General features: G+C 45.6%; 3 protein-coding genes across 3 annotated transcripts; all 3 read right to left on the reverse strand.

Annotated features, from left to right (window-relative positions):
- Positions 1-32,489: 32,489 nt before the first annotated feature.
- Positions 32,490-35,886, reverse strand: LOC123136343 (tyrosine-sulfated glycopeptide receptor 1-like). The gene has a single exon (XM_044555714.1). The coding sequence runs from the start codon at positions 35,789-35,791 to the stop codon at positions 32,660-32,662; it is 3,132 nt and encodes a 1,043-aa protein (XP_044411649.1). The 5' UTR covers positions 35,792-35,886; the 3' UTR covers positions 32,490-32,659.
- Positions 35,887-63,211: 27,325 nt separating this feature from the next.
- LOC123133839 (putative serpin-Z12) lies at positions 63,212-70,748 on the reverse strand. Its single transcript, XM_044553242.1, has 2 exons — positions 69,962-70,748; positions 63,212-64,332 (listed from the first exon to the last, which is right to left on the reverse strand). The coding sequence occupies exons 1-2, from the start codon at positions 70,715-70,717 to the stop codon at positions 63,538-63,540; spliced, it is 1,551 nt and encodes a 516-aa protein (XP_044409177.1). The 5' UTR covers positions 70,718-70,748; the 3' UTR covers positions 63,212-63,537.
- Positions 70,749-74,393: 3,645 nt separating this feature from the next.
- Positions 74,394-77,837, reverse strand: LOC123136344 (tyrosine-sulfated glycopeptide receptor 1). Its single transcript, XM_044555715.1, has one exon. It carries the CDS (start codon positions 77,710-77,712, stop codon positions 74,509-74,511), a length of 3,204 nt encoding a protein of 1,067 aa, XP_044411650.1. The 5' UTR covers positions 77,713-77,837; the 3' UTR covers positions 74,394-74,508.
- Between the last annotated feature and the right edge of the window lie 66,342 nt (positions 77,838-144,179).

Consider the following 144,179-nt stretch of genomic DNA (forward strand, 5'->3'; position numbering starts at 1 on the left):
ATTTGAGAAAAACCAGAATAACCATCTAGAAAGCAATAATGTGTATGTTTGCATAATCTTTCTAGCATTTGATCTATAAAAGGTAAGGGGTAATGATCTTTCTTAGTAGCCTTATTTAATTTACGGAAATCAATTACCATCCTATAACCTGTGATAATTCTTTGCGGAATCAATTCATCTTTATCATTAGGGACAACAGTAATACCTCCCTTCTTAGGGACACAATGGACATGACTTACCCACTGACTATCAGAAACGGGATAAATTATACCTGCCTCTAGAAGCTTGAGTATTTCCTTTCTTACCACTTCTTTCATTTTAGGATTCAAACGTCGTTGAGGATCACAAACTGGTTTGGCATCAACTTCCAAATTTATTTTATGTTGACATAGAGTGGGACTGGTGCCCTTAAGATCATCCAGAGTATATCCAATAGCGGCACGGTGCTTCTTCAGAGTTTTCAATAATCTTTCTTCTTCATGCTCTGAAAGGTTAGCACTAATAATGACAGGATATATTTTCTTTTCATCAAGATAAGCATATTTAAGATTATCAGGCAACGGTTTAAGCTCAAACACGGGATCACCCTTGGGTGGAGGAGGATCCCCTAGGATTTCAATAGGCAAATTGTGTTGCAGAATTGGTTCCTGTTTAAAGAGTACTTCATCTATTTCCCTTCTTTCATTCATGAACATATCATTTTCATGGTCTAGCAAATAATGTTCTAAAGGATCACTCGGAGGTACGGCAATAGAAGCAAGACCAATAATTTCATCCTTACCAGGCAATTCTTCCTCACGATTTTGTTTACTAAATTTAGAGAAATTAAACTCATGAACCATATCATCCAAGCCAATAGTAACAACATTCTTTTTGCAGTCTATCGTAGCATTAACAGTATTCAAGAAGGGTCTACCAAATATAATGGGACAAAAGCTATCTTGTGGAGAACCAAGAACAAGAAAATCAGTGGGATATTTGGTTTTTCCACACAAGACTTGAACATCTCTAACAATCCCTACTGGTGAAATAGTATCTCTATTGGCAAGTTTAATTGTGACATCAATTTCTTCTAACTCAGCAGGTGCAATTTCGTGCATAATTTCTTTGTATAAGTCAATGGGTATTACACTAGCACTAGCACCCATATCACATAAGCCATGATAACAATGATCTCCTATTTTAACAGAAATAACGGGCACGCCTACCACAGGTCTATGTTTATCTCTATCACAGGATTTAGCAATTCTAGCAGTTTCACCAGAGAATTGAATAACATGCCCATCAATATTATCAGACAAGAGATCTTTAACAATAGCAATATTAGGTTCTACTTTGACTTGCTCAGGAGGTGTATAAGTTCTAGTATTGCTTTTACGATCAACAGTTGAAGCTTTAGCACGATCCTTCATTCTAACAGGGAAAGGTGGTTTCTCAACATAAGAAGTAGGAACAATAGGATCATTATAAGTGACAATCTTTTCTTCAACTTTAATAGGTGCAACTACTTTTACTTCTATGGGAGGATGATATTTAAACCACTTCTCCTTGGGGAGATCAACATAAGTAGCAAAAGATTCACAGAAAGAAGCTACTATCTCAGAGTCAAGTCCATATTTAGTGCTAAACTTACGGAAAATATTGGTATCCATAAAAGATTTAACACAATCAAACTTAGGTGTCATACCTGACTCCTTACCTTCATCGAGGTCCCAATCTTCAGAGTTGCGTTTAATTCTATCCAATAAATTCCATCTAAATTCAATAGGCTTCATCATAAAAGAGCCAGCACAAGAAGTATCGAGCATGGTGCGATTGTTACCAGAAAGCCGAGCATAAAAACTTTGCATAATCACTTCTTTTACGAGCTCATGATTGGGGCATGAATATAACATTGATTTAAGCCTCCCCAAGCTTGAGCGATGCTTTCTCATTTGCGAGGCCAAAAATTATATATATACTTGCGATCATGATGAACAAGATGCATAGAGTAATACTTTTGATGAAATTCCAATTTCAATCTTTTATAGTTCCATGATCTCATATCATCACATAGCTTATACCATGTCAATGCGTCTCCCTCCAAAGATAAAGGGAAAGCCTTCCTCTTAACAACATCATCGGGTATACCTGCAAGCTTAAATAGTCCACAAATATCATCCACATAGCATAGATGTTCGTCAGGATGCTTTGTTCCATCTCCTGCAAAAGTGTTAGCTAGCAGTTTTTCCATCATACCCGAAGGAATCTGAAAAGGAGTTTCATTTTTAGTAGGTTCAGTAGGTTCAGTAGGTTGAGGAGCAACTCTTGGCTCAACTGGACGGGGTGAAGATACCCTGAACAAGCCCCTCAAACAATTACTTTCCGTAGTAACAAGTGACAGGAAAATTCAGCACACTAAATAAAATTTTCCTTACCAAATTCCACCTACCAAAGGCGCTTCACTCCCCGGCAACGGCGCCAGAAAAGAGTCTTGATGACCCACAAGTATAGGGGATCTATCGTAGTCCTTTCGATAAGTAAGAGTGTCAAACCCAACGAGGAGCACAAGGAAATGATAAGCGGTTTTCAGCAAGGTATTATCTGCAAGTACTGAAATAAGTGGTAATAGATAGTTTTGCGATAGGATAAATGGTAACGAGCAACAAGTAACAAAAGTAAATAAAGTGCAGCAAGGTGGCCCAATCCTTTTTGTAGCAAAGGACAAGCCTGGACAAACTCTTATAATAGGAAAAACGCTCCCGAGGACACATGGGAATATCGCCAAGCTAGTTTTCATCATGCTCATATGATTCGCGTTCGGTACTTTGATAATTTGATATGTGGGTGGACCGGTGCTTGGGTACTTCCCTTACTTGGACAAGCATCCCACTTATGATTAACCTCTATCGCAAGCATCCGCAACTACAACAAAAGTATTAAGGTAAACCTAACCATAGCATGAAACATATGGATCCAAATCAGCCCCTTACGAAGCAACGCATACACTAGGGTTTAAGCTTCTGTCACTCTAGCAACCCGTCATCTACTTATGAATTCCCAATGCCTTCCTCTAGGCCCAAATAATGGTGAAAGTGTTATGTAGTCGACGTTCACATAACACCACTAGAGGTTAGACAACATACATCTTATCAAAATATCGAACGAATACCAAATTCACATGACTACTAATAGCAAGACTTCTCCCTTGTCCTCAGGAACAAATGTAACTACTCACAAAGCATATTCATGTTCATAATCAGAGGGGTAATAATGTGCATAAAGGATCTGAACATATGATCTTCCACCAAATAAACCAACTAGCATCAACTACAAGGAGTAATCAACACTACTAGCAACCTACTAGCACCAATCCCGGACTTGGAGACAAGAATTGGATACAAGAGATGAACTAGGGTTTGGAGATGAGATGGCGCTGGTGAAGTTGTTGATGGAGATTGCCCTCTCCCGATGAGAGGAGCGTTGGTGATGACGATGGTGATGATTTCCCCCTCCCGGAGGGAAGTGTCCCCGGCAGAACAGCTCTGCCGGAGCCCTAGATTGGTTCCGCCAAGGTTCCGCCTCGTGGCGGCGGAGTCTCATCCCGAAAGGTTGCCTTCTATTTTTTTCTCATCGAAAGACTTCATATAGGAGAAGATGGACATCGGAGAGCCACCAGGGGGCCCACAAGGTAGGGGGGCGCGCCCCCCACCCTCGTGAGCAGGGTGTGGGCCCCCTGGCCTTCATCTTTGGTGATGATTTTTCTTTATTTATTTTAAGACATTCCGTGGAGTTTCAGGACTTTTGGAGTTGCGCAGAATAGTCCTTCAATATTTGCTCCTTTTCTAGCCCAGAATTCCAGCTGCCGGCATTCTCCCTCTTCATGTAAACCTTGTAAAATAAGAGAGAATAGCCATAAGTATTGTGACATAACGTGAAATAACAGCCCATAATGCAATAAATATTGACATAAAAGCATGATGCAAAATGGACGTATCAACTCCCCCAAGCTTAGACCTTGCTTGTCCTCAAGCGAAAAGCCGATAACAATAAATATGTCCTCATGTTTAGAAGTAGAGGCGTCGATAAAAATAAAATACGGACATGAAGGCATCATGATTATTTCTAAAACAACAATATAAATAGATTTTGTCATATGATTACTCATGTTCAAGTGATGATCTTCACAAAGCCAAAGTATGAATCAAAAACCTTATTGAACACCAACAAATTATAACCTCAGTCATTGAAGCAATTGCAATTTATCATAACATCGGAAAGAGTCTATGTCAGAGCTTAAAAGCAAGTCCACATACTCAACTATCACTTAGTCCTTCATAATTGCTAACACTCACACAATACTTGTGGTTACGGAGTTTTAATCGGACATAGAGAAAGATAGGGGCTTATAGTTTTGCCCCACAACCTTTTACCTCAAGGGTAATGTCAACAATAATAATTCATGCTCCCCCACATCCAATTAGATATATATATATCATGTTCTTTCCAACATGCTGAGCTTGCCAAAGGATAAAAAATAAAAAGGAAAAGGTGAAGATCACCGTGACTCTTGCATAAGGTAGAGCATAATAATAAAAGATAGGCCTTTCGCAGAGGGAAGCAGAGGTTGTCATGCGCGTTTAGGGTTAATGCACAAAATCTTAATGCAAAAGAATGTCACTTTATATTGCCCCTTGTATGTGAACCTTTATTATGCAGTCCGTTGCTTTTATTGCTTCCACAACAAGTTCATACAAAGTTTATTTTCTCCACACTAATAAGTCATGCATATTTAGAGAGCAATTTTTATTGCTTGCACCGATGACAACTTACTTGAAGGATCTTACTCAATCCATAGGTAGATATGGTGGACTCTCATGGCAAAACTGGTTTAAGGGTATTTGGAAGCACAAGTAGTATTTCTACTTAGTGCTGAGAATTTGGCTAGCATGAGGGGGAAAGGCAAGCTCAACACGGTAGAGGATCCATGACAACATACTTTATCTCAGATATAAGAAAACATAACTCATTATGTTGTCTTCCTTGTCCAACCTCAACTCTTTAGCATGTCATATTTTAATGAGTGCTCCCAATCATAAAAGATGTCAATGATAATATATCTATATGTGAAACCTCTCTTTCCTTATTACTTCCTATTAATTGCAACGATGACCAAAGCTATATTTGCCAACTCCCAACAACTTTTAATCATCATACTCTTTCTATGTGAAGTCATTACTTTCACTAAGATCAATATGAACTCTTTGATTCTTTTTATTCTTTTTCTTCTAATCACCCAAGATCATGGCAAAATACTCAAGCCCTTGACTCAACACTAATCTTTATTATATAGCTCACGGACTCGATTGCAAAGAAGGATCATAAAGCAAAACTCAAAACTAGATCATGCCATGACTTAATTCTACTAAATCAAGATACTACTAATAGGATCGAACTAAGAAAAACGGTAAAGATAGGAGTTGTGATGGTGATACGATACCAAGGCACCTCCCCCAAGCTTGGTAGTTGCCAAGGGGAGTGCCCATACCCATGTGATTATGTCTCCTTCCTTGTTGTTTTCTTCTGGTTCCTCTCTTTTCAACTCTATCTTCAATAGCCAAGCATCCTTGTCTTCGTTGTTGGAGGAGGGAGAAGTCATGGTGCTCTAGACCTGTCAGAAAAACAACTCGAAACAAGAACAGGGGAGGTTTGCATGATACGAGAGTCAAAACCTTCAAGAGTATATATAATGAATTTTTACCGACCAAAATACGTATCGTGCAAGGAAACGGAGTCCGGAGGGCACACGAGGTGCTCACGAGGTAGGGAGCGCGCCCAGGGGGGTAGGGCGCGCCCTCCACCCTCATGGAGGTCTCGTTCCCTCCCCGGACTGCTACTTATTTTTCTATTTTTCTAAACATTCCAAAACGGAGAAATATTGCCTTAGAAATTGTTTTGGTGTCGGTTTATGTACCGTAACACAAAACTATTCCTTTTCGGAGTCTGCAACGTTCTGGAAAGTGTCCCTTATGTATTCCTCCGGGGTCACGGTTTCAATAATATTAGTTTCAACATTTATAGGATTACCTGAGATATAGTGTTTGATCCTTTGACCGTTTACCACTTTCGGATTTGTGCCTTCGAAGTTGTTAATTTTTATGGCACCGGAACGATAGACCTCCTCGATAACGTAGGGACCTTCCCATTTGGAGAGAAGTTTTCCTGCAAAAAATCTTAAACGAGAGTTGTATAGCAGTACATAATCACCTACTTAAACTCACGTTTTTGTATCCTTTTGTCATGCCATCTTTTAACTTTTTCTTTAAACAACTTGGCATTTTCATAAGCTTGGGTTCTCCATTCATCAAGTGAGCTAATATCAAATAACCTCTTCTCACCGGCAAGTTTGAAATCATAGTTGAGCTCTTTAATAGCCCAATATGCCTTATGTTCCAGTTCGAGAGGTAAGTGACATGCTTTTCCATAAACCATTTTATACGGAGACATACCCATAGGGTTTTTGTATGCAATTCTATAGGCCCATAATACATCATCAAGTTTTTTGGACCAATTCTTTCTAGACCTATTGACAGTCTTTTGCAAAATTAGTTTGAGCTCTCTATTGCTCAATTCTACCTGACCACTAGACTGCGGGTGATATGGAGATGCAATTCTATGATTAAAGTCATATTTAGCAAGCATCTTACGGAAAGCACCATGAATGAAGTGTGAACCACCATCAGTCATTAAGTATCTAGGGACTCCGAACCTCGGAAAAATAACTTCCTTAAGCATTTTAATAGAAGTGTTATGATCAGCACTACTAGTTGGAATAACTTCTACCCACTTAGTAACGTAATCAACATCAACTAAAATATGAGTGTATCCATTAGAAGCAGGAAAAGGTCCTATATAATCAAAACCCCAAACATCAAATGGTTCAATAATAAGTGAATAATTCATAGGCATTTCTTGACGTCTACTAATATTACCAATTCTTTGACATTCATCGCAGGACAAAACAAACTTACGGGCATCTTTGAAGAGAGTAGGCCAATAAAAACCGGATTGCAATACCTTATGTGCAGTTCTATCTCCAGCGCGGTGTCCTCCATAAGCCTCGGAGTGACACTTGCGTAGGATCTGTTCATGTTCATGCTCAGGTACACAACGTCTAATAACACCATCTACTCCTTCTTTATAAAGATGTGGGTCATCCCAAAAGTAATGTCGCAAGTCATAGAAAAACTTTCTCTTTTGTTGGTATGTGAAGCTAGGTGGTATAAATTTAGCAACAATATAATTAGCATAATCAGCGTACCACGGAGTGCTACGAGAAGTGCTTATGACATTTATTTGTTCATCAGGACAGCTATCATCAATAGGTAGTGGGTCATCAAGAACATTCTCTAACCTAGACAAGTTGTCTGCAACGGGGTTCTCAGCTCCTTTTCTATCAACAATATGTAAATCAAATTCTTGAAGCAAGAGAACCCATCTAATAAGCCTAGGTTTTGCGTCTTTCTTTTCCATAAGATATTTAATAGCAACATGATATGTGTGAATAGTTACTTTAGAATCAACAATATAGGGTCTGAATTTATCACAAGCAAACACAACTGCTAAAAGTTCCTTTTCGGTAGTAGCATAATTTCTTTGAGCATTGTCTAGAGTCTTACTAGCATAATGGATAACATTTAATTTCTTATCAACTCTTTGCCCTAGAACAACACCTACAACATAATCACTAGCATCACACATAATTTCAAAGGGTAAATTCCAATCAGATGGCTGAACAACAGGTGCAGATACTAATGCTTTCTTAAGTATTTCAAATGCTTCTACACAATCATCATCAAAGACAAATGGTACATCTTTTTGTAATAAATTAGTTAGAGGCCGAGAGATTTTTGAGAAGTCCTTAATGAACCTCCTGTAAAATCCGGCATGACCAAGGAAACTTCTTATACCTTTGATGTCCTTGGGACATGGCATCTTTTCAATAGCATCAACCTTGGCTTTATCAACTTCAATACGTCTTTCAGAAACTTTGTGCCCCAAGACAATCCCTTCATTAACCATAAAGTGGCACTTTTCCCAATTCAAGACAAGATTAGTTTCTTCGCATCTCTGCAAAACTCGAGCAAGATTGCTCAAGCAATCATCAAAAGAGGAACCATAGACGGAAAAGTCATCCATGAAAACCTCACAAATTTTCTCGCAAAAGTCAGAGAATATAGCCATCATGCATCTTTTAAAGGTAGTAGGTGCATTACATAAACCGAAAGGCATACGTCTATAAGCAAAAGTACCAAAAGGGCATGTAAAAGTAGTCTTTGATTGATCTTTAGCCGACACAGGTATTTGAGAAAAACCAGAATAACCATCTAGAAAGCAATAATGTGTATGTTTGCAACATCTTTCTAGCATTTGATCTATAAAAGGTAAGGGGTAATGATCTTTCTTAGTAGCCTTATTTAATTTGTGGAAATCAATTACCATCCTATAACCTGTGATAATTCTTTGCGGAATCAATTCATCTTTATCATTAGGGACAACAGTAATACCTCCCTTCTTAGGGACACAATGGACATGACTTACCCACTGACTATCGGAAACGGGATAAATTATACCTGCCTCCAGAAGCTTGAGTATTTCCTTTCTTACCACTTCTTTCATTTTAGGATTCAAACATCGTTGAGGATCACAAACTGGTTTGGCATCAGCTTCTAAATTTATTTTATGTTGACATAGAGTGGGACTGATGCCCTTAAGATCATCCAGAGTATATCCAATAGCGGCACAGTGCTTCTTCAGAGTTTTCAATAATCTTTCTTCTTCATGCTCTGAAAGGTTAGCACTAATAATGACAGGATATATTTTCTTTTCATCAAGATAAGCATATTTAAGATTATCAGGCAATGGTTTAAGCTCAAACACGGGATCACCCTTGGGTGGAGGAGGATCCCCTAGGATTTCAACAGGCACATTGTGTTGCAGAATTGGTTCCTGTTTAAAGAATACTTCATCTATTTCCATTCTTTCATTCATGAACATATCATTTTCATGGTCTAGCAAATAATGTTCTAAAGGATCACTAGGAGGTACGACAATAGAAGCAAGACCAATGATTTCATCCTTACTAGGCAATTCTTCCTCACGATGTTGTTTACTAAATTTAGAGAAATTAAACTCATGAACCATATCATCCAAGCCAATAGTAACAACATTCTTTTTGCAGTCTATCGTAGCATTAACAGTATTCAAGAAGGGTCTACCAAATATAATGGGACAAAATCTATCTTGTGGAGAACCAAGAACAAGAAAATCAGCGGGATATTTGGTTTTTCCACACAAGACTTCAACATCTCTAACAATCCCTACTGGTGAAATAGTATCTCTATTGGCAAGTTTAATTGTGACATCAATTTCTTCTAACTCAGCAGGTGCAATTTCGTGCATAATTTCTTTGTATAAGTCAATGGGTATTACACTAGCACTAGCACCCATATCACATAAGCCATGATAACAATGATCTCCTATTTTAACAGAAATAACGGGCACGCCTACCACAGGTCTATGTTTATCTCTATCACAGGATTTAGCAATTCTAGCAGTTTCACCAGAGAATTGAATAACATGCCCATCAATATTATCAGACAAGAGATCTTTAACAATAGCAATATTAGGTTCTACTTTGACTTGCTCAGGAGGTGTATAAGTTCTAGTATTGCTTTTACGATCAACAGTTGAAGCTTTAGCACGACCCTTCATTCTAACAGGGAAAGGTGGTTTCTCAACATAAGAAGTAGGAACAATAGGATCATTATAAGTGACAATCTTTTCTTCAACTTTAATAGGTGCAGCTACTTTTACTTCTATGGGAGGATGATATTTAAACCACTTCTCCTTGGGGAGATCAACATAAGTAGCAAAAGATTCACAGAAAGAAGCTACTATCTCAGAGTCAAGTCCATATTTAGTGCTAAACTTACGGCAAATATTGGTATCCATAAAAGATTTAACACAATCAAACTTAGGTGTCATACCTGACTCCTTACCTTCATCGAGGTCCCAATCTTCAGAGTTGCGTTTAATTCTATCCAATAAATTCCATCTAAATTCAATAGGCTTCATCATAAAAGAGCCAACACAAGAAGTATCGAGCATGGTGCGATTGTTACCAGAAAGCCGAGCATAAAAACTTTGCATAATCACTTCTTTTACGAGCTCATGATTGGGGCATGAATATAACATTGATTTAAGCCTCCCCCAAGCTTGAGCGATGCTTTCTCATTTGCGAGGCCAAAAATTATATATATACTTGCGATCATGATGAACAAGATGCATAGAGTAATACTTTTGATGAAATTCCAATTTCAATCTTTTATAGTTCCATGATCTCATATCATCACATAGCTTATACCATGTCAATGCGTCTCCCTCCAAAGATAAAGGGAAAGCCTTCCTCTTAACAACATCATCGGGTATACCTGCAAGCTTAAATAGTCCACAAATATCATCCAAATAGCATAGATGTTCGTCAGGATGCTTTGTTCCATCTCCTGCAAAAGTGTTAGCTAGCAGTTTTTCCATCATAGACGAAGGAATCTGAAAAGGAGTTTCATTTTTAGTAGGTTCAGTAGGTTCAGTAGGTTGAGGAGCAACTCTTGGCTCAACTGGACGGGGTGAAGATACCCTGAACAAGCCCCTCAAACAATTACTTTCCGTAGTAACAAGTGACAGGAAAATTCAGCACACTAAATAAAATTTTCCTTACCAAATTCCACCTACCAAAGGCGCTTCACTCCCCGGCAACGGCGCCAGAAAAGAGTCTTGATGACCCACAAGTATAGGGGATCTATCGTAGTCCTTTCGATAAGTAAGAGTGTCGAACCCAACGAGGAGCAGAAGGAAATGATAAGCGGTTTTCAGCAAGGTATTCTCCGCAAGTACTGAAATAAGTGGTAACAGATAGTTTTGCGATAGGATAAATGGTAACGAGCAACAAGTAACAAAAGTAAATAAAGTGCAGCAAGGTGGACCCCCCGATGTGAACTAGATTATTGACTCTAGTGCAAGTGGGAGACTGTTGGAAATATGCCCTAGAGGCAATAATAAATTAGTTATTATTATATTTCCTTGTTCATGATAATCGTTTATTATCCATGCTATAATTGTATTGATAGGAAACTCAGATACATGTGTGGATACATAGACAACACCATGTCCCTAGTAAGCCTCTAGTTGACTAGCTCGTTGATCAATAGATGGTTACGGTTTCCTGACCATGGACATTGGATGTCATTGATAACGGGATCACATCATTAGGAGAATGATGTGATGGACAAGACCCAATCCTAAGCCTAGCACAAAGATCGTGTAGTTCGTATGCTAAAGCTTTTCTAATGTCAAGTATCTTTTCCTTAGACCATGAGATTGTGCAACTCCCGGATACCGTAGGAATGCTTTGGGTGTACCAAACGTCACAACGTAACTGGGTGACTATAAAGGTGCACTACAGGTATCTCCGAAAGTGTCTGTTGGGTTGGCACGAATCGGACTGGGATTTGTCACTCCGTGTAAACGGAGAGGTATCTCTGGGCCCACTCGGTAGGACATCATCATAATGTGCACAATGTGACCAAGGGGTTGATCACGGGATGATGTGTTACAGAACGAGTAAAGAGACTTGCCGGTAACGAGATTTAACAAGGTATCGGGATACCGACGATCGAATCTCGGGCAAGTACTATACCGCTAGACAAAGGGAATTGTATACGGGATTGATTGAGTCCTTGACATCGTGGTTCATCCGATGAGATCATCGTGGAACATGTGGGAGCCAACATGGGTATCCAGATCCCGCTGTTGGTTATTGGCCGGAGAGTTGTCTCGGTCATGTCTGCATGGTTCCCGAACCCGTAGGGTCTACACACTTAAGGTTCGATGACACTAGGGTTATAAAGGAAGTTTGTATGTGGTCACCGAATGTTTTTCGGAGTCCCGGATGAGATCCCGGACGTCACGAGGAGTTCCGGAATGGTCCGGAGGTAAAGATTTATATATGGGAAGTCTTATTTTGGTTGCCGGAAAAGTTTCACACTTTATCGGTATTGTACCGGGAGTGCCGAAAGGGGTCCGGGGGTCCACCGGGGGGTCCACCTGCCCCGGGGGGCCACATGGGCTGTAGGGGGTGCGCCTTGGCCTATATGAGCCAAGGGCACTAGCCCCAAGAGGCCCATGCGCCAAGATATAAGAAAAAGGGGAGAGTCCTCAAGGGGGAAGGCACCTCCGAGGTGCCTTGGGGAGGATGGACTCCTCCCCCCCTTGGCCGCACCCCTTCCTTGGAGGAAGGGGCAAGGTTGCGCCCCCCCCTCTCCCTTGCACCTATATAAAGGGAGGGGAGGGAAGGGCAGCCGCACCTGAAGCCCTGGCGCCTCCCTCCCTCCCGTGACACCTCCTCCTCTCCCGTAGGTGCTTGGCGAAGCCCTGCAGGATTGCCACGCTCCTCCACCACCACCACGCCGTTGTGCTACTACTGGATGGAGTCTTCCTCAACCTCTCCCTCTCTCCTTGCTGGATCAAGGCGTGGGAGACGTCACCGGGCTGTACGTGTGTTGAACGTGGAGGTGCCGTCCGTTCGGCACTAGGATCTCCGGTGATTTGGATCACGACGAGTACGACTCCTTCAACCCCGTTCTCTTGAACGCTTCCGCTTAGCGATCTACAAGGGTATGTAGATGCACTCTCCTTCCCCTCGTTGCTGGTTTCTCCATAGATAGATCTTGGTGACATGTAGGAAAATTTTGAATTTCTGCTACGTTCCCCGACAGTGGCATCATGCGGTAGGTCTATTGCGTAGATTCTTTGCACGAGTAGAACACAAAGTAGTTGTGGGCGTTGATTTTGTTCAATATGCTTACCGTTACTAGTCCAATCTTGTTTCGACGGTATTGTGGGATGAAGCGGCCCGGACCGACCTTACACGTACACTTACGTGAGACAGGTTCCACCGACTGACATGCACTTGGTGCATAAGGTGGCTAGCAGGTGCCAGTCTCTCCCACTTTAGTCGGAACGGATTCGACGAATAGGGTCCTTATGAAGGGTAAATAGAAATTGACATATCACGTTGTGGTTTTGCGTAGGTAAGAAACGTTCTTGCTAGTAACCCATAGCAGCCACGTAAAACATGCAACAACAATTAGAGGACGTCTAACTTGTTTTTGCAGGGTATGCTATGTGATGTGATATGGCCAAGAAGAATGTGATGAATATATGTGATGTATGAGATTGATCATGTTCTTGTAATAGGAATCACGACTTGCATGTCGATGAGTATGACAACCGGTAGGAGCCATAGGAGTTGTATTTATTTATTGTATGACCTGCGTGTCATTAAACAACGCCATGTAATTACTTTACTTTATTGCTAACCGGTAGCCATAGTAGTAGAAGTAATAGTTGGCGAGACAACTTCATGAAGACACGATGATGGAGATCATGATGATGGAGATCATGGTGTCATGCCGGTGACGATGATGATCATGGAGCCCCGAAGATGGAGATCAAAAGGAGCAAAATGATATTGGCCACATCATGTCACTCTTTGATTGCATGTGATGTTTATCATGTTTTTGCATCTTGTTTGCTTAGAACGACGGTAGTAAATAAGATGATCCCTCATAATAATTTCAAGAAAGTGTTCCCCCTAACTATGCGTCATTGCGAAAGTTCGTTGTTTCGAAGCACCACGTGATGATCGGGTGTGATAGATTCTAACGTTCACATACAACGGGTGTAAGACAGATTTACACATGCAAAAACACTTAGGTTGACTTGACAAGCCTAACATGTACAGACATGGCCTCGGAACACAAAAGACCGCAAGGTCGAACATGAGTCGTATAGAAGATACGATCAACATGAAGATGTTCACCGATGATGATTAGTCCGTCTCACGTGATGATCGGACATGGCCTAGTTGACTCGGATCATGGATCACTTAGATGACTAGAGGGATGTCTGTCTGAGTGGGAGTTCATAAGATGAACTTAATTATCCTGAACATAGTCAAAAGATCTTTGCAATTCGTAAGCTCGTGCTTTAGTTCCACTGTTTAGATATGTTCCTAGAGAAAATATAGTTGAAAGTTGACAGTAGCGATTATGCGGACAGTAGAAAGCTTATGTCCTTAATGCACCGCTCAGTGTGCTAAATCCCAAACGTCGTTTGTGGATGTTGTGAACATCGGACATACACATTTTGATAACTACGTAATAGTTCAGTTAAACGGTTTAGAGTTGAGGCACCAAAGACGTTTTCGAAACGTCGCGGAACATATGAGATGTTTCGAGGGCTGAAATTGGGTTTTCAGGCTCGTGCCCACGTCAAGAGGTATAAGACCTCCGACGATTTTCTTAGCCTGCAAACTAAGGGAGAAAACCTCAATCGTTGAGCTTGTGCTTAGATGGTCTGAGTACAACAATCACTTTAATCGAGTGGGAGTTGATCTTCCAGATGAGATGGTGATGTTTCTCCAAAGTCATTGCCACCAAGCTGCTAGAGCTTCATGATGAACTATAACATATCAGGGATAGATATGATGATCCTTGAGGTATTCACAATGTTTGACACCGCGAAAGTAGAAATCAAGAAGGAGCATCAATTGTTGATGGTTGGTGAAACCACTAGTTTCAAGAAGGGCAAGGGCAAGAAGGGACACTTCATGAAACGGAAAATCAGTTGCTGCTCCAGTGAAGAAACCCAAGGTTGAACCTAAACCCGAGACTAAGTGCTTCTGTAATAAGGGGAACAGCCACTGGAGCAGGATTACCCTAGATACTTGGTAGATAAGAAGGCTGGCAAGGTCGATAGAAGTATATTGGATATACATTATGTTAATGTGTACTTTAATAGTACTCCTAGTAGCACCAGGGTATTAAATACCGGTTCGGTTGCTAAGTGTTAGTAACTCGAAATAAAAGAGCTACGGAATAAACGGAGACTAGCTAAAGGTGAGCTAACGATATGTGTTGGAAGTGTTTCCAAGTTTGATGTGATCAAACATCGCACGCTCCCTCTACCATCAAGATTAGTATTAAACCTGAATAATTGTCATTTGGTGTTTGCGTTGAGCATAGACATGATTGGATTATGTCTGTTGCAATACGGTTATTCATTTAAGGAGAATAATGGTTACTCTATTTATGTGAATAATACCTTCAGTGGTCTTGCACCTAAAGGAATGGTTTATTGAATCTCGATCGTAGTGATACACATTTTCATGCCAAAAGATATAAGATAGTAATGATAGTACCACTTACTTGTGGCACTGCCATGTAAGTCATATTGGTATAAAACGCATGAAGAAGCTCCATGTTGATGGATCTTTGGACTCACTCATTTTTGAAAAGTTTGAGGCTTGCGAACCATGTCTATTGGTGTATACGCATGAAGAAACTCCATGCAGATGGATCGTTTGGACTCACTTGATTTTGAATCACTTGAGACATGCAAATCATATCACATGGGCAAGATGACTGAAAGCCTCGTTTCAGTAAAATGGAACAAGAAAGCAACTTGTTGGAAGTAATACATTTTGATGTGTGCAGTCCAATGAGTGCTGAGGCACGTAGTGGATATCGTTATGTTCTTACTTCACGGATGATTTGAGTAGATACTAAGTATATTTACTTGATGAAAGACAAGTCTGAATTATTGAATGGTTCAAGTAATTTCAGAGTGAAGTTAAAGATCATCGTGACAAGAGGATAAAATGTCTATGATATGATCATAGAGATGAGTATCTGAGTTACGAGCTTTGGCACGCAATTAAGACATTGTGGAAATTGTTTCATGATTAATACCGCTTGGAACACCATAGTGTGATGGTGTGTTCGAACATCATAGTTGCACCCTATTGGATATGGTGCGTACCATGATGTCTCTTATCGAATTACCACTATCGTTCATGGGTTAGGCATTAGAGACAACCGCACTCACTTTAATAGGGAACCACGTAATTCCGTTGAGACGACACCGTTTGAACTATGGTTTGGAGAAACCTAAGCTTTCGTTTCGTAAAGGTTTGGGGCTGCGACGCTTATGTGAAAAAGTTTCAAGTTGATAAGCTCGAACCCAAAGCGGATAAAATGCATCTTCATAGGACACCCAAAACTGTTGGGTATACCTCCTAATTCAGATCCGAAAGCAATAGGGATTGTTTCTTGAATCGGGTCCTTTCTCGAGGAAAAGCTTGTCTCGAAAAGTTGAGTGGGAGGATGGTGGAGACTTGATGAGGTTATTGAACCGTCACTTCAACTAGTGTGTAGCAGGGCACAGGAAGTTGTTCCTATGGCACCTACACCAATTGAAGTGGAAGCTTATGATAGTGATCATGAAGTTTCGGATCAAGTCACTACCGTACCTCATAGGGTGACAAGGATATGTACTACTTCAGAGTGGTACAGTAATCCTGTCTTGAAGGTCATGTTGCTAGACAACAATGAACCTACGAGCTGTGGAGAAGCGATGGTGGGCCCAAATTCCGACAAATGGTTAGAAACCATGAAATCCGAGATAGGATCCATGTATCAGAACAAAGCATGGACTTTGGTGGACTTGCCCAATGATCGGCAAGCCATTGAGATAAATGGATCTTTAAGAAGAAGACGGACGTGGACGGTAATGTCACCGTCTATGAAGCTCGACTTGTGGCGAAGAGTTTTTCACAAGTTCAAGGAGTTGACTACGATGAGATTTTCTCATCCGTAGCGATGCTTAAGTCCGTCGGAATCATGTTAGCATTAGCTGCATTTATGAATTCTGGCAGATGGATGTCAAAACGAGTTTCCTTACCAGTTTTCGTAAGGAAAGGTTGTATGTGATACAATCAGAAAAGTTTTGTCGATCCTAAGGATGCTAAAAGGTATGCTGGCTATCCTTGTAAGGACTGGAGTAAGCATCTCTAAGTTGGAATGTACGCTTTGATGAGATGATCAAAGATTTTGGATTTATACAAAGTTTATGAGAAACTTGTATTTCCAAAGAAGTGAGTGGGAGCACTATAGAATTTCTGATGAGTATATGTTGTTGACATATTGTTGATCAGAAATAATGTAGAATTTCTGGAAAGCATATAGGGTTATTTGAAAGGTGTTTTTCAATAGAAAACCTGGATTAAGCTACTTGAACATTGAGCATCAAGATCTATGAGGATAGATCAAAAACGCTCAATAGTACTTTCAAATGAGCACATACCTTGACATGATCTTGAAGGTGTTCAAGATGGATCAGTCAAAGAAGGAGTTCTTGCTTGAGTAGTAAGGTACGAAGTTAAGACTTAAAGCTCGACCACGGCAGAAAAGAGAGAAAGGACGAAGGTCGTCCCCTATGCTTTGGACGTAGGCTCTACAGTATGCCATGCTAAGTACCGCACATGATGTGTGCCTTGCCACTTGTCTGGCTAGAGGGTACAAAGGTGATCAAGGAGTGGATCACTAGATAGCGGTCAAAGTTATCCTTAGAGGAATAAGGATATGTTTCTCGATTATGGAGGTGTTAAAGAGTTCAGCGTAAAGGGTTACATCGATGCAAGCTTTAACACCTATCCGAATGACTCTGAGTAGCAAACCGGATACGTATAGTGGAGCAACCATTTGGAATAGCTCCAAGTGGAGAGTGGTAGCAGCATTTACAATATGACCTAGAGATTTGCGAAGTACATACGGATCTGAATGAAGCAGACCCGTTGACTAAAACCTCTCTCAAGCAAAACATGATCAAACCCCAGAACTCATTGAGTCTTAATCACATGATGATGTGAACTAGTTTAATGACACTAGTAAACTCTTTGGATGTTGGTCACATGGCGATGTGACCTGTGAGTGTTAATCACATGGCGATGTGAACTAGATTATTGACTCTAGTGCAAGTGGGAGACTGTTGGAAATATGCCCTAGAGGCAATAATAAATTAGTTATTATTATATTTCCTTGTTCATGATAATCGTTTATTATCCATGCTATAATTGTATTGATAGGAAACTCAGATACATGTGTGGATACATAGACAACACCATGTCCCTAGTAAGCCTCTAGTTGACTAGCTCGTTGATCAATAGATGGTTACGGTTTCCTAACCATGGACATTGGATGTCATTGATAACGGGATCACATCATTAGGAGAATGATGTGATGGACAAGACCCAATCCTAAGCCTAGCACAAAGATCGTGTAGTTCGTATGCTAAAGCTTTTCTAATGTCAAGTATCTTTTCCTTAGACCATGAGATTGTGCAACTCCCAGATACCATAGGAATGCTTTGGGTGTACCAAACGTCACAACGTAACTGGGTGACTATAAAGGTGCACTACAGGTATCTCCGAAAGTGTCTGTTGGGTTGGCATGAATCGAGACTGGGATTTGTCACTCCGTGTAAACGGAGAGGTATCTCTGGGCCCACTCGGTAGGACATCATCATAATGTGCACAATGTTACCAAGGGGTTGATCACGGGATGATGTGTTACGGAACGAGTAAAGAGACTTGCCGGTAACGAGATTGAACAATACCGACGATCGAATCTCGGGCAAGTACTATACCGCTAGACAAAGGGAATTGTATACGGGATTGATTGAGTCCTTGACATCGTGGTTCATCCGATGAGATCATCGTGGAACATGTGGGAGCCAACATGGGTATCCAGATCCCGCTGTTGGTTATTGGCCGGAGAATTGTCTCGGTCATGTCTGCATGGTTCCCGAACCCGTATGGTCTACACACTTAAGGTTCGATGACGCTAGGGTTATAAAGGAAGTTTGTATGTGGTTACCGAATGTTGTTCAGAGTCCCGGATGAGATCCCGGACATCACGAGGAGTTCCGGAATGGTCCGGAGGTAAAGATTTATATATGGGGAGTCTTATTTTGGTCGCCGGAAAAGTTTCGCACTTTATCGGTATTGTACCGGGAGTGTCGAAAGGGGTCCGGGGGTCCACCGGGGGGTCCACCTGCCCCGGGGGGCACATGGGCTGTAGGGGGTGCGCCTTGGCCTATATGGGCCAAGGGCACCAGCCCCAAGAGGCCCATGCGCCAAGATATAAGAAAAAGGGGAGAGTCCTCAAGGGGGAAGGCACCTCTGAGGTGCCTTGGGGAGGATGGACTCCTCCCCCCCTTGGCCGCACCCCTTCCTTGGAGGAAGGGGCAAGGCTGCGCCTCCCCCCTCTCCCTTGCCCCTATATAAAGGGAGGGGAGGGAAGGGCAGCCGCACCTGAAGCCCTGGCGCCTCCCTCCCTCCCGTGACACCTCCTCCTCTCCCGCAGGTGCTTGGCGAAGCCCTGCAGGATTGCCACGCTCCTCCACCACCACCACGCCGTTGTGCTACTGCTGGATGGAGTTTTCCTCAACCTCTCCCTCTCTCCTTGCTGGATCAAGGCATGGGAGACGTCACCGGGCTGTACGTGTGTTGAACGCGGAGGTGCCGTCCGTTCGGCACTAGGATCTCCGGTGATTTGGATCACGACGAGTACGACTCCTTTAACCCCATTCTCTTGAACGCTTCCGCTTAGCGATCTACAAGGGTATGTAGATGCACTCTCCTTCCCCTCGTTGCTGGTTTCTCCATAGATAGATCTTGGTGACACGTAGGAAAATTTTGAATTTCTGCTACGTTCCCCAACAAGGGCGAGCCGTCCGTGCCGACGACTTCCGTCACGCCAGGGGCGTCGGATGATCTGTTGGAAGCGCTTCGCGACGCTTCCATGGATGACGAGCATCGTACTCTTATGGGTGCGATGATTCAGAAGGTTTTGTCTGCCAAGAGCGGACTGACCGAAGCATGTAACAGCCTCATGACAGTCTTTGAGGTAAGTAATAAAAATGTGTGAAATTACCACCCAATAGGTAGTAGCCCCTGATACTCTGTTTGGTGTTTGGAAAGAAAACCAAACAGAGGGTCAATTATAATCCGCAGGAGTCTAATAATGAGTATTCATGTGAATAAGCAGGCTGTGCTGCTTGCCGCTCCTGCCCGCACAGCCGAGGTTGCCGAACTAAAGCAGGACCTGGAGCAGGTGCAGGGAGAGCTCGACCTCATGAAGAGGCAGCTCGAAGAGAACAAAGGTGAGTGACTCTCCGCTCTTATGTATTTAAGGATAGATAAAATTAGTTAGTCTAACGACGAAGCATCGTGACTGTGTAACAGGGGCCACCACTGATGTGGCGTCCCTGAAGAAAGCGCTGTCCGAGGCCGAAGACAAGGCGGCCTTGGAATGCAAGGAGCACGAAAAGCAAAGTGCTAGAGTGGGCGAGGTACAGCAAGAGCTCCGGGATCTCGCAAAAAGTTCGAGTCCGTGGAGCATGATCTGAAGATGAAAGAGGCCGAACTTGCAAAGGCCCTTGTGAGTATGAAAGACGCCAAGGCCGAAGCCGAGAAGGCGCAGCAGGAAATCCAGGAGGCCCAAAAGATAGCGCCAGGTAAGAAATTCTTTATGCAAAGCAAACATGTGGAGGAGGCGTTTCTTTTACTTACCCGAATTCGGAGCTCTCCAGGGGCATTCGCAGATCTGCCATGCAGCGTATCAGATGCCGCGGAGTTCTACCGTGCCCAAGAGGGGAGCTCAACGGAGAAGCTGTTCTGCTCCCAGTATGCTGGGGACGAACACCCAATGCCTCTGAGTGACCAACTGAAGCAGTTAGTCGAACTCCACAGGGCGGCCTAAGTGGCTATGAAAGATTTCATAGTCCGGATGTGGCCTGGTGAGCCCCTGCCGGCTAGCTACTTCGGCCTGATCAAGTGGATGGTGAATGCCTGTCCGCGGCTCGAAGTCATCAAGCAATCTGTTTGCATTGAAGGTGCCCGCCGGGCCTTTCCCCGCGCGAAGGTGCATTGGGGCAAGCTGGATGCGGAGAAGCTGGTGAAGGACGGGCCGCCCGAGGGCAAGGCGCATTGCTATCTGGAGAAGTATTATGATGGCGTTATGAAGGGCGCTCGTCTCGTGGCTGATGAATGTACAAAGGACACCATTTTAGAATGAATTCACTTCTGTCATGTTTGTAATTTAAGGACGAAGTTACTTGCGCTATGTAGCACTTTTGTTATTTAAAATATTACCTTCTGTGCGGCTATTTATAAAATTCTGAAAGTAGGCCAGTCGTCGGCTTTCGCCCCCACGTAACTAGTACTCGGGTGTTCGTGGAAAACCCAGACACTCTTTATCCAAATGTTTGCTCCCTTAAGGAGGTGTCCGGCGCAGCGAACAATGCAATCGGACTATGTGGCTTTATAACTTTCACTTAGCCATAGAAGTCTACAATTTTAAATTTCTGGCGAAGCCCCTAGAATCCGGAAGGCCGAATTGGGGCGTTATATACGCCTAGATCGGACGAAGCCGATTTATCGCCTAAAGCGGAAAAATCTTTAAGGATTTTAAGACCTCTCGAACAGCGACCAGCTCTCGCCACATCATGCCGGTCAGTTTTCGGCTTTCTCTACTGAGGTGCTCATCCGGAAGAACCGGGACACAATCGCAGTAGTTCTCCCTGTGCTACCTTAGCCGATATAACGGAACATAAGGTACCAAAACAAGGGAGCCGGGCTAACCCAACTGTAGACCCAAGACATGATTCGGAGCTGATGCATATAGTGCTATAAGTTCGGGGTGCCGCACTGTTGAAAGTGTTCGGACTTGTCTTGCCGTATTATGGGGCGCCATAAGAAGCCCCTGGCAAACTGAACGTACCAAGGTGTACGGATGCAATATCGAATAAAACATTTGTGAGAAAAAAATGCTCAAATAAGAATGATAAGTTGGCGCTATATGTGATCTTCCATTGATGAATAATACGTTTAAGTGTATGTTTACAATTAATGCATTAAGCAGAGATGAATAGGACTATTTGACATGTCCTATCCAGGGGCAGGCCGTGTACAGATAGGTAAAACAGGTATAACGATCGTAAATAGATTCCACCTAGGTGTTTTCCTTCTGTACGCAAAGCCTGTCGCCCCCTTGGTCTTCTCCCTTGTATAGGTCCATCAATCCGGCTCTTTTGAAGGGGTTGCACTAAAGCAATGTCCTAAAAGGTCAAAGGAAAAGATTATGAAGGTATGCTGCGGTGATACCGCACTGTTTGACTGAGTCACTACTGCGCCTCCGCCTGTGCCCATGGTATTTTGAGTGCGTAATTGTGTACGCATGGCATGAATGCTGCTTTAATGGGGTTTGAGCGGAGGCTGGACTGCTAATCGCGCTCTTGGCGTGCCTGATGATCCTGTTGCGGGGTGCTCCGGACTCGCTTGATGATGCTTGAGGTTGTCGTCGCCGGATTGGTGGTTTGCCGGAGGAGGCCGCATTGTACTTCTGCCGCGAGGGCTGTAGTATGCTCTTCTGTACGGAGAGAGCGGTCCATGTTTCCGTTGACTGTTATGACCCCACAAGGGCCTGGCATCTTGAGCTTGAGGTATGCATAGTGTGGTACCGCATTGAATCTAGCGAATGCGGTTCGTCCGAGTAGTGCGTGGTAACCACTACGGAAAGGGACGATGTCGAAGATTAAATCTTCGCTTCGGAAGTTGTCCGAAGATCCGAAGACCACTTCCAATGTTATGGAGCCCGTACAACGGGCCTCTACTCCAGGAATTACACCTTTAAAGGTGGTTTTGGTGGGCTTGATCCTTGAGGGGTCGATGCCCATTTTGCGCACTGTGTCCTGATAAAGCAGGTTCATGTTGCTGCCGCCGTCCATAAGGACTCGCATGAGGTGAAATCCGTCGATGATTGGGTCTAAGACCAATGCGGCTGAGCCGCTGTGACGGATGCTAGTAGGATGATCCCTACGATCAAAGGTGATCGAACAAGCTGACCATGGGTTGAACTTGGGGGCGACTGGCTCCATCGCGTAGACGTCCCATAGTGCCCGCTTCCGTTCCCGCTTGGGGATGTGAGTGGCGTAGATCATGTTGACCATTTTCACCTGGGGGGAAATTTCTTCTGTCCCACCGTGTTTGGACACCGGGGCTCCTCGTCATCGTCGCTGTGCAGCCCCTTGTCCTTGTTTTCGGCGTTTATTTTGCCGGCCTGTTTGAATACCCAGCAGTCTCTGTTGGTGTGGTTGGCTGGCTTGTCCGGGGTGCCATGAATTTGGCACGAGCGCTCCAGTATACGGTCCAGACTGGACGGTCCCTGATTATTTCTTTTGAACGGCTTCTTCCACTGACCGGACTTGGATCCGCTGAATCCGGGGTTTACTACCGTGTCTTCAGTGTTGTCGCCGTTGTTCCATCGCTTATGTCTGTTGCGTCGTGGCTTGCCGTTATTGTCACGGACATCCGAAGTGCCGGAATGTGGCGTGGTGCTGCTGCGAGCCAACCAGCTGTCCTCGCCCGCGCAAAAGTGGGTCATTAGTGTTGTGAGAGCTGCCATGGACTTGGGGTTTTCCTGGCCGAGGTGTCGAGCAAGCCACTCATCACGGATATTATGCTTAAAAGTCGCCAGGGCTTCGGCGTCCAGACAATCGACTATTTGGTTCTTTTTAGTTAGGAACCGAGTCCAGAATTTCCTGGCTGACTCTCCGGGCTGTTGAGTAATGTGGCTCAGGTCATCAGCGTCCGGTGGTCGCACATATGTGCCCTGGAAGTTGTCGAGGAATGCGTCTTCCAGGTTTTCCCAACTGCCAATGGAATTTGATGGCAGGCTGTTTAGCCAGTGCCGGGCTGGTCCTTTGAGCTTAAGGGGAAGATACTTGATGGCATGTAGATCGTCTCTGCGGGCCATGTGAATGTGGAGAAGGAAACCTTCGATCCATACTGTGGGGTCTGTTGTGCCATCGTATGATTCGATATTTACGGGTTTAAACCCTTCTGGAAATTCATGATCCATCACTTCGTCAGTGAAGCAGAGGGGGTGTGCGGCGCCTCTGTGCCGAGCTAAGTGGCTACGCAGTTCGAATTGGTCTGGGTTGCTGTGTTCGGCCCGACCAGACTTGTTGATGATGTATCCGGCATGACGGTCATCGTCACGCGCTGGGGCGTGCCCCCGTGATCCGTAGATCGATCTTGGCTGTCCTGCTTTGTTTTCTAGAATATCTTGCAGGTCTTGCCTGTTGCCCCGGGCCGTAGTGTATTGGCGTGGGGGTGCGGGCTGGTATTCGAGGTGATATCCCGTTTTATCCCGGCCATGGGGTGGCCGGTCAGCCGTTTGGCGCTCGAGTCCGTATTCCTCGGCTGCCAGGACTTCAGTCCATCTATCTGTGAGCAGGTCTTGATCAGCCTGGAGTTGCTGCTTCTTCTTCTTGAGGCTCCTCGCAGTTGCAATAAGACGACGCTTGAAGCTCTCCTGCTCCACGGGATCCTCAGGTACGCCGAACTCGTCGTCGCCGAGGCTAATCTCGTCTTCGGAGGGGGGCATATAGTTGTCCTCCTCCGGATATCCGTCAGTCGCCTGTTCGTCTGGGCTGACCTGCTCATCTTCCTATTCGGCCTGCTCGAAGGCGAGCTGGTCAGGGTTGTATTCCTCTTCGGCACCATCCGGATTGCTTTCATCTCCGGGGCCGGTGTTGCTGTGGCGGGGCTTGGAGCGGCGCCGACGACGCCCATGCTTTGCTTTTCTCCCTGAGGGGTTATCCTCCGTTGCCTCGTCGCCATTGGTTTCCTTCGGAGTGTCCACCATGTATATATCGTATGAGGAAGTGGCCATCCACCGCCCTGTGAGCGGTGGCTCCTGTAATTCTCCTGCATCGTCGTCCATACCGTCGATGTCTTCGGAGTCGAAGTCAAGCACGTCGGTTAAATCGTCGACCGTGGTAATGAAGTGGGTGGTGGGTGGGCAGCGAATTCCTTCGTCGCCCGCTTCCCACTCAAGCCGGACATAGTTCGGCCCAGAGCCTTCTGACAAAGAGAGAGACTTTAATGAGTTCAGCATGTCGCCAAAGGGCGAGTGCTAGAAGATGTACGCAGCGGTAAACTCCATTACCGGAGCCCAACCAGGCTCGGCTGGCTCGAGGGTGTGCGGACCAGAACCAACAACCGGATACGAGTCCCGGGGCCCGGGGTTACAGGCTTCCACAGAGGTGAGACTTGTGTTCGACTCCATCGCCGATGAGTGTGCAGCCTGCAGGGCGGGGTCCACCCCTCCGTCCTTAGGCAACGCAACTTGCTCCGGATTTAGATCCGAGGCTACTGCAGGGGTGATATCCTGAGCTTTGTCCGACAGTAGGTCTAAGCCGTGCTCGTCGTGACTGTTCGGCGCTCCTGGCGTAGGCCCAAATCCGTCGAAGATCAAGTCTCCGCGAATATCTGCCGTGTAGTTCAAGTTTCCGAACCTGACCTGGTGGCCAGGGGCGTAGCTATCGATCTGCTCCAGATGGCCAAGCGAATTGGCCCGCAGCGTGAAGCCGCCGAACACGAAGATCTGTCCGGGGAGAAAAGTCTCCCCCTGGACCGTGTTGTTGATGATTGAAGGTGCCATCAAGCCCTGCAGCGATGGCACAGAGGAACTCTCAATGAAAGCACCAATGTCGGTGTCAAAACCGGCTGATCTCGGGTAGGGGGTCCCGATCTGTGCGTCTTAGGCTGATGGTAACAGGAAGCGAGGGACACAATGTTTACCCAGGTTCGGGCCCTCTCGATGGAGGTAAAACCCTACTTCCTGCTTGATTAATATTGAAGATATGGGTAGTACAAGAGTAGATCTACCACGAGATAGTAGAGGCTAAACCCTAGAAGCTAGCCTATGATGGTATGATTGTAATTGTGATCGGCCTTCTAAGGACCAACATCTCCGGTTTATATAGACACCGGAGAGGGCTAGGGTTTACATGGAGTCGGTTACAAGGAAGGAAACACAATATCCGGATCGCCAAGCTTGCCTTCCACGCAAAGGAGAGTCCCATCAGGACACAGGCCGAAGTCTTGAGTCTTGTATCTTCACGCTTCAATAGTCCAGACGATGTATATAGTCCGGCTGTCCGGATACCCCCTAATCCAGGACTCCCTCACTCATCCTCTAAATATAATCTTTGGGGATCCTTTGGAGGAGAAAAACCCATATGTACAATTCGCTCTAAATTTGGGTCCATGACCCTAAAGAGATTAAGCATGCGAATTACCCAAACATCAAAATTTGTGCCATCGAAACTAAGAGTGTCAGAGAATCCTAATCCCCTAGTCGACATCTTTACTCTCTAGGCGGTAAAGCCAAATAAAGAGAGACAAGGCTCTAATACCAATTGAAAGATCGTGGTTATCGCCTAGAGGGGGGGGGTGAATAGGCGTTTTAAAATAATTACATAGAGGCTTGAAAAAATGCGGAATAAACCTAACGGTTAATTTGTCAAGCACAAAACCTACAATAACTAGGCTCACCTATGTGCACCAACAACTTATGCTAAGCAAGATAAGTAACTATGTGATAGCAAGATATATGACAAAGAACAATATAGCTATCACAAAGTAAAGCGCATAAGGGCCCAGGTAAGAGATAACCAAGGCACGCGGAGACGATGATGTATCCCGAAGTTCACACCCTCGCGGATGCTAATCTCCATTTGGAGCGGTGTGGAGGCACAATGCTCCCCAAGAAGCCACTACGGCCACCGTAATCTCCTCACGCCCTCGCACAATGCAAGATGCCGTGATTCCACTAAGGGACCCTTGAGGGCGGTCAACGAACCCGTACAAATGGCAACCCTTGGGGTCGGTCACCGAACCCATACACATTGTCAACCCTTGGGAGCGGTCACTGGTACCCGTCAAATTGCTCGGGGCGATCTCCACAACCTAATTGGAGACCCCGACGCTTGCCCGGAGCTTTACACCACAATGATTGACCTCCGAACAACACCAACCGTCTAGGGCGCCAAGGCACCCAAGAGGAACAAGCTCTAGGGTGTCCAAACACCCAAGAGTAACAAGCTCAAGGGTACCAAGCACCCAAGAGTAATAAGCTTCTGAACTTATAACTTCCACGTATCACGTGGAGAACTCAAACCGATGCACCAAATGCAATGGCCAGGGCACACGAAGTGCCCAAGTCCTTCTCTCCCAAATCCCACCAAAGCAACTAATGCTAGGGAGGAAAATGAGAGGAAGAATGAAAGAAGAACACGAAGAACTCCAAGATCTAGATCCAAGGGGTTCCCCTCACTTAGAGGAGAAAGTGATTGGTGCACACGTGGATCTAGATCTCTTCTCTCTTTTCCCGCAAGAACTAGCAAGAATCATTGGAGGGATTGAGAGTTAGCAAGCTCAAAGAAGGTCAACAATGGGGGAAGAACACGAGCTTAAGAGATAAGGTTCAATGGGGAAGAAGACCCCCTTTTATATAGGTGGGAGAAAATCCAACCGTTATGCTCACAGCCCGCACAGAGCGGTACTACCGCTAGGGCGGTAGTACCCTTTTGAAAAACAACAGCGAGGAGGCAAAAGGCCAGTAGAACCGCCGGAGCGGTACTACCGCTCGTCCTCACGGTACTATCGCTCGACCTCACGGTACTACCGCAAATGGTAGCGGTACTACTCCTTGCGAGCGGTACAAAAAAAATTACTTCCGTACCTACCTCCACAGGACTTGGGACGAGTTTTTTGGTCCGGAGCGGTACTACTGCTGTAGGAGCCGCGGTAGTATCGCTCTGGAGCGGTAGTAAAAAATTACATCCGCTCCAATTCGCGGTAGTACCGCTGCAGCCTTTTCAGAACACCAAAACTGCCATAACTTTTGCAAACGAACTCCGAATTCGATGAAACCAAGTTTGTTGGAAAGCTAGCGATAAGGGCTAATACAATCTTGAAATAAATATTAATAAGAAGCAAAATAGAAAAGTCCCATAAGAAAAAGGTGAGAACCCTTCCTCGACTAAGACCGGTAAAACCTCCAACACCGAAAACATCATAGAAGACGCATGCGAACTCCGTTTTCGATGAACTCAAGCTTTTCATCAAGATGACCATAAGCTCTAAGACTCACAAAGAGAACCAAACAAGAACCAAGAAACATGATGCAAGGATGCAATGGTTTGAGCTCTCTACTAATGATACGATCAAGCTACCAACTTGAGAGCCCCCCTTGATAGTACGGCAAACGATCCTATAACCCGGTCTTCCAACTACCACCACGAGACCGGTAAAATAGAAAATCTATCAAGGGCAAACCTTTGCCTAGAACATGGTCCACTTGAGCTAGATGATGACGATCTTGACTCCCTCAAGTTGGACCACCTTCCTTGATTGCGTTGGCTCGATGAGGACTAGATGATTGCTCCCTCATAGTCCACTATGGATGAGCCACTCTTTAGCACATCTTCACAAGTCCATTGACACCACAATGGATGACAAGATTCAAGCACTTGATCTCTTCGTGATGCTCCACTTGAACTTGCACATGGCAATCTTGATGACGATCACCACTTGATGTCATCCTTTCCATGGGTTGTATGATATCTTTTTCTTGACGCAATCCCATGGACATGTACCTAACTCCACATAGAACTCTCACATAGACCATGGGTTAGTACACAAAGTGCAATGGACAATGCTTACCATACCATGGGATCACTTGATCCCTCTCGGTACATCTTCTACGCTTTGTGAGTTGATCAACTTGATTCACTCTTGACTTAGTCTTGATCAACCTTGAATCTTTCCAACTCTCTTCATTTGGATGATGTCTTGAAGGTAAACATGAATGATCACACAATCTTCTTCTTCAAGACATGCTTGCAATAAGCTCAACACTCACATGACCAATCTTTGGATAATTTCTTAATAGCACCTTGGTCATCTCATAAACTCCTTGAAACCAACACATGGACTTCAAGAGAAGCCTATGGACAAATCCTTCAAATATAACTCAAGACAACCATTAGTCCATAGAGATTGTCATCAATTACCAAAACCAAACATTGGGGGCACCGCATGTTCTTTCACCGAGCCACGCCAAGGTCGAGGCCTACCGCAGCTCGGCGAGGAGGAAGCAGGGCGCGTGCGGCCGGGCGGGCATCGAGGAGGCAGGGAGGAAGCAGGGCACGGCGTGAGTGCTCGTCAAAGTGGAAGCAGGGCGTGGAGATGCACCCGGGCGCCCCCTTATGCCGGCGAGCCTGTGAAGCATCCGCCCGAGGCGACCTCGTCAAGCACGCCAAACGCCGGACACGCGCCCTCATTGCCCCGCACGCTGGACGCTGGACGCCGGCCTCGCTGCCCCGCTGCCTCGTCGCCACGCTCGAGAGAGAGGGGCATAGGAGAGGAAAGAGGAAAAGAGAGGAGAGAGGGTGAGGGCACGTGGGCGGGGCCCATATGAAAAGAGAGGATAGAGGGAGGTGGGAGACTGAAAGTGGGCCAACAGTGAGAAAAAGTAACCGCCGGCACACCCAGCTGCCCCTCGGGGGGCTGGGTTCGGGGTGGGTTTGCCGGCGTCCTTTTTCTCCAAATTCGGCGAAAAGTGAGGCTTTGGGGGCGTGAGTGGGAGGATTTTTTTACCGTCAGTGCTAGAAAAATGGCCTGGGGGCGTTCCTGGGGGCGTGGGTGGAGATGCTATTAGATATCCGTTTTTGTGTACCCTTATATTAGCTTTGTTTAAAATCATTTTTTTACAAAAATTTCATCAAGTTTGTAAAACAAAACATACACACCATCAAATCAATACCATTGGTTTCATCATTGAAATATTGTCACATTATATAAATTTGTTATTGTAAATATTTATATTGTTGTCTATAAACTTGATCAAATGTTACAAAGTTTGACTTCAGGCAAAGCTAATATATAAAGTAAATAAATATCAACAAAGGGAGCATGTTTCTTTCGAAAATCTCAATGGCCTCCATCCAAGGTGCATGTGGTCAAGACCTTTGACTTGGTCTCGTGGTCTATATATGTTTCAATATGATGTGTGCTAAGGTCTTTGGTCAGTGTTGGAGTGAGTGGATCATCATGCAAGAGCGGAGCTCTATCAATTGAGTTATATTCCCTCTCCATCCTCCACCAAGTGAAGTATGCATGAAAGAGTCGAATACTTCTTCAATTCGTTTCCCTGACGCAGACTTAGCTCATCATACTTGTGAATCTGGGTAAACAACCACATTTTGTTTATTACCATTGGGATATACAATAAGGAAACCCTTATTTGTGTTTCTTTTCATTATTGCCATGGATCAGCTTCAATGGATGCTTAAACTATATAGTTTTTGAATTTATATAAACTAAAGTATGCTCTCAATTTTAGGTAATGGACCAACACGTCATTTACTCTACAAGTAAACGAAAAATATACTGCAAAATTAAGTAGCTCGATTAAAACGGATACCATTGTGAACGCAAGAAGGTACAACCCTCACCCTATCTCTTAGCGTGGCCGAAAGGAGAAGGATAACAACGGTGAGGGCGACGATGCAGGGTCCAATACTTTTTCTAGGGATTGAGATGAGAAGGAGGAGCACCCGTTGCTATGGTAATGACCACAACGACGGAAGAGGAGCAATCTCAATGATGTTGATGATGGCGACAAGGGAGATCGCTCACGGCAAAGCGGTTGCAACGTCGACCTTTCCCGAAGCGCCTCCTCAATATTGCCGTTCTCCATCCCGTAGTCACCTTTCTTCGGGTGTAGCTCAAGTTGTTGTTATCTCATGGACCTTTGGACTTCTCACACAACCCACGGTAGTGCCCACCAAAACAGATCACACATTTCTCTAAAAAAACAAATCACACATCGACATGTGAGATTCACATGTAATCTGCATTTCATAACTACGGGCCATATGGGTGGCCACGCCCCATGTAGCCCTTTTATAAAAGAAAGAAGTATAGTTATCCCCCTCAAATCCACATTGATGGATCCATAACCCCTGAACTCCAATACCATATAATTTACCCCCTCAAATTGTCAAAACCGGATAAATCAAGCCCCATAGTGGTTTTGGGTCACATTAAAATCGGTTTTGAGTGCTGACCAAAGTCAACATAGATAAGCCAGAGGATTAAATTTTCTTTTTGCCAAGCGGCACCATAGCTTCGACTGCTCCGCCGCCGAGGGAGAGCACGGCGCCCGGCGCAACCGTCCGCGAATTCGACGAGACACGCAGCAACGTCAAGTGCGACCACATCGGCGTTGGCGAGGAGCACGGCTTTGTGCCCGGTCGTGTCGCGCGGGTGTTGTGCAGCTTGTTCGTTCTTGCCGGAACGATCAATCTACCCGGCGGCTATGTAGTTGTGCGTGTGTATCTGACCGACTCCATTTGCCGAAGGCTTCTCCTCACGGATTAGCCTCACAACGTCGTCACACGCGAGCTAAAAGTGTCGGCCCAAGTTGATTTTCGGTCTTATGGGCCTTTTGTTTATTTAGTTTAAAAATGCCAAAAAGGCCCTAAAAATAGCACGTGGATCGTGCCGGGCCGGGCTTAAAAGCACGGCCCATATTGCCCAGGTATGGTTACCGGGGGTCTTTTTCTTTCTTTTTTCCCTTTTTCTTTTCTCTCGTATATTTCCCCCGCAGATGAGAACCCCTGCAACTCTCGAACCGGCGAACGGCGGCGCCGCGCGGCCGCGCAGGTCGGATAGCCAGACGCGACCGCTACTGCCGCAGTCAGGTGATCACCGCATCCTCGCCTCCGGTTCCTTACCTTACTCTTTACTCCGCCCGCGTTAGCCGCATTTCAGCTTGCTCGTTGCGCCGCGTTACTGCAGGCGTCGCCGCCGCCGCCGCTGCGCGAGAGGTCTGCTCCGGTGATAAGGGTGCCTCTAAGCCATTGAAATGACGGAGGAAGCCGAATCTCCTGGCAGCATTCAAACGCTGTAGGTAGGTTATTGGTCTCGGTATGGGTGCCTCTTGCAGGTCTGCCCCTGCTAGGTTTCAGGATTTAGCTGGCATACACATCACATGGTAGGTTGCGACTTGTAGTGGACGAGGTCACCACAGAGACTTGTTGATGGGTCGGGCCTTAACATTTGGTGGCAGTTTTGGTGTTCTAACTACCCACTCTGCAAGTCCTACTTCCAGTCTGTTTTGTGGTGATGTTCTTGAACCATTTGCATGCTCATCCCACTGTTTGGACCATCGAATTGGCCAACCTCACGATTTTACCCTTGTTGATTGTCTCATTCCTATTCAGTACTTTTGTTTCCGCCACGGCGACCCTACGATTGTCTCCTACTAGTAATGGCCAAAATGTTTTCAGTTTGTCTGCTCTTTCTATGCACAAATTTGGAAGGAGAATGTTGGAGATCGACGAACCGAGCAACTGCTCAGTATCATTACTCATGGCGCACACAGTTTGTGTTGTGAAGAGGGGAAGCGGAGATGAATTACAAGATTTCCCTCCGGATGATAGTGGGCACATCGACGTGTGGCTTGGCGTCCTTCATCTGTAAAAACTTGGGTAGGGTAGGTGTTTGTGTAGTGTAGGGGAGCTGTTCCCCGTCCCCGCCCCCCTGCTGCGGTATTGTGTTGCCTGAACAGGCTCAATATATATATTCAGGTGGGGGAGTTCTCCCCCCCCCCCCCCCCCCCCCCCCCCGGTGAAAATTAAAAAAAAAATTTACAAGATTTCCGTATAGGGCCGTGTCACAATCTGTACAAAAGAACTAATCAGGCTAGTGAGCACAGAACTTGCAGCTCTTGCTTATATAAACTATAAGATCTACTCTGCACACTGCAGTATAAATTTGCTATCTACATTGTATGCTAACTCAATTTTGTTTCTGAAGGTTAGCATCTATGCTGTTCAGGAAAGATACTACCTCCTGTATGGCTGGCCTCATGCCAGGATTGTGGTTGACACATTGGCAAGCAACTTCAAGCACCTTCAGCATCTGCTCTTCATATCCTGTGCCTCGAAGTGTTGGATCCAGGACTTCAATCTGCTTCCCTTTGGATCTCATCTCCTGTACCCACTTGACAAGCTCTTTTGACCTGGGACAGATTTGAACAGGCCGCCTCCCCGTTACCAGTTCAAGCAGGACCACACCAAAACTGTACATATCACCTCTCAGTGTAGCTACCCATCCTTGCCCGTACTCTGGGGGGATGTACCCGAGAGTACCGACCAACTCAGTGGTCACATGAGTTCTGTTGGGGAAGATCAATCTGGATAACCCAAAGTCTGCAACATAAGCTTTGAAGTCTTTGTCTAGTAGGATGTTGCTCGACTTGATGTCACGGTGAACAATGTGAGGCTTGCATACATCGTGGATGTAAGATAGACCCTGGCTTGCTCCTTGTGCAATCTTCAGCCGTATCGGCCAGTCAAGAAATGAGTTGTCATCAGTGTCCCTGTTGTGAAGCCAATCATCCAGGCTGCCGTTCTCCATGTAGGAGTATATCAGTAGTCTTGAATCTCCCTGTATGCAGTAACCCCAGAATGGTACAAGATTGTCATGCTCTGCCGTGGAGAGTGCATCAACCTCTGCACTGAATTCCCTTTCCATCAGACACATTTCACTATTGAGCTTTTTTATGGCGACCTTTGAGCCATCAGGTAGCTCAGCCTTGTAGACTAGCCCATAACCTCCACAGCCAATGATATGATCCTTGTCAAAGTTCTTTGTAGCCTTCAGGAGATCCGTCAGTGTGAGTTTGTTTTGTTCTCCCTTGCCTCGTGGAACTATCACCAAGGAGTATTCTGAATTGAGATTTGAAGATGTTGCCTCTATGTCATTATTGTTGTTGCTCTGCCTTTTGCTCATGAAATTTGTACCCCTGAGCAAGACAAGGAGACGAGCCAGCAAGAAAAGAACGGCCACCCCTCCAAAAAACACACCAAATGCAAGTGCAAAGACACCCTTCTTTTTCTTTCTTCTCTGGGTGATCAGAGGTGTTTCAGCTGAGCCGCAATGGTTCACAAGCATATGACCGCACAATTTTGGGTTGCCATCAAAGCTAGAATTTGGAAACGTGCTAAGCTGGCCCACAGCTGGAATAGACCCTTCTAGGTCATTATTGGAAATGTTGAATTTCGAAAGGAAGTGCAGATTGTTTAGTGCAGCTGGAATTGTACCAATGAGATGATTACCAGACAAGTCGAGCGCCTGCAGGTTCGTGAGGTTGCAGATTGCTTCTGGGATCTCTCCAGATAGTTGGTTGGAGCTCAGGTTGAGGGAAACGAGTCCTTTCAACTGACCAATCTTCTCAGGTATCACGCCAGTGAAGTTATTCATCCCTAGATTCAGTACTTTAGGAAAAGCACTGGGCATGCGATATTGCATAAATGGGCTCTTATTATAAACAGGCAGCTCAAAGACCTTTGGTGCAGTTTTGTCTGACTTTAGCATTGGCATCTCCATTAAGGCACTTGGAATTTCCCCTGTAAGGCTGTTGTTTGTTATGTCTAGATAGAAGAGCAAGTTTAGGCTGCTGATCCAGTCAGGTATTGACCCAGTGAGGTGATTGTTGTGTAAAAATAACATCTCCAAATTCGGTAGCTTTGATAACCAATGAGGAATTGTTCCAGACAATGAACAGTCATTCATCGAAAAAACCTGAAGACTCCCAAAACCATCAGTGTTGATATCCTCTGGCATGGTCTCATGCATGAAGTTGAACCCAAGAAGAAGGGTGGTGAGGCTCCTGGAACTCCTAAGGATCTGAAGTGTTCTTGTGATATTTGTCAGGGAGTTGTTAACAAGTGACAGGAATGCGAGGGACTTCAGATTGCCTATTCTTTCTGACAACTGGCCATGGAAATTGTTACTAGATAGCCGTATTGCAGTCAGCCGGCTGCAGGAGTACATGCTTTCTGGAACTGTGCCTGTTAAGTTGTTGTACAGAAGATCTAAAACTTTTAGATTTGGCAGGCTTGTGAAGTTGACCTGGGTAAGTTCTCCAATGAACTGGTTGCTCTTGAGGTCAATTGTTACGAGATTTGTGCAGTTGCTCAGAGTTGATGGCAGCTCCCCTGACATGTTATTGTGTTCCAAATGCAGCTCCTCCAATCTCTTCAGCTCACCAATAGACTCTGGAATACTGCCAGTGAGCTCATTCCCCCCAAGATCAAGGGCGACCAGATTTGTGAGCTTGCTGATGCCATTGATAGCTCCTTCTAAGCCATTGCTAGGCAAAGAGAGGTGCTCTAACGAGGTAACTTTGAAGAGCTCGTCTGGAAGAGTCCCATTGAGGTTGTTGTAGCCAGCGCCGAGGAGTTTCAGCATGGAGCAATTACTGAGTCCTGGAGGGATATTTCCACTGAACTCGTTAAAACTGAGTTCGAGCACGGCCAAAGACGGCGCGCTCACACAGGGGGTAATTGGTATCTGCCCAGTAAAGCTGTTGGTGCTGGCATTGAGCGCGATCAGGCTCTTCATCACCTCCCATATAGCAGATGGAAACCTTCCTGTAAACAGGTTGCTCGAGATGTTCAGTACCTGCAGAGGCAGCGCAGGTGTTGAAGGTGGCAGCTCGCTCAGCACTCCAGTCAGGCGGTTGAAGCTGACGTCAAGGACAACGATGCTGCTTGACGACACCAACTCCAGCGGCAAGCCACCGGACAGCGAGTTGCGCGACAGGTTGAGGTGGAGGAGGCTGGTGAGGTTGCCCAGGGACGGCGAGATGGACCCCTCGAGGCCTCGAGAAGCCAGCGAAACATCGGTGACCGCCCCATTGGGGCCGCCGCAGGTGATCCCTTCCCACGAGCAGCAGTCCCTATCCCTCCGCCATGTCGCCGCGAGGCCCCCGTCCCGCGAGAGCCCAGCGAGGAGCCGGAGGAGGGAGCTCCTCTCCTGCGCCGTGCAGGAGCTGGACGGAGAGGCCAAGGAGACGAGCAGCAGCAAGAGCGCCAAGCCGACGAAGGCCCTGCTGTTTGGGCAATGGTGTGGCTGCATCTGCATGGCTTTCTGGAGAAGCTAGCGAAGGGAACCAATGAATGGGCTGGTGAAGAAAGAGCACGAGAGGAACGGGACACAAGCGGCTTACGGCTCCTTTTTGTTTGATCCTCTCTTCTCAGGTCGCTCGCAGGCGAAGGAAAAAGAAATGGGTCAAGGATTGGCTGCTATTGCCTATCCGGTGCATCATCGTCCACGTTCACACCTTGACATTTTCGCAGAGGCCGCTTGCGATTGCCTGTCGGTAAGTTGACTTTGTGCTCATGAATTGCTGTGTTGATAGTTAGCAGGCATCCATGATTAAGTACTCCCTCCGTCCCAAAATTCTTGTCTTAAATTTATCTAGATATGGATGTATCTAACACTAAAACATGAATAGATACAAGTAGACAAATTTAAGACAAGTATTCTGGGACGGAGGGAGTACTTAATAACCTGTTGCTGCATGCTTTTAGTTTAATTGATCTCACATCACTTCTCCTAACCTGGCGTGTTAATACTTGGCAGTCATTCTTGATCAAGTCCTAATGGTCTGTTATGTTATGTCGAGCGTTTAATTTACTTGATCTGCTAACTGGATTACCTTATCTTGTTCTTCTGTGTTGTTTGGTGACAGAAACTGAAGAGTAAATTCACCTCCTGATACATCCCTTTTGCCCATGGGAGTATGTGATCGGTGAGGCAGCAGCATCCAGAGGGAAATGCATCGCTGAACGCCGCCGGCAATATCGCGGTCAACGCGTGCGCGCGCATGGTTTTGTATAAGAGCATCCAAGTGGAGGGCGATCGTGTGAGCATGATTTTGGAGAAGGCGCGGGTGGAGGGCAATGCGACACGCTGAGCAGATCAGCGGAGATATGCTGCTTTTGGATACATGCATATTTTCTATGCATTTATCTGCGTTTTTAGACTCTAATGTTGGTAGTTGGTCTGTCTAGGGCATATCTAGATATGCCCTAATTATTGCACATCTAGGTGCTCAATCAAACTAGAAAGAAAAAAGAAAAAAGACAAAAGAAAATGCTTGCATGAATTTTAGTGTAAAACCAATGATATAGGATTTATATTTGCAATACTTATAGCACATCTAGATGTGCTTTAACAAAACTGATGTTGGTAATGGTTGGAACAGGCGTGTTTCTGGTTTCAAGTTGGACAGTTGGTTCTTTGTTTTGTGGCTCTGCATCATCAGTCGCGGTCGGTATAGTGAATATCCTGCGCAAATGGGCCAGCAGCACACTAGCAGCCCAAAATTATAGAAAATGCAGTCGCAGTTGTTTACTTTGCAGACAGCTAATCGGATCCAGTCGATGTGGTCAGTAGGCGTCCAAGCGAGTTGTACATTGTGATTGGTCTGGCCAACTGTCAAAGGTCAACTTGACAGGCTCCACGCGGCTCCCTGGCTGGCTGGCTACTGGCTGGACTGTCTTGTGAGAAAACAAACAGTGGCTGCTTTCAGTTTTTGTTTTCATATAAAAGGGCTGCTTTGAGCTATCAAATGAAAAAAAAAAGACCTTTTCTTGAACCACAAGGGGGCGCACATGAATGAACACGTGCACGCACAAACGAAATTTGGACCTGCCTTTACGACACGGGACAGGTATCTTTTGGTCGACTGTGAGGAGCTTTTCTCATGGCCATTTTTGTCACCTCCGACGGGGACTTTCCTCTTGCCTTCGGTGGCTCTAGGATGTGTTCGGTTTCAGGTTAATCCATGAGCATAATTGGCTTGGTGCTAATAATAGGCATGCCAATGTTTGACATTGTGCCAAATGTTGGCTACTACTTGGTTGGTTACCTAGTTGTCTTCCTATCTCAAATAAAGTTGTAATAGTTGGCAAGTATTGGTATCGCCAATATTTGGCAATGTCAACATTTGGCTAGCCAAATATTGGAAGCAAACCAATCATGCTTCATATTTTGTTTGGTCTGAAGGATGAAATATGGTTTGGTTAGCGATTAAAGTGTTTGATTTAAGGGACGTGTGACGAATATGGGTTGTAGTGACCTTTTTGACTTGGATGGTGAGATTACCCCACAATTTGCAAATTCAATGTATAAGGCAAAAAATATGATATGTACAACAATAATTTCGAAATTTAGTTATTCCATGCTGTACCAAAACAATACTACAAAGTAACTTGAACTTCAACTCAATATGATATTGAGAGACGTTATAAGTGTTGGGAAACATTGCATGAAAACAAAAACAATTTCTACGCACACGCAATGATCTATCCATGAAGATGCATAGCAACGAGGGGAAGAGTGTGTCTACATACCCTCGTAGACCGTAAGCGGAAGCGTTTTACAACGTGGTTGATGTAGTCGAACTTCTTCGCGCTTCAACCGATCAAGTACCGAATGCAGGCCACCTCTGTGTTCTGCACCCGTTCAGCTCGGTGACGTCCCTCGCCTTCTCGATCCAGCAAGACGTCGAGGTAGTAGATGAGTTCCGTTAGCACGACAGCATGGTGATAGTGACGGTGAAGTGATCTCCGCAGGACTTCGCCTAAGCACTACAAAAATATGGCCGGGTGTAAATGGTGGAGGCAGACGCTGCACATAGCTAACAATTGATCTCTTGTTTACTAGGCGCTTCCCTCTCACATATATATAGGTGGGAGGGAGGGAGGGGCAGCCAAAGGAGGCACCCAAGTAGGAGGAATCCTACTTGGAGTCCCTCCCAAGCCGCGCCCCCTGCCTTATATAGGTGCAGGGGAAAGGCAGGGGAGGGCGGCGCCCCCCCCCCCCCTTCCTTTCTCCCATGAGAGGGAAAGGCAGGAGGGGCTAGCACTCCCCCATTTCCTTTCCTTAGGGAATGATGTCCAAAGAAGGGGCGCACCAGGGGCTGGTTTGTTTCCCCTTTGGCCCATTAGGCCCATATCTTTGCCGAGGGTGCCCGAAACTCCTTTCCGGTGACCTGATAAGTACTCGGTACCCTCCAAAACACTTTCGGTATTCGAATACCATCGTCCTATATATCAATCTTTACCTCTCGACCATTTTGAGACAGCTCGTCATGTTTGTGATCTCATCCGGAACTCCGAATAACATTCGGTCACCAAATCACATTACTCATATAATACTATATCATCATCAAACGTTAAGTGTGCGGACCCTACGAGTTCGAGAACTATGTAGACATGACCGAGACACCTCTCTGGTCAATAACCAATAACGGAACCTAGATGCCCATATTGGCTCCTACATATTCTACGAAGATATTTATTGGTTGAACCATTATGACAACATACGTAATTTCCTTTGTCTATCGGTATGTTACTTGCCCGAGATTTGATCGTCGGTATCTTCATACTTCCTCCGTCCATAAATACTTGTCCTAGAAATGGATGTATCTAGACTTATTTTAGTTATAGATACATCCATTTTATCCATTTTGAGGACAAGTATTTTCGGACGGAGGGAGTACCTAGTTCAATCTTGTTACTGGCAATTCTCTTTATTTGTTCTGTAATACATCACCTCGTGACTAACTCCTTAGTCTTTTGCTTGCAAGCTTATGATGTGTATTACCGAGAGGGCCCAGAGATACCTCTCTAATACTCGGAGTGACAAATCCTAATCTCGATCTATGCCAACTCAACAAACACCTTCGGAGATACCTGTACAACATCTTTATGATCACCCAGTTACGTTGTGACGTTTGATAGCACACAAGGTATTCCTCCGGTATCCGGGAGTTGCATAATCTCATAGTCGAAGGAATATGTATTTGACATGAAGAAAGCAATAGCAATAAACTGAGCGATCATAATGCTAAGCTAACAGGTGGGTCTTGTCCATCACATCATTCTCCTAATGATGTGATCACATTGTCAAATGAGAACACATGTCTATGGTTAGGAAACCTTAACCATCTTTGATCAACGAGCTAGTCTAGTGGAGGCATACTAGGGACATGGTATTTGTTTATGTATTCACACATGTATTTAAATTTCCGATCAATACAATTCTATCATGAATAATAAACCTTTATCATCAATAAGGAAATATAAAATAACGACTTTATTATTGCCTCTAGGGCATATTTACTTCAATAAGAACTATCATAGTTCAACTTTCCATTTTTATGTATGTGGCCAGTGTATTGCCCTGCCCAAGCCACTAGGATGTTCTTCCACCTCCAATGCATGCAATCAATACTCCCAAGCATTGCCGGTCATCCTTGAACTTGTTTCAGACGGACTTAAGCATCGCTATTGGTGAGAAAGTCTCATCCTAGTCAACTCCTTGAACTTGTCGAAAACCTTTTTGCACAAGTCGAGCTTTATAGAGAGTGATATTACCATCAACGTCCATCTTCCTCTTGAAGATTTATTTATTCTCATTGGCTTACCGATCATCGGGCAAGTCCACCAAAGTCCACACTTTGTTCTCATACATGGATCCTATCTCAGATTTCATGACATCAAGCCATCTGTCGGAATCTAGGCTCATCATAGCTTCTTCATAGTTCGTAGGTTCGCCTTGGTCTAATAACATGACTTCTAGAACAGGATTACCATACCACTCTAGTGCGGATCATGCTCTTGTCGACCTACGAGGTTCTGTAGTAACCTGATCTGAAGTTTCATGATCATTATCATTTGCTTCCTCTCTGATTGGTGTAGGCATCACGGGAACGTTTTTTTAATGATATGCTACTCCCCAATTCGAGAGAAGGTACAATTACCTCATCAAGTTCTACTTTCCTTCCACTCACTTCTTTCGAGAGAAACCCCTTCTCTAGAAACGACCCAAACTTAGCAACAAAGATCTTGCCTTCGGCTTTGTGATAGAAGGTGTAACCAATAGTTTCTTTAGAGTATACTATGAGGATGCACTTCTATGGTTTGGGTTCGAGCTTATCTGGCTGAAGCCTTTTGACATAAGCATCGCATCCCCAAACTTTAAAAAACGGCAGCTTAGGTTTCTCGCCAAACCACAGTTCATACAGTGTCGTCTCAACGGATTTAGATGGTGCCCTATTTAACATGAATGCAGCTGTCTCTAATGCATAACCCCAAAAAGACAGTGGTAAATCAGTAAGAGACATCATAGATCACACCATATCTAACAAAGTGCGGTTACGACGGTTGAACACACCATTATGATGTGGTGTTCCAGGTGGCGTGAGTTGTGAAACTATTCCACATTGTTTAAATGAAGGCCAAACTCGTACCTCAAATATTCGCCTCCACGATCAGAATGTAGAAACTTTATTTTCTTGTTATGATGATTCTCCACTTCACTCTGAAATTCTTTGAACTTTTCAAATATTTCAGACTTGTGTTTCATTAAGTAGATATACCCATATCTGCTCAAATCATCTGTGAGGGTATGAAACATAACGATACCCACCGTGTGCTTCAATACTCATCGGGCTGCATACATCGGTATGCATTATTCCCAAGCTCACTCCATTGTTCTGGAGAACGGAGTTTTAGTCATTTTGCCATCAGGCACGGTTCGCAAGTATCAAATGACTCATAATCAAGTGATTCCAAAATCCCATTTGCATGAAGTTTCTTCATGCGCTTTACATCAATATGACCTAAACAGAAGTACCACAAGTATGTTGTGCTATCATTATCAACTTTGCATCTTTTGGCATCAATATTATGAATATGTGTATCACTACGATCGAGATTCAATAAACCATTTGCATTGAGTGCATGACCTTAGAAGGCTTTATTCATTTAAACAGAACAACAATTATTCTCTGACTTAATGAATAACCGCAATAAACATGATCTAATCATATACATGCTCAACGCAAACACCAAATAACATTTATTTAAGTTCAACACTAATCCCGAAGGTAGAGGGAGTATGCGATAGTGATCTTATCAACCTTGGAATCACTTCCAGCACACATCGTCACCTTGCCATTAACTAGTCTTTGTTTATTCTGCAACTTTTATTTCGAGTTACTAATCTTAGCAACTGATCCGTTATCAAATACCTAGGGGTTACTATGAACACTAGTAAAGTACACATCAATAACATGTATATCAAATATACCTTTGTTCACTTTGCCATCCTTCTTACCCTCCAAGTATTTGGGGTAGTTCCGCTTCTAGTGACCATTCCCTTTGCAGTAGAAGCACTCAGTTTCAGGTTTAGGTCTAGCTTTGGGCTTCTTCACAGGAGTGACAACTTGCTTGTCATTCTTCTTGAAGTTCCCTTTCTTTTTTTTCTTTGCCCTTTTTCTTGAAACTAGCGGTCTTGTTAACCATCAACACTTGATGCTCTTTCTTGATTTCTACCTTCGCGATTTTAACATCGCGAAGAGCTCGGGAATCTTTTTCGTTATCCCTTGCACATTACAGTTCATCACTAAGTTCTAGTAGCTTGGTGTGACTAGAGAAATTTGTCAATCACTATCTTATCTGGAAGATTAACTCCCACTTGATTCAGGCGATTGTAGTACCCAGACATTCTAAGCACATGCTCACTGGTTGAGCTATTCTCCTCCATCTTGTAGGCAAAGTACTTGTCAAAGGTCTCATACCTCTCAACACGGGATGAGTCTGAAATCCCAATTTCAGCTCTTGGAAAATTTCATATGCTTCATGGCATTTAAAAATGTTTTTAAAGTCCCAGTTCTAAGCCGTAAAGCATGGCGCACTAAACTATCAAGTAGTCATCATTACGAGCTTGCAGAACGTTCATAACGTCTGCATCTGCTCCTGCAACAGGTCTGCCACATAACGGTACATCAAAGACATAATTCTTCTGTGCAGCAATGAGGATAATCCTCGGATCACAGACCAAGTCCGCATCATTGCTACTATTATCTTTCAACTTATTTTTCTCTAGGAACATATGAAAAATAAATGGGGAGCTACATCGCGAGCTATTGATCTATGACATAATTTGTAAATACTATCAGGACTAAGTTCATGATAAATTAAGTTGATACGTGATCCAAATCAACTAACCCATGTCTGATCATCACATGAGACGGGGTAGTTATCAATGGTGAACATCTCTATGTTGATCATATATACTATATGATTCACGTTCGACCTTTTGGTATCCAGTGTTCCGAGGCCATGTTTGTACATGCTAGGCCTGTCAAGTTTAACCCAAGTATTCTGCATGTGTAAAATTGTCTTACACCCGTTGTATGTGAACGTAGAGTCTATCACACCCGATCATCACGTGGTGTCTCGAAACGATTAACTGTAGCAACGACGCATACTCAGGGAGAACACTTTTACCTTGAAATTTAGTGGAGGGATCATCTTATAATGCCATCGTTGTTCTAAGCAAAATAAGATGCATAAAAGATAAACATCACATGCAATCAAAATATGTGACATGATATGGCCATCATCATCTTGTGCTTTTGATCTCCATCTCCAAAGCATCGTCATGATCTCCATCGTCACTGGCTCGACACCTTGATCTCCATCGTTGCGCCATGGTCGTCTCGCCAACTATTGCTTCTACAACAATTGCTAACGCATAGCGATAAAGTAAAGCAATTACATGGCGCTTGCATTTCATATAATAAAGAGACAACCACAAGGCTCCTGCCGGTTGCCGATAAATTACAAAACATGATCCTCTCATACAATAATGTATATCACATCAAGTCTTAACCATATCACATCACAACATGCCCTGCAAAACAAGTTAGACGTCCTCTACTTTGTTGTTGCAAGTTTTACGTGGTTGCTACAGGCTTCCAGCAAGAACCGTTTGAGGGAGTCCTGGATTAAGGGGTCCTCGGACGGCCGGACTATTAACATGAGCCGGACTTGATGTGGCCACTAGAGGTTCTTTGGCTACGACACGGAGTAGAGGAAACAAAGTGTTGTTTGCGCAGGAGAAGAAGAATGACAAAGGGATACTGGGAATTGCACCGTGTGCTCAATCTGCTAGCATAAATTGTTGTGGTGAAATTCCTGTCAAGTTAGTAGTGCCAGAGGAGGTGAAACCAAATTTTCGTACACCAAGCTGGGTGATGATCGGTCCAATTCTAATCCAAGTGACATAACACATCTAAAGGCTATTTGGAAAGGATGTGCACATAGTCCTTATTTCCTACGTAGTCATATTAGTAGTTGCGTTGTCAAGTGGGGTACTAGTCCGTTTTATAATCCAACAGGTGATCAACGTGGCTGAATATTTTATTAGGTAATTTGTAATTAGTTCAAATCAGAGATAAAGTCTGTTAGAATCTAAAAATAGAACTATGAGTCGGTTTGGTCTACGTACGTCTCGCCTATATAATGGGCTGGCTTCGGCCGTGTACGGGGATTGGTTTTTAGGGAGGAATCAAATAAAGAAATCAGAAAACTGTTGGGGAACGTTGCAGAAAATTAAAATTTTTCCTACGGTTTCACCAAGATCCATCTATGAGTTCATCTAAGCAACGAGTCAAGGGAGAGAGTTTGCATCTACATACCACTTGTAGATCGCGTGCGGAAGCTTGCAAGGTGATGATGTAGTCGTACTCGACGTAATTCAAATCACCGATGACCAGCGCCGAACGGCCGGCACCTCCGCGTTCAACACACGTACGGGACGGGAGACGTCTCCTCCTTATTGATCCAACAAGGGGAAAGGAGAGGTTGATGAAGATCCAGCAGCACGACGGCGTGGTGGTGGATGCAGGGCGTCACAACAGCAGGGCTTCGCCGAGACTACGAGGGAGAGACGTAACGGGGGGAGATGGAGGCGCCAGGGGCTGGTGTGTTCTCCTCCTCTCCCCCCCACTATATATAGGGGTGCCAAGGGGGGGCGCCGGCCCTAGTAGATGAGATCTACTAGGGGGGGCGGCGGCCTAGGGGAGGTTTCCCTCCCCCCCAAGGCACCTAGGGGTGCCTTCCACCACTAGGACTCCTCCTAGGGGGAAACCCTAGGCGCATGGGCCTATAGGGGCTGGTGCCCTTGGCCCATGATGGCCAAGGCGCACCCCCTACAGCCCATGTGGCCCCCCCCGGGACAGGTGGCCCCACCCGGTGGACCCCCGGGACCCTTCCGGTGGTCCCGGTACAATACCGATAACCCCGAAATTTGTCCCGATGCCCGAAACAGCACTTCCTATATATAATTCTTTACCTCCGGACCATTCCGGAACTCCTCGTGACGTCCGGGATCTCATCCGGGACTCCGAACAACATTCGGGTTTCTGCATATACATATCTTCATAACCCTAGCGTCACCGAACCTTAAGTGTGTAGACCCTACGGGTTCGGGAGACATGCAGACATGACCGAGACGCTCTCAGTCAATAACCATCAGCGGGATCTGGATACCCATGATGGCTCCCACATGCTCCTCGATGTTGTCATCGGATGAACCACTATGTCGAGGATTCGATCAAACCCTGTATGCAATTCCCTTTGTCAATCGGTACGTTACTTGCCCGAGACTCGATCGTCGGTATCCCAATACCTTGTTCAGTCTCGTTACCGGCAAGTCACTTTACTCGTACCGTAATGCATGATCCCGTGTCCAACACCTTGGTCACATTGAGCTCATTATGATGATGCATTACCGAGTGGGCCCAGAGATACCTCTCCGTCATACGGAGTGACAAATCCCAGTCTCGATCCGTGTCAACCCAACAGCTACTTTCGGAGATACCTGTAATGCACCTTTATAGTCACCCAGTTACGTTGTGACGTTTGATACACCCAAGGCACTCTTACGGTATCCGGGAGTTACACGATCTCATGGTCGAAGGAAGAGATACTTGACACTTGCAAAGCTCTAGCAAAACGAACTACACGATCTTTTATGCTATGCTTAGGATTGGGTCTTGTCCATCACATCATTCTCCTAATGATGTGATCCCGTTATCAACGACATCCAATGTCCATAGTCAGGAAACCATGACTATCTGTTGATCACAACGAGCTGGTCAACTAGAGGCTTACCAGGGACATGGTGTGGTCTAAGTATTCACACGTGTATTACGATTTCCGGATAATACAGTTATAGCATGAATAAAAGACAATTATCATGAACAATGAAATATAATAATACTTTTATTATTGCCTCTAGGGCATATTTCCAACAGTCTCCCACTTGCACTAGAGTCACCAATCTAGTTACATTGTGATGAATCGAACACCCATAGAGTTCTGGTGTTGATCATGTTTTGCACGCGAGAGAGGTTTAGTCAGCGGATCTGCGACATTCAGATCCGTGTGCACTTTGCAAATCTCTATGTCTCCATCTTGAACATTTTCACGGATGGAGTTGAAACGACGCTTGATGTGCCTGGTCTTCTTGTGAAACCTGGGCTCCTTTGCGAGGGCAATAGCTCCAGTGTTGTCACAGAAGAGTTTGATCGGCCCCGACGCATTGGGTATGACTCCTAGGTCGGTGATGAACTCCTTCACCCAAATCGCTTCATGTGCTGCCTCCGAGGCTGCCATGTACTCCGCTTCACACGTAGATCCCGCCACGACGCTCTGCTTGCAGCTGCACCAGCTTACTGCTCCACCATTCAACATATACACGTATCCGGTTTGTGACTTAGAGTCATCCAGATCTGAGTCGAAGCTAGCGTCGACGTAACCCTTTACGACGAGCTCTTCGTCTCCTCCATAAACGAGAAACATGTCCTTTGTCCTTTTCAGGTACTTCAGGATATTCTTGACCGCTGTCCAGTGTTCCTTGCCGGGATTACTTTGGTATCTTGCTACCAAACTTACGGCAAGGTTTACATCGGGTCTGGTACACAGCATGGCATACATAATAGATCCTATGGCTGAAGCATAGGGGATGACACTCATCTCTTCTTTATCTTTTGCCGTGGTCGGTGACTGAGCTGAGCTCAGTCTCATACCTTGTAACATAGGCAAGAACCCCTTCTTGGACTGATCCATTCTGAATCTCTTCAAAATCTTATCAAGGTATGTGCTTTGTGAAAGACCTATGAGGCGTCTCGATCTATCTCTATAGATCTTGATGCCTAATATATAAGCAGCTTCTCCAAGGTCCTTCATTGAAAAACACTTATTCAAGTAGGCCTTAATGCTGTCCAGAAATTCTATATTATTTCCCATCAGGAGTATGTCATCTACATATAATATGAGAAATGCTACAGAGCTCCCACTCACTTTCTTGTAAACGCAGGCTTCTCCATAAGTCTGCATAAACCCAAACGCTTTGATCATCTCATCAAAGCGAATGTTCCAACTCCGAGATGCTTGCACCAGTCCATAAATGGATCGCTGGAGCTTGCATACTTTGTTAGCGTTCAGAGGATCGACAAAACCTTCCGGCTGCATCATATACAGTTCTTCCTTAAGATGCCCGTTAAGGAATGCTGTTTTGACGTCCATCTGCCATATCTCATAATCATAGTATGCGGCAATTGCTAACATGATTCGGACGGACTTTAGCTTCGCTACGGGAGAGAATGTCTCGTCGTAGTCAATCCCTTGAACCTGTCGATAACCCTTAGCGACAAGTCGAGCTTTATAGATGGTAACATTACCATCCGCGTCCGTCTTCTTCTTAAAGATCCATTTGTTTTCTATCGCTCGCCGATCATCGGGCAAGTCTGTCAAAGTCCATACTTTGTTTTCATACATGGATTCTATCTCGGATTTCATGGCTTCAAGCCATTTATTGGAATCCGGGCCCGCCATTGCTTCTTCATAGTTCGAAGGTTCATTGTTGTCTAACAACATGATTTCCAGGACAGGGTTGCCGTACCACTCTGGTGCGGAACGTGTCCTTGTGGACCTACGAAGTTCAGCAGTAACTTGATCCGAAATACCTTGATCATTATCATGGTTTTCCTCTTCAGTTGGTGTGGGCATCACAGGAACGGTTTCCTATGCTGCGTCACTATCCCGCTCAAGAGGTACTTCATCGAGTTCTACTTTCCTCCCACTTACTTCTTTCGAGAGAAACTCTTTTTCCAGAAAGCATCCGTTCTTGGCAACAAAGATCTTGCCTTTGGATCTTAAGTAGAAGGTATACCCTACAGTTTCCTTAGGGTATCCTATGAATACGCATTTTTCCGACTTGGGTTCGAGCTTTTCAGGTTGAAGTTTCTTGACATAAGCTTCGCATCCCCAGACTTTTAGAAACGACAGCTTAGGTTTCTTTCCAAACCATAATTCATACGGTGTCGTCTCAGCGGATTTAGACGGTGCCCTATTTAAAGTGAATGTAGCTGTCTCTAGAGCGTATCCCCAAAATGATAGCGGTAAATCGGTAAGAGACATCATAGACCGCACCATATCCAATAGAGTGCGATTACGACGTTCGGACACACCGTTTCGCTGAGGTGTTCCAGGCGGCGTGAGCTGTGAAACGATTCCACATTTCTTTAAGTGTGTACCAAATTCGTGACTTAAGTATTCTCCTCCACGATCTGATCGTAAGAATTTTATCTTTCGGTCACGTTGATTCTCCACCTCATTCTGAAATTCCTTGAACTTTTCAAAGGTCTCAGACTTGTGTTTCATTAAGTAGACATACCCATATCTACTCAAGTCATCTGTGAGAGTGAGAACATAACGATATCCTCCGCGAGCCTCAACGCTCATTGGACCGCACACATCGGTATGTATGATTTCCAACAAGTTGGTTGCTCGCTCCATTGTTCCGGAGAACGGAGTCTTGGTCATTTTGCCCAAGAGGCATGGTTCGCACGTGTCAAACGATTCATAATCAAGAGACTCTAAAAGTCCATCGGCATGGAGCTTCTTCATGCGCTTGACACCAATGTGACCAAGGCGGCAGTGCCACAAGTATGTGGGACTATCGTTATCAACTTTAAATCTTTTGGTATCTACACTATGAACATGTGTAATATTACGCTCGAGATTCATTAAGAATAAACCATTGACCATCGGAGCATGACCATAAAACATATCTCTCATATAAATCGAACAACCATTATTCTCAGACTTAAATGAGTAGCCATCTCGTATTAAACGAGATCCTGATACAATGTTCATGCTCAAACTTGGCACTAAATAACAATTATTAAGGTTCAAAACTAATCCCGTAGGTAAATGTAGAGGCAGCGTGCCGACGGCGATCACATCGACTCTGGAACCATTCCCGACGCGCATCGTCACCTCGTCCTTTGCCAGTCTCCGTTTATTCCGCAGCTCCTGCTGTGAGTTACAAATATGAGCAACGGCACCGGTATCAAATACCCAGGAGTTACTACGATTACTGGTAAGGTACACATCAATCACATGTATATCAAATATACCTTTGGTGTTGCCGGCCTTCTTATCCGCTAAGTATTTGGGGCAGTTCCGCTTCCAGTGACCCTTCCCCTTGCAATAAAAGCACTCAGTCTCAGGCTTGGGTCCATTCTTTGACTTCTTCCCGGTAACTGGCTTACCAGGCGCGGCAACATCTTTGCCGTCCTTTCTTGAAGTTCTTCTTACCCTTGCCCTTCTTGAACTTAGTGGTCTTATTGACCATCAACACTTGATGTTCTTTCTTGATTTCAGCCTCTGCTGACTTCAGCATTGAGAACACTTCAGGAATGGTCTTTTCCATTCCCTGCATGTTGTAGTTCATCACAAAGCTCTTGTAGCTTGGTGGGAGCGACTGGAGGATTCTGTCAATGACCGCCTCATCTGGGAGGTTAATGTTCAGCTGGGTCATACGGTTGTGCAACCCAGACATCTTTAGGATGTGCTCACTGACAGAACTGTTCTCCTCCATCTTACAACTGTAGAACTTGTCGGAGACATCATATCTCTCGACCCGGGCATGAGCTTGGAAAACTAGTTTCAGCTCTTCGAACATCTCATATGCTCCGTGATGCTCAAAACGCTTTTGGAGCCCCGGTTCTAAGCTGTAAAGCATGCCGCACTGAACGAGGGAGTAATCATCAGCGCGAGTTTGCCAAGCATTCATAATGTCTTGGTTCTCTGGGACGGGAGCGTCACCTAGCGGTCCTTCTAGGACATATTGTTTCCTGGCAGCTATGAGGATGATCCTCAGGTTCCGGACCCAGTCCGTATAGTTGCTGCCATCATCTTTCAGCTTGGTTTTCTCTAGGAACGCGTTGAAGTTCATGTTGACATTAGCGTTGGCCATTGATCTACAAGACATATTTGCAAAGGTTTTGGACTAAGTTCATGATAATAAAGTTCTAATCAAATTATGAACTCCCACTTAGATTAGACATCCCTTTAGTCATCTAAGTGTTACACGATCCGAGTCGACTAGCCCGTGTCCGATCATCACGTGAGACGGACTAGTCATCGTCGGTGAACATTTTCATGTTGATCGTATCTTCCATACGACTCGTGTTCGACCTTTCGGTCTCCGTGTTCCGAGGCCATGTCTGCACATGCTAGGCTCGTCAAGTTAACCCTAAGTGTTTTCGCTGTGTAAAACTGTCTTACACCCGTTGTATGTGAACGTAAGAATCCATCACACCCGATCATCACGTGGTGCTTAGAAACGACGAACTGTAGCAACGGTGCACAGTTAGGGGAGAACACTTCTTGAAATTTTATAAGGGATCATCTTATTTACTACCGTCGTCCTAAGTAAACAAGATGCATAATACATAATAAACATCACATGCAATTATATAGTTGTGACATGATATGGCCAATATCATATAGCTCCATTGATCTTCATCTTCGGGGCTCCATGATCATCTTGTCACCGGCTTGACACCATGATCTCCATCATCATGATCTCCATCATCGTGTCTTCATGAAGTTGTCACGCCAACGACTACTTCTACTTCTATGACTAACGTTTAGCAATAAAGTAAAGTAGTTTACATGACGTTATTCAATGACACGCAGGTCATACAAAAAATAATGACAACTCCTATGGCTCCTGCCGGTTGTCATACTCATCGACATGCAAGTCGTGAATCCTATTACAAAGAACATGATCTCATACATCACAATTCATCATTCATCACAACTTCTGGCCATATCACATCACATGATCAATCGCTGCAAAAACAAGTTAGACGTCCTCTAATTGTTGTTGCATCTTTTACGTGGCTGCAATTGGGTTCTAGCAAGAACGTTTTCTTACCTACGAATCACCACAACGTGATTTTGTCAACTTCTATTTACCCTTCATAAGGGCCCTGTTCATCGATTCCGCTCCAACTAAGGTGGGAGAGACAGACACCCGCCAGCCACCTTATGCAACTTGTGCATGTCAGTCGGTGGAACCGGTCTCACGTAAGTGTACGTGTAAGGTTGGTCCGGGCCGCTTCATCCCACAATACCGTTGAGCAAGAAAAGACTAGTAGAGGCAAGTAAGATGACAAAATCCACGCCCACAACAAAGTTGTGTTCTACTCGTGCAAAGAGAACTACGCATAGACCTAGCTCATGATGCCACTGTTGGGGAACGTTGCAGAAAATTAAAATTTTTCCTACGGTTTCACCAAGATCCATCTATGAGTTCATCTAAGCAACGAGTCTAGGGAGAGAGTTTGCATCTACATACCACTTGTAGATCGCGTGCGGAAGCTTGCAAGGTGATGATGTAGTCGTACTCGACGTGATCCAAATCACCGATGACCAGCGCCGAACGGACGGCACCTCCGCGTTCAACACACGTACGGGACGGGAGACGTCTCCTCCTTCTTGATCCAGCAAGGGGGAAGGAGAGGTTGATGAAGATCCAGCAGCACGACGGCGTGGTGGTGGATGCAGGGCGTCACAGCAGCAGGGCTTCGCCGAGACTACGAGGGAGAGACGTAACGGGGGGAGATGGAGGCGCCAGGGGCTGGTGTGTTCTCCTCCTCTCCCCCCCACTATATATAGGGGTGCCAAGGGGGGGCGCCGGCCCTAGTAGATGAGATCTACTAGGGGGGGCGGCGGCCTAGGGGAGGTTTCCCTCCCCCCCAAGGCACCTAGGGGTGCCTTCCACCACTAGGACTCCTCCTAGGGGGAAACCCTAGGCGCATGGGCCTATAGGGGCTGGTGCCCTTGGCCCATGATGGCCAAGGCGCACCCCCTACAGCCCATGTGGCCCCCCCCGGGACAGGTGGCCCCACCCGGTGGACCCCCGGGACCCTTCCGGTGGTCCCGGTACAATACCGATAACCCCGAAACTTGTCCCGATGCCCGAAACAGCACTTCCTATATATAATTCTTTACCTCCGGACCATTACGGAACTCCTCGTGACGTCCGGGATCTCATCCGGGACTCCGAACAACATTCGGGTTTCTGCATATACATATCTTCATAACCCTAGCGTCACCGAACCTTAAGTGTGTAGACCCTACGGGTTCGGGAGACATGCAGACATGACCGAGACGCTCTCAGTCAATAACCATCAGCGGGATCTGGATACCCATGATGGCTCCCACATGCTCCTCGATGTTGTCATCGGATGAACCACTATGTCGAGGATTCGATCAAACCCTGTATGCAATTCCCTTTGTCAATCGGTACGTTACTTGCCCGAGACTCGATCGTCGGTATCCCAATACCTTGTTCAGTCTCGTTACCGGCAAGTCACTTTACTCGTACCGTAATGCATGATCCCGTGTCCAACACCTTGGTCACATTGAGCTCATTATGATGATGCATTACCGAGTGGGCCCAGAGATACCTCTCCGTCATACGGAGTGACAAATCCCAGTCTCGATCCGTGTCAACCCAACAGCTACTTTCGGAGATACCTGTAATGCACCTTTATAGTCACCCAGTTACGTTGTGACATTTGATACACCCAAGGCACTCTTACGGTATCCGGGAGTTACACGATCTCATGGTCGAAGGAAGAGATACTTGACACTTGCAAAGCTCTAGCAAAACGAACTACACGATCTTTTATGCTATGCTTAGGATTGGGTCTTGTCCATCACATCATTCTCCTAATGATGTGATCCCGTTATCAACGACATCCAATGTCCATAGTCAGGAAACCATGACTATCTGTTGATCACAACGAGCTGGTCAACTAGAGGCTTACCAGGGACATGGTGTGGTCTAAGTATTCACACGTGTATTACGATTTCCGGATAATACAGTTATAGCATGAATAAAAGACAATTATCATGAACAATGAAATATAATAATACTTTTATTATTGCCTCTACGGCATATTTCCAACAAAAACGCCTTGTGTCAGGGGCACCAACGTGATGAGTTTTTGCGATCCATGACAAGGGATACGTCGCTGCTACGTCGTGATTGACCTGATGTTAATTTTTGACGCAAGCCCATTTTCTTCGGTTTCTTCTCTCTAGTAAGATCCGAAGGCTTCTTCTTCCGCTACTAATTATCTTCAACTACTGCTGCTATCGTTCGTCGTGTTTCATCTAGTACCGTGAAAGATCGAACTGTCTTCACGCACGAATTAGCGTCTTGCTAGTTTGTGTCTCATCAAGTGGTATTCAGAGCTAAGGTTGTTCACGGTATTGTCTTGATCAAGATGTCGACCTCGGTCAACAAGGAAGACGAGGTTGATGCTGATTCTCAGGAAATTGTACGCCCAGTATACGTGGATGATATTCCTCAAAATATTCGGGATAGTTTTGACCACACATGCAACTACGTCAAGCAATGTCATGATGCGCTCGGCAAAAGGATAGATGTCCTGATCACTCGGTTCGATGGTTTGGCAGACATCATCAATATGCCGGCAACGAATTCTGCACCACCACAGACTGCTCCGGCTGCTCCACTGCGTTATGCACCACCGGCTCGCGACGGACATGCCGGCGTGCATGATCGCCGTTTGGCGGCACCTCATGTTGGAGATGATGGTCTTGATGACGGTGTTGACCAGGCATCAGGGTATGCTCCACGACCACGACACTATGAGCCTCGTCCTGAAACATCCGTTCGTGGTGGAGTGCATGACCGAGTTGGTCAAGTTGTGCGTGTGCCTTTGGACGATGGAATTGGGCGCATAAAAATCTCAATCCCTTCGTTCTCCGGCAAGTGCGAACCAGAAGGCTATTTGGAGTGGGAGATGCGTGTTGATCAAATTTTTGATGCCCATCATTATAGCGAGGAGAAGAAAGTTCAACTTGCTGGAATTGAGTTCACCGGTTACGCGCTAATTTGGTGGAATCAAATTTTTCGTTCAAGACATCGCCCGACGACTTGGCGAGGTATGAAAGAATTCATGAGGCGGCGTTTTGTTCTTGAGCACTATAAAAGAGATATGTATAACAAGTTGCAGCGGCTCTCTCAAGGTAATATGAGTGTTGATGAATATTATAAGGAGATGGAATTGCTTATGATACGTACAGGGACAATGGAGGATCAGGAGGCGACCATGGCACGTTTCTTTAACGGGCTAAATATCGAGGTGCAGGATCGTGTTGAGATGGTGGTCTACTACAACATACAAGATCTTGTGCACCAAGCTGTGCGTGCGGAACAACAGATTAAGCGGCGCCAAGTCAACACAGTTCCCAGTACCACTTTGAACACATGGCGACGCTCACAGTATAAGAGTGAGGATGTCGGTCCTAGCTCCAGGGCAACATCATCAAATCGCTCTCATGGTTCCGTGCAGAAGGATGCTTCAAAATCAGGACTGTCGATGGTTGATTCTAGTGCACAGTCAACCGGACGCACTAGTGACATAGAGTGTTTCAAGTGTGGAGGAAGGGGACATATGAAGCGTGAATGTCCTAATGAGAAAAGAGTGTTGCTCACGAGAGATGGCTATGCATCCCCTAGTGATGAAGAGGCAGTTTCTGACACTTCCAGTGAAAAATCTAAGGATGCTGAAAATGTGGTTGCGAGTTTTGAAGCTGCTGAGTCATATCCTTCACTAATGGTGCAACGAGTGCAAGAGGATCGCATTCAGGATAAGGGGCAACGTTGGAATATTTTTCAGTCTGAGTGCAAAATTAACAATACCAAATGCAAGTTGATTATTGACAGTGGAAGCTACACAAATGTTGTTAGCAAGGGATTGGTGGATGCTTTAGGATTACGTATGTGGAAACACCCACAGCCCCATCGTGTCGAGTGGATGCATCACACTGGAAAGTTGAAGGTTACCCACAAGGTGCGCATAAATTTTTCTGTTGGCGATTATACTGATATGGTTATATGCGACATTTTGCCAATGGATGCATGTCAGTTACTGTTGGGCAGGCCATGGCAATATGATAGTAGTGCCACACATGACGGGAGGTCTAATACTTATTCATTTTGGAATAACGGGAAACGACATGTGTTGCGACCAATGTTTGCCAATGCTATCAAGGTGGATGCTATTATTTCAGTTCCAAACAAAATTCTCAGAGCTACCACGAAACCGAGGACGGCTTCGTTTTAAGAGGGAGGGGATGATGTGGCCACTAGAGGTTCTTTGGCTACGACACGGAGTAGAGGAAACAAAGTGTTGTTTGCGCAGGAGAAGAAGAATGACAAAGGGATACTGGGAATTGCACCGTGTGCTCAATCTTCTAGCATAAATTGTTGTGGCGAAATTCCTGTCAAGTTAGTAGTGCCAGAGGAGGTGAAACCAAATTTTCGTACGCCAAGCTGGGTGATGATCGGTGCAATTCTAATCCAAGTGCCATAACACATCTAAAGGCTATTTGGAAAGGATGTGCACATAGTCCTTATTTCCTACGTAGTCATATTAGTAGTTGCGTTGTCAAGTGGGGTACTAGTCCGTTTTATAATCCAACAGGTGATCAACGTGGCCGAATATTTTATTAGGTAATTTGTAATTAGTTCAAATCAGAGATAGAGTCTGTTAGAATCTAAAGTTAGAACTATGAGTCGGTTTGGTCTACGTACGTCTCGCCTATATAATGGGCTGGCTTCGGCCGTGTACGGTGATTGGTTTTTAGGGAGGAATCAAATAAAGAAATCAGAAAACGCCTTGTGTCAGGGGCACCAACGTGATGAGTTTTTGCGATCCATGACAAGGGATACGTCGCTGCTGCTACGTCGTGATTGACCTGGTGTTAATTTTTGACGCAAGCCCGTTTTCTTCGGTTTCTTCTCTCTAGTAAGATCCGAAGGCTTCTTCTTCCGCTACTAATTATCTTCAACTACTGCTGCTATCGTTCGTCGTGTTTCATCTAGTACCGTGAAAGATTGGACTGTCTTCACGCACGAATTAGCATCTTGCTAGTTTGTGTCCCATCAAGACTATTGGGCTATGAAGATACAAGGCAGAAGACTTCTTCCCATGTCCGGATGGGACTCTACTTGGCGTGGGAGGCAAGCTTGGCGATTCGGATATGTAGATTTCTTTCTCTGTAACCGACCTTGTATGACCCTAGCCCCCTCCGGTGTCTACATAAACCGGAGGGTTTAGTCCATAGGGAACAACATAATCATATAGGCTAGACTTCTAGGGTTTTAGCCATTACGATCTCGTGGTTGATCAACTCTTGTAGTACTCATATTCATCAAGATCAATCAAGTAAGAAGTATGGTATTACCTCCATATAGAGGGACCGAACCTGGGTAAACATTGTGTCCCCTGCCTCCTGTTACCATTATCCTTAGATGCATAGTTCGGGACCCCCTACCCGAGATCCGCCGGTTTTGGCACCGACATTGGTGCTTTCATTGAGAGTTCCGCTGTGACGTCGAAGATAGGATTGATGGCTCGCCTTGTTATCAAGGACAAAATCACCTCCGGAGGAGCCCTGGCCTCAGGCCAAACCCTCCGGCTGGGCGGCTTCACTATGACCGCCTGTTCGGCCGTCGGGCCGACGATGACTTCTCGGGTCATCGAAAATCACTTCCACGTCAACTCAGAATACTCCAAACATATGGATCCGATGGAGTTGTCGTCTTTAAACGAACTCCTGGATCACATCGCTGCCTTGGGGGTCGCTACAGACTACGATCGGATTGGGCTTAAACTCGATCAGAGAGAAATTGAATCTCTGCCGATCACCCATCAAATAGTGATAGTAAAGGAGCAATACGACAACTCTTCCTCTATATTGAGGACAAACTATGTTCGGATTTCTGAGCTCATAGAGCAGCATACCCGTCCCCAGGAGGGTGTGCCCCGTACTCCGAACCTAGAGTCGGACAGTGGGCCTGAAAAATTGGTTGATATCCCGGAGCCCGAACAGTTAAGCTCGGAAGTTTCTCAAACCCCGGATCCCAGATTGGGTCAGGGTTCGGACTTAAATCCACCCACCCACCCAGATACACGCGGTCTTATCCACATCAAACAGTAGTCTCAAGAAACGGTCCATCACTTTTGGGCCAGATTCCTCCTTGTCAAAGACAAGATCAAAGACTGCCGCGATGAAGACGCGATCTTATTATTCTGCAAAAATTGCACGGACGAGGGAATCCTCAATGCCATCAACCGTCGTCACGTATTACACTTTGCTAACTTGGCAACCATAGTACAGAAGTACTGCGCAATGGAAAGCGCCTGGAAAACTCAGGCAGCTTCTTGGGAGCGACCGGTTTCCACTCAACCCCTCGTCCGGACAAAAAGGATGCACCCTCGTCGGTCACCTGATCCAATAGTAAAAAATAGAAGCCCATTACGGGGCGCGGAACCGTTCTGGAGGGATGGCTCGATAGGCCATGCAAAATACACACAACACCGGATACCATACCAACCCACAGCCTTAGAGCATGTTTGATACTCCCGCAAGTGGCCAAGAGTGGCGAGGATCTCCTCATCAAAATACCGCAGAGCAACAACCCACGGAACATAACGAACTCAGAGTATTGATGGTCTTCGAGACTTTCGCCTCAAATAATAGGCCTAAAAGGGCACTCCGCGGCCTCGCTGAAGTCTGCCAAGTCGTGGCGGTAAACCCCTGGAATGACACAACCATAACTTTTAATGCCAGTGACGAACCAAAATTCAGAACAGTCCGGGCACCTGCCGCCTTAGTCCTCAGTCCGATCGTGGACGACTTTCGGCTTACCAAAGTGCTCATGGACGACGGCAGTGGACTAAACCTCATTTACGAGGAAACTCTCAATAAAATTGAAATAGACAGGAGCCGCATTGAGTAAAGTAGCACGACCTTCCGAGGAATTATCCCCAGTCGGGAGGCATGGTGCGAAGGAAAAATCACACTCAATGTGGTATTCGGCACGCCGGAGAACTATCGATCCGAAGAGATAACCTTCCAAGTGGCCCCTTTCAATAGTGGATATCACGCCTTATTAGGGCGAGATGCATTCGCATGCTTCCAAGCTATACCCCATTACAAGTACATGAAGCTCAAGATGCCCGGGCCTAATGGTATCATCACTCTTGCCAGTGATCCAGATATAGCACTCCGCGCCGAAAACAAAACTGCAGCCCTGGCCCTCGAAGCATTATCTGAAGCCCTCACGGCTGAAGAATTAACCGCACTACGCTCCATGGTGGATAGGGACGACGTGGTCCTAGACAAGCGACCCAAATCCACCTCCTTTAAACCAGCTGATGAAATAGTCAAATTTCAAGTCCACCCGACGAACCCCAAGAAGACAGCATCCATCGGAGCACAGCTAGAGCCAATGGTAGACACCGCACTGCGAGCGTTCCTACGTGAAAACTAGGACATATTTGCCTGGCACCCTCCGGATATGCCAGGGATCCCATGCAGGCTGGCCGAACACAGCCTAAATATACTGAAGGGATATAAATCGGTCAAGCAAACACTACGGTGCTTTTCCGAACCCAAACGACAAGCCATGGGGGAGGAGCTAGCCAAGTTACTCAAGGCTGGATTCATCAGAGAAATAGAACACCCGGACTGGCTAGCAAACCTGGTGATGGTACCAAAGAAGGATAAATCTTGGTGCATGTGTGTCGATTTCAAAGACCTCAACAAGGCCTGCCCTAAGGATCCCTTCCCCCTCCCCCGCATCGACCATATTATCGACACTATCGCAGGACACGACTCACTGTGTTTCCTCGATGCATACTCCGGATACCATCAAATCAAGATGAAGGAGTCCAATCAAGCTGTAACAGCATTTATTACCCCATACGGACCGTTCTGCTTCAACACTATGCCATTCGGACTAAAAAACGTCGGCGCCACCTATCAACGCATGATTCAAACATGCCTAGAAAAACAAATCCACAAGATAGTTGAAGCGTACATAGACGACGTCATCATCAAAACTAGGCACGTCGAGTCATTAATAGACAATCTGCATCTTACATTCGACAACCTCCGTACATATGACATCAAGCTCAATTCGGAAAAATGTGTTTTTGGTGTTCCTGTTGGAAAACTGCTGGGCTTCATCGTTTCCGATAGAGGAATTGAGGTGAACCCAGCTAAAATCCGAGCTGCCACCCGACGGATTGGAGCCGCGAGCCTTGGTTCTGCATACTAGCACGAAAGACACGGTGGGCATGACCGCACAGGAAGCAGTGGCGTATAAAAAGCTCAAGGGTTTTTGTTCCAACATCATCAAGAAGTTGGCGCCTCCTCTACTAAAAGAAGTGCAAGCGGCAAAGTTGAGGCCGGAGGCAACACCCTTCACTCCCAAGCGCACAACACGGGCAGCAAAGAAGACGGCTTCTGCTTGCCATACCAAGGACAGCCCAGCAGAGAATGTGCTTCTACATGCACTTGGGATGGTGCCGGAAGATATGGTGGCGGATGATGGGATGGTACACGAGCTGCAGGCCTTGTTTGATTCTCCATTGCGTGAGCAGCACATCCGGGTTATCGCGGGGCTATTTGGCAAGACCTTGCCGGTAGGGCATGACGTGGAGGCAAGCAACACGGTGGTGCTGTGCTCACATTAGGCAGCTAGATTGGTGGTTGGTGTATACCCTCTCTCGATGGATATACACCCGCAGGTATTGTGCTGGAATGTGAGGGGACTCAACAATCCAGCCAAAAGGAAGGCCATTATGGAGTTTGTGGAAACGATGAAAGTGAACTTGGTTTGCTTCCAAGAAATCAAAATGGTTGTAATGGATAAATATGTGGTAATGCAATGTTTAGGGCCATATTTTGATGGCTTTGCGTATGTGCTGGCGGTGGACACATGTGGTGGAATTTTATTAGCTTGGGATGGCTTGGTGCTAAAGGTGGATAACATCATGCTTAACACTAACTTCCTCGTGGACTAGGTGCATGTTAAAATGGGGGATCCATGGTGGATCACACTGGTGTATGGGCCACAAGGTGAGGACAGGAAAACAAAATTCTTGCAAGAGATCAGGGGCTGGCGGTTGGGAAGCTCGGGGTCGTGGATGTTGCTAGGAGACTTTAACATGATCATAGGAGCCACCGACAAAAGCAACTCCAACATTAACAGAAGGATGATGGGAAGATTCAGAGATTTTGTGAATGACCACGAGCTAAAGGAAATGTACATCCACGGACGGAGATACACATGGTCCAACGAGAGGGACACACCCACCTTGACCAAAATTGACAGGGTTTTCACGACCGTGGACTAGGAGCTAGACAACAAAAAGTACCCCCTACATGCGTTATCCACTGGGGTTTCGGATAATGCACTATTGCTGCTTACTACTAGTGCTAGTTTTTGTCCCAAGAGGCGCTTCCGGTTCGAGATGCTCTGGACTAAATTGGAGGGGTTTGAGGATGCAGTTTGAGAGGCCTAGAAGTGCAGCGATGAGATAGTTGACCCATACAAACGGCTTGACGCCCTACTTAGGAACACAACGAGCTATTTTCAAGCCTGGGGACAAAAGAAGGTGGGCAACGTCAAGCTTTTGATGAGGGTGGCGAACTGGGTGATACACAGGATGGATATCGCGCAGGAGGGGCGGGCACTGGAAAGAGAGGAGCTATGGCCGTGTCGAAGTCTAAAGCAAGCTCTCCTAGGGCTGACAGCGCTGGAATGCACCATCGATCGTCAACGTTCACGAATGAAGTGGTTGAAGGAGGGAGATGCTAACACCAAACTTTTCCAGGCCTTTGCTAATGGGTGGCATGCAAAAAACTTCATCACTCACATCACAAGAGAGGGGATTATCGTCTCGGATCAGGAGCAAAAGGAGGAAGCTTTCTTCTAGGCATATGAGAGGCTTATTGGGCAGGAGAAAGCGAGAGATCATTCCCTGGACCTGCAGTTCCTTGGGGTGCAGAATCACGATCTCCGGGACCTGGAGGAAATTATCACCGAGGAGGAAGTGTGGGCTGTCATTAAGGAACTTCCCCCTGATCGCGCTCCGGGACCTGATGGATACATTGCGGCTTTTTACCAAAAAGCTTGGCCAATCATCAAGAAGGATGTCATGGCAGTCATGTTGAAGCTTTACGTGGGGGGTGGAAGGGGTTTTGGGAAGCTGAATAAATCACACATTATACTTATTCCCAAGAAACCAGACGCGGAGAAAATTGGTGACTTTCGGCCGATTAGCTTGACACATAGCATGCCAAAGTTCTTGCTAACCGGCTCCGGAAACTGATGCACATGATCGTTGAGGCCAATCAATCTGCCTTCATCAAGGAAAGGCACCTACATGACAACTTTCTCCTCGTAAGACAAGTGGCGAGGAGGATTCACGCACGGAAGATGCCCGGAGTGTTTCTGAAACTTGATATTTCAAGGGCATTTGACTCTTTGTCATGGCCTTTCCTCTTCAAGGTCATGACTGCCAAGGGGTTTGGCACGCGCTGGATGACTTGGGTGGCGATCTTATTGAAACTGCAACCACCAAGATGATTGTCAACGGTGTGGCTGGGAAGAGCTTTGGGCACGCGTGCGGGCTGCGTCAGGGCGACCCCATTTGGCCGCTGCTCTTTGTCATCGCAATGGATGTCCTGACGAGACTTATACAGAGAGCTATGGAGAACGGCGTGCTCAGTTCATTCCAAGGGATCACGGCCATGCAAAGAATCTCAATATACGCTGACGATGTGGCCCTGTTTATCAAACCCACTACTATGGATCTGAAGGAGGCTCTAAAAGCATTTGGGGAGGCATCTGGGCTAAGGGTCAACTATCAGAAGTCATCGACCGTTGTGATTAGGGGTGACTTGGAAGATAGACATAGGGTGGCCACGCTGCTCCATTGTGACCTGGCGGAGTTCTCGTGCTGGTACCTAGGCCTACAGCTAGCTATCAAAAGTTTGACGTGTGCAGATTGGTAGCCTATGCTTGACAAGGTTGGGTACTGCGCTCCCGCTTGGCAAAGGGGGCTGATCCTTCGCCCTAGCCGGCTGATTCTGGTGCAATCTATCATCTCCGCTAGGCCGGTTCATCATCTTATGATTGCGGATGCCCCCGCCTGGGTGTTTGAGGAGATCAACAAGTGGATGAGGTCGTTCTTTTGGGCTGGCAAGGACAAGGTGAATGGTGAGCAATGCCTCGTCGCGTGGGATAAAATCTGTCGACCCAAGTGTTATGGTGGGCTCGGTGTGAAGAACTTACAGTACCAATCCCTGGCGCTTAGGGTCAGATGGGAATGGTTAAAGCGCACGGAACCAGTAAGGCCTTGGCAGGGACTACCGATGATCGAAGACATGCTAGCAAGAGAGGTGTTTGACAGTCTGGTTCACATTACAGTCGGCGTGGGTGACAAGGTGTTGTTCTGGCGGGATCGGTGGATGCACGGATATGCAGTGGCTGACATAGCCCCACTCCTGCTTGCGACGGTCCACACGAGGGTGATCAACACTAGAATGGTGCAGCAGGCACTCGTCAACGACAGATGGATGGAGGACTGCCAAATGGAGATATCTTTCATGGCACAAATGCAATGCATGCATCCTTGCCATGCGATGGCGATTGTGCACATAATAGAATCTGAGAAGGATGTTTTCACGTGGACGTGCTCGGCCTCGGGACGATACTCTGCTAAATCTGTCTATAGCAGTCTATGCAGCGTGTGGCCCAAGTCGCCCTTGGCTAAGTGTGTTTGGCGAAGCTGGGCTCCTCTAAGGTGTAAGCTCTTTGTCTGGCTGGCGATGTAGTACAGGATATGGACGTCAGATAGAAGGCGAGGCACGGTCTTCAGGATGGAAGTTCAGCATGCTACACTTGCCTGCATGATGAGGATAATGCTGATCACATCCTCCTGCAGTGTCCGTACGCTTGGGAGGTTTGGCACATCACATGGGACACCCTGCAGATCAATACCCCTCTCTCTTTATCCATTGAGAACACCCTGGAGTGGTGACTACGAGCGAGGATAAGTTTTCAAGGGGTGGATAGCAGAGGCTTTGACACCACGGTCACTGCGGGCCTCTGGGCTTTATGAAAGCAAAGGAATGCACGAGTGTTCAATAGGGTGGAACAGCAAATAAATCCTTCGAAGATAGTCACTTGTACGCTAATAGAGGTAGAAGAATGGTGGCACGCGGCAGGCGGTGTTGGTGGGTTACAACGATTTATGAGGAGTTAGCCTAGGTGTAGTTTCGTTGGTGTGGGTGTTGAGGAAAAACGTGGGTGTCGAATGTTTGCGTTCGTGCCACACTTCTTGTACCTATGCTTTCTTTTCCTTCTATAAAAATATGGTACGTCATTGGCGTACTCTCGAAAAAAATGGACAGTCATAGATAGAAAGTCCATATTCTTTGGTCATTGACAAACAACTTGTTCGATGGTGCTCAACACAATTGGCACAAAATAAGTAAACTGAAATCATTTATTCACTTACATAAATTTGGAACCACGATTTCACAAAACATGAAATAATTATTGACGAACTGATATCAATTTCTTTCCACCCAAACAGGAATAATTTGATCATTTCTCGCACTTCACTCCACACTTCACTCATTTACTCCCCAGTGAAACTTTCATGTGGGGTCCGGGTCCACATTGCAGCCACACAAGATAAGACAAATCATCGAAGTACAACGTCAAACTTGGCAAATTATCAAGCCGCGCGGCAGGAACATGATTCACCCGTCCAGTGGATTCACCACGTGCCCAAGAAAGAGAGCCACGCCGGTCCTCTCCTCGACGATGGCGAACAGGAACGGCCGGTCCGCCACGAAATCCACGGGAGGCCGTGCGCTTCCGCACTGCTGCATGCACACAGCGGTGGCGGCCGCGGCCACGGTGCCCAGCTCGTCCACCTCGACGGTGGCGCTGTGGTACACCCCGGAGATGCGCAGCCCATTTCCACCGGTCACCATGCCGGAGAAGTCGCCGCCTCCGAAAGCCCTGGTCACCCCGAGCTCTTGCATCTCCCGCGACGCCTCGAACTTGAACTCGAACTTGAACTTCGGGACCATGAACCGCCCGACCGGAGCCTGGTCCGCCGGCGTGTGCCTCCTGATAAAGTCCGGCGTCGAGACGGCCTTGTCGTAGAGTCCGGCGAGCCCGAGGTCGGCGCTATGATCTGGGACGAGGAGGAGCATGTAGAATAACGCGGCTTGGTGGACGTGGAAGCTGCCGCCGTTCTTGTAGGGAAGCTTGAGGGCCTTGAAGCCGGGGAAGGCGGCGACGTGCTGCTGAAACAGGCTCGTCGTCATGAACGGTGCAAGCACGGTCGTGCCGTCGGCGAGATGGAACGCCGCGCCGAAGGTCGCCGACGGGTCGAACGGCTGAGCCCACGTTCCTTTGAAGTAGAGCGCGTTGGCAAGAACGACCACCGTGGACGAGCCGACGGAGCCGACGGGGAGGACCTCGTCGATGAGCTCTTTGGTTTCGTGTTTCACGAAGGTGTTCACCTGCTGCCTCGCCTTTTCCGGCTGCAAGATAATTTTCAGAGACGTTAGTCAGCACGTGTTCTTGATTAATCGGCATGCGTTCCAAAAGTTTTGGCAGCGCACGTGCAAAGCACATCGGGTTAACATAATAACTGAGAAAAGGATATAGTTGAGGTACAAGGAAAATATAATAATATGATTAATCAACACATCAATTGTTTGACATAATTCATATAACATGCAAAAAAAACGAATTCCTTTATTACACAGTGCCATTCAAGTTCAAGTTTTGATGATTTGCTAAATGAAAACTCACAATTTTTTTTGGGAAACTCAGCAGGAAATTAGATAACTCAATCGAATGATATATAAGGGTAGCTGTAATCCTTCTGGCCGGCCGGCCAATGCTTGGCTGGTGACCGACCCCGCTCCTCCCTCTGTCGCTCCCGCGGGCGGCAGGGGAGGAACCCTAGCCGCCCCCCACCAGCAGTCCTCCTTCTCCTCCTCCCTTCTCGCCGCCGCCTGCTTGCGCCGGCGGGCAAAGCCCGGCCGGCCTAGGCGGCGGCGGGGCGATTTCTCCCCCTCGCGTGGTGGGGCTGCCGCGGGCAGATCCAATCGGGCCGGGGCGCGTCGTGGTGCGGGATGGCGCGACGGCGCTGTGGCGGCGACCGGCGGCGGTGCTGGGCGTCTCCTGATGGTGCGGAGGGCTGCACGGGGGCGGTGGAGCGCACTGGTGTCGCGGGATCTAGGCGGCGCGGGAGGTGGGCTCTCTTCCTGTTGGTCGCGGTGGGGTGTCCTTGGTCAGGTCCGGCCGGACCCGACTCCAGTCTGCTTCGTCTCGATGCGGGAGGTGGCGGCGGGGCTGGGGCGCAGGCTGCGCGGTGGCTGGCGTGCTCGTGGCGGCGGCAGCTCCCGGTTTGGGATCTGGCGCAGACGGGCGGCGCGAGGGCGGGCTGCGACCTCGGCGGCGCTCCTCAGCCGCTGCAGGGCGGCTCGGGCCTGCCCCTCGGGGTCCCGGCATGGAGGTGGGCTGCCACGGCGTGGTGGTGGCTCACGGCGGTGGTTTGGGTCGTTTCACGGCGGAGGACGGACATCTCCGGCGTCGGCCCATCGGGAAGCGGCTTGTTGTGGCCTTCGATTCCTCTCCTCGGCGTTCGGACGCTACCTTCGTCAAAGGGCTGGCCCTCTCCCAGCTGCGGTCCATCGCCTGTCTCGCGCCCGGTGCTGCGGGACTGATCTCGTCTCGTGCCCGGCAGCAGGACCGAGCTCGTCTCGCGCCCGACAGCAGGACCGAGCTCGTCTCGCGCCCGACAGCAGGACTGAGCCCGTCTCGCGCCCGGTGCAGCAGGACGGGTCGATGGAGGCCAGTTTCGGCCGACCTCTTGGGTCTCGGCGCTGGGGGTCACCCACGGGTGCGAAAGACGGGACCTTTCCACTCGTCTCTTTGGTTGGAGTAGCGGCGGGTCTCGGGTGAGGTGGTGTCAAGGTCTTGGATGCCAGGGCGGCGGCCCTGATGGTGGGAGCGCGGTGCTCATGGGCAGAGCCCGTGGCTTGGTGCTGCCTGGTGACCATGGCCGTGTGGGCGGCATGGTTGCCGGGGTGTGGCGTTCGGTGGTGGTGATTGTTGGCCGGGGTGAAAACCTGCTCTATCTTTGGACGGACCGGCGGCGACGACTCGCTCCCTTCTTGAAGGCATCGTCGCGGCCTTCATTGCCCGTCGTGTTGCTCCAGGGGAAACCCTGACCCTCGTGTCGGGCGGTGGCGGCGCTCGAGTGCCGTTCCCTTCCTGAAGGCGTCGCCTTGGAGCACACGGTTCGCCATATGCGGCTTCACCTCTTGGCGGTGGCGTGGTCACGGCCGAGATCTCCGGTTGCTCTTGTAGTGTTAGGAGTGGTGTTGCTGCATACAACATCTTTGTATCCTGCCTTGGGTGTGTGTGTTGTGTTGGCGTGCATTTGTACCGGGTTTTTTGATGATCTTTGCTTTATATATAAAGCGGGACGAAAGCCTTTTTCGGTAATGATATATAAGAAAACCCAAAGTCAGTGTCGTGATAACATGATTTCCATTTGCACGTCTAGGGCCTCTTTGATTCATAGGGTTTCCAAAACGCGGGAATAGAAAAACCGTAAATAATGGCATGTCATCTTGAATAATACAAGATTGTAAGGATGTTTGATTGTGCTCAGGAAAAACATAGAATCATATCAAAGAGATTGGAGTGGATGAAAAATTTCCTATGTAATGTAGTGCAAATGAATCCTAAGAAAAAAAAATCATATGGTTTGCAATCCTACGAATCAAACAATCCAAGTAGGAAAAATTCCTAAGGATTGGAATACTCCAAAATTACTTTGAGAATCCTTTGAATCAAAGAAGCCCTACTGTGGGGGGTGGTGTTCATACCCTTTAACCTTCACCTGCGACTGGTAGTGTGAATGTATTTGGAAAGTGGTTGGACATGGCTGCAGCGACAGGGCACTGGTGCTTAGGGCGTAGGGGCACATGCATGAAGACTTTCCGGTTGTTAATGATAAGGTCAAGCCGGCTTCATAAAGGAAGTGGCAACAACGACGTGCTGGCGACTTGTTCTGATGACGATAGTGGTCGTTCAATTGTCTAGTGACCTCAATGTAATTTTTAGTATATTTGAGATGCTGAACTTTTTCACAAAAATTGCTCTCATTTAAATTCCCTCCAAACATCTTTGTTTTTTTTGTGAGAGATCCAAACATCTTTGTTAAGTGCCCTTCAAAAACATCCTTTTTAAAAGTAAAAAGACTACTTTGCCCCTAGTTTTACTTGTATTGAAAATCCCCTACGACTCGAGGAGTCCACATCGACATTGCCACCGACCCTGCATATAGGATGGTTGGGGGAACCATCACTGTCGCGTGGATGATTACGAGGAAGCCGCCACAACATCTAGGACGGGGAGGTCGCCTCCTTCCCCGATGCTAATGTATTATGCTAGGATTCGTGCACCACTGTCACCTGGACAATAGAGAGACGTGGAAGAGGATGCGACGACTGGGTGGGAGAGAGGGAAGCAGGGATCAAAGGAAGATGAGGGGTGAGGGAGCTGGCGAGATGGGAAAGAGATGGAGAGGGAAGGGTTAGGGTGAAATTTTGTGAGATAGGGAGAGTGGATAGACATATGGATGAAACTGGAGAGGGTTTGGTCGGATAATGATCAAAAGTAATCCAATTTCCAAATATATTTTTATTTGAAAGCGAGACGGTTGCAGATTCAAATATCGGATTATGTGAATTCGGTCATGGTATGGTAATGGATTGGGTCCAGATCAAAAAGCAGACATACACCACCTTCATATATCAGGAATATAGACATGAAATGGACATACACCACATGCACAGATCAGAAATATACATGTTCCAAGCTAAAATTACACATAACAATGAGCAAGTATTAATACATATACACTTTAAGCACACATAAAACACTACAAGGTACTAGTAAAGTAATCAAAATAAACCAGTAAAATCATTATCTCATCTCATAGAAAAATATGGCATTACCATATTGCTAGTTAAAACATTTTTTACCAAGAAATTAGATACCCATATTTAAGACTTCAAATCCACGTATTATCATATACCATTATGTATTAGCAATGCCATATCATATATTGTATCATACCAACTAGACTCGTATTCTGATATGATTATAAACCGATGTCACAAAGATGTTTCCATATCCTATACCCCCCCCCCCCTATTTGAAAATGAATTTTGTTGTAGTTTATCATAACCGCTTTCACCCTTAATAGAGGGTACATGATTGATTTGGTTTTTAATGGTCACAGGGGTTAAGAGAGGGTAGTGGGCATTAGGAGTTTTCAGCCTCATGAGCCATTGTTATCACAGGATGTTTGGTTTAAAATTGTCGCTTGTGATGTCATCTTATTTCCGACGGGTTATATTAAAGGCATGTCTGTGATGGTAGAATGTCAGTGATTTGTGCCCGTTAATTATGTAAATTTTGAAAATATCCATCAAGGATGGACTTTCGTGGCCGTTTTTGCTTGCCCGTCACTGTTGTGATAGTATGGATCTAATGTTGAAAGAGACAACTGTAGTTTCACTACTACTATTACTCTCTCACTCACTCACTTGCTCCTCCCCCCCCACCCCCTACAAACCCGTTTTCTACTTCAATTTAAAAAAAATCAAACAATAGATGTGCTAATAATCATAAGAAGCTTAGCATTTCAAATTTACCTTTTGGCAAATTAATTTCCTTTAAGAAATACACTTGCATATTCTAAAATTTGAACAAAAGCTGTTTTGAAGGTATGTTGCAATCATACAATAGAAACTTGCTTTTCAACAAAAAAAAAGTATAACAAATGCTTAACTTATGGGATTGTGAGAGAAGTCATGCCACCACAATTAAGGCTCTAAAACCAACGACTACCTCGACCTCTATTGCGTCAACAACCATAAACTGTCATAGATGGACATACGCCAGCCGAAGACAACACTGACTAGGATGACGTCGAGGCACTGCCAGTTCATGGTGTGTGTACATTCCAACTCTCGATGGGAATGATCATATGGAGGACGAGTACATGCTCCTGGACTCCATCAACATCAACCAACGCTCCTCTCCAGGCCCCATGCGAGATCCCCGACGACATGCACCAGTCGGAACACACAATCGCGTCTGAGGGGGTTGAATCAGATCGCCGTGTCGTGTGGGAATTGTGGTCGGTCGGGGCGGGTTAGCCTTTGGATATGGGCTGAACTGGTCAACTCATATTAGAGATGTTTTTTTTACGGGTAACTCATATTAGAGATGGTTGATTAGTCTGATTTGCCATTATGGTTGGGATTCGTGCAAAAAGACTTTTCGAAAAGCATAGATGCACATCACTAGCTGTATATGTTTTACACAATGTAGTTCTTGCTTGGACTTGCTCTCAAGAGTAAAAACCTAAGATCTAAACTTTGGTTGGACCTAACGGCATGATGCTACGAGTTACCAGTCAATTCCCTTCCTTGGGACATCATTGTAGGAGGGCTTTCCCCTGGTCAAAGAAAGGTGGTTAATGTTTTTTTTAAATTAGAAAGGTGGTTAATGTTGATGTTTGTTATCTAAGAGCAAGTACAACAATGCCTAGTCAGCTGGCTATAACAGTTACCAAGGAATGAGAATCCTACATGGAAGAGAGAGTAAAGAAGAGAGAGAGAGTGGAGCCGGCGCTTGGGCTATCGCCCGGCTGTAGCAGAGCACACTAGAAAAAAAAGCTTTGCATGCAGCCTTAACCCAATAGCATGCATGCTTTAAATAAGTAAATACTAATTGAAGCCACTGAACAGCCGGTCTAATAGCCAGTCTATTGTACTAGTGGGCTTTTATGATGATTTTAAGTGGCATGGCACATCTATATAGCCAGCAGCAGGCTCTATTATTAACCATGCTCTAAGGCATCCTTCGCTACGACATTTGGTGCAATGTCTTTCCTTTTTCTTTCTTTATACTTCTATATGTATAGTTTGGTTGTTGCTTTCTTAATATTTGGATTGGCTTTTGACTGATTCTTCTACACAGGCTTGGCGCAGTTGATATCCATTTAATATTATATTTTTATTAAAAATATTATACCCCTAGCTTTGAGCTGTTAGGTAGGCGTATGCAGCACGTTACCTCTGACCAGAAGTCAACTGATTCCGCGACGGCGGCGTAGACAGCGCCGGCGACCTCCACGAACTCCGGCCTGAGTGCCCGCCCACGGGCGACCCATACGCCGCACGCGAAGGACGTCTGCTCGAGACCACGGAGCATGCCCACCAGTCTGATCGCCGGGTCGCCGTGCAGCGCGGCGAGCGACGACCCAGCTGGCCCCATCAAGAAATCCAGCAGCTCCCGCTGCGTCTCGCCCTTCGCGCCAGCGGCCACCAGCGCGAGCGCCGCGTGGAGCGACAGCGGCGAGACGATGAAGTTGCGCCCCCCGCCGGCCGCCGTGCTCCCGACGCCCGTCGCCATGCGCAGGCAGCCTGCATTAGTTACCGTGTTCCCGACGCCCGCCCCTGCCGTGCAGCCAGAGTAGACGCCATGGGTTCCGGTATCACGTGGGACCATCGCGGGAACGGCCCAGGACGGGCTAGGACGCGGCGGAGCAAACGTGGGCGGCCACGGCGCGGTGAACCTGCTGGCCGCGTCGGCGGAGCGGTGATGGTGAGGGTGGCAGGCTTCGGTGTTCTCGGTTGGTAGTTGGCGCGTGTTGGATGGGGCAGTCTGGAACGAGGCGAGATGTCTCGCGATGGCGGCCGCAGGGAACATCTGGGGAGCCTGGCTACCGGGGAAGTGCGGCGGAGCGGGAAGGGTTCCGGGGTGGTCATCGTGGCGGCGACCCCGGCGAGGTGGGGAGCCGTGCGGGCCGGCCGGGCGCCAGGAGCTCATCGTCCGTGGCTACGCTAGGTAGGCAACGCGGGCAGCGTTGTGTGCGAGTCAACGAGTGTGCCATATGCGATGGTACCTTTATACTCCCTACGATTTTTAAATATAAGCCCTTTTAGATTTCAATATGCGCTACATATAGATGTATATATATTTATTTCAGAGCATAGACTAACTCATTTTGCTTCGATATGTGGTTTATATTAGAATCTTTAAAAGGTCTTATATTTAGAAATGAAGGAGTAGTTTTTCTTGACTATTGTACCTTTTTTCTTTTTGACACACTAAAGACGCAGACGCTGACGCTCATACATACACATATATACTCACCCTTATGAACGAACGCACGCACACCCTACCTCTACGAGTATTTCCGAGATAATGAGCTAGCATATTATTTTGAGATTGATGAAGTCACCATTGATGCATTCGTAGTCAATGGAAACGTATCCTCACACCGAACGCACATCGCCGGAATGCCTGAAATAAATTCAGGAAAATGCGATCACCAATGTCAAGTTTAGGACTTGAACTCTGGTGGATTGAGGATACCACCGTCCTCTTGGTTCGCAAAAACGATGGTACCTTGATAATTGATAGTATCATCGCCATAGTTCACATCATTAGAAAATAAATTCGGTTTTGCTAATCGGTAGGTGCCTAATTTGTTTTCTCACGCCAGTCAATTTTTGCTTTGCAGGAGGCCAAAGGTGGGGACGACGTGAGGATCGGCAACAGCGAGCGTCGGCCACGCCGAGGCCGAGCAGGACCTCATTGAAGCTGGGGACGACACAACGAGCAGTAAGCAGGGAAGAAACTTAAATGGGAGGGGCGCAGGGGTCGCCCTGTAGATCGAGTGGGTTTAGATGGATGGCGGGGAGACGACTAGAGGGAAGGTCAAGGGGACGGAGGGCACACATGTTGATTAGGGATGGGTCGGAGAGTGACTACATGAGTAAGAATATGAACATGGCACACTTGAGGAGAAAGAAGGGACATGAACCGTTGGATTTCATCCTGATGGACAGGAGGCGAAGCAACTGTTGCAAACGTTTTATTTTCTGGACCTAATGAATAGGTGCTCCCGAAGAAATTTCATTCAACTCCAATGAAAATTTCAAACATCCAATAGGAGAAGTCCAACATTTCTTAATTAGATATATAAAATAAAACTTTCAAAAAGTGGCGGATCTATACAGAACTTGCAGGGCTGGCCATGCTAAAGAGGAACACACAAAATTTCAAAATCTGAACCATACTACTTTAGTACTCCCTCTATTGCAAAATACTTGACATTTTAAGTTTATCATGAGTCAAACTTCTTTAAGTTTGACCATGCATATAAAGACATATAATATATACGACATCAAATATATACAATATGAAAATGTTATTATGATGAATCTACTTAAACTGATATGGTGTTATAGACGTTGTGGTTCTCATGTTGATATCCTCAAAGCTAGGTCAAGAGAAATCTCATATTGATAAATTTTGTTTTACGCAAGCTGTACTTCCCGTGACAATATATATGTGTACTTATTCTATTTAGTGCATGTGAACCTTTCATGTTTGTGTGTCTGTTAGTGTTGGCATGTATACTTTTGGTGTTTCTGTGCGCACTTTAGGTGTTTTTGTGTCTACTTTTCAAAACAATGAGTGTGTGTTTGTGTGTGCATTTTTGGTGTTTTTATATGTACTCCCACCGTAGTATTTACAAAAACAGGGTGTTTGTGCCCATGTGCTTGCTTTTTGGTGTCTGCAAGGGAAACACATGGTACGCTATGGTACTGGTGCACATGATATGCTTTTTTTATTAGGTACATAAAAGGTAAAATCCTTGAAAAAATTAAAGTTTACATACTTTTGTACCTGTATAAGAAATTTAGTGCAAAATAAACTCCCCCCCCCCCCCCCAAAAAAAAAGAAACTCCCATCTACTTTAGGATTTTTTTTCCTGAATTTGTATTTGTTCATAATATGCTGGAAGGCATTTCTTCGCGAAACTTTTTATACAAGTATTACTTTTGTTCATGTATGTTTCTACAAATTTTCTGGATTTTTTTATTTTTTTCCAGTTACTACTTTTTTTTTGCAGTTTGGGTGCACCAACACTCGAGTCTCGAGAAACCACACGTTCCCATCCATGTCTGCAAGATCTTTCTAAGATAGTGTGTTTGTTTATATTATGTGTGTGTGTTTCCAATGTTTATGTGTGTATTATCAGAGTTTTTCTATGTACTTCGATGTGTGCCTTCATGCGGAAGTTGATTTCCCTGCCATGTTTCGCTGCACCCACGTCCCGAGCTTTGGCGAGTGATGCTCCAAGGATGGAGTCTGCCTGAAGAGAATATTTTCACACCATCAGGACCGGAACGGCTCATACAGGCACTGCATGTGATGACAGAACAACAGCGGGGCTTTGGTCCTGATGGTTCTTTGGCGAATTTGGCACATTCACAGTGAAATCACGCGCAACAAACCTGCCCCTACAGTCGAGGTATCGAAAAATTTCCTGATTAGTTACCTGAACTTGCTCCAGCACATCCAACAACACCCTGCCAAGATTTTTATGAATGTTTAACGCGCTAAAGTCGGCAGAACTGGTAGGAAGCATTTGAAAATACAGCTCATTTGGAAAGAGGAAAAGCACCAAGAAGGGAAAAGGGGAGAACCTGAAAAGCAAAACCACAGTAAAAATGAAAAAATCAAAGAAAAGAAAACCAGGAAATAAAAAATAAGTAGTAATATATTTTTGAGGGGCAATAAAAAAGAATTAATATTTTTTGTGAAAATTAAAAAAAGTTTTTTTGAGACATAAAAAAAGAAGAAGTAATAAACCAAAGCAGAGCACGCTTGGCAGATCACAATTTCCTGCTGTTGGGCTGTGCGGCTATGGCCTGTTAACCTCGCCACTGGGCCAGCCTTCTCTCTCTCTCTCTCTCGCCGCAGATGAAACGAACCAGGGCACCGGCGAACGGCGGCCACCGCCACCTCTTCCCGGAGCAGCCGCGCGGTGAGGAAAGGTCAGTGACCACCTTCTCTCGCCCCCCTATTCGTCCCGCTTCCCTGCACAGGCTTATTGCGCGGTGTGGTGCGTGGTATTCGTGGTTGGGAAATCGGGATGCTGCCCTCCATGATTTTGCTCATCGCAGATTTCCCAACCGCTCAAGGATTGGCCCGGACTGAGCTCTGGAATTTGTAGACCAGAGCGAATTTAAGCAAACTCCCGTGCAGGCTTCAATCCAGAAACCGAATGCCGTAGAATGGCCATCCTTTTGGCCTCATGTTGACGTTTTACAGACCTAGGCCCTCTAGGAACCCTAACATTTGGGGAAACTTTCGGTGTCTTCCTAAATTTTTCTCAGTAATTTTGTCTTCCTTTTAAGTGCTTTTAAGAAACATGTATTATATACTTGGTGCTCTTCACATTGCCGATGCGAAGCTTGGTGCGCGGTGTGGTTCATGTATGTTCTCGCCTTGTGTCAGTATCAAGTCAGTGGTACTTCTGTAAAAGGGCAATTTGCCCACTTAACTGAATCCTAGTAACATGTAGGAATTTTGCACTCTAACTCTCCACTTACGTGGAATTCTTAAGGAGCATGCTGGATAAGAACTAGTAATTTTACACTTGTTTACCATGGAGTATATGATAATTTTAGAAAAGGGAGGCCGTGAATGGATTACAAACTTTAACCTGTTAGCAGCCATGCAAAAGAATTATAAGATTAGACAGTACTAGTTAGATGGAAGCTACGTCTGCCACGCTGCAATTGACTACAAGATAATCATGTCTAACCACTTTCTATCTTAACTGAATTTTGTGTCTGCAGCTTGGTGTCTACACTTTCAAGGAAGGAGACTATCTCCTGTATGGTTGGCCTCACGAAAGGATTACGGTGGACACACTTGCAAGCGGCTTCGAGCACCTTCAACATCTGCTCTTCATACCCTGTGCCTCGGAGTGTAGGATCCAGGACCTCAAGCTGCTTCCCTTCTGATTTCATCTCCTGTACCCAGTTCACAAGATCTTTTGATGAAGACAAGACCAGGACAGGCCGCCTTCCAGTGAGCAGCTCAAGTAGGACCATGCCAAAACTGTACATGTCACCTCTCAGTGTAGCAACCCATCCTTGTCCATACTCAGGTGGGATGTAGCCCGGAGTGCCAACTAGCTCTGTTGTGAAATGGGTTTGACTGTCAATCAACCTGGAGAGCCCAAAATCTGCAACATAAGCTTTGAATTCTTTGTCAAGCAGGATGTTGCTGGACTTGATGTCACGGTGGACAATGTGAGGCTTGCAGACACCATGGATATAAGAAAGGCCCCGGCTTGCTCCTTGTGCGATCTTGAGCCGTGTTGGCCAGTCAAGAAATGAACTTGCACCACCATCCCCATTGTGAAGCCAGTCGTCCAGGCTGCCATTCTCCATGTAGGGATATATGAGGAACCTTGAATCTCCCTGCATGCCATAACCCCAGAGCGGTACAAGGTTGTCGTGCTGTGCCATTGAGAGTGCATCAACCTCTGCAGTGAATTCCCTGTTCATCAGACACATGTCATCATTAAGCTTCTTGATAGCCAGTTTGAGGCCATCAGGTAAATCAGCCTTATAGACCAGTCCATAACCTCCGCACCCGATGATGTTCTCCTGGTGAAAGTTATTTGTAGCCTTCACAATGTCAGCGAATGTGAGGTTACTTTCTTCTCCCTTGCCTCGTGGCACTATCACTAATGATTCTTCTGAACCAGTCTCGATTGAAATAGCTTCCACATCTCCGTTATTGCTGATCCTGTTTTTGGTTATGAAACTGATATGCTTGAATGTTGCAAGGAGACCCCCGAGCACAAAAAGAACAGCAGCTCCTCCAAAGAACACACTGAATGTAATTGCCATAATGGATCTCTTGCTCCAGTGTTTTCTGAAGCCCGACGGTCCTTCAGTTGAATCACAACTGCGATGAAGAATATGGCCACACAACTTTGGATTCCCCTCAAAGCTAGAATTTGTGAATGTACTTATCTGGACTCCATCTGGAATTTGTCCTTCGAGGTCATTGTGGGAAATGTTGAATGCTGAAAGGAAGTGCAGGTTCTTCAGTGCCGATGGGATTATACCTGTGAGATGATTGCTAGATAAGTCCAGCACCCGCAGATTTGTCAGGTTGCAGAGCTGCTGTGGTATCTCTCCTGATAAGCTATTGGAATTTAAGTTCAGTATAACAAGCGAGTTCAACTGACCAATCTCCTCAGGGATCATGCCGGTGAGGTTATTATTTCCTAGATTCAACACCTTAGGGAAAGCACTGGTTATCCGATATTCTCGTGACGGAGTTGCATAAACAGGCAGTTCAAAGGCTCTTGGGTCCAAACGGGGCGCAATCTTATTTGAATTGAGCATTGGCATCTCCATTAAGGCTGTTGGAATTTCACCTGTAATGTTATTATGTGATATGTCTAGATGGAACAGTAACTTTAGGCTTTTGATCCAGCCTGGTATTGGGCCACTGAGTTGGTTATCTTGCAAAAATAACATCTCCAGCTTTGTCAGCTTTGATAGCCAAAGGGGTATGTTTCCAGACAATGAGGAACTAGCTATTGAAAGAACCTGAAGATTCTGAAAACCATCAACAATTTCATCTTCTGGCATGGTCTCGCCTTTGAAGTTGGTCCCGCCAATAAGTAGGGAAGTGAGGTTTCTACAGTTCTTGAGTATCTGGAGTGTGTTTGTGATATTTGTAAAATTGTTGAAACCAAGTGATAGGAAAGTAAGGGATTTTAAACTGGCTATTCTTGGTGAAAGCTGCCCATGCAAGTTGTTGCCAGATATCCGCAGTGCAGCCAGCTTGCTGCAAGAGTATATGCTTTCTGGAATTGTGCCGGTGAAGTTGTTGTACAGAAGATCTAAATTCCTTAGACTGAGCAGGCTTGAGAAGTTGACCTTGGTAAGTTCTCCGTTGAAGCAGTTGCTCTTGAGATCGACTGTTATGAGATTTGTGCAGTTGCTCAGAGCTGACGGCAGCTCTCCTGACATGTTGTTGTGGTCCAAATGCAACTCCTCTAAGTTCTTGAGCTGGCCTATTGAGTCGGGAATCTTGCCGCTGAAATTGTTCCCTCCAAGATTTAGGTTAGCCAGATTTCTGAGCTTGATTATCTGTGCGCCATCGAGCTTTCCATCTAAATGATTGTCCGGAAGCGAGAGGTACTCCAGTAAGGAAGCATCAAAGAGTTCATTGGGGAGAGCCCCCCTGAGGTTGTTGTGTCCAGCCTTGAACACTCTGAGCATGGAGCAGTTGCCAAGTCCTGGAGGGATGCTGCCTGTAAATTGGTTATAACAGAGCTCAACCACAGCTAACAATGACGAGCTGCTGCAGAAATGACTCGGTATTTGCCCACTGAAGCTGTTGTTGCTGGCGTTGAGCGCGACCAGGTTGTTCATCACTTTCCACGTGGATGGAAACCCTCCTGTGAACAAGTTGCTCGAGATGTTCAATACCTGCAGAGGCCGGGCAGACGTTGAAGATGGCAGCTCTTCCATGTCTCCTCCGAGGCGGTTGAAGCTGACATCAAGAACGACGATGCTGTCGGACGACGCCAGCTCCAGCGGCAGGCCACCCGACAGCGAGTTGTGGGACAGGTTGAGGCGCAGAAGCCCGGTGAGGTTGCCCAGCGACGGTGATAGGCGCCCCTCAAGGCCCTTCGAAGCCAGTGAGACATCTGTCACTGACCCATCTGCACCACAGGTGATCCCTTCCCACACGCAGCAGCCGGTGCTGTTCCGCTTCCACGACTCCGCGAGGCCGCCGTCCCGCGACAGCCCAGCCAGGAACTGCAGGAGGGAGCCCTTCTCCCCCTCCGTGCAAGAACTGGCTGGAGAGGCCATGGAGAGCAGCACCACCACCACAAGAGCAGCACAGCCAAGGAAAGGCATGGGGAATCCATTGCTGCACTCCTTGCATGAGGAACGGAGCTGCTGCTGCTGCTGCTGCTTCTGCATGGTTTCCTAATCAAACTTTAGCATGAGAACCAGATGATTAAGCCTGACCTGGTCAGGAAAGAGGGCGATGAGGAAGGAGAGGGAGGATTGGACTCTCACATTGACTACAGAAGAGATGAGGTTTGTGTCAAGGGTCAGGGGCTGTGCGGGCGGGCATCCACACTGGTGCTCTTCACACTTGCCTCGGGCAGCAGCTTCCTGGCTCTCACCCACGCCATCACGTTTCGGTTGAGGCCGCCCTGCAATAAGCCAATAATCTATCAAAAGACCAGACCCTCTTGCACAAAAACAATTGGTGCTTTTGGTAGCCACCCTTTGATTCTCCGATTATTGAATCGGTAATGGTACAATGATGCATTTGTTTAACGACACGATCTGATGGATACGATATGATATGCCCCATCGGAGAAGTATTGTTTTTACCAACTTGACTATGCAACAAGTCTTTACTAATCGCAGCAGGTGGTCACTGGTCAGTGGTGTCCGTTCTTGGTCTCTTTTTGGTGTGTTTATTTACTTGGTCGTTAGTTAGTTATTTCTACTTTGTTCACTCATATAATGTGTTCCTTGTGAATCTAATCAGGACATTAGGTGCTGGTTGGCTGTCAGGTGTCAACTTTGCATAGTCGAGTCGTCAGTTTCAGATTAGAACGTAGACTTGGCATGCATGGAGATGCAAGAGACGTCACCTAAGCAACGAAATTGCCTGCCACAGAGGGCCTATGTGGGACCTGGCCACCTTGTGATGCAATGGGCAGAAATTTACATGGGTGGTTAGAGTTTCTGTGATGAACATACCTGTAAATTGCAACTAGCAACCAGATTAAATGAAGTTGGTTTGAACCCTAGGTTTAAATTCAAACTTCATATGTGAAGCTTTAAATGCCATTCATGATCATGCATCATATTGTGCATTGCATTGATTGTGTTCTTTCTTGTTTGCCGGTGTTTGTCCCCTCTCGATAGACGATGTTCCAACGATGAGTTCAATGACTCCGATGAAGAACTATACTATCTTCAGAAGTGTCAGTCAAGCAAAACCCCCTTGTTCATTCCGATACAATCCCACTCTCTCGCATCTGCTCCCTTTTATTGCATCAGGACAACAACGATTCAACTGTTACATGCTGTGGTAGTTGAACCCCTTTCCTCTACATGACCTGTCATTGCCACAGTAAATAGATGAAACTCACTAGCATGACTAAGAGTTGTTTGAGCCCTGATGTGCCTACTCATTCATGCTTGTTTGTCATGCCTGCTACTGCTTAGAGTTGAGTCAGGTCAGATTCATCGGGGATGAATTGGAGGTGTGTGAACATGTCTTACTGTGTGTGAGCTAAGTGTGTGAACACGATTTGGTAAAGGTAGCGGTGAGAGGCCATGTAGGAGTACATGATGGGTTGTCTCATTGAAACCGTCCTCAGGAACTGAGTTCTGTATTTGTGATCCATGAACAGTTATTACCACACATTGGGCTCCGGTCACTCCAAGCTCTCTCGACTTATTAATCAACTTGATCTCTGTCCAGGAGTTGCAACTAGTTTCTGGTGTTTGTAGGTAGTGTTAGTAGTCTACCAAGTGGCACCCGGTAAAGGTGGGCTTGGGACAGACTAGGCACAGTGGCCCGGTGTACCAAGTGGCACCCGGATGGTGGGCTTGGGAACCCTGCACACATCGTTTAGGGCCGTGAGCGACACCCCGGCCGGATCTCCTTGCGGATGGAACCAGAATAGGCGATAAACCTGGACGAGAGACTTGTGCGGTTAGTCAGGTCGTGGCTGACACCCTCGCTGGGCTTCCGGTTGAAGGTTGCCGAGTACATGTCGTGTAAACAGCGATAAGTGGTGAGAGCGTGTGTGAAGAAGTACACCCCTGCAGGGTTAACATTATCTATTCGAATAGCCGTGTCCGCGGTAAAGGACTTCTGGTTGCCTGTATAGTTCATAGACAACTTGAAGTGGATACTCTAAAATGCGCAAGATAAGCGTGAGTGCTATGGATGTCGTTCTCATAGGTAGACGGGAGCGGATCCATAGTGGTGTATTGATTGGTGAATATGTGGACTCATGTGCGCCACCTCAAAAGAGTTACTTGCAGTCGTAGTTCAGGTTAGCCACTGAGTCAAAGCTGGCTTGCTGTAGTTAAACTCCACCACCCCCTTTATTGATACCGATACATATGTAGATAGTTCTGATGTAAGTCTTGCTGGGTACATTTGTACTCATGTTTGCCTATTTTATGTTTTGTAGAGAGACTTCAGTCTCGCTATTAGTTCCACGTGGACTTCGACATTTAGCTTGTTACCTCAGCTACCATCTTGTGCCCTCGGCAGGATCTGGTAGATAGTCAGGCTTCTCAGCCTTTTTCATTTATAGTTGTCTGCACTCGGACATGTTAAGCTTCCGCTTGTGCTTGACTTGTGTGCTCTGAATGCTGGGTCATGAGACCCATGTTTGTAATATCTCGCTCCTCGGAGCCTATTGAATAAATACTTGAGTCATAGAGTCATGTTGTGATGCCATGTTGTATTTGCACATATCGAGCATATTGTGTGTATGTTATTGAAATGCTTGGTATGTGTGGGATCTGACAACCTAGTTGTTTATCCTTGGTAGCCTCTCTTACCGGGAAATATCTCCTAGTGCTTCCACTGAGCCATGGTAGCTTGCTACTGCTCTGGAACACTTAGGTTGGCCGGCATGTGTCCTTCTTCGTTCCTGTGTCTGTCCCTTCGGGGAAATGTCACGCGGTGTCTACCGTAGTCCTGTTAGCCTGCTACAGCCCAGATTCTTTGGAGTCCTGCTAGCCCAGTTGCTACAGCCCGGATTCACTTGCTGTTGACCGACACGTTCGTTGTTGGGTCATGTATGCCTGTCCCTGTAAGTTAGCGCCACTTTGGGTTCACGACTAGTCATGTCAGCCCGAGTTCTTTGTCATATGGATGCTAGCGACACTATCATATACGTGAGCCAAAAGGTGCAAACGGTCCCGGGCCTGGTAAGGCGACACCCGTGGGAATACCTGTTGGAAATATGCCCTAGAGGCAATAATAAAATGGTTATTATTATATTTCCTTGTTCATGATAATTGTCTATTGTTCATGCTATAATTGTGTTATCCGTAAATCGTAATACATGTGTGAATACATAGACCATAATATGTCCCTAGTGAGCCTCTAGTTAACTAGCTCGTTGATCAATGGATGGTTATGGTTTCCTGACCATGACATTGGATGTCATTGATAACGGGATCACATCATTGGGAGAATGATGTGATGGACAAGATCCAATCCTAAGCATAGCACAAGATCGTGTAGTTCGTCTGCTAGAGCTTTTCTAATATCAAGTATGATTTCCTTAGACCATGAGATCGTGCAACTCCCGGATACCGTAGGAGTGCTTTGGGTGTACCAAACATCACAACATAACTGGGTGGCCATAAAGGTACACTACAGGTATCTCCGAAAGTGTCTGTTGGGTTGGCACAGATCGAGACCGGGATTTGTCACTCCGTATGACGGAGAGGTATCTCTGGGCCCACTCGGTAATGCATCAACATAATGAGCTCAATATGACCAAGTGGTTGGTCACGGGATCATGCATTACGGTACGAGTAAAGTGACTTGCCGGTAACGAGATTGAACGAGGTATTGGGATACCGACGATCGAATCTCGGGCAAGTAACGTACCGATTGATAAAGGGAATTATATATGGGATTACTTGAATCCTCGACATCGTGGTTCATCCGATGAGATCATCGAGGAGAATGTGGGAGCCAACATGGGTATCCAGATCCCGCTGTTGGTTATTGGCCGGAGAGCTGTCTCGGTCATGTCTGCGTGATTCCCGGACCCGTAGGGTCTACACACTTAAGGTTCGGTGACGCTAGGGTTGTAGAGATATTAGTATGCGGTAACCCAAAAGTTGTTCGGAGTCCCGGATGAGATCCCGGACGTCACGAGGAGTTCCAGAATGGTTCGGAGGTAAAGATTTGTATATAGGAAGTCTAGTTTCGGGCACCGGAAAATTTTCGGGGGTCACCGGTATTGTACCGGGACCACCGGAAGGGTCCCGGGGTCCACCGTGTGGGGCCACCTATCTCGAGGGCCCCATGGGCTGAAGTGGAAAGGGAACTAGCCCCTGGTGTGCTGGTGCACCCCCCTTGGGCCTCCCCCTGCGCCTAGGATTGGGAACCCTGGGGGTGGGGGCGCCCCACCTGACTTGGGGGGCAAGTCCCCCCTTTGGCTACCGCCCCCCTTGAGATTGGATCTCTAGGGGCCTGATGCCCCCCAGGACCCCTATATAAAGAGGGGGGAGGGAGGGCTGCGCACCCAAGACCCCGGCGCCTCCCTCTCCCCCCGTAACACCTCTCCCTCTCGCTGAGCTTGGCGAAGCCCTGCCGAGATCCCCGCTACTTCCACCACCACGCCGTCGTGCTGCTGGATCTCCATTAACCTCTCCTTCCCCCTTGCTTGATCAAGAAGGAGGAGACGTCTCTCCCAATCGTACGTGTGTTGAACGCGGAGGTGCCGTCCGTTCGGTGCTAGGATCATCGGTGATTTGGATCACGACGAGTACGACTCCATCAACCCCGTTCTCTTGAACGCTTCCGCTCGCGATCTACAAGGGTATGTAGATGCACTCCTCTCTCTCGTTGCTACATGACTCCATAGATTGATCTTGGTGATGCATAGAATTTTTTTTATTTTCTGCAACATTCCCCAACAGTGGTATCAGAGCCAGGTCTATGCGTAGTTTCTATGCATGAGTAGAACACAAGATTGTTGTGGGCATCGATTTTGTCAATTTACTTGCCACTAATAGTCTTATCTTGTTTCGGCGGCATCGTCAGATGAAGCGGCCCGGACCGACGTTACACGTACGCTTACGTGAGACAGGTTCCACCGACTGACATGCACTAGTTGCATAAGGTGGCTAGCGGGTGTTTGTCTCTCCCACTTTAGTCGGATCGGATTTGATCAAAAGGGTCCTTATGAAGGGTAAATAGAAATTGATATATCACGTTGTGGTTTTGGCGTAGGTAAGAAACGTTCTTGCTAGAAACCTATAGTAGCCACGTAAAAACATGCAACAACAATTAGAGGACGTCTAACTTGTTCTTGCAGCATATGCCTTGTGATGTGATATGGCCAAAAGGATGTGATGAATGAAATATATGTGATGTATGAGATTGATCATGTTCTTGTAATAGGAATCACGACTTGCATGTCGATGAGTATGACAACCGGCAGGGGCCATAGGAGTTGTCTTTATTTTTTGTATGACCTGCGTGTCATTGAATAACGCCATGTAATTACTTTACTTCATTGCTAAACTGTTAGCCATAGTAGAAGAAGTAATCGTTGGCGTGACAACTTCATGAAGACACGATGATGGAGATCATGATGATGGAGATCATGGTGTCATGCCAGTGACGATGATGATCATGGCGCCCCAAAGATAGAGATCAAAAGGAGCAAAATGATATTGGCCATATCATGTCACTCTTTGATTGCATGTGATGTTTATCATGTTTTTGCATCTTGTTTGCTTAGAACGACGGTAGTAAATAAGATGATCCCTCATAATAATTTCAAGAAAGTGTTCCCCCTAACTGTGCGTCGTTGCGAAAGTTCGTTGTTTCGAAGCACCACGTGATGATCGGGTGTGATAGATTCTAACGTTCACATACAACGGGTGTAAGACAGATTTACACATGCAAAAACACTTAGGTTGACTTGACAAGCCTAGCATGTACAGACATGGCCTCGGAACACAAGAGACCGCAAGGTCGAACATGAGTTGTATAGAAGATACGATCAACATGAAGATGTTCACCGATGATGATTAGTCCGTCTCACGTGATGATCGGACATGGCCTAGTTGACTCGGATCATGGATCACTTAGATGACTAGAGGGATGTCTGTCTGAGTGGGAGTTCATTATATAATTTGATTAGATGAACTTAATTATCATGAACTTAGTCTAAAATCTTTGCAATATGTGTCTTGTAGATCAAATGGCCCACGCTAATGTTGCCCTCAAGTTCAATGCATTCCTAGAGAAAACCAAGCTGAAAGATGATGGCAGCAACTATACGGACTGGGTCCGGAACTTGAGGATCATCCTCATAGCTGCCAAGAAAGCATATGTCCTAGATGCACCGCTAGGTGAAGCACCCGTTTTCCCAGCAACTCAAGATGTTATGAACGCCTGACAGTGGCGTAGTGATGATTACTCCCTCGTTCAGTGCGGCATGCTTTACAGCTTAGAACCGGTGCTCCAAAAGCGTTTTGAGTAGCATGGAGCATATGAGATGTTCCAAGAGCTGAAAATGGTTTTCTAAGCTCACGCCCGGGTCGAGAGATATGAAGTCTCCGACAAGTTCTACAGTTGTAAGATGGAGGAGAATGGTTCTGTCAGCGAGCACATACTCAAAATGTCTGGGTTGCACAACCGCTTGACTCAGCAAGGAGTTAATCTCCCAGATGACGCGATCATTGACAGAATCCTTCAGTCACTCCCACCGAGCTACAAGAGCTTTGTGATGAACTTCAATATGCAGGGGATGGAAAAGACCATTCCTGAGGTATATTCAATGCTGAAATCAGTGGAGGTGGAGATCAAAAAGGAACATCAAGTGTTGATGGTGAATAAAACCACTAAGTTCAAGAAAGGCAAGGGTAAGAAGAACTTCAAGAAGGACGGCAAGGGAGTTGCCGCGCCCGGTAAGCCAGTTGCCGGGAAGAAGTCAAGCAATGGACCCAAGCCTGAAATTGAGTGCTTTTATTGCAAGGGAAGTGGTCACCGGAAGCGGAACTGCCCCAAGTACTTAGCGACAAGAAGGCCGGCAAAACCAAAGGTATATGTGATATACATGTAATTGATGTGTACCTTACCAGTACTCGTAGTAGCTCTTGGGTATTTGATACCGGTGCGGTTGCTCATATTTGTAACTCAAAGCAGGAGCTGCGGAATAAGCGGAGACTGGCGAAGGACGAGGTTATGATGCGCGTCGGGAATGGTTCCAAGGTCGATGTGATCGCCGTCGGCACGCTACCTCTACATTTACCTATGAGATTAGTTTTAAACCTCAATAATTGTTATTTAGTGCCAGCTTTGAGCATTAACATTGTATCTGGATCTCGTTTAATACGAGATGGCTACTCATTTAAATCCAAGAATAATGGTTGTTCTATTTATATGAGAGATATGTTTTATGGTCATGCCTCGCTGGTCAATGGTTTATTCTTAATGAATCTCGAACGTGATGTTGCACATATTCATAGTGTGAATACCAAAATATGTAAGGTTGATAACGATAGTCCCACATACTTGTGGCACTGCCGCCTTGGTCACATTGGTGTCAAACGCATGAAGAAGCTCCATGCTGATGGACTTTTGGAGTCTCTTGATTACGAATCATTTGACACATGCGAACCATGCCTCATGGGAAAAATGACCAAGACTCCGTTCTCCGGAACAATGGAGCGAGCAACCAACTTATTGGAAATCATACATACTGATGTGTGCGGTCCAATGAGCGTTGAGACTCGCGGAGGCTATCATTATGTTCTCACTCTCACTGATGACTTAAGTAGATATGGGTATGTCTACTTGATGAAACACAAGTCTCAGACCTTTGAAAAGTTCAAGGATTTCAGAGTGAGGTAGAGAATCAACGTGACCGAAAGATAAAGTTCTTACGATTAGATCGTGGGGGAGAATATTTAATTCACGAATTTGGTACGCACTTAAGGAAATGTGGAATCATTTCACTACTCACGCCGCCTGGAACACCTCAGCATAATGGTGTGTCCGAACGTTGTAATCGCACTCTATTGGATATGGTGCGATCTATGATGTCACTCATCGATTTACCGCTATCATTTTGGGGATACGCTCTAGAGACAGCTACATTCACTTTAAATAGGGCACCGTCTAAATCCGTTGAGATGACACCGTATGAATTATGGTTTGGGAAGAAACCTAAGCTGTCGTTTCTAAAAGTTTTGGGATGCGATGCTTATGTCAAGAAACTTCAACCTGAAAAGCTTGAACCCAAGTCAGAAAAATGCGTCTTCATAGGATACCCTAGGAAACCACTAGGTATACCTTCTACCTCAGATCCGAAGGCAAGATCTTTGTTGCCAAGAACGGGTCCTTTCTGGAGAAAGAGTTTCTCGAGAGAGAAGTAAGTCGGAGGAAAGTAGAACTTGATGAAGTATTGCCTCTTGAACCGGAAAGTAGCGCAACTCAAGAAAATGTTTCTGTGGTGCCTGCACCGGATAGTGAGGAAGTTAATGATGATGATCAAGGTACTTCGGATCAAGTTGCTACTGAACTTCGTAGGTCCACAAGGACACGTTCCACACCAGAATGGTATGGCAACCCTTTCCTAGAAATCATGTTGTTAGACAACGGTGAACCTTCGAACTATGAAGAAGCGATGGCGGGCCCAGATTCCAACAAATGGCTTGAAGCCATGCAATCCGAGATAGGATCCATGTATGAAAACAAAGTATGGACTTTGACAGACTTGCCCGATGATCGGCGAGCGATAGAAAATAAATGGATCTTTAAGAAGAAGACGGACGCGGATGGTAATGTTACCATCTATAAAGCTCGACTTGACGCTAAGGGTTATCGACAAGTTCAATGGGTTGAATATGATGAGACCTTCTCACCCGTAGCGAAGCTTAAGTCTGTCCGAATCATGTTAGCAATTGCCGTATTCTATGATTATGAGATATGGCAAATGGACGTCAAAACGGCATTCCTTAACGGCTTTCTTAAGGAAGAATTGTATATGATGCAGCTGGAAGGTTTTGTCGATCCTAAGAATGCTAACAAGGTATGCAAGCTCCAGCGCTCCATCTATGGGCTGGTGCAAGCATCTCGGAGTTGGAACATTCGCTTTAATGAAATGATCGAAGTGTTTGGGTTTATGCAGACTTATGGAGAAGCCTGCGTTTACAAGAAAGTGAGTGGGAGCTATGTAGCATTTCTCATATTATATGTGGATGACATACTGTTGATGGGAAATGATATAGAACTCTTGGAGAGCATGAAGGCCTACTTGAATAAGTGTTTTTCAATGAAGGACCTTGGAGAAGCTGCTTACATATTAGGCATCAAGATCTACAGAGATAGATCGAGACGCCTCATAGGTCTTCCACAAAGCACATAACTTGATAAGATATCGAAGAAGTTCAATATGGATCAGTCCAAGAAGGGGTTCTTGCCTGTGTTGCAAGGTGTGAAATTGAGCTCGGCTCAATGTCCGACCATGGCAGAAGATAGAGAAAAGATGAGTGTCGTCCCCTATGCCTCGGCCATAGGGTCTATCATGTATGCCATGCTGTGTACCAGACCTGATGTAAACATTGTCGTAAGTTTGGTAGGAAGGTACCAAAGTAATCCTGGCATGGAACACTGGACAACGGTCAAGAATATCCTGAAGTACCTAAAAAGGACTAAGGACATGTTTCTCGTTTATGGAGGTGACGAAGAGCTCGTCGTAAAGGGTTATGTCGACGCTAGCTTTGACACAGATCTGGATGACTCTAAGTCACAAATCGGATATGTGTATATTTTGAATGGTGGGGCAGTAAGCTGGTGCAGTTGCAAGCAAAGCGTCATGGCGGGATCTACATGTGAAGCGGAGTACATGGCAGCCTCGGAGGCAGCACATGAAGCAATCTGGATGAAGGAGTTCATTACCGACCTAGGAGTTATTCCCAATGCGTCGGGGCCGATGACTCTCTTCTGTGACAACACTGGAGCCATTGCCCTTGCCAAGGAGCCCAGGTTTCACAAGAAGACCAGGAACATCAAGCGTCGCTTCAACTCCATTCGTGAAAATGTTCAAGATGGAGACATAGATATTTGCAAAGTGCATACGGATCTGAATGTCACAGATCCGTTGACTAAACCTCTTCCGCGAGCAAAACATGATCAACACCAGAACTCTATGGGTGTTCGATTCATCACAATGTAACTAGATTATTGACTCTAGTGAAAGTGGGATACTGTTGGAAATATGCCCTAGAGGCAATAATAAAATGGTTATTATTATATTTCCTTGTTCATGATAATTGTCTATTGTTCATGCTATAATTGTGTTATCCGGAAATCGTAATACATGTGTGAATACATAGACCACAATATGTCCCTAGTGAGCCTCTAGTTAACTAGCTCGTTGATCAATGGATGGTTACGGTTTCCTAACCACGACATTGGATGTCATTGATAACGGGATCACATCATTGGGAGAATGATGTGATGGACAAGACCCAATCCTAAGCATAGCACAAGATCGTGTAGTTCGTCTGCTAGAGCTTTTCTAATGTCAAGTACCATTTCCTTAGACCATGAGATCGTGCAACTCCCGGATACCGTAGGAGTGCTTTGGGTGTACCAAACGTCACAACGTAACTGGGTGGCCATAAAGGTACACTACAGGTATCTCCGAAAGTGTCTATTGGGTTGGCACAGATCGAGACTGGGATTTGTCACTCCGTATGACAGAGAGGTATCTCTGGGCCCACTCGGTAATGCATCATCATAATGAGCTCAATGTGACCAAGTGGTTGGTCATGGGATCATGCATTACGGTACGAGTAAAATGACTTGCCGGTAACGAGATTGAACGAGGTATTGGGATACCGAAGATCGAATCTCGGGCAAGTAACATACCGATTGACAAAGGGAATTGTATACGGGATTACTTGAATCCTCGACATTGTGGTTCATCTGATGAGTTCATCGAGGAGCATGTGGGAGCCAACATGGGTATCCAGATCCCGCTGTTGGTTATTGGCCGGAGAGCTATCTCGGTCATGTCTGTGTGATTCCCAAACCCGTAGGGTCTACACACTTAAGGTTCGATGATGCTAGGGTTGTAGAGCTATTTGTATGCGGTAACACGAAAGTTGTTCGGAGTCCCGGATGAGATCTCGGACGTCACGAGGAGTTCTAGAATGGTCCGGAGGTAAAGATTTGTATATAGGAAGTCCAGTTTCGGCCACCAGGAAAGTTTCGGGGGTCACCGGTATTGTACCGGGACCACCGGAAGGGTCTCGGGGATCCATCGGGTGGGGCCACCTATCCCGGAGGGCCACATGGGCTGAAGTGGGAAGGGAACCAGCCCATGGTGGGCTGGTGCGCCCCCCTTGGGCCTCCCCCTGCGCCTAGGGTTGGAAACCCTGGGGGTGGGGGCGCCCCACCTGACTTGGGGGGCAAGTCCCCCCCTTTGGCCGCCGCCCCCTTGAGATTGGATCTCTAGGGGGGCTGTGCCCCCCAGGGCCCCTATATAAAGAGGGGGGAGGGAGGGTTTCGCACCCAACACTACAAAAAATACACTTCCGTGATGATACGTGTTTGTCACAGTAGGTCGCGTTTTTTGTCATGCATGTACATCCATGACAAATTTATGACAGAATCAAGATAGTCATACCTGTGCTGTCGTAGAAGTGTTCCATGGCATTACCAAAATTATCATCACGGAAGTGTCCACTTCCATGACGATAAATCGCGCATCACAGAAGTGCTTTCATCAAGGGTGACCGACACGTGGCATCCACCGTAACAGAATGCCGTTAAGCTATCGGGTCGGGTTTTGGATCCGATTACCCGTTAACAACCCCGACCAATGGGGATTTTCCACGTGTAAAATCATCATTGGCTGGAGGAAACACGTGTCGGCTCACCGTTGGGACAGATGTCATCCACTCATTGGACAAAAGGCGCCTATGATACGTCGACACGTGGCACGGCCCAACATAGGCCCATTCCTGTGAAAAGGCCGGCCCGTTTGACTTGGTCAAAAGGTGGCGGGCCAGCCCATGTAAAGCCTGTTAACGGCCTGTTCGCATATAGCCCATTTACAGCCCGCTAACCCAAGGCCCGTTATGCCCTATCCGAATTAGGCCCAATAGCGTCATCTGGGCCACCCAATATGATTCCAGCACGTTTTCATTTCTGGCCCATATATGGCCCATGACGTCTTTCGGCCCATATGAGGCCCTATGTAACTCTTGTCCTATTAATGGCCCGTGGTGAAACTGGCCCGTAATGAACATTGTATTACTTTACACCCATTAACGGCCCGTGGTAAAACTGGCCCGTAATGAACAGTGTATCACTTTATACCCATTAAGGGCCCGTTATTCCGTTGGGCCGTTTCCAGCCCATGTTATCTTTCGGCCTTCTCAGAGCCCATTTATTCTTGGGCTCATTTCCAGCATTCATTTACTTACGGCCCGTTACTGTCATTTTCTACTTATGGGCCAAATTCAACCCGTGGTTACAGTCGGCCCGTTTGTGGTCCGTTAACACGTCGGGCCATTTTCATAGCATCATGAAATACGGCCTATTAATGATGGCCCGTTATGGTCAGCCATGAACGGACGATTCCAACTCTAGCCCGTTTATGGCCATTATGTGGCCTGTTATTGGCCCATGTTTGGCCAATCGATCATACTGCCCGTATAAGGCCCATTGATGATATGACCCGTAGAAGGCCCATTGTTTCTGCGGCCCGTAGTAGGCCCACTGTTTATACGGCCCATAGAAGGCCCATTGTTCATACGGCCCGTAGAAGGCCCACTGTTTCTACGCCCCGTAGGTCCAGTGTCACTACAGTAAATATTAGCCCATGGTTACTGTGGCCTAGTTTTAAAAAATAGGTTATTGCAGCCACTAGCAAACCGCAGAAAAACAACTGCACTGACTACAAGCAAACAAATAAACAAGACAACAAGGAAAGAAATAAGCAAGCAACTTACACTAGGCTATCACGGCTATTACACATATTACATCCACTGGGCATCAAAGTTCGCCACCAGTGCAAATATAGGGAACACAACAGCATATAAACGCCGCAGCAAAACAAGTCCAGAACTGAAACCACTTCAGAAGAGCTCAAGAAACAATATCCTGGGTACCCATAATGCTGGCAAGATGCTTAGCAAGCTTATTAACTTTCTCTTGTTTGGCGCTTAAGTCCTCTAGCGCTTGCTGTTGCACCAGAAAGTATGCATCTGAATTCTGCAAGGACTTCCTCAGTCCTTTGGCTTCCTGTCGCATAACATCTGATTGATGTCTTTCAACTTGAAGTTCAGACTCAAGAAGCCGAACTGATTCAGGCAACGAGTTCGAAGAGCTGGTGCCAGCAGTGGTAGCCAGTAACTCGAACACTACATCAAGACAGGACTTTGGGGTTGTCTCAGTGTCCTCAGTATAGTTTTTATCAGCTTTCTTGGAGACCAACAGGGATGTCTCACTATCTTGAACCTTATCTGCATTACTTCCTTTACCATTGCATAACAGGGTACTCTTCTCCATATTTTATCTGCGTTATAAAAGAGAAACAAACAAACACATCTCAGGTTTACAATGTAGTATATGAAACTCATTTTGGTAAACCAGTTCAGTAGTAAGGTAGACAGGATAACAACATGAAACATATATCTATGTAGTATGGTCACTGTATGGTCTATATCATTCTAGTTTATGTTGCCAAATCAAGATAGATACAGTTCGAATCATATCTATTTAAGACAAAGCAGCATAGACAGAATATAAGTGTGGGAAACTACACAGCAATAACAACACTTGTAATGTGCATGGCATGAGAACATAACTGTTTATTCAATTGAAACTGAAATCAACATAGAGCAAGTTACAACAGCAAAGAGCCAAACACGTTGAAGAAACAGGTTTAAAACATACCTGTTGCGCCATTGGAGTTTCAATTGCATCCTTCAAATTTGAAATTGGTTGGTATCAGTAAATACAGTGATGCAAGAGCAAAGTAGTATGAACCATAGCTACGGAACCTGACCTGAGAACAATTCTTCTTCTGCTTTAAGCGTTGACTTCGGGTTCGGAGTGGTGGTCCTCGTGATTTGGGCACTACAGTTGCCTTACTAACTGCTCGTGTTTGGGTGCTCTGTGGTGGAGACGATGTTGTGTCAACTGGAACTGGGTGTCTATCTGCTGGGGTTGGGGTTAGAAGGGGTGTAGCTGGTTCTCTATCCAACTGGGTAGGGGTACAATCTGCATGAGTGTGGGTTATGTGTGGTGGGGCTGATTCTTGGGCAAGTACAACCGTGGTTCTATCTGCATCGACAGGTAGCACGATCTTTTCTGAAGACCGTGTTTTTACTCCCACAGATACTGCCATCACTCCCTCCAATTGAAATGGCTGATAAAAAAGAAAAGTAATTGAATGTACAGACATTGTAAGATAGACAGGTGCAATGGATAGTAGGGAAGAAAACAAGGCATGAAATAATTCACATTTATGTTGTCTAAGCAAACAGAGTAGCAGGACATAATTTCACATATATGATGGCGAATTAAACAGGATAGCATGACACAATTTCACATGTATGATGGCTAACTAAACATGATAGAATGACATACTTCAAGATATGATGACTATGTAAACAGGATGACATGATATAACTATACGATGTGTCTATTAAAGTGGTTGGCATGCCATAAATCACAAACATGCCGTTGATGGAAACATGATGGCATGATATAATTCACGGATAGAATGACATGATTTAAAATATGATGACTATGTAAACAAGATGAGATGATATAACTATATTATGTCTTTAGAAAATGGGTTGGCATGCCATAATTCAAATACATGCTGTCTATGTAAACATCATGGCATGACATAATTCAAATATATGATTTATATACTAAGGAAGTGAGTAGAGGGCAATTGCATATATGATGTGTCAACTAAGGAGATGGCATTCAATATTGTGTATATGATGTAAAAACTAAGCATTGCAATACAACATATGCATTATATGAGTAATATAACCCTGCCAAGTTTGAGCATACACCTCAGGGGGATAATAGGACTGGTCATCTGCCTTTGAATCCTCCTCTGTAGAGCTATCTGTAACCAGCAAGATATCTGCTTCAGCAGGTAGCATTGTCTGCTCTGAAGACCTTGTTTTCACTCCATATTTCTCCATCACCAATTCAAATGGCTGATGCACAAGAAGAGCAATTGAATATACAAACATTATCGACAAAAACAATGAGAAATACAAAAAAAAGGATGACATGATATAATTCACATATATGACGCGTGCCTAAACAGCATGGCATTGCATAATTCACATACATAATGCCTTGCAACAAGATAACATTGCATAATTCACATATATAATGTCTTGCGACAAGATGGCATTGCATAATTCACATATATGGTAATTAGAACCTAAACAGGTGGCATTCACACAAAGCATGTCTAAACTAAGCAAATGACATAGCAATGCAAGATACCATACGCACGATATGAGTAACATAACCCTGCCAAGTTAGGGCATGCACCTCAGGGGGGGAAATATGACTGGTCATCTATCTCTGAATCCTCCTCTGAGGAGCTATCGGTAACCAGCAAGACATGCGCTTCGCCAGATAGCATTGTCTGCTCTGAAGACCTTGTTTCCACTCCAGATTTTTCCATGACCGTGCTGAATGGCTGATGCACAGGAAGAGTAATTGAATGTACTAAAATTGTTGACAAATTTAACACATAAAAAATGATGGCATGATATAATTCACATATAAGATGACTGGCTAACCAGGGTGGCATTGCAAAATTCACATATATGATGCCTGGCTAGACAAGATGGCATTGCATGATTCACATATACGATAAAGAAACTAAACAGATGGCATTGACACAAAGCATGTCTAAACTAAGCAGATGACATCTTTAATGTATACAGTAAGCAATGCAAGGCACCATATGCATGATATTACCAACATCAGCATGCCAAGTTAGAGCGAAGACCTCATGGGGTAAATAGGAGTGGTCTTCTCCTTCTGAATCCCCCTCAGAACATTTATCTTCCTCTTGATTATGATCCGAAATGGGTGGAGGGGGGCTGCCTTTGCGCCCACCATGGAACGACATCTGCATGAAATTTTATTGCCACGCAAGGCTCGTCTCTTTTGCTCTACATGATCAGTTCCATTGTGTATAATAACTGGCATGCATAGGAATAAAACATAGTGAGATTATGTAAGGAGTGCATGAACAAATCCAGAGTGATGGTAGCAAACTATGGATAGACCCAAAACCAATGATAGCAGGCAGATAATAGCTTTAGTTAAAAAATACAGATAATGGCTCCTTTAATGTTTGTTTGCACCCAAAATGAAACTCATAGTAGACACCGGAGATTAACCAGATAGTAGACAGATAGTACTGATTGCTGCCCCAATATGTACCCCACAACCATTTAAATACTCAAGTTTCAGCATTAGTTTGGACCTGACTCGGAGTCTAATAGGCGAACACGACGATAATGTAGCATGTCATCATATTAAGCGACACATAACGTAAGCAGACACGGAAGAGTGCGACCTCTCTTGCGGACCCGTGTAGTCCTCAAGGTTATCTGCTCAGTTGATGATGGTAATGCAGTTGTCGTGGCTGCCAGCGGCAGGGAAGAAGATCTGAGGCGGCGAAAGACAGTCTGGAGAGTGGATCCCTGCTGTGGTGAACCCTTCCATCGTTGGAGCAGCTGAGTTGGGGTGGAACACAGCGCCACAGGAGCAGGACAAACCACACAAGGTTTTCTTTGACACATATCTGTAACAGAAGTAATTGAGTAAGGGCTTGTTTGAATTTGAGGATTCTAACAATGCAGGGATAGGAAACAGACAGGAATAGGATAGGAATGCACATGCAAAACAGAGAATTTAAAAACACAGGATTTCTGCCAATCTGGGTGTTTGATTCACAACAATTGGAAGATCACAGGATGCAAAAAAGCATGGTGAGATTAAGTCAAACCACAAGAAAATGTACGGTTATAATGCTATTATGCTACTATCTCTTAGTCTTGTGCTTGATGAATAGGAATATGAAAAGGAGGAGAAGTGGAAATTAGAATTCCTATGATTTTTCTTTCAAGGAGACACTAAAGGAACAAATCCTATAGTTTTCCTTTGCTCCATTCCTTTGCATCAAATTCATGAAAAGTAGTACCATAAGAAACTTTCCAATTCCTATGTTTTTCATTCACTTTTCCTTTCAAGCACTGGCGATTCTAGTAGGCAGGCTTGAGCAAGGAAAATCCTACACTAAAAAAATGTTTTTGTGCTACTTCTATTACTTTGGACCCAGACCACTGCCATACTAGCTCAACTCCCAGGCCCATCGACAAATGCACAGCTCAAACACGCAGAGATAAATAATGATGGCGTTCAAGAGAGTCCATCACGGATAGCTAAGTTGCCTGGTACATCACTGCTTGTCATATAGTAGGATAAAATAATCGTATTTCCCATTACTACGAGTGCTTAGTGGACGATATATATAACATGTAGAGTAAAAAACAGATGCAACAAGTGTACAACCTCTTTGGCGAAGCCATGTCGATCTCAGCGTGATTGGGTTGGCCGGTGAGGATGCTCCGGCTGACTTTCTTGTCGGAGGAGGGGAAGAAGATCTTAGGCGTCTGGAGATGGAGCCCGAGGTACTGCTCCACTGTGATGAAGGGTTTCGTCATTGGAGTAGCTCCGGTGAGTTGTACGACATCGAGGCTGAAGCAGGACAAGAGAGACAATGAACAATGTTAACCTGAGTGGAATTCTAATAGCATCTCCAATACATGACGTAAAATACATAACCACAAAGTGCTAGATGTAAAATACATCAGCCGCTCATCTCTGAACTTAACTGTTGAAACTGAACTTAACTGTCGAAACTGAACCTAACTGTCGAAACTGAATTTTGCTGTTGGAACTGAACGCACTAGCAAGGTGAGGCTACACGTCGGTCGACTGACTTTTTCATCTCTGGTCAGTCGATTTTGCAGCCGTTGGATACGAAATCAAGGGCTTGCGGTTCATCTTCAACCTCCACCCCCCTGAGCCGCCAGCCACCACCGGCCAAACAGTAGCCCCCCGCCGCCCGCGGTCGGCGGTGCGCCGCCCCGCCCACCCCGAAAACACTCCCCACCGCCGGTCCGCCGCCGCCCCGGCCATCCCTCTAGCCCCCCCCCCGTCCCGAGCTTTTTCTCCGGTGATCCCCACGCCACCGCCCCGCCAACGCCGGCAACCACCGCCCCCATCCTGAACCATAAGATAGATAGTGGGGTACCTCTCCGGCGAGCCCCCCTTCCCGCTGCGGCTGGTTCTTCCTTCACCCCGGCAAGCCCACCCCTTGAAAATCGACTGACCCAAAAGTCGATTCAATCGACTGAAGTGTAGCCAAATCAGAGCAGCATCGCAAGCAAGAGCAAGAGCGAGAGCAGCAGCGCGAGCAAGAGCAATAGCAAGAGCAGACCAGGCAGGGGACCGAGAGCAAGAGCAGAGCAGCAGCGCGAGCGAGAGCTAAAACATCAACATCTCTTACTAATGTGGACGTCGCCGCCGAGGGAGCGACGCCGTGGAGGAAGTGGCCGGCGACGCTGCCGTGGATGGAGCCCCGCCGTGTCGGCTCGGGACCGAGCGCCGGCAGCACCGTGAGATCGAATCAAGAAGAAAATGCGGCGATTAGTGTACAACCTCTTTGGTGGTGCCGATTAGGCCACAACTTCATCTGAGGAAATGGTGATGATGATGCTCTTCCGATGGTGCAGGTGAAGACGGTGGTGTGGGAATGGAGGTGGCACGAAAGATGAGGGGAACATCGGGGCAGATCCTTGGAGGTGGAGGAAGGGGTGGCTGAACCGGCGGGATGATGAGATCGACGACGGATCCTCATCCGGTACGGTGGATGAGGGACGTCGAGGTGTTGCTGTGGACGACGTTGTCGGGGAAGAGGCTCCGGCTGGGTGGCGGACGGAGCAGGGTGTGGGGTTTCGTCGCGGGTTTTCGCGGCCTCGGTGTACGAATGGGTGGGCGGATGGGATGGCAGTGGGGAACCATGGCTTAGAGACGCGCTTGTCCGAAATGTGGGGTAAGTTACGAAAGTACCCCCACCGATTTGAGGCGGTTCTTTCGGTTCAGGGGTACCACAGGCATTTCGCGTGTCGGGATTTCACAGGAGGTGGGAGTTTTCACGCGCGTTGTAATTTCGGAATAGCAAGGCGCGGGTTGAGATGGAGGGAGTTGTCGAAGCACAATGAGACAAAGATATATCTTAAATATTTCAGGCTAACAAGGCGCGGGTTGAAGAGGTGGGAGTTTCGCAGCACGATAGACAGAGACGCTAGCTTCAATTTTCGGCATAACAAGGCGCGGCTTGAAATTTCCGAAGAACAAGCTTAACATGTACCCCAAAAAAAGACAATTTGCACCTCAACACACATAACACACACACAAACACCATTTAGACTAGAGTAAGGTAGACGTGCATTGCACGCATGAGATTTGGCAACCAAATTATGAATAAATACCACATTATAGCATGCAAGCATTGAGTCATATATGCATGATGTAGATGTTCGTTTAATTCTTATAGTTCATTTCATTCAAAATCATCTAGTTTTTATAAGAAAGCTAATCTATTTTAAGATTCATGGAATTGTGCGTTGTAAGACATAAAGTAAAAATAAATAATGGCAAATCATGTAGAAAACATTTGGGCAATTCTGATACGGAAGATTCTAGAACAAATAAGAAGTGCTTGTGTTTTGATGTTTGTGCATTATGCTTAAGTTCAACCATGGAGTCTTCTAGATTATACATGTGGCGAAATCTGGTGGAATCTAGATGATATCCAGTGGCCAATAGTGCTCAAATTTGCCATCTTTGGACCATCGGATTCGCCTCATCCAACAACCATCTTTCAAAGTTAAAGTTACCCACACATAATAAAAAATAATATATAATATAATATATATATAGGGGTATAGATATAGATATGTGATGCGAAAGCCACCCATCATCTCCAATTAGAATAGTGTGTCCATGCACGGATGCGACATGGGCAAATGATGTCTGCCATCGGTATCTCAAATTCAAATCAGTCTGACCTTGTTCAATGTGTATACATTACAACATGCTCGTTTCCAAATCACACCGCGCAGATCTCCGTTATATTCATGCATGCATGGGTTCAAACATCAGGATATCTTATTCAAATATTTGAATTCAACTTTACATTGATTATGACCTCACCTATTCTTTTACACCCACACAGTAGTCTTCTCTTTATAATTGTACCACTAACTTTCTCTCGTGCATGCATGCACACACACTACCAGTCGGCATTATCTATCGCACACATGCAATCTTTTTCTTCAGGTCGGTCTCCCATGAGGCACACACCCACACACATCCCCCTCTCCATCATACCGGGCATTCTTTATCTCTCACGCGTGCATGCGCAACGATCGATGTTCCTCTATGTATGTGTGTATATAGCTAGGTCTTTCATAGTTTTCCACACAAACCGATCAATCGATATATCCAGTGAGGTCTCACCCTCTTTCACACGTCCACATCGATCAATCTATACCTCTCTATATAGGATTAACATAAATAGCTAATACACCCACATTAATTATATATCCAACGTCCCCCTCTCATCATCCATGCCTTCTGCTTCATCTCTCAGACGCGTGCACAATGGCGAAGACAGGGGGCAGTAAGGGCCCTGCCCCCCCCCCCCTAACATCACTATATATCGAGGCTAATATGAATGTGATCATTAGACAATTGCTGCTAAAAAGGTTTAATTTCATGAATTGACCCTCCTCGTAAAGGATTAGCAATGCTTGGCCCCCTAGCTCATTTATTTTTCATGGCTCCGCCATTGCATGCAACAGCACACGTGTTCGCCCCCTCTCTCTAAATATCGATCTCGCACTTGTACATTCCTTCATAGTCTCCCTCCACTCGGCCCCTCGCACCATCTTCTAGCCCCCCACCAGATTTTTCCACATGTACAATCTAGCAGACTCCATGGTTGAACTTAAGCATAATGCACAAACCTCAAAACAATAGTGGTTCTCTTTTGTTCTAGAATCTTCTGTATCATAACTGCCCAAACTTTTTTTCCAGTTGAATTGCCATTATTTGTTTTTACTTTATGCTTTATAACGCACAATTCCATGAATCATAAAATAGACTAAGGGCTTCTTTGATTCAAAGGATTCTCAAAGGAATTTTGGAGGATTCTAATCATTAGGAATTTTTCCTATCTTGGTTGTTTGATTCGTAGGATTGTAAACCATAGGAATTTTTCCATATGATTCATTTGCACTAGATTTCATAGGAAACATCCCATCCAATCAAACCTCTTTGAAAGAATTCTGCGTTTTTTCTATGCACAATCAAACACTCGTACAATCATGTAGGATTCAAGACGACATTCCACTATAATCCCATGTTTTTCCTATTCACGCGTTCTTAGCTTTTTTATAAAAACTAATTGATTTTGAATGAGATGAACTATAAGAATTAAACGAAGGGCTACATCACGCATATATGACTTAGAGCTTACATGCTATAGTGTGGTATTTATTCATAATTTGGTTGCAAAATCTGATGCGTGCAATGGACATGTACCTTACTAGTACTTCGAGTATGTGCAAAACACGTAAATTAGAATACCAATGGCACGCTACACAATGTCTCTCTTACAGTTCATGAAGCCACATGGCACATGTGGAGGCATTGTCGCGACCTCCTTGTGTGGATTGATCACAGTGACGTGCTGCTGGTTCCAGAAGAATGTACTTGTCCTCCCTGAGCCATACTGGCGGTACATGCACGAAGCGAAGATGTGCACGCACGCCACGCACGCACTCATTACCTCGCACGCACACGCGGGTACACGGGCGAATGCAATTTTGTACCAAGATCCACCCCATGTGATAATTTGACGCGTGTAAAGTCGTTCACTTCATTGATGGTCAATTAATACAGCGCATGCAAATTGAGTGGATGTGAGGGCGGAAGAAAGACATTATTACTCCATTGCGCGCATGCGAGTAGTTAAATCGTGGGTTGCTAGTAGTACTTCCATTGGTCTCCTTCGTATTTTGTGCCAATTTTTGACAGTAACATAATATTTACACATTTGAGTAGTGTAGTACTTGAAATTTATGTTCCGCTAAACTCATCGGGAGCCGTTTCGGGCCTCGAAACCAAAACCATCAATTAATCTTTACCTTGTTCCCATCACATTCGAAAGCCTGCTCACACCTACTAGTACGTACCAAACGTGAACGTGTTCCCACTATGCAGGTATTAGTACTACTAGTGCTAGTACTTAGGTTATAAAAAGGGGAACTACCTAACAGAAAATTACTCTACCTTTCCTCCTCATAAGTGCTTCTTCTTCGTTCGTCGTTGCCATGGCCAGTGAGCAGAGCTCTAGGTCGAGAACTACTCGTAACAAGGGAGCGACGACCAAGGTTGCGGAAAAAAAAGAGGGCTCGCTGCCATGCAGAGACCTCGAAAGATCTCTCACGGTCAGGCGATGGCTCCCAGGAGCGCCCTAGCCGCGGAGCCGAACATGCCGAGCCGGCAGAGCTGGAGTCGTTATCCCTCGACGGCATGCCCGATCAGCTCAATAAGCACCTCAATAAGCAGAAGGAGTTCATCCAAGGCTTGACGGAGTTGCTGAAGGAGAGCCTCGACGACATTCCCGCTGAGCTCAATCAGCAGGGGGAGTTGACCGCCGGCTTGGTGATGCTGCTGAAGAAGAGCATTGCCTCGGAGAAGAAGGCGACCGGCAAAATCCTGCGACTTCAGGAGGACAAGGCGAAGCTCTGCCACGATATCGACCTATTGAAAGAGAAGAACGCCGGCTGGAACAGAAGGAGGAGTTGGCGAAGCTCCGCATGGAATAGAAGGAGGAGTTCCTCGATGAAGATGCTGGAGGCCCTCGTCATGGAACAGAAGGAGGAGTTGGCGAAGCTCCGCATCGAGCACCCGGCTGCTGTCAAGGTACGTAATGCGGCCGTGGAACAGATGATGAAGGCTCGCGTCGAGAAATCCCGCGTCATGGACAGAATGAAGAATATGGCGGAGGAGACGCGCAAGGAGATGGAGGTCGTGGAGGCGATGAAGAAGCAGTTACGACTCCGCGACGAATTAGATCATTTGGGGTGATAATCTTCCTTCTCCTTTTGCTGTTGTGTTTCATCTTTTGCTTCGGGTGTTTCGCCGCACGTGTCACGTTCTCTGCGAGGCATGAATAGAACAATGGTTTTTGTTTTTTGAGGGAATGAATAAAACAATGCTAACAATGAGATGACTAGCAAATTAGATCATTTTTTATCGCCATATGGCACTGGGCTGCCGTGTTTCGTGCTCCTCCGTCGCAGTACTACTCCAGTGGAAAACTTGAGTATACCGCACGGTTCTTTGCTCCTCCTCGATCAGGTCGTCGGTGCATTTATACGAGCAGTCAAATCACAAGGCCCCGCCTTCCAGCAGTAATGAGCCGTCAAATCACAAAGGCCCTCGCCTCTCGTGAAACCGACCAAGCTAGACTGCCCCGCCCTCTAGCCTTTTAAAAAATGTATACTTTTGTACAGCAGTAGTATCGATGGATTGCGCCATGGAGCAAAACTTGAAATAAAAAAAAGGTGGTACATATAGAGAGCGCTCGTCGCCAAATTATGCATATAGTACTATTAAAAAGGCTAGTCACAGTAATGGTGTCCAGCACAACCCACCCCTCAAATAAAACTAAGCACCCTGGAATTCTTTGAAAAAACTAAGCACCCTAAAATTCTTTGACAACTAAACTGCTGGCTATATGATATTGGCCATATATATTGTACGTATATAATGTGAAGAAAGAGTGGTAGTACTATACCAACTAAAAGATGAAACGTAAGTACTAGTGTGTACTTACTAAAGAGTTAAAGTAACAAGAAGAAACATAACATAGTTTTGATGGGGGATCAGCACAACACACCCCTCAAATTAAATTAAGCACACCTGAAATTAAACTTTGCAACTATTCCGGTAGACACTGCATTAGAACCACCATGAGTAATGATACTGCCACCTTACTCGGAGTCCTCGTCCACGTCCTCGACTTCGTCCTTATCCCTCTTCCTCTTGGCTGATACTTCTTTGCTTGAACCGCCAACTTGGCTGTTGCTCTTCATCCAACCCTTGTAGATATTGAAACAAAGGTAGCCATCCATTTCAGTGTACCGGATGTGGTCTATATGTAGTACATTCCGCTGCCATGCATGACGATGAAACGTCGGCATGGCATATGTGGTAGACCAAGCATAACTCATGCACGCAAACCTAGATCACGGCGGGCTTCTTCCTCTCTTCGTCCTTTAGATCCTTCTCTCGTCCCATGACTGTGGTGTACTCAACATCTAGCCCAGCGACCCACTCATCATCTGAGTCTTCAAACATGCGTCTGAAGCGAGAAAGGCATCCTTTCACCGTCGCGGAAGAACGGGTGTAGATGACGTCGAACTCATCGCCGGTGATGGTTCTAACCTTGTACTCACCGCCGATCGGGGAGTTTTGGGACACCATGGATTTGGGAGGAGGGTTAGGATTAGTGAAACTGTCATAATGTGAATGGACGGGACGACTACACTACGGGAAATAGCTAATTTGCCGTCAGGAGGCGTCTTTGCCGTCAGCTTTTTGTCGGGCAGACGGCAAAGAAAGGGTTTGCCGTCATCAGCAGACGGCAAAGGGACACTGACGGCAAAATAGACTTTGCCGTATGCAAAAGAAAACACAGACGACAAAGAGCTCACTTTGCCGTCTGCAAAAGACAACACAGACAACAAAGAATCATTGCCGTCTGTGTTTGTTTTAACAGACGGCAAAGAATATTTGCCGTCTTTGTTTTTTTGGCAGACGGCAAAGTGGGCTCTTTGCCGTTTGTGCTTTGTTTTGCAGACGGCAAAGAGAAAACACAGCACACGGATCGATCACGCGGATCAATGACATGGCAAGATCTTAAACGTACATCCCCACCCACCAGGCCGTCTAGACGCACACGCCACTTACCCATGAAGCACGCACCCCCAGGGCAGCACCCACGTGCCCAACCCCTGCCACACGTCTCTCTTTCTCTCCCTTATCCTTATCCCCACCGCATGTCTCTCTTTCTCTCGTTTCTGTCCTCCTCGATCCAAAAGCACATCGGCCGGCGCCCGCCACCACCTCCACCCCGAACCCGGCCAACACCACGCCCTCCAGTCCTGGCCTCGCCGGCCACCACTGTGTCGAGCGGCCGCGGCCACTTCCCCATTCGTCCCCAGCGCCGTCGGCCCCGGCTACTTTCCCCTTCACCCCCAGCCCCGTCGGCCCCAGCCACTCCCCCTGTCGCCACGGTAGGCCCACCGGCGCCCGCGCACCACCTCGCTGGCCGCCATCTCGTCGGCCGGCCCCGGCCTTGGTGGCCGTCATCTTGCCCGCAGGCCTCGACCTCATTGCCTGCCGGCCCCGGCCTCGTCGCTCCCGGCGGCCTCCGCGTCCCGTCGCTCCTCGCCCCCAGCAGCCTCTGCGCCCCGTGGCCCTCGCCGGCCTCGAGCGACCCCGACCACCTCATCCCCGTAGGCCTCTGCCAGCCTCGACCCCGGGCATCCATGGTGGCGTAAGTGTGCTTTGTTTTTGGAGAAAGAAAGAAGAAGGGAGAGGTGCATGGTTGCTGGTTTCTGCTGCTCCGGCGACCACGGGCATAGGGGATGCTCGCAGGGGAGGAGCTGGCGTCGATTGAACTCAAAATGGCTGTGTGCTGGATCTTGGGCGGCTATTGTGAAATATTCGATGTATTCTGTTTTGCCCTATATCAGCAAGTGATGATGTATTCTGTGTAAATATAGTAACTTTGTATTTTGAAACTTGTTCATTCATCATTGACTCTTAGAACAAAGTGTCGATCAATACTGCGGTGTTCATCGTTGTCCGTTAGTTCCTTGTAGGCTTTGCATATGGACTGTTGGTTTAGATTATTTTAATAGGAACAATTATTTGCTGTCTGTGATTTTATGACGCTCACGGCAAAAGAGCACTTTGCTGTCTCTGATTTTGTGAGGCTGACGTCAAAGGAACTCTCCTTTGCCATCTGTTACCAAATCGGCTGACGGCAAATGAGCTTTTCTTTGCCGTCTGTTATTAAATCACCAGACGGCAAAACATCAGTTTGGCTGACGACAAAGACTTTGCCGTCTTCCCGATAAAAAGCTGACGGCAAAGTACTCTTTGCCGACTTTGGCTTTGCCGTCACACTTTGTCGTCAGCTGGCTGACATCAAAATCTTTGCCGTCAGTATTTTAGCCTTTGCCGTCTGTACTTGCTTGACGAAAAATTGTCTAATTCCTGTACTGCTAGGAGCGAACCGCCGTAGTATTAAAGGACGTGTTGGGACGAGTAGGAGCGAACTGCCAGCGTGCGAACGGCAGGGTAGTGGCTTTCCATTCTCCCATGATATGGGCTTCCAAGAGCCCTTAGATCGGAGATTGAACGGTTGCATGGCGTGATTCTAGACCTATGGGTGAATATCCTATCCTAGAGGGTTATTCTGCAAATTTTCAGCAACTTAGCATGCGACCGTTTGATCTCAAATCGAAGGGCTGCCAGCAGCCCGTATCATGGTCGCGCCTACCACAACCCTCGCGTCGCTCGCGTGGTCGTGCCCTTGGAGATTTAACACGGTGCGTTAGGCTATCTGATGTTGGCATGTCATACATAGTCATCACTTAGTCACTCATACTACAACAAGGTTGGCTATAAGGTTGGCTATAAGTGTTTTTTTACTCCTCTCTATCTCTTTCTTTGTACTCCCTCCGTCCCATAATATAAGAACGTTTTTGACACTAGCTAGTGTAGTGTCAAAAACGTTCTTATATAATGGGACACAGGGAGTACTAGTATTTATTGCATTTGCCAAGGAGTGACCTCTTCCAATGAAATGGTGTTGCTAAGTTTGCTTCATTTAATTAGCTATAGACTCAAAATTTTCTTTTCACCTAGGTACACGCGCTTAGCACAGTTTCTTCCTTGGGTCACCAAACTAGTCTCTCTCTTCTTGATTAACTTGCCACATCAGACTTTATGCCTATGTGGCAAGCTTAAGCACCTGTAGGAGCAAGTAAGTACAATAGTGTGCTTTACATGGCATTTTTTCATATGTGGACGAAAGAGAGGCAAGGAAAAAGTGGAGAAGTGGGCTCTCATGCAAGAGCCAGCCTCTACTACATGGTGGAGCATTGGGAGAGGCACCTATATGGAGATGGTCAGGAATCGGGAGACTCGCGTCGGTCGTAGCGCCGCAGTAAAAATGATAATGGCAAGTCAAATCACGGGGCCCCACCTGTCCAGTAGTAACTCGCTGTCAAATCACACAGCCCTATGTTTGCAGCAGCCTACTCCCTCGTATTTTCGCGTCTTTGTCGAACCGACTAGGCGGAACTGTCCCGCCGCCTACCGGGCAGGAAAAGCCCCGCCCTCGACTTTTAAATAGTATACAAATACTAATTTTGTATCCATGGATTGCGCCCGCGCCATGGAGCAAAGCGTCTAGAAAACGGCGGTACACATGTACGGAGTATACAGCACGCCCGTCGCGTTCGCGTCGCACCCCAGACGGTCGGTCGGTCTACCACGCTGCTCTCCGAATGGAACGCGCGTCATATTGCGTTCGCACACACATGTGAGACGGCAATTGAGAACCGACCATAGGCACACTCCCCGGCCCCGCAAGTCGGGTGACTTAATAGAAGAGGGAGACGAGCGATAGTACTAGAGAAGTGTTGTACTACATTGGTGCCTAGACGATCCCTGCAAGACACGGAAGATCAGTTCGTCCATGCATGTGACCAGACTCCAGCAGACACGCCTGGATTAGCTATCGTCTACATATCGTGCAGGCTGTTTTGTACATGGTTGTAGTTGTGGTGAGAAATCTAAAAAAAGGTTTCTTGTCATCTCGCAAAATTATGTGTCATGTGCTTCGGATCACTGTGAGGGTTAAACAGCGACAATTGAGTTGGGCTAGTCATTGGGGGCACATGCACGAACAGTGACTACTCGGCTGCCATCTAGGTCAAGCCGGCTATGTTAATTAGGACATCTATAGACGGACCCCTTTTCTATGAGTTTATCTTTAATTTGAGCTTTGTTCCTCGTCTAGTTTGTCCGTCGGGATTCATGTTGTCTCCTTTGGGCAGTGAGGTTAAGATTTCTTGTCATGTGGCATTTTTTCGTGTTATATGTTATAATCCGGCGCTTCAGATCAAAATGACGACAACTGCGCCTCCGGGCCACGTGCATGAAGACTTCTTGACAGTCATTGACGAGGTCAAGCCGGCTCCGGTAGACAAAAGAAAACTAAGGGTCTGTTTGGTTCATTACTAACTTTGCCACAACTAAGCGTAGGCAAAGTGCGGCTACCACAAAAAGTGTGGCTAACAAAATGGCCACCACAAGTGTGGCAAGATTTGGCAAGAAGTTGAGTCTATGACATGTGGACCATGTAACTAGAAAAGTATGGCAAGCCACAAGTGTGACAATGAACCAAACACATGTCTAAGATATTGTGGCACGCCTAAGCTTAGGCGTGGCAACCTTAGGCTGCAAACCAAACAGGCCCTAAGTACTACTCCACTATAAAGGCAGGAGCCTCCGTGCTTTCTTGCTAGTGTTGCTCTCTTCACACTGTCTCGGCCTCTCCAGATCTAAACACGACAGCGGTGGCCTCTCTCTCTCTCTCTCTCTCTCTCTCTCTCTCTCTCTGCTCACCGCTAGTCACAGATCCAGCCGGATCCTCTCTGTCAGGGAAGGTGAGAAGGTGCAACGTTCACGCGGTCGTCCTCGGTGACAGCTCTTACCCACTGTTGGGCGCGTCCCGATCAGCCTGCCTTGCCGTTCTCTCCCAAGCACCGCTGGCGAGGGAGGGCCTCCGACCCCTTCTTCCTCGCTGCCATAGTGTGGGCAGATCCGGCCTCCCGCCGCCCACCTAGCGATATCCCGGCGACCATCAGGTATAACTTCCTTCGAAACCGGCCTTGCTCTACTTCCCGAGCTCCTAACGTCACTGAATTTGTAACTTTTACTATTTCTCAGGCCCCCTCGTAGATAGGATCGATCGGCTGTTCAAAAACCACCTAGTTTTTTTACGTTTAAGAGGTAAAACTAGTTCATGCACTCGAATCTAGTACTACTTGGTTCAAACAAGGAAGAAAGGGGGTGGGGGTGGGGGAGGATTTGTTGCCTGAATCTAGGACTTGGTCGAAAGAGGAAATAATGGTGGGAAAAGTAGCAGAGACTGGCTATCCAACTGGTCTCTAGGTCTAATAGGGAAATAAAGGGAAACGCAGTACAAACTCAATATAAACCCGATCTATTGGTTGAAAAAGGAAAGAAAGTGGGGACCGGGGGACAAGTCAACAGAGTAAGTCCAACACTAGATTTGCTAGCCTCACACAGTATAAGGTGGCTATACCGAACAAAACTAGGACCAACCCAAATATCCTGTTCTGATGTTTGTTGCCCGAGCCACTCTTATGTAATGCCACTGGTAAAATGTAGCAGTCGCACTATGAAAAGTAAGGACACGTTAAACCAATGTTGTTTTCAATGTAATGCCTCCAGTAATATGAATCAATGGCACTTCTTTACATGTCCTCCTAAAATTTCCCATTAAGATAAGTTGGTTCTTTTTGTTAGAAATGCAACTGTCCTGGTCCGCCTACTCTCCCGTGCCCAAAGTAATGTTGTATTTAACGGTTGTCATAGTTAATCCTAATGCCCACATTAATATCTAGCAATGCCACTACTTTAGAAATTGCTACTGTCCTTGTAGGATTGCCATTCAGATAAGGAACATGCTTCTTTTCATTTGATGCATGTTTCATCACTTGTTAGTCACCCTCCTTTCCACCTTTTTTGTGCAAACAGAGATATACATTTCACGCTCGATCTTAGTTGAACTGCACAAATGATATCCAAATTATAGTTGAGCATTCCAGGAGCTTCACAACCAACCTTGATGTTGCTCAATCTTATTGCAACTAATGAAGAAGAAGCTCTGTGGGTTTCATTTTCTGATGGAAATGGAACCAGGGTTGGAGCCCTTTTCTTAAATTTTTTTTGAAGAAGAAGCTGCTAGCTCACGGGACATTGCTTCATTTTAGGTGAACTACACCAAAAGGTCCCATGAATTGAATCATCCATGTTGGTGACTGAAAGAGCCAGCTTCAGCATCCCAGTCTAAGCACCCTCGGCCTCCATCCTTGCGATGCACGGTACACCTCGTTTGCCACCTGCTCGCCCCTAGTGTCACTGATAAAATGAAGTAATAATACAGTTAAAATAGAGCGAGTGTCATCTCTATCATTTCATTTCCAATGTAGATAAAGAAAGTGCTTCTCTTTGTTAAAGTATGTTTCATCAACTAGTCCCATTGTTAATGTTTAAGCGTTTCTGCAAACTGGGGTGCTTTATTTTAGTTGATATGTACAAAAATAGAGATTTGAATGTCTCAAGGCGCCTCCTTGTACTACTGCTGTACACTGATGTTCATCACTGGCAGAAGGTGTATCTGGGAGACTTGGGACGATGTCCAGTATGAGGTGTACCGTATGAGGCGTCGCAGGACCCGTCTCGCCCTCGCAGCATGGCATAGTATGATACTATCGCAATATTTTCTTCTATTTATTTTGTGTGTTTCATCAACTAGTGCCACTATAATGTAATCACGCTTTTTCATTATCTGTGCAAATAGGGTTATTCAGCTGCATTTTGGTGGAACTACACAAATGTACATATGGAACCGGCATATATGCAGAGTGCGAGGTATGCCAAGTAAAAGTTACCGACACCAACCATGCTGCATGCACGCATTGGCATCCACCACCACCAGTGGGATGTGTGGCGCTCTCTGTTGACGGATCTTTCTCGGCAGCAAATCCTCTAACCAAATACTAGTAGCTTATATTGGCAGTTTTCTAGGGAGTACTCTTTTCTGAAAGAAGCACCAATCTATTTTTCTTTATTTGTACACTCTGTCACAACTTTAACCCAAAGGTCCAGAGCTATTTTAGGGTGATTGGCGTAGTACTCGGAGACTGATTGTAAGCATGATTTTCATTAGCTGTCACACTGATTGTAAGCATGAGCAGGTGGAAGATTAGGTTAGTGTGAAGCTTACCTTAAACCCTACCGCCGCCATTGAAACGAGGCGAGCGTCGAGGGAACCGTGGAGAACGGCGGGGAAGCGACGTCGCGCCATCCGGCCTCCTCTTGCGGTGGGAGAATGAATTCTCCTATGGCTCCAGCTGGCTCTGCACCCTCACGAACGACACACCATACTCGATCGATTCGTTATCCTCTGGGTGCTCGACCTTCGACCTGTACGCCCACCACCTCCGCCTGACTGTCGCCTCGGGCGAATCTGTTTGCTCCATCACCCATAGGAGATACTCGATGAACTCGGAGGACTGCGGCGTGACTGCCGTCGAGGAGTACATGTACATCACCGCCCTCATCACCGCCGTCTCGCTCTTTCGCATACATTGCCACATGGCCCGCACCGTCCTCAAAATCTCCCACTCATTGTCAAACCAACTAAGGATCTCCTTCAACCTGGCTAACTTTGCTTGGTCGCCGCCGGCAATCTGCCTGATTCGCTGCTGCATCCTCTCCATAGATGTCATTCTGAGTGGTCCGGTGCTAGCTTTGGAAGATGGGAGGAGAGACGGTGGTCATGCAATAGAGAAGAGGGAGAGGAGAGGAGGTGGTTTTGGAATGGAGATGATGGTGAGGAGAGGAGGTGGTTTTGCAATGGAGAGAATATCAGAAGAGGGAGAAGCGAGATGGTGGTTTTCGAATGGAGATGATGGAGAGGAGAGGGGGTGGTTTTGGAATGGAGATGATGGAGAGGAGAGGAGGTTGTTTTGCAATGGAGAAGATCAGAAGAGGGAGAGGTGAGACGGTGGTTTTGGAATGGAGATGATGGAGAGGAGAGGAGGTGGTTTTGCAATGGAGAAGAGGGAGAGGAGCGTGCGGCAGCGATTTAGGATTGGGCGAGAGGGCCGGCACGCTGTGACTAGATCAAAATCAAAATCAATTTACCCTTCAATTAAGAAAGCGACCCCACATTAAGTAGTCTCCCTTTTATTCTGGGTCATAATTGACCATGATTTTCACACATAAAATATATGTTATACGTTGCAAAAATAATATAATTTGAAAGTACATTCAGATACGAACCAAACGATACAATTTTTGGTGACATGCATTTACATTTTGCTTGTCACATACAGTACGTAGTCAAACTTTGACCCAAAATACGCAAAACAACAAAAAAATACTTCCAAGACCAGCGCCGCTCTTCCGCTCTTCTCCTCTTATACCACCGCCGCTCCTCTCCTGTTCCAATCTAAATCTAGCGCTGCTCCTCTCCTCTTCCATTTCAAAACCACCGCCCCTCCTCTCCTGTTCCAGCCCAAAACCAGCATCGCTCCTCTCCCCTTCTAATCCAAATCCAGCGCTGCTCCTCTCCTCTTCCATTCAAAAACCACCGTCGGCAAGTGAAGGTGCTGTGGAGAAGTAGATCGATGGAGGAGTACAACCGATACGTGGGGATCGCAGACGGCGACCCTGTGAAGCTAGCTAGGATGTTGGAGATACAGTCTTGGTTTGACAACAAGTATCAACTAGCGGTGATGACGACATCCATGGCCAAATATCTGCAACAGAGCGAAATGGCGATGATACTCCTGGAGGGAGTCGCACCGGAGTACATAGAGTTGTTCCTCTGGGCCATGGAGCAAACAGATTCACTGAATCCGACCGTGAGGGAGCGGTGGTGGGAGTATCGATCCCAGATGGAGCATCCACCAGAGATTGAAGGATCGAGCATTTACATGGTGCTGTTTGTGAGGGTGTCCTGCCAGAGCGAGCCGGTGGAGTCTTCGCCAACCGAACCCAACTGCAAGGGGAGAAAAGCAGTTGGCCCGACGATGCTTCCCCGCCATCGTCTCCCTCGCTGTTGACATCATCTCACGGGGCGGCTGTGTGCCGCCGAGGAATAGGAGGGGGCTGCCCCCCACCCCCAGCCCAATAGTCGGGCAGGTTGTGAATTGTCAGGAGGAGCTTAGGGTTGTCAGTATTTGCAGGTTGTGAATTGTGTTTTGTGTTGTGTATTTTGAGAGTACTTTCAGATATGAATGTCTTTTGAATTTCAGATTTGCAGTATTGAGCATATGAAGAATTTTATGAATTCTAGAGATCTATTTTTAGCACTTAAAAATGTAGTTTCATAGGAGTATAAAAGTGCAGACGAGAAGAAACTGCAAGTTTCAGTTTCAGATAAGAAACTGCAAGTTCAGTTTTAGATAAGAAACTGCAACTTTCAGAGGCAGAGTAGTTATATTAACACGGCCTTTTCAAAAAGGGTTAACATCATGTTGGAAGTTTTATTCATGGTCAAAAATGGAACTACCAGCCAGTTAACATCATGCTGATCAACATTCATGCATAGCACATCTTCATATGATGCACAGTCAAAATGCCCACACAATGTCCAGTGTGCGAAACACAGAGAAAACGAGGGACGAAGTTTTAGCAAGTGTTGGACGTGGTTTTGGGCTGCCCCGTCTAGGCTTTCATTTTTAACATGCGCAGCCCACGACCTCGGATGGGAGGGCCTGTTTGTATTTTTTAGGGTCGTCATGTATCGACCGGCCTATGGACCTCCCATCCGAGGTTTTATTTTTGGCAACCCAATTTATGTATTTTTTTGAAGAAAACACAGAGGTCTGTTCTATTTTTCTATATAAGAATAGGAACGCCAGGTACAACTTATGTTTCCCTTCTAACTATATTATATATATTTAAATTATTTTATATGTTATTATATATTTTTTTTGTTGTCATCATATATTTAATAGATACTTACATATGTAAGAAAACAATATCCCACATCTTATTAACTTATAAAAATAATTTCTTAACAAATAAAATCCTGGATTGTTTTGGCACGAAAATCCTAGTGATTGTGTACAAAAGCTTGGTAAGATTTAAGGACGAATGTAATAATATCACTTATTATTTAAATATATTTATAAAAAAATGCTCAGCCCTTTTATTTTTTTTTATAACATTGCTGGCCCAACCCAACATTATAATTAGAATCAGCCCAGCAAAATCGTGTATCTAGATAAAATGCAAATGGCCTGTAATTTTTTAGGAAATAAAATAAATGGGCCACATGGATGCTACATTAATTGTTCACCCAGCCCAGCTAATGGCTGTAATTCAAAAAAAGATCAAATTGACTGTAAATTCTACCGCGCAAAAAAAAGACTGTAAATTCTGAAAAGATGGGTTGAATACATGCCACATTTTTGGAGGCTGAAATGTGGGCCAATAGGTCGAAGCCAACGCAAGTCGTTGTCAATTTAGTCAACAAATGATTCTGACATGTTAGCCGTTGGATTTACATCCAATGACCGGCATCCATCTTCAATCTCTCGTCTTCTTCCTCCAGCACCGCCGGGACCACCTCCCGCCTCCTGTTGCTAGCAGCTCTTCTTAGCACGCTTCGGTATGAAGCGCTACTCCACCGTTGGACATGCCATCCCTCCACCCCTCCACACCTCCTGTTCTTCTCCACCGACTGGTGAACCACACCGCACTAGACCCAGTTAACCCTCGTACACCTCTCCGTCTGCGACTCTACTCCCGCGTCTTCCCATCTCCGGCTCGTTGTTGTCCGGGGCCTCGCCGTCGTCCACCACCTTGGATGCGCTCGACGCGGTGTGGTTAACATGGTCAACGATCGACACCATCAGAAGTAGACTGTGCATGGAGAGGCTGACAGCTGGGTCCATGGCCGCACACAAGGAAATGCCTCCTTATTACGCGCAAAATAATGATTCCTCCACCTGACATCTAGGACCCACCGGAAGGGCCTCTGTATTTTGCGAAAAAAACGTGCCCCCCGATGACTTGTCGGACCCACCAGCTATCTTCGCACGCAAGGAAGTGCCTCCTTATTACGCACAAAAAATGAATACTCCCCCTGCCAGCTAGAACCCAGCATACTGGGAGGCTGACTTGTGGGCCTACCAAGTTGACGGGGACGGAGGGCTTTGTCAGCTTAGTCAATATGAACGATTCTAGCTCCTGTTACCATACGATGTTCATCCAACGGTTGTAGTGCTTCTTCAACCTCTGCTCTTCTTGCTCCAGCCACCCAAACCAGCGCCGGTCGTGCCGCGTGCTCCTGCCTCCCGTTGCCGGCTGTTATGCCGCGGAGGCCTCACCGCCGCCTACTACTCCCACCGCTAGCCAGGTCATCCCTCTACACACCCACACCCCCTGTTATTCTACGATGACAACAGCCTCACACCGCAGCGGAACCAGTGAACCCTTGTACTCCTCTTCGCGTGGGCATCCACCTGCAAGTGCACATGTTTGTAGGACAGTAGCAAATTTCCCTCAAGTGGATGACCTAAGGTTTATCAATCCGTAGGAGGCGTAGGATGAAGATGGTCTCTTTCAAGCAACCCTGCAACAAAATAACAAAGAGTCTCTTGTGTCCCCAACACACCCAATACAATGGTAAATTGTATAGGTGCACTAGTTCGGCGAAGAAATGATGATACAAGTGCAAAATAGATAGTAGATATAGGTTTTTGTAATCTGAAAATATAAAAACAGCAAGGTAACTAATGATAAAAGTGAGCGTAAACGGTATTGCAATGATAGGAAACAAGGCCTAGGGTTCATACTTTCACTAGTGCAAGTTCTCTCAACAATAATAACATAGATAGATCATATAACAAGCCCTCAACATGCAACAAAGAGTCACTCCAAGGCCACTAATAGCAGAGAACAAACGTAGAGATTATGGTAGGGTACGAAACCACCTCAAAGTTATTCTTTCGGATCGATCTATAAAAGAGTTCGTACTAGAATAACACCTTAAGACACAAATCAACCAAAACCCTAATGTCACCTAGATACTCCATTGTCACCTCAAGTATCCGTGGGCATGATTATATGATACGCATCACACAATCTCAGATTCATCCAACCAACATAAAAGTACTTCAAAGAGTGCCCCAAAGTCTCTACCGGAGAGTCAAGAACGTGTGCCAACCCCTATGCATAGGTTCATGGGCAGAACTCGCAAGTTGGTCACCAAAACATACATCAAGTGGCACATGAAATCCCATTGTCACCACAGATAAACCCGGCAAGACATACATCAAGTGTTCTCATAAAAGACTCAATCCGATAAGATAACTTCAAAGGGGAAACTCAATTCATCGCAAGAGAGTAGAGGGGGAGAAACATCATAAGATCCGACTACAATAGAAAAGCTCGGGATACATCAAGATCGTGCCATAGAGGGAACACGAGAGAGAACACGAGAGAGAGAGAGAGAGAGAGAGAGATCAAACACATAGCTACTGGTACATACCCTCAGCCCCGAGGGTGAACTACTCCCTCCTCATCATGGATAGCGCCGGGATGATGAAGATGGCCACCGGTGATGGATCCCCCCTCCAACAGGGTGCCGAGAAGGGCTCCCGCGAGGTTTTTGGTGGCTACAGAGGCTTGCAGCGGCGGAACTCCCGATCTATCTTCTGTTCTGGAAGTTTTAGGGTACGTATGTATATATGGGTGCAAGGGGTACGTCGGTGGAGCTACGGGGGCCCCACGAGGCAAGGGGCGCGCCCTAGGGGGGTGGGCGCGCCCCCCACACTCGTGAGCACCTCCTGTATCTTCTGACATGGAGTCCAAGTCCATCAGGTGGGTTTCCTTCCAAAAATAACTTCTCAAGTTGATTTCGTTCTGTTTTGACTCCGTCTGATATTCCTTTTCCCCGAAACACTGAAATAGGCATAAAACAGCAAATCTGGGTTGGGCCTCCGGTTAATAGGTTAGTCCCAAAAATAATATAAAAGTGGATAATAAAGCCCAATATTGCCCAAAACAGTATATAATATAGCATGGAGCAATCAAAAATTATAGATACGTTGGAGACGTGTCAAGCATCCCCAAGCTTAATTCATGCTCGTCCTGGAGTAGGTAAATGATAAAAAAGAATTTTTGATGCGGAGTGCTAGTTGGCATAATTTCAATGTAATTCTTCTTACTTGTGATATGAATATTCAGATCAGAAAGATTCAAGACAAAAGTTCATATTGACACAAAAATAATAATACTTCAAGCATACTAATCAAAGCAATCATGTCTTCTCAAAATAAGATGGCAAAATAAAGTTCATCCCTACAAAATCATATAGTTAGGCTATGCTTCACTTTTGTCACACAAAGATGTTCCCAACTTCTATACCCCCGATGACAAGCCAAGCAATTGTTTCATACTTAAATAATCTCAAACTTTTTCAACCTTCATGCAATACATGAGCATGAGCCATGGATATAGCACTATGGGTGGAATAGAATATGATGATGGGGATTATGTGGAGAAGACAAAAAAGGAGAAAGTCTCACATTGACGAGTATAATCAACGGGCTATGGAGATGCCCATTAATTAATGTCAACATTCGGAGTAGGGATTGCCATGCAACGGATGCACTAGAGCTATGAATGCTCAACAAAAGAAAACTAGTGGGTGTGCATCCAACTCGCTTGCTCATGAAGACCTAGGGCATTTGAGGAAGCCCATCGTAGGAATATACAAGCCAAGTTCTATAATGAAAAATTCCCACTAGTATAAAAAGACAACTTATGAGACTCACTACATGAAGAACAAGGTGCTACTTTGAAGCACAAGTGTGGAAAAAAAGAGATAGTAGCATTGCCCTTTTTATTTATTTTCTCTTTTTTTGGGCCTTTCTTTTTCTTTTCTTTTTGCCTTTCTTTATTTTGATTGGGCAATGCTCTAATAATGATGATCATCACACTTCTATTGATTACAACATAAGGATTACAACTCGAAACTTAGAACAAGATATGACTCTATATGAATGCCTCCGGCGGTGTACCGGGATGGTGCAATGAATCAAGAGTGACATGTATGAAAAATAATGCATGGTGGCTTTGCCACAAATACGATGTCAACTACATGATCATGCAATGGCAATATGACAAAAGTAATGTATGTCATGATGATGATGAACGGAACGGTGGAAAGTTGCATGGCAATATATCTCGGAATGGCTATGGAAATGCCATAATAGGTATGTATGGTGGCTGTTTTGAGGAAGATACAAGGAGGTTTATGTGTGATAGAGTGTATCATATCACGGGGTTTGGATGCACCAGTGAAGTTTGCACCAACTCTCAAGGTGAGAAAGGGCAATGCACGGTACCGAAGAGGCTAGCAAAGGCGGAAAGGTAAAAGTGCGTATAATCCATGGTCTCAACATTAGTCAAAAGAACTCATATACTTATTGCAAAAATTTAGAAGTCATCAAAAACCAAGTACTACGCGCATGCTCCTAGGGGGGTAGATTGGTAGGAAAAGACCATCGCTCGTCCCCGACCGCCACTCATAAGGATGCACAAGCCAGGTACACTTCATGTTTCAAATTTGTTACACAACTTTAACCATACGTGCATGCTACGGGACTTGCTAACTTCAACACAAGCATTCTTTAAATTCATAATCACCCAACTAGCATGACTTTAATATCACTACCTCCATATCTCAAAACAATTATCAAGCATCAAACTCTTCTTAGTATTCAACACACTCATAAGAATTCTTACAAATATTTTATGTTAGCATATTAGAATTATTTAAGCAAGTTACCATGCTATTTAAGACTCTCAAAATAATCTAAGCGAAGCATGAGAGATCATCTTTTTATTCGAAATAAAACTACCACCATGCTCTAAAAGATATAAGTGAAGTACTAGAGCAATAACAAAAACTACTCCGAAAGATATAAGTGAAGATCAATGAGTAGTTGGCTAATTTTGCAACTATGTGAAGACTCTCCCATTTAATAATTTCAGATCTTAATACTTTATTCAAACAGCAAGCAAAGCTAAAGAAAACTACAACGCAAGGATATCACAACTCATATGAAGAAGCAAAAACATAGGCTCAACCGATACTAATCGATAGTTGTTGAAGAAGAAAGGTGGGATGCCTACCGGGGCATCCCCGAGCTTAGATGCTTGAGAATTCTTGGAATATTATCTTGGGGTGCCTTGGGCATCCCCAAGCTTGAACTTTTGTGTCTCCTTAATTCCTCTCATATCATGGTTTCTCTTTTTATCAAAAGCTTCATTCACAACAAACTCAACAAGAACTCGTGAGATAGGTTAGTATAAACCAATGCAAATTATCATTTTCTACTGTAACAAATCACTATAATTATTATTCAACATTGCATACTAAATGCCTCTGTATATTTAATACTCCTATCCTCAAATAGAATCATTAAACAAGAAAACATATGCAAACAATGCAACCATAACAGCAATCTGCCAAAACAGTACAGTCTGTAAAGAATGCAAGAGTATCAATACTTCCCTGACCACAAAAATTATGAACTAAAATTCCCACTGTAATAAATTTATCAGAGCTTAATATGCAAAAATATTCAATGTTATACCATTCTCTGAATTTTCTAGGTAATTTTTGCAACAGCGGTAAACTTTCTGTTTTCAAACAGCAACATGTATACAAGCAAAATAAGCATGGCAAAGGCTATCCTTGACCTTTTTTTATTGAAACTAAAGATGCAAAACATTATTATAACTAAAATCAAGCAAAAATAACAAAATAAAATGACGCTCCAAGCAAAACACATATCATGTGGTGAATAATTATAGCTCCAAGTAAAGTTACCGATGAACGAAGACGAAAGAGGGGATGCCTTCCGGGGCATCCCCAAGCTTAGGCTCTTGGTTGTCCTTGAATATTACCTTGGGGTGCCTTGGGCATCCCCAAGCTTAGTCTTTTTCCACTCCTTATTCCATAGTCCATCAAAAGAATTCACCCAAAACTTGAAAACTTCACAACACAAAACTCAATAGAAATCTTGTGAGCTCCGTTAGAGAAAGAAAACAAAAGACTACTTTAAGGTACTGTAATGAAATCATTCTTTATTTTTATTGATGTTAAACCTACTGTATTCCAACTTCTCTATGGATCATAAACTATTTTACTAGCCATAGATTCATCAAAATAAGCAAACAACACATAGAAAACAGAATCTGTCAAAAACAGAACAGTCTGTAGTAATCTGTATAAAACGTATACTTCTGGAGCCCCAAAAATTATGAAATAAATTGCTGGACCTGAGAAATTTGTCTACTAATCATCTTCAAAAAGAATCAACCTAAAAGCACTCTCCAGTAAAAAATGGCAGCTAATCTCGTGAGCGCTAAAGTTTCTGTTTTTCACAGCAAGATCACATAAACTTCACCCAAGTCTTCCCAAAGGTTCTACTTGGCACTTTATTGAAAAAAAAGCTATAAAACATGATTACTACAGTAGCATAATCATGTGGACACACAAAAACAGTAAGGATAAATATTGGGTTGTCTCCCAACAAGCGCTTTTCTTTAATGCCTTTTTAGCTAGGCATGATGATGACAATGATGCTCACATAAAAGATAAGAATTGAAATATAACGGGAGCATCATGAAGAATATGACTAGCACATTTAAGTCTAACCCACTTCCTATGCATAGGGATTTTGTGAGCAAACAACTTAGGGTAATAAGAATCAACTTGCATAGGAAGGTAAAACAAGCATAACTTCAAGATTTTTAAGCACATAGAGAGGAAACTTGATATTATTGCAATTCCTACAAGCATATATTCCTCCTCATAATAATTTTCAGTAGCATCATGAATGAATTCAACAATATAAACAGCACCTAAAGCATTCTTTTCATGATCTACAAGCATAGAAAATTTACTACTCTCCACATAAGCAAATTTCTTCTCATTCGGAATAGTAGTGGGAGCAAACTCAACAAAATAACTATCATGTGATTGAAAATTAAGATCAAGATGACACGTTTCATGGTTATCATTATTATTTAAAGCATACGTGTCATCACAATAATAATCATAGATAGGAGGCATGCTTTCATCATAGTAAATTTGCTCATCAAAGCTTGGGGGACAAAAAATATCATCTCCATCAAACATAGCTTCCCCAAGCTTGTGGCTTTGCATATCATTAGCATCATGGGTATTCAGGGAATTCATACTAACAACATTGCAATCATGCTCATCATTCACATATTTTAAGCCAAGCATTCTATGTAATTCTTCTTCTAGCACTTGAGCACAATTTTCCTTTCCATCATTCTCACGAAAGATATTAAAAAGATGAAGCGTATGAGACAAAATTAACTCCATTTTTTTGGTAGTTTTTTTTATAAACTAAACTAGTGCTAAAATAAGAAACAAAATGATTCGATTGCAAGATCTAAAGATATACCTTCAAGCACTCACCTCCCCGGCAACGGCGCCAGAAAAGAGCTTAGTTGACGGGGTGTGAGTGAGTGCCCTTTACCTAGCCTCCCCGGCAACGGCGCCAGAAAAGAGCTTGATGTCTACTACACAACCTTCTTCTTGTAGACGTTGTTGGGCCTGCAAGTGCACAGGTTTGTAGGACAGTAGCAAATTTCCCTCAAGTGGATGACCTAAGGTTTATCAATCCGTAGGAGGCGTAGGATGAAGATGGTCTCTCTCAAGCAACCCTGCAACCAAATAACAAAGAGTCTCTTGTGTCCCCAACACACCCAATACAATGGTAAATTGTATAGGTGCACTAGTTCGGCGAAGAGATGGTGATACAAGTGCAAAATAGATAGTAGATATAGGTTTTTGTAATCTGAAAAATATAAAAACAGCAAGGTAACTAATGATAAAAGTGAGCGTAAACGGTATTGCAATGATAGGAAACAAGGCCTAGGGTTCATACTTTCACTAGTGCAAGTTCTCTCAACAATAATAACATAGATAGATCATATAACAAGCCCTCAACATGCAACAAAGAGTCACTCCAAGGCCACTAATAGCAGAGAACAAACGTAGAGATTATGGTAGGGTACGAAACCACCTCAAAGTTATTCTTTCGGATCGATCTATAAAAGAGTTCGTACTAGAATAACACCTTAAGACACAAATCAACCAAAACCCTAATGTCACCTAGATACTCCATTGTCACCTCAAGTATCCGTGGGCATGATTATATGATACGCATCACACAATCTCAGATTCATCCAACCAACATAAAAGTACTTCAAAGAGTGCCCCAAAGTCTCTACCGGAGAGTCAAGAACGTGTGCCAACCCCTATGCATAGGTTCATGGGCACAACTCGCAAGTTGGTCACCAAAACATACATCAAGTGGCACATGAAATCCCATTGTCACCATAGATAAACCCGGCAAGACATACATCAAGTGTTCTCATAAAAGACTCAATCCGATAAGATAACTTCAAAGGGGAAACTCAATTCATCGCAAGAGAGTAGAGGGGGAGAAACTGTTGGAAATATGCCCTAGAGGCAATAATAAATTAGTTATTATTATTATATTTCCTTGTTCATGATAATTGTTTATTATCCATGCTATAATTGTATTGATAGGAAATTCAGATACATGTGTGGGTACATAGACAACACCATGTCCCTAGTAAGCCTCTAGTTGACTAGCTCGTTGATCAATAGATGGTTACGGTTTCCTGACCATGGACATTGGATGTCGTTGATAATGGGATCACATCATTAGGAGAATGATGTGATGGACAAGACCCAATCCTAAGCCTAGCACAAAGATCGTGTAGTTCGTATGCTAAAAGCTTTTCTAATGTCAAGTATCATTTCCTTAGACCATGAGATTGTGCAACTCCCGGATACCGTAGGAATGCTTTGGGTGTACCAAACGTCACAACGTAACTGGGTGGCTATAAAGGTGCACTACGGGTATCTCCGAAAGTGTCTATTGGGTTGGCACGAATCGAGACTGGGATTTGTCACTCCGTGTAACGGAGAGGTATCTCTGGGACCACTCAGTAGGACATCATCATAATGTGCACAATGTGACCAAGGGGTTGATCACGGGATGATGTGTTACGGAACGAGTAAAGAGACTTGCCGGTAATGAGATTGAACAAGGTATCGGGATACCGACGATCGAATCTCGGGCAAGTACAATACCGCTAGACAAAGGGAATTGTATACAGGATTGATTGAGTCCTCGACATCGTGGTTCATCCGATGAGATCATCATGGAACATGTGGTAACCAACATGGGTATCCAGATCCCGTTGTTGGTTATTGACCGGAGAACGTCTCGGTCATGTCTTCATTGTTCCCGAACCCGTAGGGTCTACACACTTAAGATTCGATGACACTAGGGTTATAGGGGATAGATATACGTGGTTACCGAATGTTGTTCGGATTCCTGGATGAGATCCCGAACATCACGAGGAGTTCCGAAATAGTCCGGAGGTAAAGATTTATATATGGGAAGTCCTGTTTTGGTCACCGGAAAAGTTTCGGGTGCTATCGGTAATGTACCGGGACCACCGGGAGGGTCCCGGGGGTCCACCAAGTGGGGCCACCGGCCCCAGAGGGCAGCATGGACCAAGTGTGGGAGGGGACCAGCCCCAGGTGGGCTGGTGTGCCGCCCCCCACTAGGGCCCAAGGCGCCTAGGGTTTGGGGAGGGGGCGCCTCCACCTTACTTGGGGGCAAGTTTCCCCCTCTCCCCCCCTTGGCCGCCACCCTAGATGGGTTTTGGGGCTGCCGCACCCCTTGGGGTGGGAACCCTAGAGGGGGTGCAGCCCCCTCCCTCTCCCCTATATATAGTTGAGGTCTTTGGGGCTGCAAACACATGAGTTTTGACCTCTCCCTGGCGCAGCCCTACCTCTCTCCCTCCTCATCTCTCACGGTGCTTGGCGAAGCCCTGCTGGAATACCACGCTCCTCCATCACCACCATGCCGTTGTGCTGCTGCTGGACGGAGTCTTCCCCAACCTCTCCCTCTCTCCTTGCTGGATCAAGGCATGGGAGACGTCACCGGGCTGTACGTGTGTTGAACATGTGGTAACCAACATGGGTATCCAGATCCCGCTGTTGGTTATTGACCGGAGAACGTCTCGGTCATGTCTGCATTGTTCCCGAACCCGTAGGGTCTACACACTTAAGGTTCGATGACACTAGGGTTATAGGGAATAGATATACGTGGTTACCGAATGTTGTTCGGAGTCCCGGATGAGATCTCGGACGTCACGAGGAGTTCCAGAATAGTCCGGAGGTAAAGATTTATATATGGGAAGTCCTGTTTTGGTCACCGGAAAAGTTTCGGGTGCTATCGGTAATGTACCGGGACCACCGGGAGGGTCCCGGGGGTCCACCAAGTGGGGCCACCGGCCCCAGAGGGCAGCATGGGCCAAGTGTGGGAGGGTATCAGCCCCAGGTGGGCTGGTGCGCCCCCCACTAGGGCCCAGGGCGCCTAGGGTTTGGGGAGGGGGCGCCTCCACCTTACTTTGGGGGGCAAGTTTCCCCCTCTCCCCCCTTGGCCGCCACGCTAGATGGGTTTTGGGGCTGCCACACCCCTTGGGGTGGGAACCCTAGAGGGGGCGCAGCCCCCTCCCTCTCCCCTATATATAGTTGAGGTCTTTGGGGCTGCAAACACAGGAGTTTTGACCTCTCCCTGGCGCAGCCCTACCTCTCTCCCTCCTCATCTCTCGCGGTGCTTGGCGAAGCCCTGCTGGAATACCACACTCCTCCATCACCACCATGCCGTTGTGCTGCTGTTGGACGGAGTCTTCCCCAACCTCTCCCTCTCTCCTTGCTGGATCAAGGCATGGGAGACGTCACCGGGCTGTATGTGTGTTGAACGTGGAGGTGCCGTCCGTTCGGCACTAGGATCTCCGGTGATTTGGATCACGACGAGTATGACTCCTTCAACCCCGTTCTCTTGAACACTTCCGCTTAGCAATCTACAAGGGTATGTAGATGCACTCCCCTCTCTCTCGTTGCTAGTCTCTCCATAGATAGATCTTGGTGACTCGTAGGAATTTTTTTGAATTTCTGCTACGTTACCCAACAGTGGCATCATGAGCTAGGTCTATTGCGTAGATTCTTTGCACGAGTAGAACACAAAGTAGTTGTGGGCGTTGATTTTGTTCAATATGCTTACCGTTACTAGTCCAATCTTGTTTCGACGGTATTGTGGGATGAAGCGGCCCGGACCGACCTTACACGTACACTTACATGAGACAGGTTCCACCGATTGACATGCACTTATTGCATAAGGTGGCTAGCGGGTGCCAGTCTCTCCCACTTTAGTCGGATCGGATTCGATGAAAAAGGTTCCTTATGAAGGGTAAATAGCAATTGACATATCATGTTGTGGTTTTTGCGTAGGTAAGAAACGTTCTTGCTAGAAACCATAGCAGCCACGTAAAACATGCAGACAACAATTAGAGGACGTCTAACTTGTTTTTGTAGGGTATGCTATGTGATGTGATATGGCCAAAAGAATGTGATGAATGATATGTGATGTATGAGATTGATCATGTTCTTGTAATAAGAATCACGACTTGCATGTCGATGAGTATGACAACCGGCAGGAGCCATAAGAGTTGTCTTTATTTATTGTATGACATGAGTGTCATTGAACAACGCCATCTAATTACTTTACTTTATTGCTAACTGGTAGCCATAGTAGTAGAAGTAATAGTTGGTGAGACAACTTCATGGAGACACGATGATGGAGATCATGGTGTCATGCCGGTGACGATGATGATCATGGAGCCCCAAAGATGGAGATCAAAAGGAGCAAAATGATATTGGCCATATCATGTCAGTTTTTGATTGCATGTGATGTTTGTCATGTTTATACATCTTATTTGCTTAGAACGACGGTAATAAATAAGATGATCCCTCATTAAAATTTCAAGAAAGTGTTCCCCCTAACCATGCATTGTTGCGAAAGTTTGTTGTTTCGAAGCACCACGTGATGATCGGGTGTGATAGATTCTAACGTTCACATACAACGGGTGTAAGCCATATTTACACACGCGAAACACTTAGGTTGACTTGACGAGCCTAGCATGTACAGACATGGCCTCAGAACACAAGACACCGAAAGGTCGAGCATGAGTCATATAGTAGATACGATCAACATGAAGATGTTCACCGATGATGACTAGTCCGTCTCACGTGATGATCGGACACGGCCTAGTTGACTCGGATCATGTAATCACTTAGATGACTAGAGGGATGTCTATCTGAGTGGGAGTTCATTAGATGAACTTAATTATCCTGAACATAGTCAAAACCCTTTGCAAATTATGTCATAGCTCGCGCTTTAGTTCTACTGTTTTAGATATGTTCCTAGAGAAAATATAGTTGAAAGTTGACAGTAGCAATTATGCGGACAGTAGAAGGCTTATGTCCTTAATGCACCGCTCGGTGTGCTGAACCTCGAACGTCGTCTGTGGATGTTACGAACATTTGACATACACGTTTTGATAACTACGTGATAGTTCAGTTAAACGGTTTAGAGTTGAGGCACCAAAGACGATTTCGAAACGTCGCAGAACATATGAGATGTTTCGACAGCTGAAATTGGGATTTCAGTCTCGTGCCCACGTCAAGAGGTACAAGACCTCCGACGATTTTCTTAGCCTGCAAACTAAGGGAGAAAAGCTCAATCATTGAGCTTGTTCTCAGATTGTCTGAGTACAACAATCACTTGAATCGAGTGGGAGTTGATCTTCCAGATGAGATAGTGATGTTTCTCCAAAGTCATCGCCACCAAGCTACTAGAGCTTCGTGATGAACTATAACATATCAGGGATTGGTATGATGATCCTTGAAGTATTCGCGATGTTTGACACCGCGAAAGTAGAAGTCAAGTAGGAGCATCAATTGTTGATGGTTAGTAAAACCACTAGTTTCAAGAAGGGCAAGGGCAAGAAGGGATACTTCATGAAACGGCAAAACAGTTGCTGCTCTAGTGAAAACCCAAGGTTGAACCCAAACCCGAGACTAAGTGCTTCTGTAATGAGAGGAACGGACACTAAAGCAGAACCACCCTAGATACTTGGTAAATAAAAAGGCAGGCAAGGTCGACGGAAGTATATTGGATATACATTATGTTAATGTGTACTTTACTAGTACTCCTAGTAGCACCAGGGTATTAGATACCGATTCGGTTGCTAAGTGTTAGTAACTCGAAATAAAAGCTACAGAATAAACGGAGAGTAGCTAAAGGTGAGCTGACGATATGTGTTGGAAGTGTTTCCAAGGTTGATGTGATCAAGCATCGCACGCTCCCTCTACCATCGAGATTGGTGTTAAACCTAAATAATTGTTATTTGGCGTTTGCGTTGAGCATAGACATGATTGGATTATGTCTATCGCAATACGGTTATTCATTTAAGGAGAATAATGGTTACTCTGTTTAATACCTTCAATGGTCTTGCACCTAAAACAAATGGTTTATTGAATCTCGATCGTAATGATACACATGTTCATGCCAAAAGATATAAGATAGTAATGATAGTACCACCTACTTGTGGCACTGCCATGTAAGTCATATTGGTATAAAACGCATGAAGAAGCTCCATTTTGATGGGTCTTTGAACTCACTCGTTTTGAAAACTTTGAGACATGCGAACCATGTCTATTGGTATGTACGCATGAAGAAACTCCATGCAGATGGATCGTTTGGACTCACTTGATACATGCAAATCATACCACATGGGCAAGATGACTGAAAAGCCTCGTTTTCAGTAAGATGGAACAAGAAAGCAACTTGTTGGAAGTAATACATTTTGATGTGTGCAGTCCAATGAGTGCTGAGGCACACAGTGGACATCGTTATGTTCTTACTTCACAGATGATTTGAGTAGATACTGAGTATATTTACTTGATGAAACACAAGTCTGAATTATTGAATGGTTCAAGTAATTTCAGAGTGAAGTTGAAGATCATCATGACAAGAGGATAAAATGTCTATGATATGATCATAGAGATGAGTATCTGAGTTACGAGCTTTGGCACGCAATTAAGACATTGTGGAAATTGTTTCACAATTAATACCGCCTGGAACACCATAGTGTGATGGTGTGTTCGAACATCATAGTTGCACCCTATTGGATATATATGGTGCGTACCATGATGTCTCTTATCGAATTACCACTATCGTTCATGGGTTAGGCATTAGAGATAACCGCACTCACTTTAATAGGGCACCACGTAATTCCATTGAGACGACACCGTTTGAACTATGGTTTGGAGAAACCTAAATTGTCGTTTCTTGAAAGTTTGGGGCTGCGACGCTTATATGAAAAGTTTCATCGTGATAAGGTCGAACCCAAAGCGGATAAATACATCTTCATAGGATACCCAAAATGGTTGGGTATACCTCCTATCTCAGATTCGGAAGCAAAAGTAATTGTTTATAGAAACGGGTCTTTTCTCGAGGAAAGGTTTCTCTCGAAAGAATTGAGTGGGAGGATGGTGGAGACTTGATGAGGTTATTGAACCATCACTTCAACCAGTGTGTAGCAGGGCACATGAAGTTGTTCATGTGGCACCTACACCAATTGAAGTGGAAGCTGATGATAGTGCTCATGATGCTTCGGATCAAGTCACTACCAAACCTCGTAGGTCGACAAGGACGCGTACTACTTCAGAGTGGTACGCAATCCTGTCTTAGAGGTCATGTTGCTAGACAACAATGAACCTACGAGCTATGGAGAAGCGATGGTGGGCCCGGATTCCGACGAATGGCTCGAGGCCATAAAATTCGAGAAAGGATCCATGCCTTTGGAAGAAATACTTGATGGTCATAAGGCCGTTGGGTACAGATGGATTTTAAAAGGAAGACATACAATGATGGTAAGTATCACCATTAAGAAAGCTCGACTTGTCATTAAGATGTTTTCCGACAAGTTCAAGGAGTTGACTACGATGAGACTTTCTCACTCGTAGCGATGCTAAGAGTCTGTTGGGATTATATTAGCAATTACTGCATGATTTATGAAATCTTGCAGATAGGATGTCAAATCATTGTTTCCTCGACGATATCCTTGAGGAAAGGTTGTATGTGATACAACCAGAAGGTTTTGTCAATCCTGAAGAACACTAACAAATATGCAAAGCTCCAGCAATCCTTCTAAGGACTGGAGTAAGCATCTCGGAGTTGGAATATACGCTTTGATGAGATGATCAAAGATTTTGGGTTTATACAAAGTTTATGAGAAACTTGTATTTCCAAATAAGTGAGTGGGAGCACTATAGAATTTCTGATGAGTATATGTTGTTGACATATTGTTGATCAGAAATGATGTAGAATTTCTGGAAAGCATATAGGGTTATTTGAAAGGTGTTTTTCAATAGAAAACCTGGAATAAGCTGCTTGAACATTGAGCATCAAGATCTATGAGGATAGATCAAAAATGCTAAATAGTACTTTCAAATGAGCACATACCTTGACATGATCTTGAAGGTGTTCAAGATGGATCAGTCAAAGAAGGAGTTCTTGTCTGAGTTGTAAGGTATGAAGTTAAGAGTTAAAGCTTGACCACAGCAGAAGAGAGAGAAAGGACGAAGGTCATCCCCTATGCTTCAGACGTAGGCTCTATAGTATGCTATGCTGTGTACCGCACCGGAAGTGTGCCTTGCCGTGAGTCGGTCAAGGGGTACAAGAATGATCCAGGAATGGATCATTGGACAGCGGTCAAAATTGTCCTTGGAGTAAATAAAGGACATGTTTCTGGATTACGGAGGTGATAAAGAGTTCGGCGTAAAGGGTTATGTCGATGCAAGCTTTAACACCTATCTGAATGACTCTGAGTAGCAAACCGGATACGTATAGTGGAGCAACTATTTGGAATAGCTCCAAGTGGAGCGTGGAAGCAGCATTTACAATATGACATAGAGAATTGTGAAATACATACCGATCTGAATGTTGCAGACCCGTTGACTAAAACCTCTCTCACAAGCAAAACATGATCAAACCCCAGAACTCATTGAGTCTTAATCACATGGTGATGTGAACTAGTTTAGTGACACTAGTAAACTCTTTGGATGTTGGTCACATGGCGATGTGACCTGTCAATGTTAATCACATGGCGATGTGAACTAGATTATTGACTCTAGTGCAAGTGGGAGACTGTTGGAAATATGCCCTAGAGGCAATAATAAATTAGTTATTATTATTATATTTCCTTGTTCATGATAATCATTTATTATCCATGCTATAATTGTATTGATAGGAAACTCAGATACATGTGTGGGTACATAGACAACACCATGTCCCTAGTAAGCCTCTAGTTGACTAGCTCGTTGATCAATAGATGGTTACGGTTTCCTGACCATGGACATTGGATGTCGTTGATAACGGGATCACATCATTAGGAGAATGATGTGATGGACAAGACCTAATCCTAAGCCTAGCACAAAGATCGTGTAGTTCGTATGCTAAAAGCTTTTCTAATGTCAAGTATCATTTCCTTAGACCATGAGATTGTGCAACTCCCGGATACCGTAGGAATGCTTTGGGTGTACCAAACGTCACAACGTAATTGGGTGGCTATAAAGGTGCACTACGGGTATCTCCAAAAGTGTCTATTGGGTTGGCACGAATCGAGACTGGGATTTGTCACTCCGTGTAACGGAGAGGTATCTCTGGGCCCACTTGGTAGGACATCATCATAATGTGCACAATGTGACCAAGGGGTTGATCACAGGATGATGTGTTTTGGAACGAGTAAAGAGACTTGCCGGTAACGAAATTGAACAAGGTATCGGGATACCGACGATCGAATCTCGGGCAAGTACAATACCGCTAGACAAAGGGAATTGTATACGAGATTGATTGAGTCCTCGACATCGTGGTTCATCCGATGAGATCATCATGGAACATGTGGGAACCAACATGGGTATCCAGATCCCGTTGTTGGTTATTGACCGGAGAACGTCTCGGTCATGTCTTCATTGTTCCCGAACCCGTAGGGTCTACACACTTAAGATTCGATGACACTAGGGTTATAGGGGATAGATATACGTGGTTACCGAATGTTGTTCGGATTCCTGGATGAGATCCCGAACATCACGAGGAGTTCCGAAATAGTCCGGAGGTAAAGATTTATATATGGGAAGTCCTGTTTTGGTCACCGGAAAAGTTTCGGGTGCTATCGGTAATGTACCGGGACCACCGGGAGGGTCCCGGGGGTCCACCAAGTGGGGCCACCGGCCCCAGAGGGCAGCATGGACCAAGTGTGGGAGGGGACCAGCCCCAGGTGGGCTGGTGTGCCGCCCCCCACTAGGGCCCAAGGCGCCTAGGGTTTGGGGAGGGGGCGCCTCCACCTTACTTGGGGGCAAGTTTCCCCCTCTCCCCCCCTTGGCCGCCACCCTAGATGGGTTTTGGGGCTGCCGCACCCCTTGGGGTGGGAACCCTAGAGGGGGTGCAGCCCCCTCCCTCTCCCCTATATATAGTTGAGGTCTTTGGGGCTGCAAACACAGGAGTTTTGACCTCTCCCTGGCGCAGCCCTAGCTCTCTCCCTCCTCATCTCTCACGGTGCTTGGCGAAGCCCTGCTGGAATACCACGCTCCTCCATCACCACCATGCCGTTGTGCTGCTGCTGGACGGAGTCTTCCCCAACCTCTCCCTCTCTCCTTGCTGGATCAAGGCATGGGAGACGTCACCGGGCTGTACGTGTGTTGAACGCGGAGGTGCCGTCCGTTCGGCACTAGGATCTCCAGTGATTTGGATCACGATGAGTACGACTCCTTCAACCCCGTCCTCTTGAACGCTTCCGCTTATTGATCTACAAGGGTATGTAGATGCACTCCCCTCTCTCTCGTTGCTAGTCTCTCCATAGATAGATCTTGGTGACTCGTAGGAAATTTTTTGAATTTTTGCTACGTTACCCAACAGAAACATCATAAGATCCAACTACAATAGCAAAGCTCGGGATACATCAAGATCGTGCCATAGAGGGAACACGAGAGAGAACACGAGAGAGAGAGATCAAATACATAGCTACTGGTACATACCCTCAGCCCCGAGGGTGAACTACTCCCTCCTCGTCATGGATAGCGCCGGGATGATGAAGATGGCCACCGGTGATGGATCCCCCCTCCGGCAGGGTGCCGGGAAGGGCGCCCGAGAGGTTTTTGGTGGCTACAGAGGCTTGCGGCGGCGGAACTCCCGATCTATCTTCTGTTCTGGAAGTTTTAGGGTACGTAGGTATATATGGGTGCAAGGGGTACGTTGGTGGAGCTACGAGGGCCCCACGAGGCAGGGGGCGCGCCCTAGGGGGGTGGGCGTGCCCCCCACCCTCGTGAGCACCTCCCGTATCTTCTGACATGGAGTCCAAGTCCATCAGGTGGGTTTCCTTCCAAAAATAACTTCTCCAGTTGATTTCGTTCCGTTTTGACTCCATCTGATATTCCTTTTTCTCGAAACACTGAAATAGGCATGAAACAACAAATCTGGGCTGGGCCTCCGGTTAATAGGTTAGTCCCAAAAATAATATAAAAGTGGATAATAAAGTCCAATATTGCCCAAAATAGTAGATAATATAGCATGGAGCAATCAAAAATTATAGATACGTTGGAGACGTATCATCGTCCCCTTCCTAGGCCTCACCGTCGTCCACCGCCGTGGTGCTCTCGGTGCGGCGTGGTCAACGTGGTCAAGGAACGACTTCCATCGGATGTGGATTGTACGTGGAGAGGCTGACAGTTGGGTCCACGACCGCAGCAAGGAAGTGCCTCCTTATTACGCGGAAAATAATGATTCCTCCACTTGACAGCGGGGACCCACCGGACGGGCCACTGTATTTCGCGAAAAAAAGTTTCCCCCTGACTGCTGGGACCCACCAGCTAAATCTTCGCACGCAAGGAAGTGCGTCCCGGCAAACAAAAAACGATTTGCCCCCCTGACTGTTGGGACCCACCAGCTACATCTTCGCACGCAAGGAAGTGTGTCCGGGCAAAATAAAACGATTCGCCCCCCTGACTGCTGGGACCCACCAGCTACATCTTCGCACGCAAGGAAGTGCGTCCGGGCAAACAAAAAAACGATTCGCCCCCCTGACTACTGGGACCCACCAGCTACATCTTCGCACGCAAGGAAGTGCATCCGGGCAAAAAAATGATTCGCCCCCCTGACTGCTGGGACCCACCAGCTACATCTTTGCACGCAAAGGAAGTGCGTCCGAGCAAAAAAAATGATTCGCCCCTCTGACTGCTGGGACCCACCAGCTACATTTTTTTCGAAACGGACCAGCTACATCTTCGCAGGCAAGGAAGTGCGTGACAGTCGGGACCCACCTGGTCGAAGCATACGTAGCGTTGTCATTCTGTTCACGAACGTATATGTACATATATACTGGTGGATGTAAAGGTGCGCACGTGTCATAGTAGAGGCACGCACGTAGCATGTACACGTACGTACAACGGCGAGGGTGCAAGAAAGAAAATACAGCCACGTATGTATACATATGGCGGGGTCTCGAACGCCTACTCGCGCATACGTACGGCGAGGGCTCATGTACATGGCTGGGTCGGAACGGAGAAACAGCGTCGTCGTCGTGTTCATGGGGAGGCAACAGATTGCGTCGTGTTCATGGGGAGGCAACGGAATGCGTTGTGTTCATCGGGAGGCAACGAAATGCGTGGGAGCCAACCGGCTGGGTCGGAACGGAATGCGTGGTCATGTTCATCGGGAGGGCTTGGACGGAACAGGCGATGGAAACGAGGCCTGGTGTACCGCAGAACGGAGGAAACGGACCCCCTACGTTCGGAACGGGGTCCTGTTGATCGGGAGGGGTGTGGCGTACCGCAAAACAAAGGAAACGGGCCTCCTACGATCGAAACAGGGGTCCTGTTGATCGGGAGGGGTGTGGCGTACCGCAAAACGGAGGAAACGGACCTCCTACGGTCGAAACGGGGGTCCTGTTGATCGGGAGGGGTGTGGCGTACCGCAAAGCGGACGAAATAGACCTCCTACGGTCGAACGGGGGTCCTGTTTATCGGGAGGGGTGTGGCGTACCGCAAAATGGGACTCCACGGGATATTGTTCATCTCCACCGTCGACCTCCTCCAGCCTCCACGGGCTACCGTCGACCTCCTCCAGCCTCCACGGGCTCCTGTTCATCCAGCCTCCACCGTGCTACTCCACCGGCTACTATTCAACCACCACTCCATCGTCTACTGTTCATCCAGCCCTCCACCGTCTACTGTTCATCCAGCCCTCCACACCATGGGGTCCTGTTTAACCACCCCTCCACGGCCACCCCTCCACCATCTACTGTTCATCCAGCCCTCCACACCATGGGGTCCTGTTTAACCACCCCTCCACGGCCACCCCTCCACCATCTACTGTTCATTCAGCCCTCCACACCACGGGGTCCTGTTCATCCAGAGGCAACGCCACCGCTCACTGTTCATCCAACCCCCCCCCCCCCGCAACACTCACTGTTCATCCAATCGATCGGCTTCAGTTAGCAGCAGTAGCAAAGGAATCGCTCCATCGGATTCAGTTAACAGCCATCGATCGATCGCTCGGGTTTAGTAACACGTAGCTTGCAGTGCAATCGCTCGGGTTCAGTTAGAGCCCAACGCCTCGCTCGGGTTCAGTTAGAGCCAACGCCTTGCACACACGCGCGTATGTGTACGAGAGAAACGCGCATCGCTCGGCCCCCGACCTCCCACCGTAACCGGCAACTCCCCAAAATTTTCCTCCCCCTCGCTTCTACCATGGTTTTTTCTGTCATGGACGGCCCAAAGAATGTCATGTAGCTGCGTCTTCGGCCCGCCCAGGACATCATGATTTTTTGTCATAGAAGTGGGAGCCCACCACATCTATGATGATACCGGGTTTTGTCACAATTATCGTCATAGAAGTGTCATATGTATGACAGAAAAAAAATTCGTTCGGCCCAAAATGTCACGGATGTGTCTTTTTTTTGTAGTGCAAGCCCCTGGTGCCTTCCTCTCCCCCCGTAACACCTCTCCCTCTCGCTGAGCTTAGCGAAGCCCTGCCGAGATCCCCGTCTCCATCAACCTCTCCTTCCCCTTGCCGGATCAAGAAGGAGGAGACGTCTCTCCCAACCGTACGTGTGTTGAACGCGGAGGTGCCGTCCGTTCGGCGCTAGGATCATCAGTGATTTGGATCACAACGAGTACGACTCCATCAACCCCGTTCTCTTGAACGCTTCTGCTCGCGATCTACAATGGTATGTAGATGCACTCCTCTCTCTCATTGCTAGATGACTCCATAGATTGATCTTGGTGGTGCGTAGAATTTTTTTTATTTTCTGCAACGTTCCCCAACAATACCGTGCATGAGGCCGCAAAGTGATATGAGGTGTTACATGCTAGATCGGTGTGGCATTGGATCGGGGTCCTGACAGCTTTGGAAATCCTACGAAATCCTTATGGGGAGGTGGCCAACTTCCTCAATCAAGATACTACAACAATAGGTCTTCCAGCTGGGTGTGTTGGCCACGACATCCACTTTACCGGGTTACAAAGAGACCAATATAATAGTTCTTGGGAAATGTTCCAACCATCATATCTGCCTGAGGTTCAGATCTGGTTGGGGTCAAGACATTCCAGACTCATCAAGTCTGGAAAAATGAAAGTTTGCAACACAAATCGATGAGATGGCGTTGCGAGATTCCCGGGAAATGAACTACGATAGCAAGCTCCAAAACATGAGCTGGTTTTGTTACATACATGTGAACACACTGTCCCAGATAAGCATGGCCACGTAGTAGTCTTATAATAAAACACTACCGAGTTCAAGTGGGAACCATCAACGAGGATATCGAAGTTCTTTCATAAGTCTGGATTAGATCTTATGAAGGAACTCCTTCTCCTTCAACAAATCACTCAGTGGCTTCGTGTGCTAGGAAACACATATAGAATGGAGCCGGCCAACCTACCAAACCATAGAGTACTTCGCATGTGCATGGCTGACTTGAATGATTCCAAAGGAGGTAAAACAAGCCTTCTCAAATTCATGGCGGCAACTTTCATCAAGTGCACATGAATTAGAGGGACTCACTTCTTTCGTCCAAACATATGCTTCACGAACGGGTCATGAAGATAATGCTTATACAAGTTTCCAATACTAGCCGGTTGTTCAACACAGATCATGGAGAAGATAACAATGTTGCTGATGGGCTCAACAACAATTCATCCAGGTTTCCCATATAATTGGAGTTCCACAATTATGTGAACACGGTGATAGCATTGGTCAGACCAAAGATATAATGGCTCCATAACCTAAGATATACGGTGAACACTTTATGTGCACCTAAGATGCATCACTTAAACAACATTATGTACTCAAATGGGCATTTTATAAGTTTTCTTGCCACCTTGTTATCTTGTATTCACCTATCAAGCCTTTTCATTTTAGAGAAAATCCCACTGTGGGTCCCTTAACTTGGCACTGAGAGAACGGTTTAATTTAACAACCTGAAAACCAATCAAATCGGAAGAAAATCAGAAATGGATCTCCGTCTATTTGGAGTCTTTAAAACACAGAAAACAATGTTTGAGGCCTAAACATAGCTGAAAATGTGCATTTTTTTTAAGTTTGCCTCAAAGATGTTTAGAATGTGCATATATTACTTCAAAGATGTATAGAATGCGCGCACATATTTCATCAACATATCCTTTTCACCTGCTGTGTAGAAGAAAAAAGACAAACATGTGGATCAACATAAAGTTAGTTTTGCTAGTTCATTCACTGCTCTTCGTTGCCTAATGTGTTCCATGTGAATCTGGCCAACTATTTCAAGTTGATGAGTAAATGAATGATGTAGATCGTCTCCTTAAAAAATAAGGGTGTTTTTCAGAGAAAAGAGTGCAATTACATACAAATGCAGAATCTTCGGGATATGCAGAATCCCCTTCTTGCGAGCCTTTTAGAAGTTTTTTTTAGAGAATTCTAGTAGTTCCCTTGCAAAAGTAGCTACCAAAGTCTTGTTTTTTTACCAAACAATTTGATTCTATTGATAAACTAACTAGAGAATGTAGGTTCAAGGAAACTGATAAAATGAATAGTTACATCAAAGACCTTGGATTTTGAATTCATTGTTGTAGATTCATCTTTTGCACCTTAACATTTCTTCAAAACATTGGTGAAAAAACCGTGGTCTTGCTTTTATTTGAGCAAACCATATGCAATTTCTATTTGACGCACCGAAACGCCTGCAACGGCGTGAATTGGGCCGGCCTAGTTTTGACATGTGTTCCCATTGTTCCTATGCTACAGGCACGCAGTGCTTTTTTTTGCACCTTTTTTTGGCGTTTTCTTTCATTTATTTTTTCCTTTCTGCTTTTCATTTCCCTTTTTTATTTTCAACCCTTTTCTATTTTTTTCTATTTTCATTAGTAAAAATACATGTTCTTTTCCTATTTCTCTTATTATTTCGTTTTTCTTTACCTTTTTAGAATGAACACTTTTTAAAAATTCATGCATTTTGAAAATATACAAAGTAAATATTTTATTAAATTACAGATATTTACTTTTCTAATACACGATGATGAATTCTCAAAACATGGTCAACCTTTTCCTAATACACGTGATTCTTTTCTAATATATGGTGTTTTTTTAAATACCGTGAGCATTTGTCCAATATACGGTGAACACTTTTCCAATGCAAGGTGAACGTTTTTTTAAACATGGTGAACTTTTTCTAAATACAGTACAAATATTATGTAAATGCCAGAATACTCTTTTGAATCTGTGAACGTTTTTCAAATTCATGATTTTTTAGAATTAATATGTTTAGAAAATTCAGAATAAAGAAACCAAAGGAAAAGAGAAATCCAAACTGAAACCGAAAATGAAAAACAAAATCGGCACCTAAGCACTAAACTTAGGTAGTAGTGGAAGCTAATTGGGCTGACCCATCATGGCGACCGCTCTGTGTTGTAGCCTTGATTATTTGACTCTGGATCCGACATTTGATGCCGACACACTGCAAGGAGCTTTGGCATTGTTGTTCGAGACGGATCAGGGAATTTTTTTAGCGCCTGCCAACAGCCGTATTGGCAGGTACTCTGATGTGCTAACAGTCAAGGTCACAACTACAGTACGAATCATGGGATGAATCTAGCACAATATATAGTGTAACCGCGCTTGTTGTCAATTCAGATAGTTTGGATGTAATCTCGGCGCTGAAAGAGAGAGTTGGTTTTGCATGAGTATGTGCGGCTATCTTTGATGATTGCTATCACATAGCTTGTGAGTTTTCGCAATTCTAGTTCGAGCATTACTATAGAGAAGCCAGTATTGTTGCTCATCAATTTGCTAGGCTAGCTAGGTTTGCCGCCTAGTGTGTGCATGGACGATCCACAAGACTCTATTGTTCATCCCCTGTAAGACAATGATCTGCACCATTTTTTTAAATAATACATTTTTTCATTAATTCAAGAAATAACATACGGTTTGAAAATTTTCAAAAATAATACACAGTCGGTTTAGGTGAAGCCGAAGCCGATTGGACCCTGTCGGTCTTGCCGAAGCCGATTAGTGGCAGTCGGGTTTGGCTAAGCCGATTGACCACTCGGCCTCAAGGGTGAGCTTCAGTCGGTTTTGCTGTAACCAATTAGTACCAATTGCTAGACAGCTGCATGTAACCATGTTATTTTCCACTATAATTTTATCCCGCCATCCTCTCCCGCCATTTGTCTCATACATAGAATCCACTAGTGTGCTGCAACATGTAATCTTGTATGTTCTGCCCACCTTCCTGATCACTCTCCCACCCCTGATCCGAACACAGACGTCTAATATCCGTAGGCTCCTGCAGGAGGGAATATAAGTACTGAAGAAACACGTAGTCCCAATCAGACGTCTATGTCCGGATCGGGGTGGGAGAGTGATCAAGAAGGTGGGAAGAACATTAAACCCATTAAGAGGGTACTTGGATACGTTTTAGTCCCATGACTAAAAATAGTGGGACTAAAACTTGCTAGCCTCACCCATGCTTGGATCCAAATACTAAAGAGACTAAAATCAAGTTAATGAGCATTTATTATCCTCCAAACCCTCCAATCCAGAACTCGTCTGTGTTAAAGAAGAGGAGTTAAATGAGGAGAGAGAGGACCAGTCCACATTTTAGTAGGGGTACCCCTGACTAAAAAAATTTAGTCTCAAGACTAATTTTAGCCCCTCTTTAGTCAGGTGTGCTTGGAACTTTAGCCTCTTAAAAAGACTATTTTTAGTCAGACTAAAATAAGTCCCTTGGATCCAAGCACCCTCTAAGCTACGCATGAAGGGCGGCCAACCAGCTATGCCACGTGGCGCAAGCTGGTTGGTCGCGGTGAGAAATCTTTTGAATTTTTTTAGATGAAGGTGCGGATTTTTTTTAAATGTATTAAACCCATTAAGCTACGCGTGAAGGGCGGCCAACCAACTATGCCGCGCAAGCTGGTTGGCCGCAGTGAGAAATCATTTGAAAATTTTTTGGATGAAGGTGTGGTTTTTTTTAATGTATTAAACCCATTAAGCTACGCGTGAAGGGCGACCAATCAGCTATGCCACGTGGCGCAAGTTGGTTGGCCGCGGTGAGAAATCTTTTAAATTTTTAGATGAAGGTGTGGATTTTTTTAATGTATTTTTTTAGATGGAGGTGAGGACCTCTGGTATTTTTTAAATGGAGGGTTATGCAAAGTGGCACTCGCTGGTAGGCTGCGGTGGTATCTTTTTCTTTTTTACTTTTTTTAAGATGAATGTGAGGATTTTTTTCTGAGATGTTTTTTTACGGAGGCGAGGACTCTATGTTTTTTTAATAAAAATATGCGCACAGCTTTCTCTTAAGCGGCGCCACAGGGTGGCACCCCAACCACACATTTTCGCACTCCTCCACCAGGCCCCACACAGGATACACAATATGACCAAGACGGGTCTGAGATTCCTACTCGTAACGTTAGGGCACTGGACGACGCCTAATACACTGCCTGATCACCCTAGCAGACGTCGTCAGTGATGCTTCTCTCTATCACTAGAGACATGACTATCTACTTATGTATGAGACATATACCTATTATATGCTTGAGATCAATGGTGGGAGAGGGCGGCGGGATAAAATTACAGTGAAAAATATGGTTGCATGTAGCTGTCGAGTTCGCCAAAGCTTTTTTTAGAGAAAGCAAAGCTTTATAACTCAACGGTGCTCAGGCAAATCGCCCGAAACACAAAGCGCCACACGGGGCGGTACATCAGAGTCCACATCATGCACTCATTTGGTAGGCTATCTCGCCCTACCTGAGCAAGTTCATGCGCTACAGAGTTAACTTCGCGACGACACAGGAGCACCTGTTGCCTAGAGAACCACATCTTAAGCTAGAACTTAGAGTCTTCGATGAGGGCCGCATACGGGTAGGAGTCCACCCTGCCAAGATCGAGAGCTTCTTGTAGAAGTTTGGAGTCCGTTTCAAACACCACAGGGAGCGCGCCAAGTTCAGCAGCCGTGCTGATGGCTTGGGTGAAAGCTACCACTTCAGCGCCGAAGGGGTCGGCCACCTGCTCAGTTCTGCCCGCCCGAGCCGAGTTCACGTCTCCAGAATCATCATGAACCACCACTCCCCAGGTTACTGACCCCTCGCCAGGTCTAAAGCCACCGTCCATATTCACCTTCAGTGTGCCCGCAGATGGTGGATGTCATTTCAGTTGTTCCCTCTTTCTCTCTTTGGCGCTGAAAATCTGCAGATATTCCAAGGTATTGGACAGCACGCCTCAGGTTAGCTCATCAGAAGGCACTACCAATTCTCCTTCCCTCACCTTATTCCGGTTGTTCCACCAGTGCCACCACATGGTGAGTATCTGCACCCGCTTATTTTCGTGAAGCCCCCATAAGTAATCAAGCATGACATGCACAGACATTATTTCTTCGAGGTCTTGCCTTTCCTTCTCCAGCCCAAGTGCTCACCACACTGCTTTCACTGACTTGCATTTGATGAAAAGGTGCACCCCATCCTCGTCAGCACAACCGAAAAACAAGCATTTCGTGCTCTCAATCCTCATACCTCTCCTTATTAGGTTTGTGCGGAATGCCAAAGACTCATGCTTCAAACGCCAGGTGAACATTTGGATTTTTCGTGGGCATGGGAGTTTCCAGATTTGCTTCCAAGACGGATCCACACATTCATTTAGATTGTCGGCTATTGCAGTGCTGCTCCCAGTATTCCCCTGGTTGTTTACCCTGCCGAGCTGAACCTGTAGCTTGTATGTGTTACGGGCAGAGTGTTGTCCCTTGTTGTCGTAGTGCCATGCAGTAAAGTCACTCACCCCTTCCCGGAGGGGGATTTGCAGGATATGTCGAGCATCATCCGGCCAGAAGGAATCGTTCACAAGCTATACATCCCAGGAGCCGGTAACCGGACAAATGAGCTCACTAACATGAGTGAGGATGTTCTGTCCTCGGGGTGTAATAACTTGCCTCGACCATGCCCTAAGGATCCATGGGTCCGACCAGATCTTTACTTGCATGCCATCACCAATGCGCCATATGTATCCTTGTTTAACCAAGTCAAGTCCATGCAAAATACTTCTCCACAAGTAGGAAATACCCTCCCGAGGCTCTGCCTCCAATAGGGTGCAGTGAGGAAAATAGCGACCCTTGAGAATATGTGCACAGAGGCTGTTCGGGTTTTGCAAAAGGCGCCACCGTTGTCTGGAGAGCATTGCAATGTTGAAGTCATGCATGTTCCTAAACCCCAGCCCACCCAAAGCCTTTGGCTTGCTAAGGGTTTCCCAGCTGATCCAATGCATGGTCGTGATACGTCTCCAACGTATCTATAATTTATGAAGCATTCATGCTATTTTATTATCTGTTTTGAATGATTACGGGCTTTATTATACACTTTTATATTACTTTTGGGACTAACCTATTAACCGGAGGCCCAACCCATATTGTTGTTTTCTTGCCTATTTTAGTGTTTTGAAGAAAAGGAATATCAAACGGAGTCCAAACGGAATGAAACCTTCGGGAGCGTTATTTTTGGAACGGAAGCAATCCAGGGAACTTGGAGTACAAGCCAGGGAAGCTTCGAGGAGGCCACGAGATAGAGGGGCGCACCCACCCCCCTGGGCGCGCCCTCCACTCTCATGGGCCCCTCGTGGCTCCCCCGACCGACTTCTTTCGTCTATATATTCCCATATACCCTAAAAACATTGAAGTGCACAATAGATCGGGAGTTCCGCCGCCGCAAGCCTCTATAGCCACCAAAAACCTCTTGGGAGCCCATTCCGGCACCCTGCCGGAGGGGGGATCCCTCACCGGTGGCCATCTTCATCATCCCGAAGCTCTCCATGATGAGGAGGGAGTAGTTCACCCTCGGGGCTGAGGGTATGTACTAGTAGCTATGTGTTTGATTTCTCTCTCTCGTGTTCTCTCTATGGCACGATCTTGATGTATCGCGAGCTTTGCTATTATAGTTGGATCTTATGATGTTTCTCCCCCTCTACTCTCTTGTAATGGATTGAGTTTCCCTTTGAAGTTATCTTATCGGATTGAGTCTTTAAGGATTTGAGAACACTTGATGTATGTCTTCCCGTGCTTATCTGTGGTGACAATGGGATATCACGTGATCCACTTGATGTCTGTTTTGGTGATCAACTTGCGGGTTCCGCCCATGAACCTATGCATAGGAGTTGGCACACGTTTTTGTCTTGACTCTCCGGTAGAAACTTTGGGGCACTCTTTGAAGTACGTTGTGTTGGTTGAATAGATGAATCTGAGATTGTGTGATGCATATCGTATAATCATGCCCACGGATACTTGAGGTGACAATGGAGTATCTAGGTGACATTAGGGTTTTGGTTGATTTGTGTCTTAAGGCGTTATTCTAGTATGAACTCTATGATAGATTGAACGGAAAGAATAGCTTCATGTTATACTACGGACTCTTGAATAGATAGAACAGAAAGGATAACTTTGAGGTGGTTTCGTACCCTACCATAATCTCTTGGGATAATTAGATTTATGCCCCTAGTTGTGTCCCACTCATCTGTTCTACCCCTAATTCCCAAAAGTCACTGGTTTTGTCCAAGTCACTTTGCTCCTCTTATGCTTTTGCCCTTTGACCGTTTGACCGTCAATTTGAAAACTTCATAACTAATTCATACTTAATCAGAAAAATGCAAATAAGATACCAAAATGTTTAGAAAAACATCACCTATATGTCAGTGTCATTTGTGTTCATGAAAAAAGTGTTGGAAAGTGCCCATCTGAGTTTTAGCTCTTATGCTACCACCATGAATAGTAAAATCTAAAAAAGTTCAAAAAAATTGGTGGCAAAGAATGACAAATGTTTTAAGTGTCTGCCAAGTTTCATCAGGGAATAACATTCGTGGGTGTCGCGGCAAAAAAAAAACAATCAACACTCCAAAATAGATTATTTTTTTCCACGACTTCGACGAATGTCGTTCCCTAATGAAACTTGGCAAGCACTTAGAAAATTGTCTTTCTTTTCCACCATATGTTTTTTGAATTTTTTTTAGAGTTTACTATTCATGGTGGTATCAAAAGAGCTAAAACTCGGATGTGCACTTTCCAACACTTTTTTATGAATGCAAATGACACTGACATATAGGTGATGTTTTTTGAAACATTTTGGTATCTTATTTGCATTTTTCTGATTTAGTATGAATTAGTTATGAAGTTTTCAAACTGACGGTCAAAGGGCAAAATCATAAGAGGAGCAAAGTGACTTGGACAGAACCGGTAACTTTTGGGAATTAGGGGTAAAACAGATGTGTGGGACACAACTAGGGGCATAAATCTAATTATCCCTAATCTCTTCGTTTGTTCTCTGCTATTAGTGGCTTTGGAGTGACTCTTTGTTGCATGTTGAGGGATAGTTATATGATCCAATTATGTTATTAGGGTTGAGAGAACTTGCACTAGTGAAAGTATGAACCTTAGGCCTTGTTTCCTACCATTGCAATACCGTTTACGCTCACTTTTATCATTAGTTACCTTGCTGTTTTTATATTTTTCAGATTACAAAAACCTATATCTACCATCCATATTGCACTTGTATCACCGTCTCTTCGCCGAACTAGTGCACCTATACAATTTACCATTGTATTGGGTGTGTTGGGGACACAAGAAACTCTTTGTTATTTGGTTGCAGGGTTGTTTGAGAGAGACCATCTTCATCCTACGCCTCCCACGGATTGATAAACCTTAGGTCATCTACTTGAGGAAAATTTGCTACTGTCCTACAAACCTCTGCACTTGGAGGCCCAACAACGTCTACAAGGAGAAGGTTGCGTAGTAGACATCAACCTCTTTTCTGGCGCCGTTGCCGGAGAGGTGAGTGCTTGAAGGTATATCTTTAGATCTTGCAATCGAATCTTTTTGTTTCTTGTTTTATCACTAGTTTAGTTTATAAAAGAAAACTACCAAAAAATGGAATTGAGTTTGTCTCATACGGTTTGTCTTTTTAATATCTTTCGTGAGTATGATGACAAGGAAAATTGTGCTCAAGTGCTAGAAGAAGAAGTCTATAAAATGTTTGATACTAAATCTTTGAATGATGAGCATGATTGCAATGTTGTTAGTATGAGCTCCTTGAATATCCATAGTACTAATGATGATTGCACTAGTTATGGTAAAAATGTCTCTTATAAGCATGTCAACTTTTGTGGAGAGCATTGGGTTTGCATGGACACACCAAATAGGGAAAATGGATATTGCAAGAGGCATAAGCATTTAGAAACTAAATTGTTGCAAGAAAGGCTAGATAAGAATGCTGAAAATTTACATTTCCTTCGCCATACTTGTGAACTTTGCAATGAACATGGTCATTTACATCTCCGATGCAAATTATTTCATGATCGAATCATGTCCAAAAATTGTGATGATTTGATTTCCCTTGCACATTATAATGAACTTAGTTTGCTTTTGGGTTATGAAGAATTGAAACGTTTAACTAAGAATCTTCCAGAACTTGCCCTTGAGAAATTTCTTGATATTGATCTAGAAAAGATCTATTTGTATTGTGCCGTGAATTGCATTGAAAATCCTTATATTGCCAATTACCTAATGAAAAGAAAGCAAATAGAATATGAAGAGAATACTAATGAAAGGGAAGAGACTTCCCAATATTCTCCTATTATTTCTAATGATGAATCAGGTAACGAGGAGGAGCTTTCTATTCAACCAATCTTATCAATAAGGAGCTCAAAGAAGAAGGTTGAACCTACACATAATGTGAAGAAGACAAAGAAAAGAAGGAGCAACAAAGGTAAAAAGGTATCCCTCCCAAATGATGTTGCTCCTACTACTCATTGTGATGATGATAATTGCTATACTATTGGTGCTATCCATACTATTAATGATGAGAGTGATTATGCTTATGATATGAAAAGGCCCAAGCTTGGGGAAGCTATGATTGATGAGGATGAAATATTTGAGAATATATTTGCTGCAATTAATGTTTGTCCCAAGCTTGGGGATGCTATGTTTAATAAAGATGATATTTTTAGCCTACCAAGTTTTGATATGCAAAGTTGTTATGATGATAGCATGCCTCTTACCTATGATGATTATATTGATGAAAGTGGGTTTGGAAGAGTGTCAACTTTAGGAAGTAATGATCCCACTATTTTGGAGGATGTTGAATCTTGCTGTGATGAATATGAAAGTGGATTTGGAAGAGTGTCAACTTTATTTAGTGATGATTCCACTATCTTGGAAGAGGTTTCAATCGATTATGATGAGAACGAAGTTGCTACTTATGATGATTATTGTGATGAAACTTATGCTATAAAAAGTAGTGATGATTATATTTATAAAACTTGTCATGATTATGATTACCCTTTTTCTGAACATTACTCTTTTAATGTGTAAACAATCTATAGTATTTGAGTCTTTTATGATACTCCCACTATTCCGAATAAGAAGAATTTTGCTTATGTGGAGAGTAGTCAATTTTCTATGCTTGTAGATCATGAAAACAATGCTTTAGGTGCTTGTCGGTGTCAAACCGGTGGATCTCGGGTAGGGGGTCCCGAACTGTGCGTCTAGGCGGATGGTAACAGGAGACAAGGGACACTATATTTTTACCCAGGTTCGGGCCCTCTCGATGGAGGTAAAACCCTACTCCTGCTTGATTAATATTGATGATATGGGTAGTACAAGAGTGGATCTACCGCGAGATCAGAGAGGCTAAACCCTAGAAGCTAGCCTATGGTATGATTGTTGTTCGTCCTACGGACTAAAACTCTCCTGTTTATATAGACACCGGAGAGGGCTAGGGTTACACAGAGTCAGTTACAATGGGAGGAGATCTTCATATCATATCACCAAGCTTGCCTTCCACACCAAGGAAAGTCCCATCCGGACACGGCACAGAGTCTTCAATCTTGTATCTTCATAGTTTGGGAGTCCGGCCAAAGGTCATAGTCCGGCCATCCGAACACCCCCTAATCCAGGACTCCCTCAGTAGCCCCCGAACCAGGCTTAAATGACGATAAGTCCGGCGCGCAAGTTTGTCTTCGGCATTACAAGGCGGGTTCTTCTCCAAATTCCCTGTACCTGTCGAATAGTGTTCGGCTTCTAGTGT

This window comes from Triticum aestivum, chromosome 6B (genome assembly GCF_018294505.1).
Source record: "Triticum aestivum cultivar Chinese Spring chromosome 6B, IWGSC CS RefSeq v2.1, whole genome shotgun sequence".
Classification (NCBI taxonomy): Eukaryota; Viridiplantae; Streptophyta; class Magnoliopsida; order Poales; family Poaceae; genus Triticum; species Triticum aestivum.

What these genes read in the sequence shown, in the direction of transcription:
- LOC123133839 (XM_044553242.1), bottom strand. Translation starts at nt 70,717, where the DNA reads ATGAGCTCCTGGCGCCCGGCCGGCCCGCACGGCTCCCCACCTCGCCGG. An exon ending in CAGTTGACTTCTGGTCAGAG is followed by an intron (nt 64,333 to 69,961) that starts GTAACGTGCTGC and finishes ATTATCTTGCAG; the next exon opens with CCGGAAAAGGCGAGGCAGCA.
- LOC123136343 (XM_044555714.1), bottom strand. Translation starts at nt 35,791, where the DNA reads ATGCAGATGCAGCCACACCATTGCCCAAACAGCAGGGCCTTCGTCGGC.
- LOC123136344 (XM_044555715.1), bottom strand. Translation starts at nt 77,712, where the DNA reads ATGCAGAAGCAGCAGCAGCAGCAGCAGCTCCGTTCCTCATGCAAGGAG.